The sequence below is a fragment of the Arvicola amphibius genome, chromosome 4 (assembly GCF_903992535.2).
Source record: "Arvicola amphibius chromosome 4, mArvAmp1.2, whole genome shotgun sequence".
NCBI classification, from domain to species: Eukaryota; Metazoa; Chordata; class Mammalia; order Rodentia; family Cricetidae; genus Arvicola; species Arvicola amphibius.
Window position 1 is genome coordinate 114,336,596 of NC_052050.1, and position 144,179 is coordinate 114,480,774.

Consider the following 144,179-nt stretch of genomic DNA (forward strand, 5'->3'; position numbering starts at 1 on the left):
ACCCATATTTAGTAATCTGTGTAGCACCACGAGGTGTGGCTTACCAGGAGAGATCTTAACCTGCGTCCATCTCTGAGAGGAGCAGCATGGAGACTCCTATGGCGACTGCCTGAAGCGTCTCCCCCACTCTACTTTTTTGTTCCCACAATTTTGTTCTGTCTACTCCACCTACCTAATTTTTTGTCTCTTAAAGGGCCAAGGCAGTTTTCTTTATTAATTAACCAATGAAAGAAACATAGACAGATAACTCTCCTCTCCTCCATCAAGATCCTCCCATTTTCTGGTGTCCTTTTCAATTTCTTTCTTCAAAGCCTTAAAGTTCTTGCCAAATAGATCTTTCACTTCCTTGGTTAGTGTTACCCCAAGATACCTTATGCTATTTGTGGCTATCATGAAAGGTAAATTTTCTCTGATTTCCCTCTCTGCTTCTTTATTCTTGTGTATAGGAGGGCTACTTTTTTTTTTTTTACTTAATCTTGTGTCTTGCCACACCACTGAAAGTATTTATCAGCTGTAGGAGTTCTTTGGTAGAGTTTTTGGCATAACTTATGTACACTATCATATCATCTGAAAATAACAAAAGTTTGACTTCTTCCTTTCCAATTCGAATCCCCTTGATTTCCTTACATTTTCATATTGCTAGAACTTCAAGAACTATGTTGAAGAGATATGGTGAGAGTGGACAGCCTTGTCTTGTTCCTGATTTTAGTGGAATGGCTTTGAGTTTCTCTCCAATTAATTTTATGTTAGCTGTTGACTTGCTGTATATTGCTTTTATTATATTTAGGTATGATCTTGTATCCCTAATCTCTCCAAGATCTTTATCATAAGGGGATGTTGAATTTTGCCAAATGCTTTTTAGCATCTAATGAGATGATCATATAGTTGTTTCTTTCAGTTTATTTATATAATTGATTACATTGATAAATTTTTGTATGTTGAACCAGCCCTGCATCTCTGGGATAAAGCCTACTTGATCATAATGAATAATTTTTTGATGTTTTCTTGGATTTGGTTTGCCAGTATTTTATTGAGAATTTTTGCATCGATGTTCATGAGTGAGATTAGTCTGTAATTCTCTATCTTGCTTGAGTCTTTGTGTGGTTTTGGTATTAGGGTAATTGTAGCTTCATTAAGCATATTGCTAGCTAGCTCTTGCATTAGAATTAACCCCTCTCCATTATTTTATATTGTATTATGAGGCTTGTGGCCCATTGGCAAGGTTTCAGCATCTCTATATCTGGCTGTGGCTCCATGACTTCTCCTGACTCCACCTCCTTTCTCCCATCATTCAGTTTAGTTTTCACCACCTAGCTCTGCTCTACTATATCACAAACCCAAAACAACTTCTTTATTAACCAGCGGTATTCACAGCATACAAAGGGGAATCCCATATCACTTACCCTCTCTGAGGAGTGAATGGGTGGAGGGTGGAGGGAAATTGGGAGGAGCAGGAGGAATAGAGGAAGTGGGAACGGGGATTGGTATGTAAAGTGAGAAAAGATTGTTTTTAAAAAAATAAAATAGATTAACAATTTAAAAAAAGAGTTTGGCAATGACTCTTCTGTTTCTATTATTTCTATTATGTGGAACATATTAAGAGTATAGGTATTAGCTCTTCTTGAAAGTTCTGGTAGAATTCTGCACTAAACCATCTCATCCTAGGAAATTTTTTGGTTGGGAGGTTTTCGATGACAGCTTCTATTTCCTCACAACTTATAGGTCTCTTTAAATTGTTCACCTAGTCTTGATTTAATTTTGGTATATGGTACTTATCTCAAAAAAAGTCCATTTCTTTTACATTTTCCAATTTTCTGGCATACAGGCTTTTGTAGTAAAACCTAATAATTCTCTGAATTTCCTCAGTGTCTGTTGTTATGTCCCCCTTTTCATTTCTGATCTTTTTAATTTGCCTGTTCCCTCTCTGCCTTTTGATTAGTTTAGATAAAGGTTTGTCAATCTTGTTGACTTTCTCAAAGAACTAGATCTTTGTTTCATTGATTCTTTGGGTTGTTTTTTGGTTTCTATTTTGTTGATTTAAGCCCTCAGTTTGATTATTTCTAGTCTTCTACTCCTCTGGGTGAGTCTGCTTTTTTTTTCTAGAGGTTTCAGGTGTGCTGTTAAGTCTCTAATGTGAGCTTTCTCCATTTTCTTTATATGGGCACTTAGAGCTATGAAATTTCCTCTTATTACTGTTTTAAAAGTGTCCCATAGGTTTGGATATGTTGCATCTTTATTTTCATTGAATTCATGGAAGACTTTAATTTCTTTATTTCTTCCTTGACCCAGGGGCAGTTCAGTAGTTGAATGTTCAGTTTCTATGAGTTTGTAGGCTTTCTGGGGGTACAATTGTTGTTAAATTCTAACTTTATTCCATGGTAATCTGATAAGACACAGGTGGTTACTACAATTTTTTGTATCTGTTGATGTTTGATTTGTTACTGAGTATGTGATCAATTTTCAAGAAGGTTACATGAGATGCTGAGAAGAAGGTGTATTCTTTCCAATGTGGGTGGAATGTTCCATAGATGTCTGCTAGGTTCATTTGATTCATAACTTCTGTTAGTTTTCTTATTTCTTTGTTAAGTTTCTGTCTGGTTGGCCTGTCCATTGGTGAGAGAGGAATGTTAAAATCTCCCATTATTAGTGTGTGGGGTTTGATGTGTGCTTTGAGTTCTAGTAATGTTTCTTTTATATATGTGGGTGCTTTTATATTAGGGGCATAGATATTCAGGACTGTGACTTCATTCTGATGAGTTATTCCTGTTATGAGTATAAAGTGTCCCTCTCCATCTCTTCTGATTGATTTTAGTTTGAAGTAAATTTTGTTAGATATCAGTATAGCCACAGCCACTTGTTTCTTAGGTCTGTTTGATTGAAAAACCTTTTCCCAACCCTTTACTCTGGGGTAATGTCTGTCTTTGTGGTTGAGGTGTGTTTCTTGTAAACACTAGAATGCTAGATCTTGTTTTGTTATCCATTCTCTTAACCTGTGCCTTTTTATAGGTGAATTGAGTCCATTTATATTAAGTGATATTAATGATATTAAGTGATATTAATTAACTCTGTGTCTTTTTTTGGTGGTAGAAATTATGTGTTTCCCATCTTTGGTGCTGGTGGAGAGTTGTCAGATGTCTGTGCTATTATGGGTGTTTCTGGCTTCCTTGGGTTGTGGTTTTCCTTCTAGTACTTTCTGTAAGGCTGGGTTTGTAGCTACATACTGTTCAAATTTGTTTTTGTTCTGGAATATCTTGTTTTCTCCATCAATGGTGAAAGAAAGCTTTGCTAGGTATAGTAGTGTGGGCTTGCATCCATGGTCTCTAAATGTCTGCAGCACATCTATCCAAGACCTTCTGGCTTTCATAGTTTCCATAGAGAAGTCAGGTGTAATTCTGATAGGTTTGCCTTTATATGTCACTGGACCTTTTTTTCTTTGTAGCTCTTAATATTCTTTCTTAATTCTGTATGTATTGTGTTTTGATTATTATATGGCAAGGGGAGGATTTTTTTTTTGATCCAGTCTATTTGGTGTTCTGTATGCTTCTTGTACCTTCATAGGAATATCCTTCTTTAAGTTGGGAAAGTTTTCTTCTATAATTTTGTTAAATATATTTTCTGGGCCTTTGAGGTGTAATTTTTCTCTTTCTTCTACCCCTATTTTTCTTAGGTTTGGTCTTTTCATGGTGTCCCAGATTTCCTGGATTTTTTGTGTTAAGAATTTGTTGGATTTGCTGTTTTCTTTGATTAATGAGTTTATTTCCTCAATAGTATCTTCAGTGTCTGAGATTTTTTCTTCTATCTCTTGTATTCTGCTGGTTATACTTGTCTCTGTAGTTTCTGTTCGTTTATCCAGATTTTCCATATCCAGACATTCCTCAGTTTGTGTTTTCTTCATCACCTCCATTTCAGTTTTCAAGTCTTGAACTATATCCTTTACCAGTTTAATTGTTTTTTCTTGATTTTCTTGGGTATCTTTGAGGGATTTATTCATTTCTTCTAACTTTTTTTAGTCTTCTCATCCGTTTCTTAAAGGAGTTTTTCACATCCTGTTTAAGGGTCTCTATTTCTTTCATAATGTTACATTTAAAGTCGATTTCTTCTACTTCTTCTGGATTAGGGTGTTCAAGTCTTCCTGTTGCATGGTCACTGGATTTTGGTGTTATCATGTGGCTTTTCGGGTTGTTGGAGGAGTTCTTGAATTGGCGCCTGCCCATCTCTTCCTTCAAATGCGGCCAGGAGAGTCTTGGCATCTTGGTACAATCTTTGCTGTGGCTGCCTGTATACTTGGGTTTTTTTTTCTTGGTCTGCCCTTTCTTAGGTCCCCTCAGCACTGGAGTTGGCTCTCAGATCCCCTCTGCTCTGAAGTAGGCTATGGTGGTGGATCTAAGGACCCTGCGGATGGGAAAGAGTGCTTGGTGGCAAGATGGGATGGAGTAAATAGAGAAAGCCAGTAGCTGAGGAGACACTCCACAGAATGGCTAGTACAGGAGAAAGTCCTCTTGCTGGTCAAGGACCTTGCAGAAAAAAGGGCTGGCTTGGCAGAGGCAGGGTCGTGTGGAACAAAGAAACTTCTGTGCAGGATCACTCAACATTGGGTCTCCAGACCCTCAGGCCTGAAGCAGACTGAGTTGGGGGATCCTAGGACCCCACAGATGGAAAGGGGTGCTTGGGGGCAAGCTGGGATTGGATAAATAGAGAAAGCCAATAGCCAGGGAGACGCCCGGCTGAATGGCCAGAAACATTTAGGGAATTGGAGGAGGCCTGTACTCTGTTCCCGGGGCCCCTGGCCGGTCAGGCTGGCACACACTTACCCCTCCGGATGGATCCCCTCAGTCAAGGACTCATTTTTTAAATATTGGTAAAAAGTTTACAGGTTTAAACATAGTCAAATTAAAATTTTAGCGTAGAATACAAAGTCATGGGTTTCCTCTGAACATCTTCATATATACAGGTCATAATAGTTTGTCTTCACTGATACCTACTCTCTCTTGATTTGTGAGGTGACCTAACTGCATGTGGCTTCAAATGGAATTTCTATGATGATTAATGATTTCTTAGGATCATGTTTTAACCCATATTGAGTTGAGTTTTGACTTTGTAAGAAACGCCTGTACAATTTCAAGTTTTTGCACGTGAGTGCTGTTTTCCCACTATGTTATAATGAAGCCAGCATGTGTGGCAAGCAGTTTACAAACTGAACCTGAATACCTTTACCAACTGAGCCTAATACCAACTAAATCTCCCAGCCTAGACTTTTCTCTTTAAGCTTAAAATTGAGTTTGCTAGTTAACATCTTGGATTTCCACATACATTTTAAGGTTAATTTTAGAATTTTGATTGATAAGATTACATGTAATCTTTAGATCAAGTTGCATGTGTTTAATAATTAAAATAATTATTCTATCAGCATATGATACCTTTCCACTCATTTGTATCTATTTCTATCTCTTTTATAGTTTATGTTTTCAGCATAGAGATTTATTCCTTCCTTCATCGAATTTATTATTTCTTTCTTTGTTTCTTTCTTTGTTTCTTTCTTTGTTTCTTTCTTTGTTTCTTTCTTTGTTTCTTTCTTTCTTTCTTTCTTTCTTTCTTTCTTTCTTTCTTTCTTTCTTTTATTCTTTCTTTCTTTTTGTTCCAAGACAGGGTTTTTTGTAGCTTTGGAGCCTCTCCTGAAACTAGCATTTGTAGACCAGGTTGGCCTCGTACTCACAGAGATCCTCCTGCCTCAGACCCCCAAGTGCTGGGATTAAAGGCAATCACTACACCTCTCAGTAAAATAAATATACTTTCAGAAAAAGAAAAGTCACAGATATTTCAGGTGTAGTTTTTTATTTCTTTAATGGACACATGGAGATATACAAGGAATACACTGTAATATTTCACTGCAATGCATCATGAACAGATTGGGGCAACTGGTACATCCATTATCAAACATTTATCATTTCCTTTCAGTAGAGAATTTTAACATCCTACTTGATATTTTCAAATGTGTAATTAATTGGCATCCCATTTATTATAATATAATAATTTATAATAATGAGCCATTAATTGGCTCATTATTTTAGTTTTTGTGGCTAGTGTGAATAGAACTTTGTAGATTATTTTTTAAAGTGTATCCTTAACATGAAGAAATGCCCTTGAATGGGGATGGAGCCATGACTTGCTACCCTACTAGACAAACTAGATGTGGGTCCCAAAACCTTCGTGGTGGGCTCAAAACTGTAACTCTAGTCGCATGGGCTTACCCTTTCCTAGGCTCTGACGGCACTCGACATACATGTGATATGACTACAAACAAAAAGGCAGATAATGATACCCATAAAATAAAAATAAATATACTTTTCCTTTCTTTGTTTCTTTCTTTCTTTGTTTCTTTCTTTCTTTGTTTCTTTCTTTGTTTCTTTCTTTCTTTCTTTCTTTCTTTCTTTCTTTCTTTCTTTCTTTCTTTCTTTCTTTCTTTTTGTTCCAAGACAGGGTTTTTTGTAGCTTTGGAGCCTCTCCTGAAACTAGCATTTGTAGACCAGGTTGGCCTCGTACTCACAGAGATCCGCCTGCCTCAGACCCCCAAGTGCTGGGATTAAAGGCAATCACTACACCTCTCAGTAAAATAAATATACTTTCAGAAAAAGAAAAGTCACAGATATTTCAGGTGTAGTTTTTTATTTCTTTAATGGACACATGGAGATATACAAGGAATACACTGTAATATTTCACTGCAATGCATCATGAACAGATTGGGGCAACTGGTACATCCATTATCAAACATTTATCATTTCCTTTCAGTAGAGAATTTTAACAGCCTACTTGATATTTTCAACTGTGTAATTAACTGGCATCCCTCAATCATCTCACTGTGTTATAGAGCATGAGAAGGTATTTCTCCAAACACCTGCTCCTTCTACTTATCCCATCCTTTTTTTCACTTAACTCTCTAGACTCTTCCCAGCCTCTAATAACCACCATTTTACTGTTAATTTATTTCCATAACTCTTCTTCCTTCTGTGTGCATTGTCTTTCTGTGTGTGTCTTATTTCATTTTACACACTGTCCTTCAGTTTTGTCATATTTCTGCTGTTGACATAATTACACATTTTGGTCACTGGAGAGCACTCCATTATGGACACACACACACACACACACACTTCTGTAACCACTCATTTATCCAACACTTAATTGTACTCTACATTTGGCTTATTGTTAGGAATGCTACAAGCAGCCTACAGGTACAGATGTCTCTAACTTTCCAGCAGTGGAATCTGGAAATGATGTAAGTCTCAATATATATATTGAGAAACATCCATGTTGTTTTTCAAAAATAGCTGCATTAATTAACATTCCCACCTAAAATGCACAAATTCCCTTTTTCTATGAGATGTCTATAATATTTAATCTTATTTCTGCCATTTTTGGCATAGTCAACTGGGATGATGTATTTTAATGTAATTCTTTCTAGTTTTCATTTCCTTAGTTATTACTGGAGTTGAGTAATTTTTCCCATTTCTTTACATATTTGAAAACTGCCTATTGATGTCATTTGTTCATTTTCTGTGATTGCTTGAGGTTTTTTTCTGTTTGGGGATTTTTTTTAGTTCCTTGCATATTCTTCTGTTTACCCCTTTTTCTGGCATTTTCTCTGGTTCTGTTGGTTGTTTACTATGCAGAAATTTAAAGTTTGATAAAGCTTAATCTTGTCAACTTCATGTCTTGTTGCTTTTAGACTCATACCCAAACTTTATTTGCCTAGAACAATGCAGACCCATACTCTGCTTCTGTGGACAGTGGTAGGTTTGAACACCATGCAAGAGACCCAGGAGACAGGGTAAAGCATGTCTACCTTGAACTCACTTTCTCCAATGTAGAACTCACTTAAGTATGAAACATTTTTCCCTGTGTGAAACCTGCTAACTTTGAGGGATAAGTATCATGGCCCAGGATACCCATTCCTCTCATTGCCTGGTTTTTGTCTTCTCTGGGGTCCAGGGGATCATCATAAGCTCTATCTTGTCCTAAAGTATTCTAGGAAAATATCTTACCAGTTTATAGTTTTTGTAGGTTTTTTGAGCTCCACCATTTTGTTGACATGTTTCTTCTAAACTCACTCTTGAGAAATTGTTCCTGCTTTCTCTTTAGATTTAGCTAAAGACTAAAGAAGCAGCCCTACCCCCATTCCCAGGGGACACACTTCAAAGATGCTACATATAATTCTGCACATTTAAGAAGACCCCAGATGACAAAAATGAGCTCACTCCTCTAAAACTCTATAAGCCAGATTAGATTTTGCATATAGAGATGGGGGAATCTTTTTTTCCCATCTGGACTAAACACAAGCATTAAGTTACAACTAACAAGACAATAAATTTCAGATTGTGTACCTTTCTACTGAGTAGCAATTACAAGGTGCTAGGCAGGATTCTAAGTGTCTTGGTTTACAGCACTGCTGTAACATTTAAAGAATGAAAGCAGTTTCGACTGCATCCCACACCACCACGACCAAGGTAGAGATTTCTAACATTGCTCATGAAATTCTACATCATTTTTAGTAATTAGATTTTTTTTCTTCAAAAAAAATGAACCAGAGCAGTTTTTTATTATTTTTAATCAGTACCATCTACCTATGGTGACACCAAAAAGAGCATCGTTCAGTGAGTAACAGAAAAGACTCATCCTTTGTTTTGAGGATTCAGTGTTGTAAATTCGAGTTGGGTGTTTCATATAGATTCTAAAGTTGAGAATTGAGGCTGAGGCCTCAATTACAGAATGATCCTATGTAAGTAATTCTACAGAATTAATGGTACCATGCTAGTGAATTACTAGATGAATATATTTCACACAAATGAAACCAATGAGGTTATTATTTCAACAATCTGTATATACAATTAAAATGAAGCAAAACATTAGCTATATGTTTCTTTAAAGCTTCACAAAAATCAATAAAAACAAAATTTTTACAAGTAGCTTCTTTTGTAAAATGTACTATTTCAACAGCCATCTCTCAGAAGTATAATCCTTTTATGTTGATTTGGAAAAATGTATTACATTTTCAGGATACTGCTATTTTTTTCTAGTTTTAATAATTTTTTACATATATTAACAGAGAAAATATTTAAAAACGATATTTGTTTGTGTCTCACAGAGTATAAAAAAAATCTTCAAACATGAATATGCAAATTCTACATCTTCTCATTCAATCCTCAATAATTTGGAGACATAACATTTTTAGTCAATCATTTAAAGAAACTAAGTTTTAGGCACATCAAGTGGGATGGCCAAGAATGCTCAGAGCCAAGCACAGCAAGTTGCTTGCTCATTGCATTTTATTGTGTATGATTTTCTGATCATCAATGAGAATAAAACCTATATATCTTTCAACGCTTATATGGTGATATTTTAGGTGATTTACAAAGTTTTTCTTTTCACACTTTTTCAAACTTCTCATGAAAAGACTCAGACAATTGTTCAAATGCTAAAACAACGTTGTCGTCTTCATTTTCACACAGTTCACGTAAGGAGACACTGCAAATAGAATACATACATATATACATACACATATATATATATACCATTAGTCAACTAAGGGTCATGAGTATTATTTAAAAAGCTATCCTGTAAAGTGATGAAATATTATTAGCAAATTATAAGGAATACTTATAAGAAACAAATTCATTAACCAAATAATTTATATACAAAACAAATAGGAAAGGAAAAGGAAAATAAGTGCAGTGCCTTTATTACCAAAGAGTAATTGAAAGGCTACCAAATTCTATGTACTTGGATCCGTGCTCCCTTAAATAGTACAACAAAAGTTTCTTTTCTTTTCTCTGTATATCTTCTGGACATACTTGTGGGGTTTGTTGTTGTTGTCTTGTTATTTGGTTTTGGTTTTTGTTTGTTTTTGTTTTTGTTTTTTGTTTTGTTTTGCAGCTATTGCAGTCATAAAAGACTGTAATTCACAATAGAGAAGATAAGTTTTCTTTATTTCTCCAGGTAGGAGAGAAAAAAATGAATGTGGGACATGGCCAGTAGAATAATGGTCCTCATCTAATTTAGATGTCTTCACCTAAATCCCCAGAAACCTGTAACCATGTTAGGCTCCATGCCAATGCAGAATTACCAACATAGAAGAGGCCACAGGTAATAATTAATCTTGAATGCAGGGGGTTATTCTGGGTCCTCTAGGTAGAACCAATGGACTTCTCCAAAGTGCTCATGGTGTGAGGAAAGTAAGAACTGATGTCAGAGGAGTGAAATGTGGACACTTGATTTGATACACAGTCTCAGCTCTCTCCACTGAACATCCCTGACCTCAAAGACATCAGGAAATAGTGAGCAGGGGAACCCCTAAAATGATGCAGACAAGGTTGGGAAAGAGCCAAGGTTTCCCAGAGTGTCCAGATACCCAGTTTTACACAGTGGAAAACACTTATGACTTTTGACCTCCAGAATGATAATATTTAAGTAGGTTTATATCATTACATGACAACTTGCTACATTAGCATTAAGAAACTGGTACAAAGGCATGAAGAAAGAAAGAAGAAACACAGAATGAACAGTTCATAGAGAGTAGCCTTGGTGGAAATAAAGCCCAATCTAACATCTTATTTGCCTTTCATTGTTTAATACTTTGCCCCTACTAGAGATTCATCTTCCTGGGGCCTTAACTCATCAACAACTGAAATCTCTATCTGCAACATTAATTTACTTCTCCTGAGTTACAGACTAATCATTGCGATGATGTCTTCTGATAGCCACATGAATGATATCCTCTGATATCCACAATATACAAATTCTATTTTTTAACTTCTCCACAAATGTCACTTTCACAATGTAGTGTGTGTGTGTGTGTGTGTGTAAGAGAGACAGAGGGAAAGAAAAAAGAGATTCATTAACAACAATTTAAACTTTGGTCATCTTTACCTACTATATGAACATAAGTATCAGTATTTGTGGAGTTAATATCCTGAATCGTTACTTCCGTTTCCTTAATTCAGACCTTCATTCATTTCTGACAACCCTCACTGTTGCACACTTTGAGACAATCTGACATGTCAACCACATAGAAAGACTGTAGATCTATGCCACACTCATATTCACTGTTCTGTGTCCATGATGCTCAAAATATGCAGCCATAGTTCTAAAAGGTAACCCTGAATTATCCTCCTGAAAAAGACTCAGATTTTCCAGGAACCATAAACTAAACTGAGTCTTTCTTCTTTCTATAAGTTGCCTTGGTTCACAGTGTCTTATCACAGCAACAGAAAAGTAGCTAATACAAAAAAACTATAAGAGTGGAAGTTAAAAATCCTTGTACCTCAAGTGTTTAAAAGTATCTCAAACAAATGATGCAACCACATTGGTTAGATGAACAAATGAATTAATGTTATTTTTTCAGCCTGGCTTTTGACTCAACTCTAGTATCTCTGGAGGATACTGAGTTGTTATTAAGATTAAACTTTGGATAATTACGTGCCACCTCACCTAGAGATGCTGTAGATCAGTGATCTTAACTTGGGGGTCATATATCAGATATTCTACGTATCAAATATTTACATTATGATTCATAATAGTAGCAAAATTACACTTACAAAGTAGCAATGAAATAATTGTGTGGTTGGGGGTCACCACCACATGAGAAATTGCAATACAGGATCACAGCATTAGGATGGTTAAAAACCACTGCTATAGATGAACAAAGGTATTCCCTCTGCTCTTGTGTGCCTCAATTTCACACTATGTGTGTGTATATGTGTCTAATTCAGCTCTGACCAAGGAAATAAAACAAATAATTGCTTATTAAGGATGTAATAATGATAATATTTATGATCACTTTTAATATACCCATGGTAAAATAAAGAAACACTGTTAAAGTGTTGAAATTCACTTACACCTGAGGGACTGGGCGATGATCATTTAAATAGGTGACATTACATGGTCAATGGAGCCTAAGGATGGGGTGTTCATATAAAGTTTAATATTGCTTGTGATTAACTAGGCTTTGTTGCATATCAAAAAAGGAAGTGACTATGCACTGACAGTTAGACAAACGCCATAGAAAAATATAGGTTGTAGCAAGATATTCAAGAGGAAGCACATGATATAACCTGGAGACCTGATGTTACATCAGAAACATTGTGTGTTTATCAAGATTTTGCAATTGAGACCACTGGGAATATTAGAATATGTTATCAGTAATGTTCTGGACTAGTTTCCTGTTAGTGTTAGTGCCTGAGCCTAAGACTCTATCTAGATGGACCTTAATCTCCAAAGTACTATGTAATTAATTATATTAGAGAATATAACCAAGCGGTTGTACAGATGGAGATTCATAAGCCCTCTAAGACGTGGAAATGAATGGTGTGTGACAGGCTCCATGATACTTTTCCATACCTGGACCATGAAAAAACTCAACATTTTTAAATTACAATTAAATTTCTGAAAAATAGGAAACATGTAACATACCTGATAGATTTAATGGTAAGGTAAAAATCTTTCAACAACCGGTAAGCTTCCCCAAGATTTATCCTAAACAACAGAAAAACTAAAATTAATGATGCAAAATTATCTACTATTATTAATTCACCCCAAAATTATAGCTGTCTTAGCCATGGTAACACAAGCTGTTTCTATGTTTGTTTGCTTAACTTGTTTGTTTGGGGTTTGGGGTTTTTTATGTTTCTTGGTTTTTGTGCTTTTTAAATAGGTGGCTCACAATTGGTCAAAGTGCTGAGGGTAAGTAACAGCTGAGCACTAATACCTATTTGGAACATCTGTGTCACCTCACCAAGGCAGGGCATCACAGAAGAGGAGACAAGAAGAACTAAGAGCTGGAAGTGAGGGGAGTGCTGTGAAATGCCAGCTTCTGGGCATGGTATGACTCATGACTCCCAGGAGCTGAGGTCGCCTGCACAGGGTCTGTGCTAGAGGGACCACTAACATCCATCATGCATGGATGAGAAAGGGACCATTAACATCAGGTGTGGATGAGAGAAAGACCATTAACATGCTGACATGGATGAGCAGTAGGTAGGCTCCTAGGGCCTGTGAACTGAAGAAGGGAGAATTGTTTTTCTTCAGGATCATAGTCACTGGTAGGTCCCTGTGCTCCTCACTCATGTAGGCAGCCCTCATATAACTCAATGGGTCCCAAAATAAAAGAAAAAAAATTCGAAGACTCCAAAATGGGAGGATGATTTGCCGGGCTTTAGGGGTACAATTGGGAAAAGATAAACGATGTGGATGAAGTGTAGCCATATTGTCTTATATACAATTATAAGATTATCAACGATTAAGTTTAAAAAACTTAAAATAATATTTGCTAATGCAACAACTACTTTCTTGACAATAATAAATCAAGTTGAATAGACAAGAGTGTTCTAGGAGTTTTCTGAATACTATCAAAACTTTTTATATCTTAATAAGTATTGTTCAAATTTTTATATCATATATATATTTAATTCCTTGGTGTATTTGGCTCTAGATGTATGTGTTTAGCATTTTGGAAAATATTTCTATGGACATAAATATCTATTATACTTAGCATAACTAATTATTTTTTGAAATTATCAAGAGAGAAGATACCTATTTACCTGGTCAAACCTCAGAAGGGATCCTTGCTTACAGCAGCCAAGTGCAAATGTGTTACGTGGCAGTTTTCTTCCTTGACTGTCCAACTTTTGTGGCCACAACACAGTAATTGTATGCAGAGTGACCTAAATAATGCTTGGTTCTTTTTATACTTATAGAAATGGCTTCTCTGACAACAAACTAAAATAACTGTCTCAGAACCAGATATGAAAATTAGATACTTTATATTCTCTCAGGCCTTAAGCAATACCAGATTGTTACTTGTCATTAAAATACCAAATGATGCTTACATAGAACTCTAATAAATATAAAGATATATTATATTTGAATATTCACAAAGATACATTCTGAATATATATTTAGGTAAGTCAGTTGGTATAAATGCCAAAAATTTGCTGACAAACTAGAAATAAAAATAGTATAGTATTTCATCATCTTTATCATCAGTCTGGAAGTGAAAATCTAACATACATGGCAGGGTTAACCGTTTCTTGGAATTATCAGGAGAGAACGTACCTATTGTCCTGTTCTAATCCCACAAGGGATCCATGCTTATAGAAGTCAAGTACATATGCGTTAAGTGGCAATTTTCTTCCTGTACTATCGAATCTGTGTGTCCACAGCACCGGGGCTTGGGTATGATTGATACCAATTGTGTTTAGAACGACCTAAAGAAATAGAATTTTTGAATGGTTATTCACAAGGAGAGAAGACTTTTAACTTAGAACCTGTAGTCATTTCATCTTCATCAATGCTCTTCAAGAACACTCTGTTGGTAGAAGAACAGCTGCCTTCTGAACATATTGAGGCAGAGCATCCTAGGGCATGGCTTGGCTCCACCTGTGAAGAGGACTGTCCTCCAAGCATGTTGACAGCAAGTCCACCAGCCTTGCTGGAATAGAGCAACACTGACTAGGAAAGAAAAGGTAATTAAAAAAATTTCACATCTCCTTAACAGTTCAGAGATTACCTTTGCAAATGGGGTTTCACAGAGCAGGAGGCCAGCAAGTGACAAGAGAATATTAAACTGAACAAGTATAATGATTTTCAGAATCAACATTCAGAATAAAAAAAGTAGAGAATGGATAAAACAAAAACAATAAAAAAGAGAAGAAAGGAAATAAGTAGTTTTCTGTCTCCATTTGTTTTGCAAAATCTCTGCCTCATGTGACCAACAGGAGTTCTGATATAGGGCTAGTGACACTGTAAACAGGCCCAACTACAGTCTAGAGTATAATTGTTTGTTTTGTTTACTTTTTACTCTTTGGTCTTTGGGGGCCTGCAACTCAGCTCCCAAATAAATCACACAGAGACTCATTCTTACTTATGAAAGTCTAGCCTTAGCTTCATTTATTTTTAGCAGCTTTTCTTAACTTATATTACCCCATCTATCTTTTGCCTCTGGATTTTTACCTTTCTCTATTTCTGTATACCTTTCTTTATTTCTTATTTCATGGCTTGCTGTGTATCTGGGTGGCTGGCCCCAAAGTCCTGATCCTTATCCTACTCCTTATCCTGCTCCTTGATCTTTCTTCCCAGATTTTGCCTCCTATTCATTCTCTCTGCCTGGAAGCCCCACCTATCCATTTCCTGCATTATTTGCTATTCAGCTCTTTATTAGTTCAATCCGTGTTTTAGACAGGCAAAGTAACAGCTTCACAGAGTTTAACAAATGCAACACAAAAAGAATGCAACACAACCTTCCATCATTAAACGAATGTTCTACAGCATAAACAAATACAACACATCTTTAACTAATATTCTACAACACTAGAGTGGTTTGGGAGTCATGGGTAATAGTCATGAACATTTTAATATTTCTATTTTCTTATGACCCAGAAAGTTACAACTAAGAGAAAGTAGTACACATTACCAGACATTAATACCAAGTGTTTGTAGCAACAGAGAATTAAAAACAGGCCAAATATAGACAGAAGGCAGAGCAATGTATAGTTTTATATTGTGAAGTATTATGGTATATGGAAAATAATTTAGAGCTTCATGTCAAAACATGTTGCTGGATAATGCTTTTGTATACTGTAAAAATTTGTCAGTCATAATGCTTTACTAAAATGCTGATTGGCCAGTAGCCAGGCAGGAAGTATAGGTGGGGTAAACTGATTAAGAGAATTCTGGGTAAAGGAAAGTCAGAGACATGGTTGTTATCCAGAAGCAGAAGAAGCAAGATGAGAATGCTGTACTGAGAAAAGATACCAAGCCATGTGACTTAACATAGATAAAATTATGGGTTAATTTAAGTTGTAAGAGATAGTAATAAGACTGGACAATAGGCCAAACAGTTTATAATTAATATAACCCTCTGTGTGTTTAGTTGGGATTGAATGACTGTGGGACCAGGCAAATGTCTACAAATTGGGGCCCAAAAGTTTGATAAGAATATCCACATAATGCCTGAGAATGCTTTAAAAGAAAAGGATTCTAGACAGATAAGAACAGAATCAAATGCAGCTTCTAGGTAACCATTTTTACTCCCATAGGCTCTGTTTAATGCCAGCAAGCAGAGACTGGGATCCTTTACAAAAGGTTCCCTGACTCAGGGTTAGCAGCAAAATCCCCCCAGCTCTTTTAAGAGGCCTTCCACCAAATCTTTAAATGGTGTTTATGAACAGTGGGTCACATACTTCTTGGTGGTGGCATGCTTCTTGAACCTAGGAACTCCACAAAGTTGTTGCAAAAAAAGTGACTCCTTCCAGTACTTCCACCATGAACCGAGATTCAGGAAGACAAAAACTTGGGCACATCCACCTGCCAAAGTCACTGCTTTAATCCTATCCATGACTCTTAACAGATTAAAGACTCAGAAAAAGATATTGATGAACAGTAAAGACAAATTCACACAGAAAATAAAACCTTCTAGTGTTTTATAGTGTTTAAAAATAAATATAGACTTGAAAAAAATAAGGTCTTTTAAAAAATAGATAGCTAGGTGTGTTAGTTAATGCCTTTAATCCCAGGCCTTGGGAGGTAGAGGCAGGTGGATTTCTGTGAGTTTAAGGCCAGCATGGACTACAGAGTGAGTTCCGGACAGCAGAACATACACAGAGAATCTCTGTCTCAAAAACTAAAAATCTTAATAATTAAAAATAATGAATTAGAACAAGAAAAAAGTCACAGAAAGAAAGAAAAGATATTGTATGTTATTGAATTGTTTTTTTGAGTATTGAGCAACAACAGCCAAAAGACATTTGCTTATTAATGCTGCTAGATTAATCCAATCTATATATTTTAAAAATGTCTTGACTTCAAAATTCAAGTGAAAAGATATGTTTCTTTGGAGATAAAGTTTTGCTTTTGTTACCACAGGAAATGAGAGGTTGTGGATTCATTCTTGGTTAAGAAAAATAAGGTTTGAGGAATACCTCCTGAAAAATCTCCAATGGGAACAAATAAATGATCCAACATTTTAGAGCACCTCTGTGGCAGTTTCTTCTTAGTTCTGTATCCAGAATAGCTTCAAGGCTGCTGGCTAAGATGATGTAGTCACACAGAATACTCCAGGCAAGACCTGACCAAAATTTGAAAATTCTAAATTTTCTTTGGATTCCTGTAAGATTATCAGCACTGCCAATCATCAGGAAGTAGCCTAGAAAACATTGCCCACACCCCCTCCCCACGAAAATGGATTATGAATGTTTGTCTTTATTTAGGGTGTTGGTTACAAGTTGCTACAGACAATGGTCAGGAAAAAAGCTAAACAAAGGAGATGAAATTCAGGGTCTTGTTTTGAAAAGAAAAAGGAAGAAATGCTGTACACTATAAAGATTTCTTACTAGTACTGGTTTAATAAAATGCTGATTGGCCAGTAGTCAGGCAGGAAGTAGAGGCAGAGCAGCCAGACTAAGAGAATTCTGGGAAGAGGAAAGGCAGAGGAGTAGTTGTCATCCAGAAGCAGAGGAAGCAAGATGAGAATGCTGCACTGAGAAAATAACCAAACCACATGGTTAAGATCTAAGAATAACGGGTTAAGTTGTCAGTGTTAGTTCATAATAACTACAAAAGCATAGATGAATCTTACAGATATTAAACTAAATACAGGAAAAGATACTCCAGGAGAGTGAAATTAGCCATCCCTTCTCTTTTATATGATAAAACACAAGCATAAAAAATAGTCATTTGTAAATAATTATTTTCAGAAAAATTTGGAAAGTTGGGTAACTTTAGTGGAGCACAAGGAAATGAAATACAGAAGAGGTGTGAGTCCACAATTTATGTGTATTCCTCTCTTTATAAGCCACTAGAATATAACATTAAACTAACAAATAATACAAGTAAGTGAAATTTTTAGAGAATGTACCTTATTATAGTAAAACAAATTTCTATAAAGTGAATTGGGTCAAGTAAAAATCAGGCTATGGTCAAGTGACATGAGTCTAAATACTTATAACAGATGCTTCAAAATGAAGGAAAAAGAAGCAGAAGCTGCTTTCTAGAACTCTGTGGGCAGCAAGGGTGAGTGGGAATCCTCATGAGAGCTCAGGCATACACCTAAGTTTCTTCTAATTGATGCTGATGAAGGTGAGAGGGAATGAGTTCATGCATGCACCTTCTAATAGATGCTGATATTGCAGCAACAAGACTCAGATTTTCTAGCTAATTCTTATGTGTAAATGCCCATCTGAATTTTCATGGAAATCTTGCATGTAAAAGGAAGTAAAGGTAATTGTTATATTTCATAAATTAATTGCATAATAAATGGAAAGCAGAATTATTTTGTTATTGTCTTCTCCCTCCTCCTCTTCTCTCTCCAGTCCCTTCTCATCCTGAAACAGGAAGGCACTATAGCCCTGCCTGAAACTCATTATGCAATATTCAAATTGGTAGCAGTCCTCCTGTCTCAGCATCTCCAGTTATGCTGAGAATCCCCAGTTATGTGATGGGCATGAGCCATCACATCCATCTTGGGAAAAGAAACTAAAATGCTCAAAAATTAGTAGTGTTTATTCAACATATGTAACCAGCAATCTCTTACATATCCAACCAGTTTTTTACAGTGATCCATGCAAAATAAAGAAATCAAAACTCCTAAAAATTATTTTTTGTAAAATTATTTTTTTGATATGCCTGACTAACTGATATATATGGGAGGCCCACAATTTTCTGAAAAGAAAGAAGGAGTGTATGGCTGGCAGGTTAAGAGGGAAGGTTGGGGGAAGAACTAAGAGGAGAGGAGAGAGGAAGAGAAAATTGTTATCTGTGATGAGGCTCGGAAAATTAATAAATAAAAATATTTTTCTTACAATGGAAAGTACAATGTTTTATCATCTGTATGCTAGCATTCCACAGCCTCGACAGCAGTCTGTTTTACTACACCACTTAGACTGGAGCAAATGTCCTGAGAGACTGATTAATGAACATCACTCTTTACTTACGTTATCTGAAACTCCTGGATGAAGCAAATCCACATCAAAGTTTCCAGACAGACAAACAAATGGTGAAACTGCCATCCTTCCTTCCCTGCAGCTCATCAGGTGAGACACAAGTGGCGAGTCTTCACGTTCCTTACCTGTGAATTCTGACCAGAACAGGCTGAGATAAATCGCTTTTGTTGTTCTTTTTCCTTTAGTTTTTGTTTTTAGACCATGTTGGGAATACCCACAGAAACAGGAGACCTGAGCAAGTGTGAGCTCACTGACTTGGGACTGACAGCTGTGGAACCTGCATAAGACTGAACTAGACCCTCTGAAGCAGGTGACAGCTGTGGTTTGGACAGTATGTGAGAGACAGGGACCAGTGTTTATTTCCTACTGCATAAGCTGGCTTTTTGGAGCCCATTCCCTATGGTGAGACACCTTGCTCAGCCTAGATACAGGGTGGAGGGCCTTGGTCCTGCCTCAAGTGATGTGACAGACTTTGTTGACACCCTATGGGAGGCCTCACCCTCTCTGAGGAGTGGATGGGGTGGGGAGAAGGTAGGGGGAGCAGGAAAGGGAGAAGGAACTGGGATTAGTATGTAAAATAAGATTGTTTTAAAAATAAAAAATAATAAAAGAAAGAATTCCTCTGGATTCTCTTGTCTCAGAGAAATCCTTGCTCCATTTTCTAGGACTGAGCCAAAGTCAGCCCTTAATCAAAACCATATAAAAATGATTCAAATTGGTTTTAGTTTCATTCTCCACTACCATTTTAACTGCCAGTCCCAACCTCCCCAACTTTCTTTTGCTTATTCTAAGGCAAGCTGACTTTTCTGAAGTGCCAGCCTTCTGAGACAAAAAACGGTAGAGTTGGAGACTTGGAGCACTGCCAACGGCCTGCATCCCTAGCATCCATATTACATGTCCTTGGGCAGGATTATTACTAAACTGAGCCACAGGGAACTGAAACACACTTACCAATTTTTGACAAGGGGAGTTGATATTCCTGTTTCATATCAGCCAATCGGGACACAATTAGCAGAAAAGCAGCAAAGTCCTCTGTCACTTGAGTGTTGTACTCAAGCAGGGCCTCACTGAAGTCCTCAGGGAGGTCATCAAGGAACACCTAAATGCCAAAGGTTTTTCAGAGAGCAGAGAACACCTTCCTAAAAAACTGATAACTTGAAGCAATGAAGGTAAAAGACCAGACAGTATAACTTTATTGTTTTCAATATAGCCACTTTTTCTTTTTTTCTTGATTGAAATGAGGTTAAATTTTTTGTTCTTACTTGCACTTGAAAGAGCAAATGCTCTACTCATAACACTTGCTCTGATGCTCCCTAATGAAAACAGCTCTTGTAAGAGCAGAAGTACATCCTCAACTGCCACTGGACTCATGAATAATCTCAAAGGATCTAGGGACGCGTTTGTAGAGCAAAGAAGATAGAGCTTCTTTTCAGGCTCAGAATCAACTGCACCTGGTTGAGAGGTTTTGAAATTCTCACTGTCTTCATTGGGCTAACACCGTTGATGAGTTTTTCAACCTGTACACATGAAAGCTCTGTATCTCTAATTTTTTGTAGGTTTGTGTTTGTAAACTACAACATATAAAGTATGCCCCCACAAATCATCTTCACTTAAGACTTCTAGACTAGACCTGAAGAACTGCGAAGACAGGAACTGCACGTTTCTCATCCATGCCATCACTGCTACAGCAGGAAGTTACATGGATGGCGCTAAGAAAATCAACGCAAAGCACCAAGAAGAGCAGAAGGAGTGCTATGAACAACCTCATGGAAATAAATGCAACTGTTTAATTAAATAGACAAATGCACATTTTCAAAAATGACCAAGCAAGATGAAAATATTAAAATTGGAGAGCTGTTTCTAAGACTCCAGAAGTCAAGGGATGGTTTCCCAGACAACTCTGTAATGCTTTCTCAGAGATGACACTGTGACATAGTCACATCTCCAGACACAATTTAACAATGAGGGTGACTTTGGGGCTTAAATGTATAATTATCTGCATTTCATGTGTGTGTGAACATGAATATGTGTGTGGGTGCTCCACCTTATATTTTGAAGCAAGGTCTTTCACCATACTGAGAGCTCTCCAATTAGGCTATCCCGCCCCAGGCAGCTCCAGGGATCCACATTTCTCTGACTTTGCAGTTCTGGGATGACAAGGTATGTCACAATGTACATCTCTTCATGTGAGTGCTGGGAATGCACACTCAGATCCTCATGAGTGCATGGCAAGCACTGTATCAAGTCATCTTCCCAGCCCCTGTACACCCTTTCATTAATACTTCATTTGAATGGAATCAATTAAAATCATGAATGTACTTTCTTCATATTTATCACATGGTATGTAACCTTTAAACATTCACAGAGTGACTTTTAAGTTATTGAAAAACATCACACTATTTCCAAAAGGAACAAATTAGCATATAAAACACATTAACTACCCTATATTTATAAAAACCTATTGCTGCTGAATTATTTATGGCACAATTTATATAGTATTATTAATTAATTTTATCAGAAGATTTTACCTTTGATTGATAAAACTTGATGTTAGCATCTTGGAACTTGGCTGGAATATATTTTCTTCCAAAAAGATTTGCCAATACTAAAACCAGCTTTTCCATTACATCTTCAGAAAAATGTTTTGAACCTGTAAAAAACAAAAGTTCTATGTCATATATTTGAAAAATGGTTACATCATTTTTTTCATTTCTAAAATAAATGCTATGTTCATTTCATAACAACTTTAGAATAACTTCATCTGCAGATGCTTCTCTCTTGAGCTTTTTTGTTCCTGCATTTACCGTCATTATCATCTTTATCTTTCCTACTACTGGACCTTGCTTACTTTGACTAAATTTATGATAATGTCTCTGTCTTTGTCAATGTTCTATGGCTGTAAAGAGACACCATGGCAACTCTTACAAAGAAAGCATGTAATTGGGGGTCTTGTTTACAGTTTCAGGTGTTTTGTGCATTATCATCATGGCACACAGGCAGACATGGTTCTAGAGAAGCAGCTAAAAGTTCTACATCTGAATCATGAAGCAGAAAGAAGAAAGTGAGAGCCACTGGGCTTGCTTGAGCTTTCAAAACCCCAAAGCCTACCCCCAGTTACACACTTCCTCCAATTGGGCCACATCTATACCAAGAAGGCCATATCCCCCCTCAAGTTGTACATTTCCAAATGACCACGCATTCAAACATATGAGCCGGTAGGGGAATATTCCTATTCAAATCAACAAAGAGATCTTGCTACTGTAACTGCTAGTTGCCAAGTTAATGAGGAGCTGCAACAGATCCATCTGCAGCATCACTACCTGCTCATCACTGGAATGTCTTTCCCCATACACTTATGGATACAGGTGAGTGAAATTCCAATAGTTCCTCAGTAATAATTTAAAATCCGTACCACTGTTATAGTAAAGAGAACTTTACATTGACTTCTAAATTTATTCAAAATGTAATCAAAATATGCAATGTTTTTAATAATTTTCAAAGTTCAGGAAATAAATTTGGAATACATTCTCTGATACGAATGTTTTTGAACCTTTCTTTTTTTTTTTTCTTTCTCATGGTTTATTTTTTTTATATTTAAAAATTTCCATCAGGCACTGTATAAATATGCCTGATTTCCTATTGGATTTCAATCAAGCATTAAGCAAAAGAAAAAAGATAAAAAGATCAATAGATCAATATGATAGTATCCCTGTCATGTGCTCAACAATCTCTTGTCATTTAAAAGTACTTCCTTGATAATCAGATTGTTAATCAGGAGAAGCTGAGTTGGTAATATGGAAATGAACCATAATTCCTCTCACCTCCATTTGAAACATTCTCCTTTCCTTTTTCTTATTCCCTATGCCAATATATTTCTTATGAATCAATTTATTAGTGATTTTCTGGACTTTGCAGGGGTTTTTGAAACCTCAATGCATACTCTATAGTGACTCACTTCCTGTAAATGACCACACTTCCTATGCTTTCAGACAGTGCCACTTCCGGCTGACCAAGTATGCAAATCTAAGAGTCTATGCAGTCTATGTCCACGCAAACCACCACAGTCTACTTGTTGACCCCCCCACCCAGGTCTGTAGTCATAGTATAATGCAAAATGCATTTTGTCTAAGTTCAAAATTCCCCATACTTGATCACAGTCTCAACACTATTTAAAATTCCAAAGTTCAATGTCCTTTATGAAATTCAAGGCAATCTCTTTACTATAACTCCCTATAAATTCGAACTATAAAGGCAGGTCACATGCTTCCAATGGCTTGCTCCTTTTTGTTGCATGCTTTAAATTACAACACAAAGGCACAGGATAAACACTATCATTCCAGGAGGGAGGAATGTGAGCATACTGAGAGACCAAAGCAAGACTGAAAACCAGTTGGGCAAACTCAACATTCTGCATCTTTATGTCTGATGTCAAGACACTCTTCAGACTCCAACTCCTTTCAGCTTTTGCCACTGTTACTTCTCTCTCTTGGGCTGGTTCCACACCTTGTCTGCAGCTCTCCTTGACAGGCATCCCACAGTTCTGGCATCCCCAATATATCGAAGTCTGTAACACAATCTGGGCTTCACTTTCACAGATCTGTGCAATGGCCTCTCTGAGTCTCCATGCAGGGATGCCAATAACAATGCCTGGCCTCAGGAGCTTCCCTTAGTCACAGAGCAAGATTCCATAACCCTTTTCTTGTATTCTTGACCCTAAAGCCAGAACTATGTAGCTAAATTTGCCGAGTTCTCCTGCTTGCTGGAGCTAGAACTTGGTCCTGTCTTTTAATTACATCTGCATAAGCTTTCTGCTGTTCATGATTTCTTTCATTGCTGTAGTGTTGAGCTTCACACTACAGAATGGCACCCAGTGTGGATAACTGAATCCACAGAAAGCTCGAGAAAGCTTGGGAAAGAATAGAGTAAATCATGTTTTCTTGATAACAGCAATTTCTCAGGTCTGGCTCTGCTTGTTAGAGGCAAGCAAGTGGTTTCATCTGGGAGAGGCTTCCTGACTTGGCTTTGGCTGCAAAACCCTGCAGCTCTTTTAAGAGGTCCTGCTATGAAACACTTAAATGGTGTTGATGAAAATTAACTGCATGCTTTTCGGTTTTCATCCATAGCAGGAAAAAAATTGTGCTGTTTAAAATTGCCAGTTTTCTGGGCTGTCCTGCCAGGGGAAACTCTGACTCTTTCAAGCAGGAGGTTCTGACTATGGAGCTTTTGAGTGTTAACACTGTTGCAGCTTGCTTGCTGGCAGGGACCTTGAAACACTGTAGAGCTGTGGCAATGAACATGACTCTGGCTGGTATCTCAGCCACAAGGCTGGATTCGCAGAAAGCTAAGGAATGGGCTGGATCTAGCTGTCAAAGTCACGGCTTTAGTCCTACCGATATTGTTTGGTAAATTAAAGACTCATGTGGTCAGAAACAGAGAGAGAGATACAGTAAAGATAGATTCAAAGATGAAGAAAACCTCTAAATGGTTTACAATGTGTTAAAAATATATGCAGGCTAAAGGTTAAAGTTCTTAAAAGTAAAAAAGAAAAAGAAAAAAAGGAAGTAGTTTGTTGTGGTACACACCTTTAATCCCAACACTTGGGAGGCAGAGGTAGATTGACCTCTGTGACTTCAAGGTGTGGTAGCACACACCTTTAATCCCAATGCCTGGGACAGGCAGATCTCTGTGAGTTCAAGGTGTTGTAGCACACACCTTTAATCCCTGCACTGGGGAAGCAGAGGCAGGTGGATCTCTGTGAGTTCAAGGTCAGCCTGGTCTACAGGGTTATTCCAGGACAAAGATATATAGAGAACCTGTCTCAAAAAATAAAAGTAAAAATAAACAAAATAGAGATTAAAATAAAGCCTCACAATGATGGAAAATACACAGAGAATCTTGATGCTGTATGCTATTATGCTCTCTTTGAATTGTTTGGATGCTGAGGAAGATGCAACAGATGCTAAAAGATATTTGTTTATAAATGCTGCTGAACTAATCCAAGATAGATATTTTGAAAATACCTTGACTTCAGAATTTGGATCTAAGGATATGATACTTTGGAAACGAGATTCTTCTTTTGTTTCTACAGAAAATGAGACACTGTGGATTCCTCCTTCTGTCCCAATATGGTATGATAGACCACGCCCTCCTGAAAGGTTGCTGTGAACATCTTCAGAAAATTACTTCACCCAACTGATGACTGAGATGAACCTGACATACAGGTTACACTATGAAAGATCTAATTAACAGTGTCCCCATTCAGCAGGAAGAAGTTTGGAGAGAAATAACTGTGCCCATGTTCCCAAATATTGTTTATAAGTGTTCTTTTACATTTAAAGGGGGATATGATATAGATATGAATAATTTGCATTGATATGGATTTTGCTTTAGTGATTTAAATTTAAGGTCAATTTTGTTATGGGTATATGTATTTCTGATATTGATTGTTATTGTGTAGTTCATTTAAAAATGTACTATATAATTAGGAAATATAGGTTGTTAATGGATAATCATCAATAATAGTTAAGCTTGTAGTCATGTTAGTTAGATTTTCTAGATATACAGAGATATATTTCAGTTAGATAGGCATTCCTAATATCTTTCAAAGACTACAGAATATGGCATTTTAATGGTTTAATAACTTAGGGCTTTTCATGACAATGAGACACGTCTGCTCCTGGCAGCACCAATCTACTTCAAGAGGAAGATGGGCATCGAAGAGGCTCCTTATGGAGTTTGATAGCCATTTGGGCAAGAAACTGCTCTTGCCTGGACTAATACATAAACTGGACACAGAGAACCTGCAGAGAGAGGACTGCTGAACTTGCCTATAGGTGAGATGATCTTGCGGGGTTCCTGATTCATGAAAGAGTCTGCAAGACATTCTGCAGGACACAGCAGATACTGACTGAACTGCCTTCGAAATTTCCTGCTTCATGGAAATGTCTGCTGGATACTTATGGGCCTGTAGGCCGAAGATGGATGCCCCAATGGTACAAAAGAACTTTGGGTGACTGTCCAGGTAGCAAGATGTCTCTGTGATTTCTAGAGTTTTGGAAGTAGCTTACTTCTTGTTCACCTAGGTAATATTATATCCTTCTGGAGTCTTTGATGGAGTTGAAGAATAAATAGATAGTTATAATTTTCCTTAGTTATGATAAAAGATAAAGTAGATATATAGATAGATATAAATATTATAACTATAATTCTTGCTTGATAACTGTTTTGTTATATGTAATTTTACTATGTTAAAATGAAAGCCTTTCTTTTTTGTTTAAACAGAAAAAGGGGAAATGATGTAGGTGTGTCTTCTATCTATCTGATGATTTCATTGGTTAATTAATAAAGAAACTGCTTGGCCTAATAGGTTAGAACATAGGTGAGTGGAGTAGACAGAACAGGAAGAAGGAAGTCAGTCAGATTGCTGTGCCTCTCCTCAGGGAGCCAGACGCGATGAAGCTCCAGCCCAAGATGGACATATGCTAGAATCTTCCTGGTAAGGCACCACTTCGTGGTGCTACACAGATTATTAGATATGGGTTAATCAAGAAGTGAGTAAGAGGCTGAAACTAATGGGCCAGGCAGTGTTTAAATGAATACAGTTTGTGTGTTGTTATTTCGGGGCATAAGCTAGCCAGGCAGCCAGGAGTCAGGTGGGAATGCAGCCCGCCGCTCAACACTACACACTGCTTAATGTTTTCTTTACTCCTTTTTGCAAGTTGGAAGCTTTGATGGGTAAAGTCTTTTTTTAAGGTCACCACTCCCTTTATCCCATTTAACAACTGGTTTTTATTGAAACTTTTAATCTCCTTGAGTGCAGGATTTAGCTCCATTAGTCTTCCTCATGTTCCTTTTCTCCTGAAACTATGTATATTTTGAATTTCTCTTTGTCTAGCTTGCTCCTTTTTGTTATAGATCTGAGTAAGCATGATTACTAACAATCACAGGACACAGTCAATACTAGGCTTCCTAGAAATCTCTGCCAGGGTCATTAATCCAGACCTCTTAAAACTAGCAAATAGCATATTTTTTTGATAAGAGCAGAAAATTCACCAAAACATCACAAGAGTCTCTAGGCCACATACTAGTATTTTTATCCTCTGAAATCTCTTAAACTGAACCATTATAATCTCCATCACTCTCAGTGCTACTGTCTTCTGTGCTCCTACTAGTATGACCCACCAAGCCTCACTTAAAATCTTTAACTGCTTTCCCAATCCAAAGTCCACCTTCTGTTCACAAGCACTGTAGCAGGCCTGTCACAGCAATACCGAGCTTCTGGTACCAAATTCTGTCTTGGTTAGTGTTCTATTGCTGTGACAAGACATTATGATCATGATAACTTTTATTTTAAAAAGCATTTAGTTGGCACTTGATTACAGTTTCAGAGGTTTAGCACATTATCATTTTGAAAGGCACACAAAGAGACATGATACTGGAGAAGTAGCTGAGAGTTCTACATCTGAATCCACAGGCAGCGAAGGGGGGGAGACTCTGTACTTGATATGCTTCTGAAACCTCAAAACTCACCCCAAATGACACATTTCTGTTGTGAGATATTTGTACATTGTTTAAAGATATATTTGCTATAATTGGTGTAATAAAAAGCTGAACAGCAATTAGCTAGGCAGGATGTGAGATTTCTGGGGACAGAGAGGTCTCTGGTATTTCCATCAGCTAGTGACAGAAAAAAAAGCAGGAGGCATTGAAGCCACCATGCACCGGAAAATATCACAACATTAATCACAAATATTATGAGAAGGCAATATTTACATCAGAGATATTGTGGGAAGAATTTATTTTGAAATGTTGAACTCAAAGTTTTTCCATAAAAGCTGTATGGGACTTTTTAATACAATTTTCCCTAACATCAGCAAATTTTATATGTATAATTGACCTCAGACACATAATCCATGAAATATCAGTTGTTGATGTACAATGTACAATTATATTCAAAGAAAATAGTATTACAGACAATATTCACAGATAATACTAGTTATTATCTGAGGGTGGAATTTTGAGTTTCATACTTTAACATCTTCCTGTGTTGTTCTTCAAAGTTGGTCATATAGTTAATTATAAGGAAAGGGTTTATAAATATTGTATATTATGCAGTATGCTGAGAATCCTGGAGGAAACACAGTTTTCAAGTCACAACTTGCAGTAGTGAATAGTTTAAAATCATTGTCACAGAATAGGACATCTATTACAACTGATTTCACTTTATCTTAATTGAAAACCTATAATTTACCTATATAATTATCATTCTCCTTTTTACTTAAAATAAAAATAATAAGATTATACATATATATATATATATGTTTTTATGCTTAACTGATGCTCTCTCAAGTGATAAGTAAATAAATATATTCCTGAAATTCTAGTTTTCTATAAATCTATCAGGTTTTTCCCACCATGGGAAGAATTTATACACACACATATATAGTTTTATACATATATAACATATATCAAATATTATTTGATATATAACCATATACTTATGATGATATATTATTTGTATACTGTATGATTTGATATAATGTTGATGACAAACACACATACACACACACAGACAACATAACCCTCAAACTTACCTTCATGAGTTGGCTGACAAAGATTATGGAAAAGACCTCTTACAAGAAAACTGACAAAAACAAGATTAGACGGTTCATGGTAATGTAAATGTGACACAAGGCCAGCAAACCCTGTAGGGTTACCTTCTTGATCTATATAACCCTAGAGAACAGAAATAATTTGTTAGTTTGACTCAACTCACAGAATTAGTAACAAGTGGATTATCAATTATCAGTTTAAAATACTACATGCCAATAGGACTATAACTACTAACTAGCCCAACTTTAATAATTACATGAATTACAAGTAGCAGTACTTATTGGGTATTGTCCTCTAAGGTATACAATAATGCAATATGATTAAACAAAAATCTAGGGCTGGAGAGATGGCTCAGCAGTCAGCAACACTTGCTGCTCGTCCAGACAACCTGAGCTCAGTTTTCCAGAATCCACACTGAGTGAGTGCCTCACAGTCAGCTACAACTCCAGTTTCATGCACCCTCATGCCATCTTCTTGTCTCTACGGGCACCTACACATATATTACATCTATTCACACATACATGTATGTATATAAAATGTTTTACAAACTTGTACAACCATTCTGGACATAAGTATGCCAGTTTCTTAGAAAATTGGGAATCAACCTACCAATAGGACCTAGCAATACCACTCTTGGTCATATACCCAAAGGATGCTCAATCATACTACGAGGACATTTGTTCAGCTATTTTCATCACAGCATTATTTGTATTAGCCAAAATTGGAAACAACCTAGATGGCTCTCAACTGAAGAATGGATAAAGAAAATATTGTACATTTATACAATGGAGTACTACTCAGTGGTAAAAAAAATATGTCATTTTGAAATTTGCATGCAAATAGATGGAACTAGATAAAACCAACCTGAGTGAGGTAATCCAAGCCCAGAAAGATGAACATGCTATGTACTCACTCATAAGTGTATACTAGCTGTAAAGTAAAGCATAAAAAACCTGTGGTCCATGACCATAGAGAAACTAAATAACCAGGTGAACCCTAAGGAAAACATATATAAATCCACCTGGAAAGGAGAAATAGACAAGATCTCCTGACAAAGTTGGGAGCATGAGTTGGGGGAGAAGGGAGAGCAGAAGGGGAAGATGAGGAGAGGAAATCTTGGGGGAACAGGATAGTAGAGATGGAGGCAGGACAGAGATGAGAGCAAGGAAAGAGATATTTTGATTGAGGGAGTCATTATGAGGCAAAAAAAAAACTGGCACTAGAGAAATTCCTGGGAATCTACAAGAATGACCCCAGATAAGACCCTAAGCAATAGAGGAGAGGGTGCCCGAACTGAACTTGCCCTGTAGTCAGATTGATGACTATCTTAAATGTCATCATTGAACCTCCATCCAGCAACTGGTGGAAACAGAAGCAGAGACCTGCAGCAGAGCACTGGGCTAAGCTCCCAAAGTCCAGTTGAAAAGTGGGAGGAGTGAGAATACGAACAAAGGGGTCAAGACCATCAACTCCAGGTGGACAGGGAAGGAACCTGCATAGGACCAAACTAGTCCCACTGAACCACTGAATATGGGTAACAATTGTATGACTGGGGAAGACTGCAGGGCCACTGCAGTTCCTGGTGAAAGAGGTAGGAATCAACTTTCTCTCTCTCTCTCCCTCCCTCCCTCTCTCTCTCTCTCTCTCTCTCTCTCTCTCTCTCTCTCTCTCTCTCTCTCTCTCTCTCTCTCTCTCTCTCTCTCTCTCTCTCTCTCTCTCTCTCTCTCTCTCTCTCTTTTTCCTCTGCCTATATGTAATAAATTTCCTACTATATAGATAGAATTTTTAAGTAGAAGACTTAAAAATTTTACCTCCTGCTTGTACTGGATTTTTAGAAACCCATTCTCTTTGGATGGATACCTTGTTCAGCCTAGATATAATAGGGAGGGCCTTGGACCTTTCTCAAGCAATGTGCCTTACACTCTCTGAGGAGTGGATGGGGGCTGGAGTGGAATGGGAGGTGGAGGGAATGGGAGGAGGGGAAGGAGTGGGACCTGGGACTAGTATGTAAAATGGAAAAAGATAGTTTATTTTCTTTCTTAAAAAATAAAAATAAATATTTTTTAAATGTTAAAAAAATCAAGTCTTCTACTTAAAAATTCTATCTATATAGTAGGAAATTTATTACATATAGGCAGAGGAAAGAGAGAGAGAGAGAGAGAGAGAGAGAGAGAGAGAGAGAGAGAGAGAGAGAGAGAGAGAGAGAGAGAGAAGTTGATTCCTACCTCTTTCACCAGGAACTGCAAAGAATATAAGAAGTAAAGCTTTAACATGTCTGTGACTCGGGGACGTTTGAAGGATAACAATGAGTGCCTCAGCACTGACAGTGCCTGCAAAGAAAAGCATTTTGATTTAGTTACATTAAGTGAAATGTCTTTGCAAGAGACAACACCAGATAAATTAATATAGCACACGCATACATATATATGTCACATATCCTATGCATATATAATGTGGATTACAAGATCTATACCCCTAAAGCAAAGTGTGTCACTGTGGGTTCCCTCCTTTACTACTTTATTCTTTTCCAAAGGCTGTCTCTACTACAGCACACAAGGAAAAAGGGGTATGCTTAAAAATGTTCTTTTTGGTGCTCTTGATCACCCACTGTATAGGATACAAAAAGTATTACAGAACACAGCAACAATACACAAACTTCAATTAGATTTAATACAACACATTTTCCTTCATCATATAGCACATCACCTAACAGAGCATGTATGTCCTTTAGCACACTAAAGAGCACTGTGGAAGTTTGAATGACATGGCCTTATAGGTTCATGTGTTTGGATTCTTGCTAACTGGTTTATGAAACTGTTAGGGACGGATTATCAAGTGTAGGCTTTGGGGCTTCAAAAACCAATGCCATTCCCTGTTAGCTCTCTGTCCCTACATTGTGGTACTGTCTCAAGCTGGGAAGCCTCACCCACTACTCCAGTGCCCTGCCTCCCTTCCAGCTGCCCTGCTCCTGCCATGACCAAGTTCTCTTGGTCATGGTCTTATCACATTAGCATAAAAGTGAATAAGATAAGCACAGAAAACCAAACCAAAAAAAAAAAATGTCTCCAAACAGTCTGAGCAGAAAACATATTGTAAGTTTCAGAGCATGCAACATATGAGTTGCATGAGAAGGGGTTTAGATATACTATTCAGTATTTATGGCATTACTGCAAAATTATTAGAAGGAATTTGGCTGAAGCCAAAGGGGTGAAATTGTTCCTTCATCTCCAGTGCCAAACAACACTCTTTTATGTGATGTGCAGTATTCAACTTTTGTCTAAAATATCTATGAACTCACAATAAAAGCAAACTTTCTTAGCACCACTCAAATGACAACCTGTCTACACTTAGGTTGAAGAGAATACAGAATGCAAGAAAAATCTCTGATGTCCTTTAAAAAATAACAACAAAAAAGAAAGAATTATTTTGTTTTTTATTATGTGTATACATGGGGGCAGTATATGCAAGTACTCATGGAATTCAGAAGAGGCCATCAGACCTCTTGGAGTTACAGGGTGGTGTGAAACACCCAGTATGAGCACTGGGAACTGAACTCGGGTCCTCTGCAACAACCTTACATGTTCTTAACATTGGAGCCATATTTCTAGCTGCTACTGCATTTAAGTCCTATATGCTTAATGGTAGGACAGGGGGGAAAATAAAAGGGGTGAACTCCCCATCTACTTTACAGTGGGTTATGAAGGGAACCAAAAAGGATCCTTTACTGACACCCCTTTTCCTTGCATATAGGAATCAGAGGAGGCAGCATTTGGAAAACAGGAAAGTGGTGAGGGGATGTGGGGGTAAAGGAACTAATAGTGGTTCACTCTGTGCTGGAGGTACAGAGCTTATAACTAAAGGCATACTAGCATGATATATTAGTATTTTCACTGCCATGACCTGAGAAGAGCAACTTAAATGAGGAGCAATTTATTTTGGACACATAATTTTAAAAGTAGTTTAAATCCATAACTTGCCTGGCTCCATTGTACTGAAGCTTCTCACCTCACAGAAAGTCTGCACAAATAGACTTCCACTCTCCTTCTATCAAGGACCCCAGCATGAACAAGGCCACCTTCATTTGAGTACATTGCTGTCCTGCAGGCTAATTATTCTCTAGGGAAGGCTCCACAGATATTTTCAGAAATAAAGTATATATTAGTAGAATATTGTACATAGTAGAATAGGTCCTGCTGTAGTCCAAATGTGGTCCCAAGAACATGCTAAAATCTAATCTCCATGCTGGTGATCTTATTGAGGGCTGGGACTTAGGGAAGTGATTAGAAGCAGAGTAAGTCTTAAGAGTAGAATCCTCTGTGATTATACACGAGGAAGGAAAAGGAAAGGTCAGATAGGCCGGGACATTTCCTGTTTACCAAACGATGTCCTGTCATTGGGACACTTTAAGAAAGTCTTTCACTAAATGTCACCCTGCAGCATTGAACCTCTGTCATCATGAGCCAAAACAAACCTCTCTTCTTGATAATTCACCCCACCTGTGGCGTTCTGTTATGGCCAACAGAAAATGAACACAAGTTCGTCTAACAGTGTGTTGTCACAAAAATAGAAATTAAATCATTTAATTGTGAGTTTCAAATTCACGGTCTCATACACCTTTTATCAGACCCTAAAACATCAAGACAATGTTCTGGGTGTGTTTTGATGTCCACTTGCTTACAACCTTATAAAGTGTGCAATCATACCTTGAAAAAAATGTCTGAAAAACAAAAACAAAATAATAATGTGGCCGGGCGGTGGTGGCACACACCTTTAATCCCAGCACTCAGGAGGCAGGGGCAGGTGACTCTCTGTGAGTTCGAGGCCAGCCTGGTCTACAAGAGCTAATTCCAGGACAGGCACCAGAAACTACAGTGAAAACCACAGAGAAACCCTGTCTTGAAGTTCAAAAGAAATATTAATAATAATGTGATCATTTTAGTAGAACTAGGCATGAGAACTTTTTTTTTGGTTTAGGTGTGCTTGTTTTCCAACTTTCTACATTTTCTAAACATTTATAATTAACTTACACTTTGTCTTATAAAAAGTAAACTGTTACTTTACATTTATAAAAATAAATTCTTTTTGTTTCTGAATGGTATAAACAGATAATAGCTAGCACTCTCGGTACAAGACAATACTGTCTATTATGCTAGAAGACAGTGACCATGGGAACACCTTAGTGCCCACCCAGTCACCAATTCTGTCTGACAATGAAAACAAGCACAGCTCATCATTGTTCTCCTTAGCGTTTTCTTTAGCGTTCTCCGCCGCTCTCTAGAGAACATGGAAAAGCATGCTAAGCCTGATAACAGCACAGTAGAGCACAGGCCAGCCAGACCATTGGTAGAGGCCCAGGCTGGGGGACACAGCACCTTTGCCTTGCCGTCCTCTGGGTCATCTGCCTTGGAGGCCAGCAGCATGAGTCTCAGAATGAGTGAGATACTGAGAGGAAACTGGCCTCTCAGCTCAGGCACTTTGGATTTTATGAGTTTTTCTATCTTGGGCAGTGGAATATCAAAGAAGTAGACATCACCCAACAGGTCTTGCCCTCGTCTTCCAGCCCGACCAGACATCTGGAAACAGAGCAGAATCATGCTGTGAGAACCATCTGAGTGTTTTTCCTAAAAGAATGTAAAGAACTATTCCTTTTATATTGTTTTGGGGCACGTATACTATGCCTAGTAGTTAACTAAAATGAATAGCCTTCAATTTCAAATCTAAAAAGTTCATCATATCTAAAGTAGAGCTATTTTAAATAATGTATCTGTCATTCCCATGTATCATTAATCATACTAAGTATTTGTATAATGTTGTACAGAAATTAATCTATCTATAAAATTATATATCTAATGCTATAAATATACAATGTGTTTTATAATATATAATTACCACTTCCTGACAATAATTTATGAGATTAAATATTCTATGATTATATATATTATGTATATAACATTACATAGCATATGATATAACATATATAATGACACTATATGATAATGTATTATTAATATTAATTATACATGTTCACTATGATTGGAATTTTACTGTATATAGCTACATTTGATGCTGCCAGCAGAAATATTGACCAAACATTTCTGAGAAGGTAACTCTATAAAGACAAACTCTGCTGTCTGCAGAACATAATGGAACAAAGAGAATCAAAAGCAAGGAAAATGCTTTAATATACAAGGTCAAGACTTTGTGGTGAAAGGCAACTGTTTGGGGAACTGAGGAAACCCTGGGTGAAATGAATGAAGTTCTATATGAATGTATATCACTGACATACATCATTGACATAGGAATGGGTTTGTCAAGGACCTAGTGCCTCAGACCCATGGGAATGTCAAAATCTCCTTTCTTTCCCCACAGGGATTAAAAATCATTCTTCTTATCCACATTTCGATGGTAATATAGTGTATGCAGAAACTGTCCATTGCAGCTTTCTCCTCCCACATATTTTTGCCTAAAGACTTCTCCCCTCAGGGTCTGCCCCTAAAATTAGCCAACCTGTCTCCTTGTTCAACTGTATGCAATAACCCCACTTTTTTTTAAGGACAATAAAAAAGGTTATTTATTTGAGGGGGAAAACTTTTTTTTTTGGTTTTCTTTGAATTTTTTTTTCATGGTTTTTTTTTTTATATTTAAAAATTTCCATCTCCTCCCCTCCTCCTCCCCCTTCCCTCCCCTCCCCTCCACCCATACCTCCCCTCCCTCCCTCTCCAGGCCAAGGAGCCATCAGGGTTCCCTGCTCTATGTTAAGACCAAGGTCCTCCCAACTCCCCCCAGGTCCAGGAAGGTGATCTACCAAGCTGAGAAGGCTCCCACAGAGCCCGTCCATGCAGAAGAATCAGAGCCCAGAGCCATTGTCCTTTGCTTCTCAGTCAGCCCCCACTGTTGGCCACATTCAGAGAGACAGGTTTGGTCGCATGATCCATCAGTCCCATTCCAACTGGAGTTGGTGATCTCCCATTAGTTCTGTCCCACTGTCTCCATGAGTGAACGCACCCCTCACGTTCCTGACTTTCTTTCTCATGTTCTCTCTCCTGCTCCTCATCAGGACCTTGGGAGCTCAGTCCAGTGCTCCAATGCGGGGCTCAGTCATTTTCTTCATCTATTGCCAGGTGGAGGTTCCCTCACAGTCCTGAATTTCTTTCTCATGTTGGCAGCTGAGGAGAGGGAGCCTGAAAAGGCCAGTTCCTATAGCCATACTGATGAATTTCTTGCATATCACCATAGAACCTCCACCTGGCGGTAGATGAAGAAAATGACAGAGCCCCACATTGCAGCACCGGACTGAGCTCCCAAGGTCCTGATGAGGAGCAGAAGGAGAGAGAACATGAGAAAGAAATTCAATAACCCCACTTTTATGTTCAACTTTATATAAGAAACACACTGAGCTTCCGAGTGATATAGTTTCTCCGTTGGGAGTCAAAGCCACATGCTCCCAGCTTTTCTGTGTGTCTGTGCATCTGTGCTTTTCTCATTAGCTGGTTAGGTCAGTTAGGTCAGTCTCTGGAGCTGGGCAGAACATGGAAATACTTCATGCACAGATTGTAGGGAAACAACCAAATAATACCACAGGAGAGTACAGACATTGGTCTGGAAACAGACTGTGTGTCTAGAGTCAAGAAAAGTATTAAAAATGGCTCCAGAATAGAAACCCATGCTCAGTTGCTCAGTAAATTAGAACGTAAATGTTTCCCAGTAATCTGTGATATGGATCCTTTCCTGTAAATTGCTTTATTTAGCTTGTGTGCATAAAATGAAGTAATAATCACCCAGATTCTGCAGACAAGAGAGGAGTTTGAATGCCTTATCAAAGACCATACACATGATTAGCAGTGGTCAAAATAATCTCATAGTCCCATGCTTACTCAATACCAGACAGGCGCCTACAGTCTTCTGCCATGAACTGGAGAATTTATTAGTAATTTAGTAGTTAACGTAATTTTTTTTTACTATTTCATGGCTACATAGTATGAATACATTATATTAAGTTAATGTATATTTATTTACCTGTCTGAAATTTAAAGCATCCAGATAGACTGAGTTTTGAGCAAAAACCACAGATTTACAAGGCATGTTGACTCCTAAAGCGAGTGTTCCTGTAGCTGTCACCACCTAAAATGGAATAAAACAGTGATTTCACACACTGGCATTTTGGTTGAATACAAGTATTTCCATGAAATTGCTAAGAACTGTATTTAAATCCCAATAATGATGGCTCCTTGGCCTTGAGAGGGAGGGAGGGGAGGTATGGGTGGAGGGGAGGAGAGGGAAGGGGGAGAAGGAGGGGAGAGAAAGGGGAGAAGGAGGGGAGGGAGGGGGGAGGAGGAGGGAAGGAGATGGAAATTTTTAAATATAAAAAAAAATAAACCATGAGGAAAAAAAAAATAAAAAAAAAAAAAAAAAAAAAAAACTGCAGTGGACAAACTAAGGGAACGAGACACATAATGTTTCTTCTTACTTTGCAAACATAGACAGCACATTCTCTAATGGAATCTGTTATACCTGTTTCTTTACAAGAAATATATACTTTAATCTTAATTGTATAGTACAAATGTCACAGAGGAACTTAGAGGTCGTATCTAAAATAATTATATTCTCTCATCACCATCAATCTCTCTGTTCTTTGTGTTATTCCTTTAATGTCCCACAATATCACTGTTATTTTGTATACTATTAAAATACTAAAGTCTAAGAATCATTCACTGTTGTATCTCAAGAACCAAGTAACACATCTGACATGGAATAAGTATTACATTAAACATCATAAATAAAATATTAGGATAGGAATTTCTATGTGAGAAGGCAGTAAAATTTTTACAAGCCTACTTCCTGGTAACTATTTGATTTACTAAAGTTCATTGAGAAATGGCATAAGAACAAAATACATTTTATCTTTCTGTCATGAATTTGCATGATCACTAATCATAAACAGAATGTAAAGTTTATTTTCATAATCTAACTTCTAGTTCATTTTTTTTCCTGTTGTAGCTAGTATGTCTTGACTTGTCCTATCTTGTTGTGGAATTGTCTTTTTGTACTCTCAGAAGATGTGTCTTTGCCAAGGCACCTTCAGATTGGTTTAATAAAGAGCTAAATGGCCAATAACTAATTAGACAGGACTTCTAGGGACAGAGAAGATGTTGGGAAAAAGAAAGGAGAAGTTGCCAGCCAGATAAGAAGAGAAAATGGGAGGTGCAAGATGGAAGCAAGGTAACAGCATCATGCAACAGAACATAGATTAATATAAATGGGTTGATTTGTTATCAGAGCTACTTGGTATAACCCTAATCTGTAGGCTTAGCTTTCATAATTACGAATATGTCTCTGTATTATTTTTTTCATGTGGCAGCCTTAAGAAAATCCCTTCTTCACTGACTCTTTAGATCAATGCTGCTTGTGCTTCTGATTTGTGAAGATGTTTGAGGTAGTGAAGTTATGTTTTCTAATTGTTTTGTAACTGAGGCTTATGCCTCTGTCAAAATGAAAAATGATACTTACTAAATTATATTAAATTATTTTTATTCAAATCTTTTTCACAAGCACAAGCATTGAGAGTGTAGGAGCTTTACATTTAGAAAACAAAAAGAACAAATACCTTCCTAAAATGTCTTCTCTGATGAAGCCATTACAGTAGCTATTCTATATCAGTTGAGTTATTCTCACTTTATTAGTGAATAAGACATTGCTGTCAGATACTATTTTAACCATATCTCTTTCCCTTTTTTCTTTCTCTTCATTCTGTCTACTCTTTCTTTTTGCCTATGCCTTACAAAATGTAAGGTTGATAACTTTTAGTAGTCAGAGTCAGTTTTTAAATATTGCTCAAGATTCATATTTACTTGGCAGCAATCTAAGGGTCCTCTGTATACTTGCCTGAATTATTGCAATGAGCCTAACCAGGATGTACTAAAGAAAACACAGTAAGAATGTGCCCCAAAAGTCATTTATGACAATCGTCCTCTTGTCTCCCATCAGTAACAGTAGAAATGACCTTCAGTACAACATATTTATAAGCTCTGTTGAGATAATTTGAAGCCCTGTGGAAGCAGATATCTGTGCTATGATTTCAACTGCCACATTAAAAAAATATCTTCACCAAACTAAAATATAAATACTCTTTAAATTCATGTAGAGAATGTTTGTAGCAAAACCACATCAACAAACCCTACATATAAAAACATAAGAGTAAGTTATGCACCGAGGTCAACATAGAGATGCTTTGTTTTTGTGGGCAAATATATGCAGTGAGTGGCACCAGTCAAACCTCCTTCCCAAGTTAAATGACATAGAGCATATACAAAGGTACCACAGTCAGTAAATAAAGTCTACAGCCCAAATAACATAGGTATATGAGGGAAGGGAGTAAAGGGTGGCTATATTTCTTCATTTCATGAACATTCTGCTTCATCTATTTACATTTTCAAATTTTACAAAGAAAAATTGACCCACCCTAATGAATCCTTTCCTAAAAAGGATTTCCACTAACTGCTTTTCTTTGGCGCTCATAGAGCTGTGATGAAAGCCAATGCCCCTTCTTGCCAATTGCTTCAGTGTGTCACCTTTTCTTTGGTTTTTCACCCGACTAAACACCATCTGCAATGACTGCAAAACAAGAGATTTAAAGTATTACTTATCTAATGTTCATTCAAATGTGTTCAATGAAAATAATATATGTATTACATAATAATTTGGCCAAATGATATCACTGTTTGGCCTTTGCTCTACATCCACACATCATCAACCATCATCATTAGCAATAACAACAACAAAAGCACGTTTTATGGCAACAACAGTCACTACAAGAAAATTTTTTCTCAATTCTTGGCATTTTCACTTCAGCTCTGGAATAGAATACTCTACCAGTGTAGTAGATAACCCCAAGGGAAATACAAGACTGTGGCCCAGTCCCACTGGAACAAGATCAAGTGACGGTGAAAACTTTTCTAAAGTTCTTCCCAGAAAGTAGAGCAAAACTTTTATACTCTAGGGTAAAGTAATGCCTTTATCCACATTGTGTCTGGTTGGATGTGTAATACATACCACTACATGATAGAATGCAAGTGCCCTTGTCTTCCTATGTTCAGAAATATCTTATTTGTGTAGTTAAGATATGAATGTAAAGTCAGTGTACATGACAAAGCGATTGATTGCAAAAGACGGGTGCATTCAAGGGTCCTGGAGAATACAGAGTGATTACCTAAGGGTCTCTAAGTAGCAAGGAGGAAATCCAGTTGTGCCCAGTGTTATAATATATAAAAATATCAACATTTGGAGAGAAGAGACAAGTTTAAGTCTCGAAACATAAAAGGATATTTCCTAGCAATTTTGATTGTACAGTTATCTATAAAAAGGAATATCAAGGATCAGTTAAAATAATGATGTACATACTAGACAGTTTATGAAGCTGGCAAAATAAGATTCATGACACAATGAAAATATGCAAATGGATATGTGAATGTGTGTGGGTGGTGTGTGTGATGTTATTGCTTGTATTGAAACTGGTTGCATTGTTATATATGTTGTCTATAAATAGTAATAGTTTAACGATAATGGGCTAAACCAATTATAGATATCCCAATGACTTTGGTAAATTTTTTTAGCTGGAATATAGATGGGCCCTAATTTTAAGAAATGTAAAAATTTGAATATATTAGTCTGTATAGGTTAAAATTCTGACTTTATACAGATTTTATAGAAGACACCATGCAAAAACAGACACTTAGGTGATTTGATGAGACAAAATTAGTCTACAAATTCTAATCCTATCCTAAGGGTAGATTGGAAGGCCCTTGAATGTTGTATGCAGCAAAAGTTCCTGTCTGCTACATCTCTAGCTCATAGAGACCTCCCTTATGGTAGCAATTGCCTGCAGTATGGCCAACACTGCCTACACGGTAGAAGCCTACACTCTGAGAGCACTGGTCTCTTCTGGGTGCTGACCTCATCATCTATTGCTTTCTGATCAGCATATGTGCAGTCCTGCGGAATCTCCATATTCTTCTCCAGACTCCTCAGGAGGTAATCACGTTCAGCTTCACTCATGATGTTTTGATCCAATCTTCTGGAAGGCTTTTGGCTCTTTTCGCCTCTTTACAAGAATAATATTACAAGAAATCAGTATTTGCAGCTAATCTGTACAGGAATCTCAGAAGCACTGCTTCATGCATTTATATTATCATAACTCAGTCCTCTCTCCCATTGTATTTGTTTATCAGCCCCTGGGGCCTACGATCCCTCAAGATGAAGCTATTATGAATGTGACATTTTTGTCTGTAGAGTTTTCCCCCATTGTTTCCCAATGGTCAATGTATATATTTTTAAAATACAGAATAATCTATCTCCTACTAAAGAAAATAGAATATTAAAAAAGTATAAGTTCAAGTTCAGGAATGAGTACAAGATTCAAAGAACAGATAACAAATTTATGAGATCAGATGATGCAAACAATAACGGTGAGGTACTGAAGAGGCAGATAGCTGTGTCCATAGAAAGAAAGAATAAATATAAGAATAAATGAAGTGAACAGAATATCCTAAATATCCTAAAAGGTAAGTGGCAGGAAACACATGTAAAATAGTAAAAACATAAGCCAAAATTGATGAACAGTCCGCAGCAAAAGTTAGACCCATCAGATAGATGACAGGAAAAAGAAAACCAAACATGGGGAATTTTAACCAATTTAAAAGTTTATTCAGCACAGGTAGCTAAGTTGGAGAGTAGTGAACCTGGAGAGTCTTAAGTCCAATACAGACCTCTGTGATCATAAGGAGGAAATATGAAAATAGGAGTTTGCAAACAACATCGTCACTGAAAGTGGAGAGGACCAGAGGAAGGACACGTTTTAACTACACAGTGAAAGCAATGAAATTCCAAGGGTGAAAATGGTGTGGTAATCCAATCTAAAACTCACTCTATGGCTCACACGGTGGTAATGGGCCACGAGTGGAGGCAGAGTTGCATGGACAATGTGGGATGATCATATCAATTTCTATAATACACCCAGACTACTAGAATCTAGACCCGCTTTGAACAAACATAAATTAAACTGATCTATGCAAGTAAGGAATATGTGATGCAAGTCACCTATCTTCAAACAATTATCCTTCTGAAATTTAAAAACAGAAACAATCCAAGCAGGAATTTGAACTTCATTATAGAACAGCTTCAATGAATGTTCCTACTAGGACATTTGGGTTCTACAAACCTTAATGTGGTATTTGATTAGTGAAATACTTACCCTATCTTTTGTTGTTTCTCCAAAGATTTTTTAACTTTTCGAAGTCTGTTAGCCATGACATGAGCTTCCTTATCAGCTTTGGGAGGCCTTTTCTTTTCCTCTTTCAACTCTAGGAAATTGCAAGCATCCTCAGCACATCCTTCTACAGAATTTAACTTAAATCTGGAAGCAAGCAAATATGTATTTAAAGGTATATTATCATAAGATTCAGTTTCTCCATCTTTTCTGGTTATGTGTTACATTTCTCATGGCTATGAACAATGGCTGAGAAGAAGTAGTTATGGAAGGGTTTAAATGAGTTCACAGTTTGAAAGGACACAGCTACTTATACTGGGATAAAAGTAAGCATGGCAAAAAAGTAAGCGGTAGCTATTCACATTGTATCTATAGTCAGGAAGCAGAGCATAAACAGAAAGCAGGATTAGCTCCAAGACTTCAGGGCTTAACCCCAGTGGTCCTGTGTGGTGGTTTGACTTGATAGTGGTCCCCACAGGCTCATGTATTTGAATACAAAGTCTGTAGTTGGGAAGGATTAGGAGGTGTAGCCTTGTCGCAGGAGGTGTTCAGCTGGGATCAAGCTTTGAAGTATCAAAAGCCCATACCATTCCCAGTTAGCTCTCTCTTTCTGAACACTCCTTTTAATGATATAATCTCCTAGATCATTTGAAACAACAACAATTATATCAAACATTATTTCAACGCTGTCATTTCTGTACCACAGATGAGAAAATGGAAATATAGATTAAGGGGTCTGCATACACATGTATGTCATGTATGTCACTGAGTGTGTCCTCTTATCCTTGTCTGTGGAGGTGTTATTATGGTATTATTTTTTATGTCATACAGGTTCCAGTCATTTCCGTCATAGTGTATCTCTTTTCAAAAATCTATATTAGTTGAAAATAACTGTGCTTCCTATGTCTCTCTGATACAGTTTACATAGAATGGAAATGACCTAGAAACTGCACATCAGCGATTAATATTTTGTGCCACTGAACTACGCATTCATGACTTTTTGTTTTAGTTTCACCAAGATTCTTGGTGTGGTTGCAGTCATGGAATGGTTGTCAATCAATGATATGGCTAAAGGAGAGAGCAGTAGAATTGATGCTGAGGCCTGCCCTTGAAATGTATGCCCTTAGACACATATTAACATTTCCAACCTCTACACCTCTAAACACGGTCCACACTCTTTTTGCCAGACATCAGGGACAGAATGTTGGGGCTATCACTATATGATAAGCCACTAAAGACTAACTATCACACTGCATGTAAGAAATGATTTTCATAGTTTGTCTTATATAATAATCCTTTATTCCTTTAAAAGGTATGAAGATAGAACTTCATACGTACAATTTTAGCTGTCATATTTTGATACCTTATGAACGCACTAGTATTCTTGTGATTTTCTCTGGGTACCTCTAGAACCTCATTATTTCCCAAAGTCCTTCCCTCCAAATGCTATTGAATGCCTTCCTGAAGTCAATGTAACCAACATATAAGTCTTTTCCAAATTCTTCATATCTTTCTGCCAGTTTCCTCAAAGTGAAGATCTGATCTATTGTGCTCCTTCCTATTAGCTCGGAATGTGCTTTGGGTCTCTGCTAGGATTTCCTCTCTCTTCTGCCCTTGATCCTTTGCAGGAAAATGGAGGAGGATAAGCTCTTGCTGCTGTGGCATGACAAACTAATGCTCCTGTAATTTGAACAGTCCAGCTTGTCCTTCTTCTGGTATATGTGAATTATGACTCCGTGCTTCCATTCTGTGGAATCACTTAGTGTTCCCATATCTCTCTGAAGAGTCTGAGAAGGGCCTCAGCCTGCGAGCCTATTGTAGCCACCTCCACCTCCTCTACCGTGATGTCATCCAGTCCACTCCTGGGCCCTTTCTGTATTTTGCTCTCTTAATAGTTTCTTCTATTTTCCTCCTGTCAATATTAAATATTTCCTCATCATCTCTGACGTTCGAGTGGCCGCCAAAGTTTTTCTCATTGTGATCTACATGACAGCTTTAGGGTCATTGTATATGGTGTCAAAGTGTAGGCTTCATCTTTGTTTTATTTCCCCTGGTTATGTTAAAAGATGACCTTGTCCATCTTTAATCACTGGAATCTGTGGTGCATATCTGAATGTTATCTGTCTGACAAGATGTGTTTTATTATGGAGTCTAGCCACTTCGACCTCTTTGCATATACCTTCTATATGTATATATATATATATATATATAGATAGATAGATAGATAGATAGGTAGATAGATAGATAGATATGGATATGGATAGAGATAGAGATATCGATATAGATATAGATTAGATATAGATATAAATATGTATGTATATTATATATACAGCTCTTCATCCTTTTTCGCTCTCCTTTTGACTTCCCTGCACAGATAGTTGTGGTGTTTTGCTGCCTCTGGATTGTCTTCATTTTCTCTTTCATTTCCTTCTTTCACCATCCAGGTTGATTGTATCTGCAGTAAGTCATTCTACTGGTGTTGCCCTTTTTGCATGATCCATCATCTCCTTTGAAGACTCCTGTACAGCTCTTTTGATGTTCTCCCATTTGCTTTCTATATTTGTATAGGGTTGTTTAATGATTTCCCTAATCTTTTTTGAGCAGTTCTCTTATACTGTCTCCATACAGCTGGGTTCATAGTTGTTTACAGTTGATCTTACTGTTTATCTTGCCTGGCATTCAGTTGAATGTTGACCATAACAAGTTGGTAATCTAACCCAAAGTCAGCACTAGGAAATGACCGGCTGTTTTGGATGTTGGATAAAAGTTTCTTGCTGTCCAGAATGTCGTCAATTTGGCTGTGTGTGCATTTGTTAGGGGATTCCCACATCCAGCATCTTGATGGTTTGAACTGATTGAATTTTGTGTTAGATAAGTACAAATCATTTGCATAACAGAAGTTATGCAGTCATTCCCCTCTATCATTACCTACAATGGTGCATAACAATTCACTGTGTCACGGTTTTACAACTTTGTGCATTGTTCAGTCCATTTATAATGGTGAAGTGTCCATTTATAATGTCATTGGGTCTTCATTTCCTTATGAAGCTCCCTTGCCATGTGCTATTTATTCTAATTCACTGTGTATGCTTTTCACCTACTGACCAATATAATTCTTTCAACAAGATAGAGGAAAAATTGCATGTAATATATAAATGATAAAATACTGTTTTCTGGTTTCAAGACTGCAGTTAAGATCTTAGACATATGCACAGAGAATGGTTCTTGCTTCTAATATCCATGGCTGTACTTGGAAGTGAAGCAAAAAAGCTATATAAATTATTCCTGACACAGAAAAGAGTTTTCTCTTGTCCTACATACAAAGGCAAAAGGAGCAATTTTACTGCAGTCTCCAATAATAATCAAATAGGACCTTGCATCACCTGCTTCCATTGTTCCTGACTTCCTATTACTAATCATGATTTATTATATGTTTCTGTACATGTACATAAGTAATGAACTTTATAATACAATGGCTTTATTTATTTGATGATTCTATAGCTTGAGAATAATTTGAAATTGTCTCCAATAAGTAAAGTATTCTCTTATTGTTACATAGTTAAAATGGTTAATCTGTATATTTTTATCCACTAACTAACTTATTCTTGGTGCCATTTTATTAGAATTAGATCTATTAAACTAGTATGTTCAATTTTAAGTTATTACATTCTATAACATGAAATGTGGCAAGATATCACTGGCTCTAGGTCATATTTATCATTACAATTAGTTTAAATTACCAAAATATTTCATCAATCTATATTGCAGCATATTATAAAAACTTAAATTTTGTGTGGGATAGCAATACTGATGGCTATGTTCAATGGGTTCTGTAAAGAACCAAGATCTGTACTGAAAATTATTAGTAAAACCTATAACAAACAAAAACAATAGTTTATAGCATAAAAATTAAGGTATCAAATTTAGTGAAGAAAAATTAATAGAACATGGTGTGGGAGGTCCTTTTATCTATGTGCTACTTTGATTGGTTAATGAATAAAGAAACTGCTCTGGCCTTTTGATAGGGCAGAACTTAGGTAGGAGGGGAATATGGAATGGAATTCTGAGAGAAGGAAAGCAGAGTCAGAGAGAAATCATGGATTCGCTGGAGACAGATGCTGGGAATATTACCTGGTAAGCCACTGCCAGGTAGCAATACACAGATGAATAGACATGGGTTAAATTAAGGTGTAAGAATTAACAAAAAAAAACTAGAGCTAATGCGCCAAGCAATAATTTAATTAATATAATTTCTATGTGGTTATTTCGGGGCTAAGCTAGCCAGGCAGCCAGGATGAACAAGCAGGCCTCTCCCTCAACAATTAGAGCTCCAACATGTGCTAGCTAAATCCATGTAAAACCTGTCTACTTAGGTAATATTATATCCTTCTAGAGTCTCTGATGGAGCTGAAGAATAGATAGATAGTTATAGTTTCCTTTAGTTAAGATAAAAGATAAAGTAGATATAAATATTGTAACTGCAATTCTTTCTTGATAACTGTTTTGTTATATGTAATTTTACTATGTTAAAACCTTCCGTCTTGTTTAAATAGAAAAGAGGAAATGGTGTGGGAAGTCCTTCTGTCTATGTGCTGCTTTCATTGGTTAATGATTAAAGAAACTGCCGTAGCCTATTGATAAGTCAGAACTTAGGTAGGCGGGGAAGACAGAACTGGAATCTGGGAGAAAGAAACCAGAGTCAGAGAGATGCCATGGATCTGCTGGAGAAAGACACTGGGAATTTTACCCAGTAAGCCACTGTCACATAGCAATACACAGATTAGTAGAAATGGATTAAATTAATATGTAAGAATTAACCAATAAGAAACTAGAGCTAATGGGCCAAGCAACAATTTAATTAATACAGGTTCTGTGTGGTTATTTTGGGGCTAAGCTAACTGGACGGCCGGGATGTACAAGCGGGCATTTTCCCCAACAAGAACTCTAAAAATATTTTAAGAACTTAACTAAAAGTGAGCATAATGGTAAATGCATGTCTACACTTCCAGCAGGAGGGAGGCTGAGGTAGGAAACCCATCCTTGACACATATCAAGATCCTGTTTCAAACAAACAAACAGAGCCAGAACAACAAAAAGTAGAAAAAAAAAATTGTCAGTGCTGGAAAGAAGGCTTAGTGGTTAAGTGCACTAACCGATCTTCCAGATATAATTCTCAGCACCCAGGAATCCGACTCCCTCACAAGCATACAAGCAAAACACCAATGCACAGAAAATAAAAATGATTATTTAAAAAATGTGATTTTAAATAAGTCATACGATTTTGACAAATGAATTAGCACCCCATGTAGTAATAAATAGTAGACCATAGCAGTAACATGTATATAATTTCCTCCACCTTAAAGGAAGGAGCCTAACACAAAGTATGTCCCAAGGTTAAATGACGTACAGAAAGAACAGCGCAGGCAACTTCTCCATTTCCCTGAGCTTCTCAACAAGATGTGGAAAGAAGTCCAGCATTCTTCCTGAGTAGTCATGGAAATTGGGACTCAGCTTCTGCAGCACCATTCTGGCCTGTGAGGGTGAACAGAAAGCATTTGTATTAAAATGTGCGTAGCAAAGATAGGAATGGCCACTCGGACTAAACTCTTTTCATTGTTGTTTAATCTTTGTTTTTGTTGTTCTTCAAACTAGTCCTAGGACACTACTGTGGTGAGCAACAGCAAGGACACACACAAACCACAGACTTAATAACAAACTTCTGATGCACTGTACACCACACCTGCAATTGTTTGAGACAGCACAAATCTGGCAGGAGGGGAAGGATGGCTCAGTTCGTGGTGTTGTTTCCACTGTAGCAGAAGAAAGGAGCCCCCTCCATGCTGCAGAGGCAAGCACAGCCAACCTGACTAAGTGGTTTCGAATGACCAGATAAGCACAGGAAAATGTAACCTAACTATAGCAAGTTTGCAATTGAAAGAACAAATCAAGGTATGAGCTGGGGAGAGATCACATGGGAAAATTACCATACATGCTATTTAAAATTGGAAATCTCAATTTTTGATGATAAAATAAGACTATAAGCTTAAACAAAACAAATGTGTAAGCATATAGTTCTAGGGTGAGACTCTAGTACTTGAATAGTTCTTAAAATGTAAAATAAAAAGTATAAAGAATAAAACCCCAAGGACGGCTGCATGACAAGGACATGGAACAAATGAGCTCACAGCGGTGTCGACGCCTGCAAAGGAGCTCACAAGATCAGTCCTGAAGTAATTTCAGCGTGAGTGAGGAGGGGCTCACATAGTCTCACCCTAGCTGAGGAGCCACTGCCAAAGATGGCTGCTGTGGAAGGGGGACACTCAGTGTTCTTCACGTATGCTGATAGGCTGCCGCCATTCCACTGGACGTCCCCACATCCACTCACACACTGGAAGCATTGAGTTTAGAAAAGACCATGTGAAGTTGAAAGGGAAATGATAGAACAACTATGGGAGGACTGCAAGGAGACAGCTGGGGAGTAGATTTGAAAACATTATACACATGTACATGAAATTCTCAAACAATGATTTTTTTTTTTTTTTTGGTCTTTCGATACAGGGTTTCCCTGTAGTTTCTAGAGCCTGTCCTGGAACGAGCTCTTGTAGACCAGGCTGGCCTGGGACTCAGAGATCCGCCTGCCTCTGCCTCCCGAGTGCTGGGATTAAAGGCGTGCGACACCACCGCCTGGCTAACAATGATTTTTAAAAAGAATTAAACTCCAAAACTAAGAAAGGAAGAAAAGTAAAAATGTGTTTCAGCTACTTGAGTCCCATCTCTATGCTGCTAAAACCATCAACAATAATCCCAAACACGAGCCCTGTATTCTCTTGCATCTGCCATCAAATTCATGAAGAACCCATAGTCTCTTGCCAAGTTTTAGGGCACTCTAGAGAAGAGAGAAAAAAATGTCCTCTCTCTCTCTCTCTCTCTCTCTCTCTCTCTCTCTCTCTCTCTCTCTCTCTCTCTCTCTCTCTCTCTCTCTCTCTCTCTCTCTCTCCTCAGAACCACTACATATCAAGTCAAACTTAAATGTCTAAATAAACATTGAAAACTACAAGGGAGAGATATGGTATTGTTGGTTGAATGACACAACTCAGGAAAACAAAACAAAACAGGGCTTTGCCCAAAATGCGTGAAATTACCTGCTCCTCGTTCCCATTTTTAATCCAGTTTGTGAATTCTTCCTTTAAGCTGTCCTCATATTTTCTAGCATCCAACTTTTTAATGACTATTTTGTTCTTTAAATGAGTGAAGTTTTCTGGACACAGGTTCTGGAAAAGAAAGACCACAGAATTCTATAAAAATAATGCCAGAAAACCTAAAGGCATTTCTCAATTACATTTTTCATTGAAAATTTTATGATCTCTTAGGCTACAAGCAGCTAGGATTCTCCTACCTACTCGTACCTTCTAGTATATAGAACTATATATGAACTCTTCAAAGGCAAAAAGACAGAGCAAAAAGGCTTCCAGAGAAAGCAACCAGCACTCAGAACACAGAGAACAATGTGAGAAGAAAAGGATCTGAGGACTAGAAACCCAGAGCGGGAAAGGAAACCCAGATACCACACTGTCTGGGAAGGAGAAAGAAGAGACGTTTTCAGGAATTAACATAAAACACCATTTCTAGCCCGTTTAATTGAGAAGGTATAAGGTAATCTGCTAATCATTTTAAATCACCAAATGTAAGTGGTAGAAATGGTGACCCTGTGTTTCTGCAGAGCAATGAGGGTCTACCATAACAGCATGGATTCCATGAAGATTCTTTACCTGGGCCTGGGGCCAACTCTTCCAGACCTGAAGCATAGCGTCATATAGCTGGATGCTTTCTCGAGGTGAAAAGGCAAGGTCAGAAGGGAATCCATACTTTTCAATCTATGATTAAAATAAAATCAAATTTATTAATATTTTATTTTACCTACAGGGTGTAAATATTTATAGGAAATGCTTTGATCAATAAAAGTTAAAAATTGGTGAAGATTTCATTAAGATGATTGTCTTTTAAAAATTAATTTTTTTAAATTATGTGTTTATGCGGGAGGTTCTGCCCCATACCCCCAGGCCAAAAGAGGGTGGTAGATCCCCTGGAGCTGGAATTAAAGACTGTTGTGAATCACGCAGTGTGGGTGCTGGGAAATAAACTCAGGTCTTCTGCAAGGTCCTCTTAGCTGCAGAGACATCCATCTGCCCCCACCCCCAAAGCTAGCCTTGTGTTCTCTTTTCAGTTATCACTTGAGAGTCGTTACTCTTGCAGTAAAACTAAAATGAAACAAAAATTAATCCAGGAATACACATAAGTTTTCAAATACATATCAAATACATATCTGTAGGGTCAAAGGCTTAGGGCTGCTTACGTTTCTTACCCTTTTACACAGGGTTCAGTTTCCTCATTTCTAAAATAAAACATTAGTTATGTCTGTGTCACTAATTTGCTGTGATAAATAAACTAGGTAATAGATATGCATCTTAGCCATATGTCTGGCACAGATATGGTTTATCAAATAATTTCATGCTTCAAAAGTATTAAGGAATTTAACAATTCTATGTTCCAAACTAGGACTCAATCTAGTTGATTGATTCAGACTGGCAAACTGGCAAAAAAAAAAAAAGGAAAAACACTAAACCAATCTAAGCAGAGAACAAAGAAGTAATAGTAAATCACTATATAGTGGTATTCTATCCTTTTATTTATTTGTAAATAGAAGAGTTCCACTTGTGTTCTTCACATTCAGTCCACACTGAGCAAGACATGGCAGTTATTTCAAGTGTTTCCCAGGGCTGACTGCTCTCCAGATAGCAGCAGCTGTGTCTGGATGCCATGATAACTGATGGCAAAGGTCAAACAAGGCTTCGGTTTGCCAGAAACAAGACATACATGGCTGAGGGCAAGCCCTCACTGGTGATTCCTTGCTTCAGTGGGGTTAAGGATAGCTCATTTGTACTCTCTTATTCTTACTTTGGGAAATCATTTCTCTGATATAGCCATAAAGGAAACAGACAAGTAGATGATTTTTCTCTTTATGTTCCTACAATTTATCACATTTTGGGATATTCTAAGCCACTCAGTTCTTTTTTTTTTTTTTTTAGCTTTAAAGGATAACCACGCTACAACCCACAGACCCAGAGAACCTAAGTAACAAGGAGGGCTTAATGAGAGAGACTTGGATCTCTCTGGGAAAGGAAAATAGAAAAGATTTTGAAGATGGATTGGGGGCAGGTGGATATGGAAATAGGAGGGATGGAGGTATTAGAGGGGAGGGAGTACTGGAAGAGATGACTGGAAAAGGGGGGCATTTGGGGGTGGGGTAGAAAGAGTGCAATGGTAATTCCCAAGAATCTACAAGGGTGACCCTAGCTAAGACTCCTAGCAAAAAGGGATGCATAGCCTGAACCGGCCTTCTCCTGTGATCAGGCAAGACTTCCAGTGGAGGAATTGGGACACCAACCCAGCCACATAACCTTGATCTACAATTTGTTCTGCCTACAAGATGTGATGGGGCAAAAGTGGAGCAGAAATTGTGGGAGTGGCCAACCAATGACTGTTCCAGCTTGAGGACTAAGTCGTGAGAGGGATCCCACCATTGACACTGTCTAGAAGGCCATAAACGACCCAGAGGCTGGATAGCCCAGGGACCTAGATAGAATCAAATACCACTGGCAAAATAAATAACTAAATAACTGTCAATGTAATGATGTCTAAGGAAATTTTGCTATACTCATAGATTAGTGCCTAACCAAATAGTAATCATAGAGGCTTCTTCCTCCAGCTACTCATAGAAACAGATGAAGAGGGGCTGGAGAGATGGCTCAGAGGTCTAAATATAATAGAAAATATCAATAATTTTTACACATTTAGAATTTACACTCATCTCTAATTTTGTTCTATAGGAAATGACCTATATTAATACATGCTATGAAAGTGGTTGTTAAAATTTATTTAACAATAGTAAGCCTAGCATTTACTCTATATCTTTTCTACCAAATCTTAAGACTCATACAACAGCATGACCTTTATAGAAGTCAATAAGGTCAGACCACACTGTAACCAATTTATTGCTTTTCACATACTCCATTAATAGCTATCAAGAAGAGAGGGAGGAACTTGGAGCAAACTCTGAACCAGTATACTTGAAGCTGTTTAAAGATTACATGCCTTAATCACTTTACACAAAACTAGTAATTTTTAGCTATTTTTAAAGACACTGGATAATGCTGAGAATGTCTCACCATGTATAGTTATCATCAAGGGTGTGAGGACACAAGGAAGGAGAAAAGGGAAAAAGAAGAGAAGAAAGGGAGGCAACAAATGGATTTCTTTGTTATTGATGACTGAATTAACATCTATATTCTTAGTATTAATTGAGGAAATGAATTTCTTCCCTATTTCAGTTGAATTTGGAATTTAAATTGGGATATTACCACTTATAAAAGAAACTTTCTTTGGAAACATTTTCCTAGAAAAACTCCATATTCAAATTTATTTCATTGCCTTTAGAAGTCATTTAGAAGACACAGCCAAATACTGTCATGTGGTGCTCATGTATATATGATATACATGAACATATGACATATATGAGCATGTATACATGATATACATGGTGCATCAGTATGTATGCTAGACAAAACTTTCATATTAACACAGAATTAATCAATGAGTCTGAGATTACGACTGATTTACACCATTTACTTAGTGCTATAGTAGTGACATAGTTGTCTATGTCTCACTTCCATTATTTGTAAAATAAAACTGTAGTGGGACCTCCATCATACAATTGTGGTGCTTAAAAGATGGGAAATGTGTGACAATTTTAAAAACATAATTCCAATCAGCTACCCTTTAAAAACATCTGGTATTAGAACAACAATGTGTTAGTAACTGGAGATACATGAGATTCACACTGCAGTCATTATTTCAGAACACTAAAAGACAAGGAATCCATTGGTCCTCCTGTTTGTTCTTATGACAATATTAGGTTGTTTTCATTACAGCTCTGTAGTAGAGTTTGCAGTCAGAGACTGTGATACCTCCAGAAGTCCCTTTATTTTATAGGATTACTTTGGCTATTCTGCTCTTTTTTGTTGTTGTTTTTCCATCTGAAGTTGAATATTGTTCTTCCAAAGTCTGTGAAGAATTTCGCTGGGATTTTGACAGGAATTACATAAAATCTTTAGATTGCTTTTGGTAAGATTGTCACTTTTACTCTGTTAATTCTACCTACCCAAGAGCATGGGAGATCTTTCCATTTTCTGGTGTCTAAGCCTTTTAATGAATAGAATTAAAATTAAGGAGCCATAATATAGTATTAGAATGTAGAATATGCTTCATTTTTCATGTCTTGGAGGAAAGAGAAAGAAATGTCTTTTATTTTAAGCACCAATGAAAGTTTAAATGAACCTTTCAAGGTTGTAGAAGAAAAAAGGAAGAAATGTATATGCAGGAAGTGAAGAAATTATCACTCACTAACCATTCAATAGCCTTGTGGACATTATTTAAAGGTGTCTACAAGCTGAGTTATTATCAAAGAGCCATAACTTGACTGTCATGACAATGGGAAGCATGTGTTCCTATTTAAGATCATACACTTTAGTCATGCTTTCACGTATGAGGCTTTTCAACATAAGGCTGTAGCAGCACTGAGAGGAAAGGCTAAGTACTGGCCTCAACACTTCATTAGTGGTGCAGAAGTCAGTTACTTAAGAGAGACAGGCAGACATGGGTGCTTAACAAAGGGGAATAAAAGGAAAATGAGCAGAAATAATGTCCCCAGACTAACAAAATCATCAAGTAAAAGTGTTTAGTAATTTTTAAACTTTGAGGATTATGATAGCATCATGACATTGAGAAACTAAAGAAACTAGAACACTGCTGTTCATTTTTAAATCAACATTGCAGTGTTCCCTCTGCATTCTAGCATCAGGCTGCACTTCGGTTGCATTCTGCACAGCATTATATTTTCAACTATTAGCCACACAGTGCTGTTCCTTGGAACAATTGTGGCAAAGGTTGTTACTTACGTGATCTATGGTTAGTGCAGCACATGGGTGAAAATGATCAAAGGAAACTTCACCCTGTCTCACAGAACATATGTGCTTCTCTAGGTCATTGTATCTCTCTCCGTAGATCACTGAAAGGGGAAGAGTGAGATTTCCAAATTATCAGAAATGCGGTGAATGGAATAATGTTAAAGCAAATAGCCAAACCAAACAAAAACGAGGCTATACAACTACACAGAGCATACATACCAAGTCTAACTTTGTATGACTGTCTGGCTTGTCCTTGGTCTTCATGGTGGCTGCCACGGGCACCAGAATTTTTTTTGGAAAAAGTTCTTTTCCCCATTGCACTGTCTATTTCTTTCCAGTACCTCTTTACTGACTGGAGCCACCTTTAAAAATAAATATATTAGTTATGATTTTAATCAGTATTGTGCCCAACAGTTCATGTTTCAAGTGCTTAGTCTCAGTCTTTGGTATTAAACGCTACTGAGTCATTAAAATGTGGGAACTGTATAACAGAAGTCTTTGAAGAGTAATTGACAACCAACATCAGCTATTACAAAGGTTATACTAGTCACTGGTTCTCATCTAGCTCTTTCTGCTTCCTGTCTATTGCCATGTAAACAAACTGCCACCTCAGGCTCCCACTTCCACAGTTGAAGCCTCCCTTCCTTGCCTTTCCCACTGTGATGACCTGAAATCCTTCTAAAACCCTGTGTCTGAATAAAGGCATACCTCCCTTATGGTATTTTGTTTACATCAACCCAAAAGTAACTCATACATTATTTAAGCAGAAAATAGAAATAACATACATGAAATTAAATAATTAAATACAAAAATTGTGTGTCCTAAAGTTTTCACAGAATGAAATTAGTTTTATAGTCATATAACCTGAAATAGCTTCCTTACTATTAACTCTGAATCCTTCATGAATCATTTAATATTTCTGTGCCTGTCTTTCATCTTTAAAAATCAATAGACTTGTAAAACTACTATTATTTAATAATAACAATGGAAATAATAACACATCTGATATTGATAATATTTAAGATAGATTACTATATGCAGAGTACTTAGGAGGGAATGTGATACATGGGAGAAGCTAAAGGATGTATTGTTATCAGTGCTCAACATTCAAGCCCAAAGACTTTCCATTAATAAAGCTTTGCTCTTGTTCTAAATAAATAAATCTATAAAATGTGATGATCCTGTAATCTATGGATAAATGTATCATTCTATCACCTTTATTTATATTTCCTAGTAAAAGGGGTAGAGAAAAATAAAAAAAATATGTAGCTATCATTTTATATTTGATATAAATGATATAATACTTCATATTCAACTGCAGATCTGATCCAAGGGTCAGTGGGTGTTGGTGAACTGCATGTTCATTCCTGGCTGCTCAGACCCAAAATCATTACACAAAACTATATTAACTAAAACACTGCTTGGCCAATCACTTAAACATATTGCTAGCTAGCTTTATGTCTTAAATTATCCCATTTCTATTAATTTATATTTTACCACAACACTCGTGGTTTACTGGTGAAGACCTGCGGCACATGTGTCTCCTGCAGCAACTACATGGCGTCTCACTGACTCGTCTTCTTTCTTCCCTCCCAGCATTCAGTTTACTTTTCCTACCTAGCTCTATTCTGCCCTATCACAGGCCAAAGCAGTTTCTTTATTCATTAACAAATAAAAGAAACATATATTCAGAAGGACTTCCCACACCACCTGGATATTTCTTTGTATAGAGTAGCCAAGACTTATCAGAAAGAACTAGACAGACAGTAGCTTGAAGATTCGGAGAGTGCTAGGAGTGAACCAAAAAATGAGGTACGTCTAAGCCCCATAAAAGATTACAAAATTCAAACTATCAAAATAAATAAACATTCTGTGCAAAATATGGAACCTATTCCATACTCAGTAAGATGCTGAGGGTTGCTTATGGTAGCTGAAAGGGCTAAAAATGGACATCGAATTGTCACAAGGAGATGCTCCCAGATTTCTGCTCCAATTTCTCCACCAAGACAATGTACCTATAAAAGAAAAGAATGTTTTCAATTCACAGGTTAGTTTTAAGAATGGCAAGTTAAACTAATGTAAGGAATCTTGAATTGGTCATAAGTGTTTCCCATCACCTTTAATGAACCACACTAATTTAAAGAAGTACTAGAGAAATCCAGCCAAATGACATATTTGCACTTGAATTTTCCTTAATATTTTTAACCAATCTAATCTACCTGTCATTCCTTTTTATTTTGCTTTCAAAACTTTCTTTCAGGCCTATGTATTTCTTGACATGTCTGTTGATAATCAAAACACCACACCTCAGTCACAATACAGTACCTATGTGACTATTGTCTTATCTGGATATTTCAATGGCCAAAAGACACTTAAGGGCATGCTCAACCTCCTTAGCAATCAGGGAAATGCAAATCAAAACAACGCTGAGATACCACCTTACACCTGTCAGAATGGCTAAAATCAAAAACACCAATGATAGCCTTTGCTGGAGAGGATGTGGAGTAAGGGGTACACTCATCCATTGCTGGTGGGAATGAAAACTTGTGCAACCGCTTTGGAAAGCAGTGTGGAGGTTTCTCAGGAAATTTGGGATCAACCTACCCCAGGACCCAGCAATCCCACTATTGGGAATTTACCCAAGAGATGCCCAATCATATTACAAAAGCATTTGTTCAACTATGTTTATAGCAGCATTATTTGTAATAGCCAGAACCTGGAAACAACCTAGATGCCCTTCAGTGGAAGAATGGATGAAGAAAGTGTGGAATATATACATATTAGAGTACTACTCAGCGGTAAAAAACAATGACATCTTGAATTTTGCATGCAAATGGATGGAAATAGAAAACACCATCCTGAGCGAGGTAACCCAGACCCAAAAAGAGGAACATGGGATGTACTCACTCATAATTGGTTTCTAGCCATAAATAAAGGACATCGAGCCTATAATTCGTAAAAAATCCTAGAGAAGCTATATAAGAAGGTGAACCCAAAGAAAAACATATAGTTATCCTCCTGGTTATTGGAAGTAGACAAGATTGCCGGACAAAAAATGGGAACATGGGGGTGGGGTGGGATGGGGGGATGGGGGGATGGGGAGAGAAAAGGGTGAAGTGGAGGATGGGAAGAGCTTGGGGGAATAGGATGGTTGGGGTATAGGAAGGGTGGATATGGGAATAAGGAACTATATATCTTAGTTAAGGGAGCCATTCTAGGGTTGGCAGAGACTTGACTCTAGAGGGGTTCCCAGGTGTTCAGGAAGACGACCCCAGCTAATTCCTAGGGCAGCTGAGGAGAGGGTGCCAGAAATGTCCAGATCCTATTGTCATACTCATGAATATCTTGCATATCACCATAGAACCTTCACCTGGCATTGGATGGAGAAAATGACAGAGCCCCACATAGGAGCACCAGACTGAGCTCTCAACGTCCTGATGAGGAGCAAAAGGAGGGAGATCATGAGCAAGGAAGCCAGGACCGCGAGGAGTGCTTTTACCCATTGAGACTGTGGAACAGATCTAACGGTAGACCACCAAGTCCAGTCGGAATGGGACTGATGGAACAGGGGACCAAACCAAACTCTCTGAATGTGGCTGACGGTGGAGGAGGACTGAGAAACCAAGGACAATGGCAATGAACATGAACTCTACAGCATGCACGGGCTCACTGTGAGCCTTGTCAGTTTGGTTGCTCACCTTCCTGGACTTAGGGGGAGCTGGGAGGACCTTGGACTTAACATAGTGAAGGGAGCCCTGATGGCTCTTTGTCTTTGGAGAGGGGTGGAGTGGGGGTATGGGTGGAAAGGAGGGGAGGGAAGGGGGAGTAGATGGAAATCTTGAATAAAAAAATGAGAAAAAAAATATGCTTCAAAGATAACTTATATCTAGTCATGTCACTAGTTCTTTTTTTCTCCATTCCTTGTGGAAAGTTTTTGCTGACCATCCATCCATTCCAGAGTGGTCCTCCAGCCTGCCTTCTGCCATTGCTGCAATTGTGACTGACATCTTGATCTTCACAGGAAGCACTGCTGGCAGCTTATAAGCACTTGTGCTCCCTGATCTAACTTATCTCTCTTAATCTGTATCTTCAAATCTGGATGACTCTAGCACTGACACAATGCCTGCCTCTAGGGAGACATTTCTCAAATGAGGCTGATTAAATGAGTACATGATCAAATTCAGTTAGATGAATGAGGGATTCTCGGTCATAGTCTTAAATGAATACGTTAAATTCAACCCCTGGAAAAATGTGGTTGACAATTGTATGGCTGGGGAAGACTGAGGGGTCACTGGCAGTGGCACTAGGATTATTCTCGGCTGCATGTACTGGCTTTTGGGGATCCTATTCTCTTTGGATGTATACCTTGCTCAGCCTAGATGTAGTAGGGAGAGGGCCTTGGACCTTCCATAAAGCAAAGTGCCTTAGGAATAGAGGGGGTGGAGTGGGAGGATGTGTGGAGAGAATGAGAGGAGCTGAGGGAGTGGGAATTTGGATTGTTTGTTTTAAAAAATACAATAAATTAAAAAGAATACATATGATCTCTGAAAAAAAGAAAATACACTTTTAGCACCATATTTGACTAGGTCATTTTTTCCCTTAAGGTAATGATGGACAGAATAATTTCTCATTACTTGCTGGAGCATAAAATCCTTTGCTTTGGAGACTGGACCGGATTTCGATTTTTGTGTCATGAGTTTAATTCTTTTCCCTCCACAACAGACCGGTTCCTTATGCATGCAGAACTCTCACCATTACACACTATTGAGTCACAACAGAAGAGAGCCAAGAGGATGGTTTAGCGGGGGAAATGGTCAGAAGAGAATTGCCTCCAAATTTGTACTCCATCCAAGGGGCAGATGTTCCAAAGCAGCAAAGGCACAGAGTATTTATGAACAATAAGAAGTTAGCCTGAGATGTAAAATCAAACCTACCTCATCAAATATGACGTATCTGATCCTCTTCACCCAGCTTTGGCGATGAGGAGCTAGTAGCAGAATTTCAAAGCAGGCAGGCACGGTAACAAGGACCTAAAAAAAGCAGTAGTGTGTGAAGTAACACTTAGAATGTGCATAGGTGTAAAACTACATGAGGCTTGTGAGTCCTGAGTGTATCTAGAATAATTAAGATATGATACTACATCTAAGAATTGGATTCATTGCACATGTGATAATAGTTTGAACCACATGAAATCTCAATTTTCCTGGGACAAAATAATAAAATATCAAATTTGAAGTGCAGATTCTTGTTTATGAGCCTTCCAGCTGTGTCCAGCACTGAATGGGACACATATTGACCTCCTTCCAACCACAGCAAACAGTAAAGGAAATGGAAAGAATGAGAGAGCCAGGGGAAGGCATAGTGAATTGTGAACTGCCGTCTTCTGAACCAGGCCTGGCAGTTCCACCCATGAACTCATAGTAACTGTAGTTATCTCTGTATAAAACCTACAGAAGATCAAACCAGTCAAAATCCCAGCATGAATGAGAAAGCACTCATAAGGCCACACCCCCGCAGATGAGTTATTGGCAGGTGGTGGCTGCTGGGAAAGAGACATGATACTGGCAGGCCTGTGGAATGGAGGGAGGGAAGGGAAGTAGAAGGAGAAAACAGGGTAGGTGGATATGATCTTAATACACCTCAAACACATATAAAATTCTCAAGGAATAAATAAAATATGTTAATTAAATAAATATTTTTAAAAGAAAAATATGTAAGAATCAAAATCATTAATTTTAACATTCTTTTTGTTTTTGTTTTTCAAAACAAGGTTTCTCTTTGTAAGAGTCCTGACTGTTGTGGAACTCACTTTGTAGACCAGGCTGTCTGCAAACTCACTGAGATCTACCCGCCTCTGCCTCCCACGCTCTGAGATTAAAGGTGTATACAACCACCACACAGCTTAATTATTTTCCCTATTTTGATTCTTTTCAAATCTAACACTAACAAAGAATTTATGTTGGAAGGTATTTTTTGAAAGGCAATTCCAAAAACACATTGCCAAATCTTCAATATAATGTTTTATATAAACATGTCTTATCTTTCATTTCATCCTAATTATTGATCTGAAAATTCAATAAGAAAACTATAACTTCAATAACAACACATTCATTAATTACAACACAGCACTTTTAACTAAAACAAGTATCTTTAACAAGAGAAAGTAATTATGATAATACTTTGCTGTCCATTAAGTTTCCATAGTTTGTTAAGATCTTTGAAACCTTTTGAATCTCATTGTAAAACAACATGACAATGAACTATAAACTAAAATCTTAAATCAAAATGAAACATCTTTAAAGAAAATGAGTTTTTTTACATTATTTAGCATGTAATCAAATTTATATTTTCACTGAAGCAGTTTTGTTCTTCACAAATTCTTTCATTAGATTTCTAGTAAAAAAATACAACATTATTATATCAGCTGATATCAAGTTTATTAAGTAGTATGGCAAACCTGGCAGTTCAGGGCATCATGACGATAATCCCTAGTGAAAACGCCACACACAACTTGACCAGCTGGCAGAATTTTGGTGTAACGATTTTGCACAGTTGCTGCCACTTGATTAACAAGTGCCTGATTGACAGAAAAACAGATGGATTAGTTACATAATAAAGTGTACATCAGCAAAAATTAATGGAATGATGGAGATGTTCAAAACTATATTCTGCTGTGAATTCAGAAAACTTAATAAACCCCTTTCTTCCACAGTTTCTTTTGTCATGGCATTTTATCACAGTAAAGGAACACCTAATGAAGACCACCCCCAAATGAAAGTGTGGATAGTCTTAATTACACAAAAAATTTAATATTATCATTAGAATGACAACTACAATAAGCTAAGGTAAAAGCCTGATCCATGAAGGTATATTTCATTGTGATTCAGAAATAGATGTATTATTCATTACACAAAATCTGATGAATTAGTACAACTTCTCCATTATTAACAGTAGGCAAATGGATATCCACCTTTCCTCTACCCTCAACCCCTCCACCCTATCCCCCATCAACACCTGAGGCAGAGGGAACAGCAGGCCTTGAAGTCATAGAAACAGAGAACTGTCTCTGTCTGATCCCCACCAGCTAAAACTGGGGAGAGCAGGTCGTATTGCCTGGGCAAAACATCTGTTGTCACAAGTGTGGGTTAGCCAGCTCTGAAGTAGTGTGCAAGGGACAGCTGTTCCCATCACTCACCTCTCCTATGAAGGCATGAGAAAAGGAGAGGTTTCCTCCTTCCCACCCCACCCCCAACTATCAATGTCTGAGGCAAGATTAAGAACTAGCCCTGACAATCTTACCAAAAAGCAATCTACAGATTCAATGCAAAACCCATCAAAATCTCTGAAAAATTCTTCACAGACCCCTAAATAACAATACTCAACTTCACATGGAAGTAAAAAAAAAAAAAAACAGGATAACCAAAACAATCCTGTACAATAAAGGAATTTCTGGAGGCATCACAATCTCTGACTTCAAACTCTACTATAGAGCTACAGTACTGAAAACAGCCGGGAGCCTGGTGTTGGCATGGCATAAAAACAGACAGAAGGACTAATGCAACTAAATCAAAGGCCCGGATATCAATCCACACACCTATGAACACCTGATTTTTGACAAAGAAACAAAATATATAAAATTTTAAAAAGAAAGCATATTCAACAAATGGTCCTGCTATAATTGGATATCAACATGTAGAAGAATAAAAATAGATCCATAGCTATTGTCACGCACAAACAGAAGTCCAAATGGATCAAAGACCTCAACATAAAAACAACTACACTGAACTTCATAGAAGAGAAAGTGGGAAGTACACTTGAATGCATTAGCACAGGAGACCACTTCCTAAATATAACCTAAATATAACTAGGGTTATTCTTTGGGCCACCCCAACATCTACCTCATCTATGATCTGCTGTAGCATGTGAAGGGACCTGATCCATTCACAGACCAAAGATGCAGGATCTCCACAACACAGAGCAACAACAGAATACCCGAGAAGTGTTCTAGTGAGGGCCGAGCATCTACAGTGTAAAAGAAGCCAGAGGCCTTGAACCAACCAATGACTCTTTGCAATGAACACTTGAAAGTAAAGATCTATAGGCAAAGGGTTACTGCGTGACTCACTGTGTCACACGGCAGCTTCCATGATGAGATTTCTAATTTTTACCTTTTTTTCCTTTTTCTCTTAAATTTTGTTTTATTTGGGAGGGTGTTTAGGTGTGGAGGGCACATGTGAAGAGACAGGGAAATGAATGGGATCAAAATACATTACATAAAAGATGCACAAAATAAACAAACAAAGTAAAAAGAGAAGAAAAAGAATAAATGTAGGCAAATGTGTCATCATGTACATCATGAATACAGAAACATGACAGACCAAAAGTCATACAAAATAATACTGTCCAAATCATTGGTATTTAGAAGTCAAAATATTCAAATATATAAAATGTACATCTAAAAATTCTACTACTTCTCAGTATAGAAGAAACTCACTGAATAACAACAGGTATCTTGAGAAAGATTTGAGATTCCATCTCACTCCAATTAAAATGGTTAAAGTAAGAAAACAAATGTTGACAGTTGGGGGAAAATATTGGAAAGGTGAATCCTTAACACTACTGGTAAGAGTATAATCTGGTATACCCATTGTAGAAATCATTACTGAGTTATAGGTCTATTTAAATTGTTCACCTGGTCTTGATTTAATTTTGGTAAATTGTACTTATCTAAAAACAAGTGCATTTCTTTTACATTTTCCAACTTTGTGGCATATAAATATTTGTAGTAAGACCTAATGATTCTCTGAATTTCCTCAGTGTCTGTTGTAATGTCCCCTTTTCATTTCTGATCTTGTTAACTTGCGTGTTCTCTCTCTGCCTTTTGATTAGTTTGGATAAAGGTTTGTCAATCTTTTTGACCTTCTCAAAGAACCAGCTCTTTGTTTCGTGATTCTTTGGATTGTTTTCTGTGTTTCTATTTTGTTGATTTTAGCCCTCAGTTTGATTATTTCCAGTCTTCTACTCCTCCTGGGTGAGTCTGATTCTTTTCTTTCTAGAGCTTTCAGCTGTGCTGTTAAGTCTCCAATGTGAGCTTTCTTCATTTTTTTAATGTAGGTACTTAGAGCTATGAACTTTTCTCTTAGCACCGCTTTCATAGTGTCCCATAGGTTTGGGTATGTTGTATCTTTATTTTCATTGAATTCAAGGAAGACTTTAATTTCTTTCTATTTCTTCCCTGACCCAGGTGTCAGCTTGACTGTTCAGCTTTCATAAATTTGTAGGCTTTCTGGGGGTAGAATTATTGTTAAATTCTAACTTTATTCTATGGTGATCAGATAAGACAGAGGTGGTTACTAATATTTTTTTATATCTGTGGAAGTTTGCTCTGTTACTGAGTATGTGGTCAATTTTCAAGAAGGTTCCATGAGATGCTGAGAAGAAGGTATATTCTTTCCTATTTGGGTGGAATGTTCTATAGATGTCTGTTAAGTCCATTTGATTCATTACCTCCATTAATTCTCTTATTTCTCTGTTAGATTTCTGTTTGATTGATCAGTCCATTGGTGAGAGAGGAGTGTTGAAGTCTCCTACTATTAGTGTGTGGGGTTTGATATCTACCTTGAGTTCTAGTAATGTTTCTTTCACATAAGTGGGTGCTTTTATATTAGGGGCATATATATTGAGACTTCATCCTGATGGATTGTTCCTGTTATGAGTATAAAGTGTCCATCTCTATCTCTTCTGATTGATTTTAGTTTGAAGTCAATTTTGTTAGAAATTAGTATAGCCACACCCGCTTGTTTCTTAGGTCCCTTTGATTGAAAAACCTTTTCCCAACCCTTTACTCTGAGTAGATGTCTGTCTTTGTGGTTGAGGTGTCTTTCTTGTAAACAGCAGAATGTTGGATACTGTTTTCGTATCCAATCTCTTAGCTTGTGCCTTTTATAGGTGAATTGAATCCATTGATATTAAATTATATTAATGGCCAGTGGTTGTTAACTCTGTTTTCTTTTCCTTTTTTGGTGGTAGAGTTTATATGTTTCCCTTCTTTGAGTTGTGCTGGTGAAGGGTCGCCAGATGTCTGAGTTATTGTGGGAATTGTTAAATTCCTTGGTTTGTGATTTTTCTTCTATTACTTTCTGTAAGGCTGGATTTGTGGGTATGTATTGTTTAAATTTGTTTTTATCCTGGAATATTTTGTTTTTTCCATTGATGGTGAATGAAAGCTTGGCTGGGTATAGCAGTCTGGGCTTGCATCCATGGTCTCTTAGTTTCTGCAGCACATCTATCCAAGACCGTCTGGCTTTTATGGTTGCCATAGAGAAGTCAGGTATAAGTCTGATCAGTTTACCATTATAAGTTACTTGACGTTTTTCCTTTGCAGGTCTTAATATTCTATCTTTATTCTGTATGTGTTGTGTTTTGAATATTATATGGGGAGGGGATTTTTTTTTGATCTAGTTTATTAGGTGTTCTGTATGCTTCTTGAAACTTCATAAAGAAAGTGTGGAATATATACACACTAGAGTACTACTCAGTGGTAAAAAACAATGACATCTTGAATTTTGCATGCACATGGATGGAAATAGAAAACACTATCCTGAGTGAGGTAACCCAGACCCAAAAAGATGAATATGGTATGTACTCACTCATAAGTGGATTCTAGCCATAAATAAAGGAGCCCATAATTCGTGATCCTAGAGAAGCTAAATAAGAAGGTGAACCTGAAGAAAAACATAGTTATCCTCCTGGATAATGGATGTAGACAAGATTGCCAGGCAAAAATTGGGAGCTCGGTGTGGGGGCGGGGGGGTAAGGAGATATGGGGAAAGAAAAGGGAAAAGGGGAGGATGGGGAGAGCTTGGGGGAATGGGGTGGTTGGAATGGAGGAAGGGTGGATACAGGAGCAGGGAAGTATATATCTTAATGAAGGGAGCCATTTTCGGATTGGCAAGAGACTTGACTCTAGAAGGGTTCCCAGGTCTCCAAGGAGAAGTCCCCAGCTAGTTCCTTGGACAGCTGAGGTGAGGGAGCCTGAAATGGCCTTATCCTATAGCCATACTGATGAATATCTTGCATGTCACCATAGAACCTTCATCTGGCGACAGATGGAGATAAGGACAGAGCCCCACATTGGAGCACTGGACTGAGCCCCCAAAGTCCAAATGAGGAGCAGAAGGAGGGAGAAGATGAGCAGGGAAGTCAGGACCACGGGGGCTGTGCCCACCCACTGAGACAGTGGGGCTAATCTAATGGGAGCTCACCAAGGCCAGCTCGACTGGGACTAATGGAACATGTGATCAAACCAGACTCTCTGAACGTGGCAGTCAATGAGGGCTGACTGAGAAGCCAAGGACAATGACGCTGGGTTTTGATCCTGCTGCATGTACTGGCTTTGTGGGAGCCTAGTCTATTTGGATGCTCACCTTCCTAGACCTGAATGGAGCGGGGGAGGACCTTGGATTTCCCACAGGACAGGAAACCCTGACTGCTCTTTGGACTGGAGAGGGAGGGTTAGGGGGTGTTGGGTGGTAAATGGGAGGAGGGGAAGAGGTGGAAATTTTTAACAAAATTTTAATAAATTAACAAAGAAGAAATACCAGATGTGGATGGTATAAATACGCATATCACATATATAATTTGTATCTTTAGTATTCATATAAATTATATATTTATATATTATATGTTTAATATATGCTAATTGTGTCAAATATATTTATACATATGTTCAAACTATATATATTATATATATATATATATCAATTCATTTATCAAAAAAGAAGTTTGGTGATCTAAGACCTTCCTACAAAACTGTTGTAAATAAATTGAAGTTGATGATTTAAAAAAAATCATTAATGAGGTTTCACAAAGCAGGAATAATGAAACTACCTCATGACCTAGCTACATCACTCCTTCCTGGGTATATACCCAAAAGTCTTCCAGTCTTACTAAAGAGGTATGTGCACATCCATGTTCATACTTCCCCTATTCCAATAGCTAGGAAACAGAAGCAACCTTGATGTCCATCAGCAAACTAATAGAAAAAATGTTGTATAAATTTACAATTCTATTCAAACAGACACAAAAATGAAATTATAGAAAATGGATAGAGCTGGGTATTATTATATTAAGCAAAATAACACAGACTCAGAAAGACAAATATCACATATTTTCTCTTATATTTGAATCATAAAATTTATATATATATATATATATATATATATATATATATATATATATATATATAAAATGTGGGAGAGAGTGGGTATAGGACATTAAGAGAATCATGAGAGGGATATAGGTCATAATAGAATATATGTGACTTTAAAGTGGAATGGGGGCTACATGAGAACAAAGGGGAGTAGTGGAGGGGGTTATATCATGGGAGAGGTAATGGTGAAGGAGGGTCAAAAATTATGCATGAAAATTCTGTTATGAAGCCCATTATTCTGTATGTTAATTTTAACTAGTGAAAATAAATAAATGGAAATAGATAAACCACATATCCCCATCTAATATTTGAGTAAGATTTGGAATGAAGAAAAATATTACAAGCCCTGGATCCCTACCTTTGTGGGTGAAACATACACAACCACACCTTCGTCACTCTCCTTCAGCACCTTCTCCATGCAGTAGTAGGAAGCATAGGTTTTGCCAGAGGAGGTTGGGGCAACAATCACTGCAGACTCATAGTTATCCACTATATCCAGGAGCTCCCGCTGCAGGGTCAGAGCATGATTTACATCAATCAAACAAGTCATATGCTACCCAAATAGATCATTCCTTTACCATTCTGATTTTTCTGAACCTCAGTGATGGAGAGCTGCAGGGACACAGAAAATCTAAAAGTGAACTCTAATAGATGGCTTATTCTTTCAAATGATGCAATTTGTTTGCTTTTAAGCAGCTGAGAGATGAATCTTACATGTGAAAATGGAGTAGAAAAACTAAAAAGAGCTGCACAGGAAAGAGAGACTATTCAGGACAAAGAAGGAGCCAATGAGGAAGGCAGAGAAGCAAGGTGTATTGACAGAAATGTGATCAAAGTACACAACATACATGAACAAAAAAACATAATAAAACATGCTCTTTTGTATAAAAAGAAAACTCACTCAAAAATAACATCAGAATAAGATCTCACTATTAGCAAGTTTGTTTTTAATGTTTTGTACAGAAGTACAGTTGTTGGAACCAATCAACACACATTTTTTATGGCAGTAAGCAAATGGTTGAAGCACAGAAATAGCAAGGATTCTTCATTTTGCTGCTTACCCTTGAAGGGTGACTATTTGGGAACATCATCTTTGCATTCTATTATTTCATTTATCAAGATGATGAGCAGTCAAAAGAATGGAAAACCTATGTGAAGGACAGAAGACAGAAAGTACTTTCAAATGACAACCTGCCATTCTGTGAATCTAGTCCTCCCCACATGCCACAAGTCAGAATGAAAAGGGCATGAAAGAATTAGAAGGTGTATGGTAAATAGGAATAAATTTTTCTGCCTTTAGCCTACACTGAAATAAGACATTGGTCTCTTGCTCATGGAAAAATCAGAATTTTGATATACAAGGTCTCAGCCCAACTAGCTTTCTCTGATTCTTGCCTTCAGTCTTATGCTTCCTCACACAAGCTGATCCACCCCAATGTGATGCCATTCTGTTCACAAGCTGGCAGTGGAAGCTAGGCTCATGGAGTCATCTAAGTATCTTTACCTTAAAGCTAGGGTGTCTCATGTTTTTCATTACATTAATGAAAAATGACTTACAAAATCTGAACTGACTGAAACAGCTAGTCAGATTGAACCTACAAAACTGCATTTGGATAAGTAAAAAATACTCAAGTTATCATATATATATAATATATATATGATACATATATATCAATGTGTGCAGAAGCAGTTACTTCCAAATTTTGTAGCTATCAATACTTATCTTATGTGTGTTTACAGACATATAGTTAGAATGGTAGTAAATATATAAGTAATTTACCCACTCTTTGAACTACACAAACTTCTTTATGAGTATTTATATTGTTTACATATGAAATTCTATTGACAGAAAACCTGGACTGTTGTACAGAATGATAATAGCTGTATAACACAGACATCATTAAGCTTTGACTCTATGCATGTGAATTCATCCAACACCTTACCAAGGAAATGGTCTGCATAGTAAATGAAAATTTTAATTTCTTTAAATAAAAATATTAGTCCATCTGAGACATTTTAAATAACAAGGAACTTTAACTGAAATAACCTTTAAATGAAATAATTCAATGTTATGAAGTCCATGACTAATACAAATGCTAACACAAAGACACATACACAAACACAGAGAGAGAGAAAGAGAGAGAAAGACAGAGACAGAGAGAGAGAAAGAGAGAGAGACAGAGACAGAGAGAGACAGAGAGAGAGGAGGCTGGAGAAATAAAAAATTCCATGATACATAAAATTCTACAATGCACACATTATCACAAAATATAATAATATTTTATTCATATTTTACCTGCCATGTATCGGGAACAAAATCTTGGACTCTGGGGTCTGGATCTTTTCTTTCTTCTCTTATCAAATGGTGACCCATATATTGTAGTTGGAATCTAGCTGGCCCAATTCCAACTGAATATTTATTCCTTTTTTTCATTTTTATGTCATCTGCTTCATCCTGTAATGTTTTAAAAGATTATTTTGAAAGCAATTAAGTTATACCATGATTTAAATATTGAAATGTTTATGACTGAGTTTCTTCTATATGAAAACAATTTTAATCACTCTTTAAACGTCTTGAGGGCATTGCCAATTTTTTGAAATACAAGTAAATCAGTAGATGTCAAGATTTTCAAATGCTTACTCTAATATTTGTAACTACAGCCTGACATATTTACATCATCACCATTATAGATAGGAGCTGTTTTGTCTGAATTAAGTATTGTGCTAGTTTTAAAAGTCTGCAGAAATTATTTGACATTTAGTGGGATAGTCAATTAGTATAAAAATTTCTAATTCTTAAGTAACTCATATTTAGTAGTTGGATTAATCAAGATTGTAATGAACATAAAAACGATCACAGTATTTGAAGGATGCTTTATGTATAGCAAATTACGGCTGTGTAAAAATGAAGCTTTTACAATATGTTACCTGAGTTGGATACAAAGAATTTGCTAGTTCATCAAATCCTAAACACGTAAGACATCTGGCTATGAGTTTCCGATCTGTTTCTTGCAGAAGTTCAGAGTGTTTGTCCAACAAAGAGTGAATTCTCTTCATCATATCGACAGCTATGCTAAAGTCTTTTGTTGTTTCACCTTTGTACAAAATGCAAATAATAAAATTGTTATAAAAGTTATCAAAGTAATAAATGTTTATTAACGACGAGCAATCATCTAGCCTATTCAGTACTGTTTATGAAACTATCTTACTCAGCATTAACAGATGTTTGAGAACAGAAAGGACTAGATAAAAATCTTACAATTCATAATTAAAATATTCAGTTGAAGTTTATAGAATCTGGTGGTGAATTATAAAGCTTTTCTCTGTCTCATATTCCTATGTCCCCTTTGTTAAAAAATTAATTGCATGATTTTAAATATAAGATGTAAATCAAAATATATACACAAAATCAATGCCTATTTTTAAAAAAAAACAATAATCAGAATTTAAGATATTAACTGTGAAACACATTTAGGTAGAATGGAGAACATTTTAGAAAAGTGAGTCTCTTTTGGTTTGTGGAACCAATCATAATTACTTCTCAGTGTATTGGCATTCCACTTGCACAATTCTTTCTACACCATTTTTTTCTAAGTTTTTTGTTTGTTTGTTTGTTTGTTTTCATTTTCAAAACAGGGTTTCTCTCTGTAGCTTTGGATCCTGTTCTGAAACACACTCTGTAACCTATGCTGGTCTCGAACTCACAAATATCTTTTGCCACTACAGTGCTGGGATTAAAGGCATGTGCTATCACTGTCTGACAAAAAAAAAAGAAAAGAAAATTGTAATATATTAGGATTAGTGACTTGCTGAAAATAAATCTTATGCGAACAATAAAAAAAGATTATAATCTTAGCAACATTCACTTAGCCCTATTGTTCACAGAGAGCTACTGGATGTAAGCACTGAATCTGTTCACTCAGTGCAATCCATCTCTTCCAGCTATCAGACCCAGACTCCGACAATCCCTCCACTTCTCTAGTATCACACACAATGTTTCTCTCCTCTGCTCACATCTTCACTCTTGCTTCTGTTTTAGTTCCACCTTTCTTTTAGTTGGTGCACACTCTGACCTATTAAACAAGTGCTACCAATCACATATTGAAAGCTATTATACAAGAGGATGCCAAGTAAATGAAAAAGAGGTCTTACCCTCCAGGAACATTCAGTTCACTTACATAATATGTGACAAATGATTGGCCCACACTGAGCATTAGAAGCTACAGACATTATGTGAATCTGTTTGCTAAAAGAGGCTGTTTGCAAAGATATTTTATGAACTGAATTTGGAGGATAAGTAAATTCTTGTTGTATGAAAAACAAGGAGAAGGGCACTTGTATCTGTTTCTACTATTGGTTTCTCTATCCACCATGTACTTACAAAGATTTCTTATTTATGTCTACATGGTATTGGAAATTCTACATACCGAGGTAAAAGTATGTGTTTCCTTGTCCTCCTTGTGAATAAAGTTGCCTGTGACTAAGTTTTGACTAAGGATATCTGAGAATAAGATCTTGGTGGCCAGGAAAGTACGTTAAAGGTGAAAGAAGGAACTGGAGAGATTCTTTAGTGGTGACAGTTGTCACCACTCTTACAGAGCTGGATTCCCAAAAATAACACCAGAAGCCTCACAACAACCTGTAACTCCTGCTTCAGGGAATCTGACACCTTTTTCTGCATCTGTCGACACTCAACACAGGCACATACACACACGCAGATAAATAATAAATCTGAAAACAGTTCAGTGTGCAAATAGAGAGTAAGCCAGAGTTATGTGAATGACTTATAGAAGGTCACAACTCTGGGCATGGTCACAAGGACATTGAACTTCTGACATTTCCTGGAAAGATCATCTTTGTTCCTTAAGAGACTGCCTCTGTTTCTACCATGGGTCCTGCCCAATTTCTTGTTGCTGGACAGAAGAATCCAGAAATCCCAGCAGGGACTCTGCTATCAGTCTGCAGCACCTACAACCAATCTCTGAATGGAATAAGCACTATATTTTAAGTCACTCTAAATTATGATCTCTAGCAATAGCATCCAGCTTCAACTCCTTATTCAGTGTCTTGGTTTGAAAGAAAGATAAATACATGCTAAGGTATGTACTATGCCTCTAACCAATTTACACATCTTTACCTATTCAGTCCTATTTTATCCTTAACCTCCCCATTCTCTCTCTTTTGTTTTTTATCCTATGTCCTTCCATAGAAATGTAAAGGAGGATACAAAGAATTACCTCAGTGACTTTGGAAGATGTCTGTATGGTAGGGGTGATCAGTGTTGGAGTCTGTTTGGTTGGTGTTGATTGCAAATTTTACAGGATTTATAATCAATCACCTGGAGGACAGGCCTCTGAACATGTTTGCAAGGGATTATCTCTATTAGGCTAATGGATACAAGAACACCCATATGAACTCTGAGTAAAACCTAGTCTTCTGCATGAATTTTGAACTACATAAAAGAGATAAGCATGTGTTTATTCATCCATCTCTGCCTTCCTATTGTAAATATGATGTGACCAGCTGCTTCAAGCTCCTCCTAGTTTGATATGCCCTCCACAACAATGAACTGTACCCCTGAGCTATTAGATAGAATAAACTCTTTCATCATTAAGTTGCTTTTATGAAAGTATTTTTATATCACAACAAGTAAGGAGAAACTAAGTTAGTAGGCAAGCATCAACATCAACTTATCCAGAAAGAAAATGTTTATCCTTCGAAACTGAAAAATAAATGATGGGTTCTTGCTGTGTCTCACCTGTTATTGGTTCTGCTAACTATGCTCTCTATCTAGTCAGCAGTTAGTTTAAAGCTATCTTCAATTATGCTTATGAATGTGCTTTGTCTTTGTTGTTGGTCATCTCTCTGAGATGTCATTGCTCATTGATAAAAACAGAGGAGAGAAGCCTTTATGAGTCTTACTATACAAATTCTAGTTAGCAGGTGACAAGGCACCGTCATCACATCTCTTTGGACTCTCTAGCTCATCAAGGTAAGCCACCTGAATAACACTCCACACACCTTCAGCTCGGCAGTGCTCCTTCCATGCTGTCAAGCAAGCCGTTAACCCAACTTTTTCAGCCTGAACTTTTACTGAGTTACTTTTACATGATTTCAAAAACTCTTCCAACTTCTTCATTCCAGAACTTAAATTCCTTTTCATCTCCTTCTCAATAGAAGATGACAGGGTATTCCATTTTTCCTCTTCTTTTTGTTCTTCCTTGGCAATTAACCTCTTCTTATTCTCTCTAGCAATTATGTCAGCCTTGGTCTCCTGCCCAAATGGAAAGAAACACAATTTGTGATGAGACAGAACTATTCCAGATTGACATTTCTTCATGAAATATTTTAAGTATGCTCAGATGATTTTGACCATCACCCCATACTTGAATAGTCATAAAAATATGTTTTTAAATACTCTGTTGATTGAAAACACAATAATTCAACTTAGTGAATATAAAGGCTTGCCATAGATAATTTCTTAAATTTCAATGTAGTGTTAAATATAAAAGGGTAAATGTAATAAAACCAAAGAGACCTTGCAAAGATTCATTTAGGTCTCCATGCAGTGATGTCTGCTATTCTTTCCTGGACTGTGTTTCTGTTACCTTTCCTACCAAGTCACCTTTCTACTTCATACATGATGTTTCTATCATGAAGGTTTAACTTTATACCTTAAAAAAGTAAAAACATTGATTATATAAATACTTTGAGAAAAGCATAGAAAATCTGTATAAGGCAGGCAAAGAGACTCATGTGTTGTATGCTTATTTTTGCTGGATTTATGAAAAACATTCTGATTGTTATTAGCTAATAAACTACATTTTAATATTATTGCAAAATTTTAAAACCAAACCTTTATTGACTTAATGCTTTACTTGATTCTCTAAATAAGTATATGTTATTGCATAGAGGAACATATGTAATAATTTATATGGAAGTTAGACTTTCTAGCAAGTATCATAATAAATATGACTGTTCTTTGTGTTACTTTTCTGTGATGTAGTCAAATGACATTGCCAAGAAAATTTATAGAAGAAAAAATTTATCTGAACTTGTGATTCCAGAGGGCTAAGAACTGCTGATGGCAGTAAAGAGGCATGGCACCTGGAGCAAGAAACTGAAAGTTTGTGTCTTAAACTGTAAGCAGGAATGGCAAGGCTTTAAGCTCTCCAAACAGGCCTCCAGTGACACACTTCCTCCAACAAGGCCAACCTCCTGAGCCTCCCCAGACAGTGCTGCCAACTGGGAGCCAAACACTCAAATGCTGAGACTATAGGAGACATCTCATTCAAACCACTACACCAAAATAAGAAAAAAGATGGTACCTCATGGAAGGAAGCCATAAGTGTGATGAGGAAGCACCAATTTAATAAAGAATACCTCTCCTGAGTAAATTGGGAACATGGGGACCATGGGAGAGGGTTGAAGGGGAGGGAAGAGGAAGGAATGGGAGCAGAGAAAAATGTGTAACTCAATAAAATCAATAAAAAAGAAGAGTAGCAAGAGCTTTCATTGATAATGGAATTTATGGAAACTTACACGTGTCTTTGTACTCCTGGACTTACTGCAATCCTTTGGCTTAGCACCTTGAGTTGTGATGAGCTTAGAAGAGACTGATTCTAATGAGTTCCCATAAAATCGTTGAAAAGCATGATATTTCTGCACACGTTTAAGATAACGGAGGTCTCTTGTATGCTCCGAAGAAGAAAAAACTTCAAATGTAAAATGATTAGGCTTTCTCGGCAGCATCTATAACTCTCCACACCACTCCATAAACAGGCACTATTCTTTCTAGTGTACAACAGCAATTTTGTCTGAGCCATTTGCCCAAAGAACATATCTAAAATAATCTTCAATTGGGCTATCCCATCTATAGAATAACTTTCAAAATGTCTACAAAGGTGGCAATTTTTCATATATATATATATATATCCTAAGGATTTGAATCTAGGATCTCATGCATGCAGTTTAATGCAGTTTAAGGGTTCTACTAACGGTCAACAACTCCCAGCAGCTCAAACACTTTGGAGAAAATTTTTCACAGTCTGTTTCCAAATGAAAATACTAAGAATGTTATTTAATTTTATCAATTAAATGTGTCCTTTGATAATGGACGTAGTGCACTCTAATTACTTACCCCCATTCTCTTTAATATTCAATTTATCCTGTCATTTCCCCATCTCCATAAAATTCTTTTTCCCAAACTCATGCATTTTTGTTTTGATTTCTGACCCATTAACTTTAATTAGGACTCTGGGTTTGTCCATTGTACAACCACCGATGGAGCCCTGGGAGCACACCACTGGGTACACAACTGAAGCTAGTGGTGACCCTGCTCCAGAATCCATCTGGATTAGCAGTAAGGAGTAGTGGTCCATGAGTACCCTTCCTTCCAGGTGTTTTTTTTTGTTTTTTTTTTGTTGTTGTTGTTTTTTTTTTTTTAGGATTGTTTTGCTTTAGAGACAGACTTTAAGTGTTACCTATTTGTGCCCTGTGAATGAGCTTCAGTAGAGAAAATCAAGAAGAAAGCCATCTGAGATATTCTGGATCCTTGAATTACTGGATAGTAAAAAGGAAGGCCCTCATCCTGGGACACAGTCATAGAGCTGAGAGCTTCATCACTGTATATTAAACTTCAAAGGACATCCAGGTATCTTAAACTAGAAGCCTTCTTTCCTAAACACAGTGTCAAACTCAGTAGATCACATATGCACTCCTCTGCCTAAATCACCTCCACCCTCCATATGAATAACCACCAGGAAACACAGGGAGAAATCTCTGTTAACATCGTTCCTGTTGTCCATCCGAATGCTTTTGAATGTTCTTCCCCAAAACTTTTGATCTGAGTTCACAATGTGTTTTTTACTTTGAAATAAAGGCCAGAGTGATGTAGATTTCAATTAGTTTAGCAGAATCGGCAAGCTCACCATTGAAATTGGCCTTAGTCCTGTCATAGTCATCACTGAGAGGTCTGTGGGAATGCCAGTGCACAAGCTCATCAAATTCCTTATGCTTAACCAGCGAGGAAACAATGGGGTCATCACTGGGAGAAAAAAAGAAATACAAGCATATATCAAATACCAGGCCTTCAAATACAATACATTTTATAACTTTGAAAATTATAGTATCTTCTCCTTTTTCTGGGATACATCATGTGCAGTAGAAGGCAAAAGAGCATTTTCTTAGACGCTTCAGAAGCCAACACTCTCAAACATTCCTTGTATGTTAGGGGTAGAGTGCTTTGTTCTCCAATTAAAATCACACAGATATAATAAAGATGGGCAATGGGCAACATGCTCCAAATACATATTGTATGTAATTTACTATCTTAATATGTCATATTTACGTAGTTTATTCAGAAAAAGCCTTCTAAAAGGCTTATTCTTAATAAATAGCTATTATTCATTCCAAACAAGTATTTATTAATACATATGGAGGTCTTACCTCTTTAGGAAAGGCAAGTCTTTCAAGATGTCTCCAGTAAATTCATCAACCAAAGCACATGACATTGGAATAAAACCCAAATTTGGCATCTTTTTCTTAGAAATGTCTGTAATCAAAAATAAATGTGACCAAGTTAAATGTAAAATTTTCAGAAAGGAAGACAATACATTGTTTCCCAAAATTTCACATTTAAAAACATTTCATATTCACTTCATTTATATTTATTTCCAATCCTGCTCATAAAGCTATTTCCAACTTTGATTCTATTGGAACATAATAGAAAATAAATTAATAATAAGCAAATATGTATATAGATGAAAAAATAGGTGGCTCAATGGCCAGAGAGTTAATAGGTATATCTAGATAAATACATTGTGATAAAGATGGTAGACTATTGATAGGTGATAAAGAGACAAATAATAGGTGATAGATAATTTCTGTGGTGCTTATGTTCAAATGTCTAATCCTTATATTTTTGTCTAATAAGTGATAAAATTTCTAAAGATAACAGTCTGAGAGATCACATACATAGTGTAAATATAAATTAAAATAGGGGAAAAGGTCATGAGATTGAGATTATTATAATACTCCCTTTGAGCTTCTTTTCGGTGTATATACAAGCTTATGCAAAACAGGTAGATAGGTGACAAAATGATAGATCAGATAGACAGATGTATGACAGCTAGATGGTAAGTAGGTAGGTTATGGATAGCTGACAGACAGACAGACACAGATAGACAGAAAGACAATTAGACAGACAGATAATAAATAGATCAGACACATCTTATAGCTGTGATAATTGGCTAGTAACTTATTTTTATTTAACGTATTGTTCATAATTCTTCTGATGCTCTCTGATCCTGTGTTTGCCCAGGATACCTTCTGCAACAGTTAGGTTAAGTACTTTTCTCCATGTAACCACAGAGATCAAACCAGAAGCTCTGAGATTGACCCTCAGTCAAAGTCATAAAAGCAACTGGAGAATAAATACCCCAGCTCTATTGTTATTTGCAAGAGATGTTTCCAAGATAGTGTGAACCCCTTTCTAAGGTTCCCAGTTGGCCTCATGTCTCCCAAAGTAAAAACCTGCTCATAGACATTTCCTGCCCTAATCTAATGTGAACCACTCTCTGACTGGTAGTAAACTCCTTGCACTAGTGTTCTTTTGTCAGGTGGGATTCATTCTCATAGAACACAAGAATACACACACACACACATATACACACACACACACACACGTATGTAGGTATCCTAAGTTCTCAGGAAACATTTCTTTTGATACTTCCTCTAAAATCATTTTTCCTGAAATTCACTATGATATTAAAGATGTTACTATGACTAAACCATTTTTTCCTTTTCTGCAAAGATGCATACTATCTTCTACCCTTATATAATTTAATAATTACATAATTCTGCTACATTCTGAATTTTATCATTACTGAGAAATATGTCACTTGACTAATTCTTTAGAGTTAATTCTTCCTTTAGAGTTAATTATGAATCTTATGAGGTGTTCTGTAGTTTTTACATGTTGAAGTTTCCCTTTGTGTGTCAAGGGAGTGTATTCTTCTGGCCTAATGTGTTTTTGCATTTAACTTACCTGATTTGAGATCCTAGATGTATAAAATTTGTCTTGATTACTGCAGGTAAATGTTAGGTCATTACTTTCTAAACATCATTCCACTCCCATCAATTCCTTCTTTCTTTCCAAGTTTCCAAATGAACCAAAGGTTGGCCTTTAGTCTCCATGTCTTTTAAAATCTTGAATGCTGAATTTTAATTTTATATTTATTTAAGGTATATACCATGATTTAATATACTTATTTTGAGACATATGTGTGTATGTGAGTGCAGACAGACAGACAGACAGACAGACAGATAGGTAAATACATAGGCAGATATGCATAGTATTAATTGGGCCTGGGGGTGTATGCTTGTGTTAGCATTTGGCAGGTGGAGGCAGGAGGATCAGGAACTCAAAATCTTCTCCAGCTATCTTCTGTGTTCAAAATTAGTCTAGACCACATAACACCTTATCTGAAGAAACACGCACCATGAAAACAAAAGGATACAGAGTAAACTAGTAATACAGTAGGAAAAATTAATATGTCCACTATATTACATATTATTTATATTTCCTTGTAGGTTTCTGGGGGAGGGGGTTGGTATTGAGTTGTCTAAAATCTTTTCTTTTCCCAAATCACTGGTGTATATTATGAAATATATGATTAGTGTTAGCCCTCATAGACTACAGTAGCCTCATCAAGTACATCAAATACAAACCTATTGTCTGCCATATATTTATCTTCCACATTTGTACCCTTTGACCTACATTTCCCCATCCCCAACACTGCTTCCTCAATAACTACCTATTTACTTTGCTCTACTTCTATGTATTTTTTTAGACTGTGCATGTAATGGAATCACACGGTATCTTTCTTTCTGTGACTAGCTTTTGTCATTTCTCATAATGGTATATTTCACCTGTTCTGTTCTTTTGTGCTAGAAACTGAGCACATAACCTCACACATGCTCGGACACAGTACCCATGAGGGATGTCTCCAACCTTAAGTATGACTCTTTTTCTATTTACTTATGGAACCAAAACCCCATTATTAATATCCAATTGAATTTTAAACCTGCTCAGTATTTTGATTTCTACAAGTTTGATTACAGAAATAAATATTGTTTTAAAGTTTTTATTATTTTTCTTATTTCTAATTTTACATTTAATCTCTCTTAAATGTTTTCAAACTATATTCAGAGAGTACATAATAATTGTGATGATTAAAAAACAGAACTTATCAGTTTTAAGTCCACAGCTGATGTGGGATTACCCTCTGTATGATGTAAATACCATTGGTTAACAAAGAAGCTGTTTTGGCCTGTCATAGGACAGAATAGAGCTAGATGGGAAAAACTACACAGAATGCTGTGAGAAAGAAGGCAGAGTCAAGAGACGCTGTGCAGCCACCAGAGGGGAAAGTCAGCTGGAATTTGCCAGTAGGCCATGAACGTCATGGTAAAATATAAAATCATAGAAATGGGTTAACCAAAGATATAGGAGCTAGCTAACAATTATACTTAAGTGATTAGCCAATCAGTGATTAAAATAATATAGTTTCTGTGTGATTATTTTGGGAGTATGGGCAGCCAGGAAATAAAAAACAACCTGTTACAACAGATTGGCACCCAATATTATATCCTTCTGGGGTCTTTGATGGAATTGAAGAATAGATAGTTATAGTTTTCTTTATTTATGATAAAAGGAAAAGTAGATATAAATATTGTAACTATAATTCTTGCTTAATACCTGTCTCGTTATATGTAATTTTACTATGTTAAAATTAAAACCTTCCTTTCTATTTAAACAAAAAGGGAGAAATTGTGTGGAAGTCCTTAAATGAGTTGTTTTTATTGGTTGATAAGGAAGCTGCTTTCAGCCAATGGCTTAACAGAACATATCCAGGCTGAAATATATGTGCGTGTGTGTGTGTGTGTGTGTGTGTGTGTGTGTGTGTGTGTGTGTGTACACCAGAGACAGATGCCAGATTTAATTTTACCCAGTAAGCCACAGCCATATGGCAACCCACAGATTAATGGAAATGGGTTAGTTTAGGATATAAGACTTAGCTAGAAATATGCTTATGCTATTGACCAAACAGTATTGCAAATAATATGGTTTCTGTGTGATTATTTGGGGTCTAAGCAGCCAGGAACAAATAAGCAGCCTACACACAGCTAATTGTGTTCTTAGTTATTCCTCGGCTCTTCTGTGAATTCTATTAGCATCCATGTTTGACACATAATCCTATAAAAATGTTTATGACTTCTTCCTCATGATAATTTGCCAGATCTTTCCAATCACTTTCGTTTACTAGATTAGAGGGGCCTTGTGGCCTAACAATTTAAATTCCAAATTCTCAAGAGTGATTTATAATGCTGCAGAAGCAGTGTGACTTCTTTGTTATTTCTGTTCATTGAAAGGCAGGTCTGGGAGGAGCTAACCTGTTTGGTTTGCATCTATGGAACTGGAATTTCTGAAGACTGTCAGTTCTACCACCTCCTGGCTCTGGCCTCTTCTCCTGTGTCTGTCACCAAAGACACTCTCTACATCTACAGCACAGAGAAGGCAAATGCACTGATTTGGGCAAAGGCTTTCTAGGGTGGCTGGGGGCTCCTTTTTATTCTTTAGCATTTCATACTCTTCCCAACACAAGTCTGGTGTTTATTTTGTTACTATACAACACGGATGTTGAATATGTTACCATGCTAGTCTCTATGCTGGTAGAGCATAGATGGATCTCAGTTTCCCCAGTTATTTTGCAGGCTTCACCCATTCTATTATTTGGAGAAGAGCCATCATGATGTATTAGAATATTGAAAATTTTTGTTGACAGAGGTTACATTGCTAGAAAGAGAATACACTCATGCATGGTTTGACATTTTAAAATGGCAACATTAATTACAAACAACATTTAAATGTTCAATATTAGTTAAAGCACTCCACCACATGGATATGACAATTATTCAAACACACAAATTCTAGAAAACAATTTCTACTTGGAGTTTCCAAGAGATGTTTTTCTTCCTCAGTTTATGGTAGGAATCAATTATCTTTGCCTGGTGATGTGGTATTTTAAAGTAAAAGACATTTAAGTTAGAAATAAGTTAATTTGGATTGGTGATAGGGTCTTTTAAAGAAAATAACATTTAAGTTAGGTATAAGTTACCTTTGATTGGTGATGGGGTCTTTTTAATAAAAGGGCGTTCTGTTGTTCTTAAAGGAAATGGATTTCCCACTTCAAAGTTTCCTACCAGCTTTGACACTGTATCCCAGAGATGTACATACTCCTTCATGATGACATCTTCTACATTCAAATTCAAGCCTGGATCACAATTAAAAATACACTGTTAAGAAGCACTAACACATTCATTAAAGCACATAACATCATTAAGTCAGTAGGCTCTGAAATATGAGGCTAACAGTAAAATTTTCAGTGAGCTTACCACTGAATCTAAATGAAAAGGATCACAGTTGTGGACAATGCCAAGGTACATATCAAAACTAATCTTGTCTTTCTGTTTGAGAACTTAATATTAAAAATTAATGTCTTAACTAAGGATAACCAACAGCAGAGATTTAATTATTTTTAAGATGATAAAATATTATACTACATATAGCTTTTTAACCAATAACACTGAATAAAAATAAAATAAAATAACAATGAACCATTATTTTCAAAGTAGGTAATTTATTCTAATTCCTAAAATATGACAGGACCAAATTTTGATGTTAAAGACATTTCTATACTACTGACTCAAGCACTATTCTCTAAAAATGTGTTTTCATTTTCATTGATTATAAAAACACAAGAAAAATAGTCTAACAAAAAATAAATTACATAAGAATATATAGGTAGTATCTCTTAGAAAAACTTAAAATCCCTAAATATCTAATAAAGTGAAATGTTTCTATTCATGAGCGATTTCATAAATAAATATTACATGCCATTTATGAAAACAAACTGTTATGAACTGTCAAACACATGAACATACACGTTTAACAAAAATAATTATGGAGTGCTAGTAAACTGAAAATTATTTTTGAATTGTTATATTCATTCTGATTGCCACAAATGAAAATTATAAACAAAGACTGGGAAACTGGAATAATTACTATTTATACAATAGCCATTTACAAAATGGTTTTGAAGCTTGAAACTCTTCATGAGCTTTCTCTCTAAAGGAAGTTAATCTGTATTATATAGTAAGCTGATACCTTCTGCATTTTCTCTCTAAAGGAAGGTGATGTGTATTATATAGTAAGCTGATACCTTCTGAGTTTTCATTTTCATAGTAAAAAGCAATATTCTTCAACAAAGGCTCATCACTTAAATCAGAAAGGTGAAGTAAATCCAAACTCCAAAATTCAATCATGTGCACATTAGTTAGGATGAAATACTCGCACCACTGTTTCTGAAAATCAAAAAAGAAGTTGTTGACAGCTTTCATGTCCACAGTAATATGTAGAATGACTGACTCCATACGCATCGATAATCCAAATGAAAGGCAAATGACAAGACTGTCCGAATTCTCATTAGAATGCAAGCCCACTTAGGCTGAATAATGATTATACTTTTTTCCTTAAAAATTGTAGCATTACTTTTATTATATTTAGGTATGATCCTTGTATCCCTAACCTCTCCAAAACCTTTCACCAAGGCCAGCTGGACTGGGACTGATGGAGCATGTGATCAAACCGGACTCTCTAAACATGGATGACAGTTGAGGGCTGACTGAGAAGCCAAGGACAATGGCACTGGGTCTTGATTCTACTGCATGTACTGGCTTTATGGGAGCCTAGTCTGTTTGGATGCTCACCTTCCTAGACCTGGATGGATGGAGGAGGGACCTTGGACTTCCCACAGGGCAGGGAACCCTGACTGCTCTTTGGACTGGAGGAGGAGGGGGAGGGGAAGTTGGGGAGGGAAATAAGAGGAGGATAGGAGGTGGAAATTTTTAATTAAAAAAAATTGATGCATTGGCAAAGCCTTCCCTAGTGTTTTCAGGTGTCCTGCTCCTGTACTAAGGCCATCCACCCAAAGGGGTCAGACTCTGGCCTCCAGGTGGGTCTGAGGATTCCTGCAAGGGAGGGTGGGCTTCTTCAGATTGTGACACAAGGAATAGGTCCTCCTCTGGCACTGGGGAGATCCAACCAGATTCAGTCACAGCAAATATTGGTCTAGGACACCAAGCGCCTCCCAGCTCTATTTGAATAAAGAGATGGGCAAGCGCCAATGCAGGAGCTCCTCCAACAACATGAAAGGCAACATGACATCACCACAATCCAGACATCCTGAAACAACAAGAATTGAACACTCTACCCCAGAAGATATAGAAGAAACCGACCTTAAACAGTACTTTATGAAAATAATAGAGGACCTTAAACAGGAGGTAAAAAACTGCCATAAAGAAATGGAGATGACAAACAAAAAAGTAGACAAAATAAATAAATCTCTCAAAGATACCCAAGAAAAAACAAGAAAAAGCAATCAAACAAGTAAGGGAAACATACAAGACCTGATAAATGAAATGGAGGTAATGAAGAAAACACAATCTGAGGGAAGACTGGAAACGGAAACTCTTAGTAAACGAACAGAAACTTCAGAGACAAGTATTTCCAACCGGATACAAGAGATGGAAGAAAGAATCTTGGACTCTGAAGATACTATAGAGGAAATAAATTCACAGATTAAAGAACTAAACAAGCCGGGCGGTGGTGGTGCACGCCTTTAATCCCAGCACTAGGGAGACAGAGGCAGGCGGATCTCTGTGAGTTCGAGGCCAGCCTGGTCTACAAGAGCTAGTTCCAGGACAGGCTCTAAAAAAGCTGCAGAGAAACCCTGTCTCGAAAAACCAAAAAAAAAAAGAGAAAAAAAAAAGAACTAAACAAATCTAACAAATTCTTAACACAAAACATCCAGGAAATCTGGGACACCATGAAAAGACCAAACCTAAGAATAATTGGGGTAGAAGAAGGAGAAGAATTACAACTCAAAGGCCCAGAAAACATATTCAACAAAATCATAGAAGAAAACTTCCCCAACCTAAAGAAGGATGTTCCTATGAAGGTACAAGAAGCCTACAGAACACCAAATAGACTGGATCAAAAGAAAGCATCCCCACGCCAAATAATCAAAACACAAAACATACAGAATAAAGAACAGATATTAAGAGCTGCAAAGGAAAAAGGTAAAGTAACATATAAAGGGAAACCTATCAGAATTACACCTGATTTCTCAATGGAAACCATGAAAGCCAGAAGAGCTTGGATAGATGTGCTACAGAAACTAAGGGAACATGGATGCAAGCAAAGACTACTATACCCAGCAAAGCTTGCATTCACCATTGATGGAGAAAACAAGATATTCCAGGACAAAAACAGATTTAAACAATACGTAACCACAAATCCAGCCTTGCAGAAAGTAATAGAAGGAAAATCACAAAACAAGGAGTCCAATAATGCCCACAATAACTCAGGCATCTAGCAACCCTTCACCAGCACAACTAGAAGAAGGGAAACACACAAACTCTACTACAAAAAAATGACAGGAGTTAACAACCACTGGTCATTAATATCACTTAATATCAATGGACTCAATTCACCTATAAAAAGGCACAGGCTAAGAGATTGGATACAAAAACAGGATCCAACATTCTGCTGTTTACAAGAAACATACCTCAACCACAAAGACAGACACCTACTCAGAGTAAAGGGTTGGGAAAAGGTTTATCAAGCAAATGGCCCTAAGAAACAAGCCGGTGTGGCCATACTAATTTCTAACAAAGTTGACTTCAAACTAAAATCAATCAGAAGAGATGGAAAGGGACACTTTATACTCATAGCAGGAAAAATCCTTCAGAATGAAGTCTCAATCCTGAATATCTATGCCTCTAATATAAAAGCTCCCACTTATGTAAAAGAAACACTTCTAGAACTCAAGGCAGCTATCAAACCACACACACTAATAGTTGGAGACTTCAACACTCCTCTCTCACCAATGGACAGGTCAATCAGACAGAAACCTAACAGAGAATTGAAAGACTTAATGGAGGTAATGAACCAAATGGACTTAACAGACATCTATAGAACACTCCACCCAAATAGGAAAGAATATACCTTCTTCTCTGCGGCTCATGGAACCTTTTCGAAAATTGACCATATACTTGGTAACAAAGCAAACTTCCACAGTTACAAAAAAATATTAGTAACCACCTGTGTCTTATCGGATCACCATGGATTAAAATTAGAAATCAACAACAATGCTACCCCCAGAAAGCCCACAAACTCATGGAAACTGAACAGTCAACTACTGAACCACACCTGGGTCAAGGAAGAAATAAAGAAAGAAATTAAAGTCTTTCTTTAATTTAATGAAAACAAAGACACAACATACTCAAACCTATGGGACACAATGAAAGCAGTGCTAAGAGGAAAGTTCATAGCACTAAGTGCCCACTTAAAGAAAATGGAGAAAGCATTCATCGGTGACTTAACAGCACACCTGAAAGCTCTGGAAAAAAAAGAAGCAGACTCACCTAGGAGAAGTAGAAGACTGCAAATAATCAAACTGAGGGCAGAAATCAACAAAATAGAAACACAGAAAACAATCCAAAGAATCAATGAAACAAAAAGCTGGTTCTTGGAGAAAATCAACAAGATTGACAAACCCTTAGCTAACCTAATCAAACGGCAAAGGGAGAACACGCAAATTAATAAGATCAGAAATGAAAAGGGGGACATAACCACAGACACAGAGGAAATTCAGAGAATCATTAGATCTTACTACAAAAGCCTGTATGCCACAAAATTGGAAAATGTAAAAGAAATGGACAGTTTTTTAGATAAATATCATATACCAAAGTTAAACCAGGACCAGGTAAATGTTCTAAATAGTCCTGTTAGTCGCGAAGAATTAGAAACTGTTATCAGAAACCTCCCTACCAAAAAGAGCCCAGGACCAGATGGTTTCAATGCAGAATTCTACCAGAACTTCCAAGAAGTCCTAATACCTATACTCCTTAAGGTATTTCATAATATAGAAACACAAGAGTCACTGCCAAATTCCTTCTATGAAGCTACAGTTACCCTGATACCTAAACCACACAAAGACTCAACCAAGAAAGAGAATTACAGGCCAATCTCACTCATGAACATTGACGTAAAAATTCTCAATAAAATACTGGCAAACCGAATCCAAGAACACATTAGAAAAATTATCCACTACGATCAAGTAGGCTTCATGCCAGAGATGCAGGGCTGGTTCAACATACAAAAATCTATCAATGTAATCCATCATATAAATAAACTGAAGGAAAAAAACCATATGGTCATCTCATTAGATGCTGAAAAAGCATTTGACAAAATTTAGCACCCTTTTATGATAAAGGACTTGGAGAGACTAGGGATACAAGGGTCATTCCTAAATATAATAAAAGCTATTTACAGCAAGCCGACAGCTAACATCAAATTAAACGGAGAGAAACTCAAGGCTATCCCACTAAATTCAGGAACACGACAAGGCTGTCCACTCTCTCCTTATCTCTTCAATATAGTACTTGAAGTTCTAGCAATAGCAATAAGACAACATAAGGGAATCAAGGGGATTCTATTTGGAAAGGAAGAAGTTAAACTTTCGTTATTTGCAGATAATATGATAGTGTACATAAGCGACCCCAAAAACTCCACCAAAGAACTCCTACAGCTAATAAACTCCTTCAGTAACGTGGCAGGCTACAAGATCAACTCCAAAAAATCAGTTGCCCTCCTTTACACAAAGGATAAGGAAGCAGAGAGGGAAATCAGAGAAGTATCACCTTTCACAATAGCCACAAATAGCATAAGGTATCTGGGAGTATCTCTAACCAAGGAAGTGAAGGATTTATTTGACAAGAACTTTAAGTCTTTGAAGAAAGAAATTGAAGAGGATACCAGAAAATGGAAGGATCTCCCCTGCTCGTGGATTGGGAGGATCAACATAGTAAAATTGGCAATTCTACCAAAAGCAATCTATAGACTCAATGCAATCCCCATCAAGATCCCATCAAAATTCTTCACAGATATTGAGAGGACAATAATCAACTTTATATGGAAAAACAAGAAACCCAGGATAGCCAAAAAAGTCTTATACAATAAAGGTACTTCTGGAGGCATTACCATCCCTGACTTCAAACTCTATTACAAAGCTACAGTATTGAAAACAGCTTGGTATTGGCATAAAAACAGAGAAGTTGACCAATGGAATCGTATAGAAGACCCGGATCTTAAACCACAAACCTATGAACACCTGATTTTTGATAAAGGAGCCAAAAGTACACAATGGAAGTAAGAGGGCATCTTCAACAAATGGTGCTGGCATAACTGGATGTCAACCTGTAGAAGAATGAAAGTAGATCCATATCTATCACCATGCACAAAACTCAAGTCCAAATGGATTAAAGACCTCAATATTAATCTGAACACACTGAGCTTGATAGAGGAGAAAGTGGGAAGTACTCTACAACAAATGGGCACAGGAGACCATTTCCTACACATAACCCCAGCTGCACAGACATTAATGGCAACATTGAATAAATGGGACCTCCTGAAGCTGAGCAGCTTCTGTAAAGCAAAGGACATTGTCACTAAGACACAAAAGCAGCCTACTGACTGGGAAAAGATCTTCACCAACCCTGCAACTGACAAAGGTCTGATCTCTAAAATATATAAGGAACTCGAGACTAGACTTTAAAATGCTAATTAACCCAATTAAAAAATGGAGCGCTGAACTGAACAGAGAATTTTCAACAGAAGAAGTTCAAATGGCCAAAAGACACTTAAGGTCATGCTCAACCTCCTTAGCTATCAGGGAAATGCAAATCAAAACAACTTTGAGATAGCATCTTACACCTGTCAGATTGGCTAAAATCCAAAACACCAATAATAACCTTTGCTGGAGAGGTTGTGGGGTAAGGGGTACACTCATCCATTGCTGGTGGGAATGCACACTTGTGCAACCACTTTGGAAAGCAGTGTGGCGGTTTCTCAGGAAACTCGGGATCAACCTACCCCAGGACCCAGCAATTCCACTATTGGGAATCTACCCAAGAGATGCCCAATCATACTACAAAAGCATTTGCTCAACTATGTTCATAGCAGCATTATTTGTAATAGCCAGATCCTGAAAACAACCTAGATGCCCTTCAGTGGAAGAATGGATGAAGAAACTCTGGAATATATACATGCTAGACTACTACTCAGCGGTAAAAAACAATGACATCTTGAATTTTGCATGCAAATGGATGGAAATAGAAAACACTATTCTGAGTGAGGTAACCCAGACCCAAAAAGATGAACATGGGATGTACTCACTCATAATCGGTTTCTAGCCATAATTATAGGACATCGAGCCTATAATTGGGGATCCTTGAGAAGATAATAAGAAGGTGAACCCCCCAAAAAAAGCTATAGTAATCCTCCTGGATATTGGAAGTAGACACGATCACCAGGCAAAAATTGGGAACTTGAGGGTGGGCAAGACGCGGACAAGGGAAGATGCGGAGAGAAAAGCGTGAAGGGGAGAATGGGGGGAGCTCGGAGGAATGGGATGCTTGGGATACAGGAAGGGTGGATATGGGAGCAGGGAAGCATATATCTTAATTTAGGGAGCCATCTGAGGGTTGTCAAGAGACTTGACCCTAGAGGGTTTCCCAGGTTTCTAGGGAGACGCTGCCAGTTAGTTCCTTGGGCAGCTGAGGAGAGGGAGCCTGAAAAGGCCAGTTCCTATAGCCATACTGATGAATTTCTTGCATATCACCATAGAACCTCCACCTGGCGATAGATGAAGAAAATGACTGAGCCCCACATTGGAGCACTGGACTGAGCTCCCAAGGTCCTGATGAGGAGCAGGAGAGAGAACATGAGAAAGAAAGTCACGAACGTGAGGGGTGCGGGTGCGTTCACTCATGGAGACAGTGGGACAGAACTAATGGGAGATCACCAACTCCAGTTGGAATGGGACTGATGGATCATGCGACCAAACCTGTCTCTCTGAATGTGGCCAACAGTGGGGGCTGACTGAGAAGCAAAGGACAATGGCGCTGGGCTCTGATTCTTTTGCATGGACGGGCTCTGTGGGAGCCTTCTCATATTGGTCGATCACCTTCCTGGACCTGGGGGGAGTTGGGAGGACCTTGGTCTTAACATAGAGTAGGGAACCCTGATGGCTTTTTGGCCTGGAGAGGGAGGGAGGGGAGGTATTGTGGAGGGGAGGGGAGGGAAGGGGGAGGAGGAGGGGAGGAGATGGAAATTTTTAAATATAAAAAAATAAACCATGAAAAAAATTAATGCATTGCATAAAATAAAAACTGACTCAAAAATGAATTTAAACTGCACATAATCTCAGCACTTGGGAGGCTAAGGCAGGAGGATGCCTGCAAGATTAAGGCCAGTCTATGTTACACAGTCTGTCTCTGACCAACCTGGGTTACACAGTAAGATCTTGTCTCAAAAACAAAAACAAAAAAAACCCAACCACTTATCATCAGCTAAAGAAATATCTATTTATTTACTATTGATTGCTTCCTCCCAATGTAATCTAAAATCTCAAAAACTGCATATTTCTTAAGCTTTTGAATGTGCTTCTGTTATTTCCCTAGGTTTCTTTGTTTACTTTGGGTTGTCAATGTTGGGCTGCTAAGGGTTCTAGAAAGAAAAACGTTTCCCATCCACCAATGCTGATAGGTCTCCACTAACTTAAGGCTGCATGGTAATGTTCCATGGTAACACAGACAGAATGTCTGCACAAACAGCACTTGCACAGTAGACGCGACTCTTCCTCAACGGTATGATTTACAGAATTAAAGTGAGAGGCTCCCAAGTGAGTTTTCTTCATTCACTCTGCCTTAGTATTAAAACTTAATGCTTCCCAACATGAAGAGGAAAATAAAGCTACTATTTCTGATCAGCTAAAATTATCAGGTACATCCTGCCAGGCCATCTTAGAATATTGCTAAATATTTCAAGATTTTTTTAATAACGTCTTTTAACTGAATGCACTTCCTTGTGTATTAAAAATTGTCAAAAATTCTTCACTGCTAACAGTTGTGCAAGGGAGGCTTCCATTCAAGTCTGTATCACACCTACTGCATTCACACCAGCTCCCATTTGTGGACCATACTTGAGCTACATAAAGTTGACACAATAATTTAATATAACTGAGAAATAAATCAATAATAATAGTCAAAGCACATTACTGGTGCCACAATGTTTATTTTAATTTCAGATAACAATAGATTTAATATATTTAGTATATGACCCGTACTAAAACATTTAAATGAAAATGAGATTGAGAAGTGGAGTCTTCCTATCTTTCATTAATAACAGAGTCAAACAGAGCCTGCTACCCTAAGCACTAACAAAACACCTAAAAGAAATGTTCTCCTATGGGGTTTAGGATACAGAATTTTCCCTCAAGAATCAGTAGAACCTACAAAGAACCACCTTCACCATGCTAGTATTTACTACACCAAAAAATTCTTCAAAAATTTTATTACAGCAGCTATGAATGTTCACCAGTGCAAATATTCAATACATCCTGACCCTCTTTTGTATGGATATGAGCATCGTGTGGGTGTGTGCCAGTGTGCAGAGGCCACAGAATGACTTCAGGAGTCTTTCCCTGGTAAATCCCACTTTATGTATGTGACAAAATCTTTCATTGGCCTGGATCTTGAGCAAGTAAGATTGGATGGTCAACAAGTGATCTTTCCATTCATTTACCTATCTTTGGGATTACAAGTGAGCATCACCAGGCCTGATTTGATTTCATACATGGTTGTACATTGGAGAGCAATGTTAGGTTCTCAGGCTTCCAAGGCATGTGCCTTGCCAACTGAACCATCACTCATGAGCCCTATTCCTAAACTACAGTTCCCAATCCCGGGTCACATTATGCTAATATAGTAAATGTAATACAAGCATTATCAAGTAAAATTAATGTAACTTAATCACCACTTCAGTCACAGTCAAATCAATATACTCCATGAATTTCCTTTGCATCTCCCATGCTGGACTTTGAGACAAGGGCATTTATGCAAATGCTATTCCTCATTGAGTAAGAAAGGCACACTCTCCATGCAGCTGTGCTGCCTTCATATAGACTGAAGTCACTCTTCAGAGTGCTACAGTAGAAGCATATTCAGAGCATAGTGTAGAGTACTCAAAAGCTCTTCCTTAGCTTCTAACACCATCAACAAGAAGGTGGCTAAATAAATAAATTAGTTCCCTAATCCCTCCAAATCCAGTTTTGTATCTACACTCTGATGGTTTATTTGCAAGTAAAACAGTTTTTTTTTTTTTTGTAAAAAGAAGTGCCATTTGCCTACTTAAAACCATTTAGTAGGCACTCAGTGAACGTATAATGAACTTATTTACCCTTACCTACAGGATGCTACCTGATTTGTCTCTCACCCACTCTCATCAGCTTCATCACTAACCCTATAGTTTTCTGTCCTTGATACAATGAGTGGACCCCAGTCCTTTGGCAGTGCTATCTTTAGGACAACCACACACAGTGCTTCTTCTCCCACAATCTGGTTTCCTTTCTGTCAACCCTGCTAACACCTACCAATCCTTCAGAGCTTGGGTCATATAACTTCTTAGACTCTACAGCATGGACGGGCTCATTGTAAGCCTTGTCAGTTTGGTTGCTCACCTTCCTGGACTTAGGGGGAGTTGGGAGGACCTTGGACTTAACATAGTGAAGGGAACCCTGATGGCTCTTTGGCCTGGAGAGGGAGGGAGTGGGGATATGGGTGGAAGGGAGGGGAGGGGAGGGAGAGGAGGAGGGTAGGAGATGGAAATTTTAATAAAAAATGAGGGAAAAAATGAAGCCACATAAAGATGGAATATATACAGGAAAAGAAAGAAATATTTTCACTATTAATTTCAAAAGAACCCTAGATCTTCCTTCACAGTAAGTGTTAACATTCAGTCTGTGTCTTCTTTATAAGATGTAATTGTCTGGAACAACTAGGGTGGAATGATGAAGGGTATTCATCTCACTCTGTCTCCACCCCGGAAGAGCACATTCCTAATTTCATTGGGCATAAGACACTTTTCTTGGCTGTTTATCTCAGGACCCTAAAAGAAATCATACATGGCTAACATATGTGTGTGTGTGATGTATACTTTCGTATGTATATGATATTTATTTAAGTAAATATACTGCATATATATGAAAATGCAATTAGTAGTCATTAAAGATGATATCATCCAGTATAGGAAAGAAAGTAGGAGAATGTGAAAGAAAAAAATGTGTATGGATATTTTCCATGCTATAAAAAACAGAAATATCTGTTCGTTTAAAATGAAGAGAATAAACTGGAGTGTTAACAGATTCTGGCACTGATTTGCACAGAAAACTCTGGAGAGATTTTTGCTTTCTGTTTTCCTAAGGTCTCCAAAATCTCTGTATCCATAATCTGGAGTGGGAAAAAATAATAAAGCCTTGCATCCATTCCCTCATTTCTTTCTCAATGCAGAAGGTGGTGGTAACCAGGAACTTCCTCGTTAATGAAAAAAACTCCTCACACTGACAAGAATTTTAAAAAGGAAAAATTCAAAAAGCTCCTCTTTGGGTTGGATACATGCCATGATGGTTGTTATTAATAACAATCATATGATTGTTGAAACTAGTCAAGTGAAGACTCCAAACTTTACCACCACCCTGTATAAATCTATTTTGAAGGTTAACGTGGTTTTTAATGTATCAAGTAGTTAAAACAAAAGTATAAGTGAAAGGTGCATATATTTACCATTTTAAAGACAGTTTTGAGGTCCTTAATCCAAGCAGAAGTGATAAATCTTGAACAGGCTCTCTGGGAAAGAGGTAGGTGGAGTTGAAAAACCACACTGAGGCAATGGAGCTTACAGAAGTCTTCTACATCCTTCAGGGTTAAACAACTACCTTGTTCCTGTAGGAAGTAAAGAAGGTGAGTTGAGAGCAGCAGGCTGGGAGACTACACACTAAATTTGTGGAAGCCCGAACTTTGTAGCTAAGCTCTCTGTGTGGGAATTCCACATTTACAGTTTCTCCATTTCTGAGACAGTACTTACCTAGAAACTAGGCTGTGTTTAAACACATTTGAGATAGAGGGGAAAGGAAGATTCTAGCTTTGCAGAAGCTGGTGTAAGGCATAGCTCAGTATTTTCGGGGACTCCAGATTTAAACTAATAAACCAGGTGATGAACAGGAGGTTCCAGGGGACCTTGAGTGGGGAAGCTACATGCTACATTCTCTCTTCTGTCGAATCAACCTACTCTGAAGACAATATTATGAATGACCTCCATGTGGACAACAGGGTGGCAATGTAGCTAAAGGCTGTAACTGCACAATGAGAACAGAGGTAAAGAAGTAGATATGCTTAGCATTATGAGACAGGGACACCATTCTTATTGGCAAACACTTTGTCTTGTTGGGGGAGCAAGGAGACTTCTATGGGATTCTTCTAGGATGCCAGAGAGGGTCTAATGTTTAGAAGTTCCAGGGAGAAAAGTTTGACTTACTATCATAATTTAGGGATGAATTAAATTTGGACATAAAATCACGTAGAAAAGTTTCATTAAAAATTACATTTAAGGAGATACTGCAAAGCAAAATATTAAAAACTGATCCTTGTTTATTTCTGAAATCTAGAAAGTTGATAGGATTCATTAGCTGAGACTCCATAGTACTGAGATTACATATAAAATGGAATATGCACATGTGTATATGTTAGTGCCCATGAGAACATATATGTAGATATGACTTTTTAGTCATAGCTAAATCTCAACTGGCCACCAGATTCTTGACCTTTCCTGCAATAAAGAAAACTAAGAAGAGTTGTCTCTCCTCAGCCAGTAGAGTACCACTGTGTGAGCCTATCTTTTAAAGTCACTGAGAAATTTGCACAAGATAAACCTTAATCCAAACTACATTGTTATTTAGCATGTTGGGCTGAAGGACTGTTACTCTCAAAAACTGAAAGTCTGTGCTCTAATAGTGGAATAGAAATAACAATGCTTGGTTTCTCAGACCTCCTCCACCGTCAGCCACAGGAAGGGGGAGGAGATGGAAATCTTTAATAAAAAAAAAATGAGAAAAAAAAGAAAAAAAAAGAAATAACAATGCTTTCCTGAGCATTTTGTGAACCGTGCACAGAAAAGCCCAAAGCACAGTAGCATAGCAGGTTGTTTCTTCTTTGCCTGTCTTCGGGTGATGAAGGCTACATATGTCCTATGTGAAGCACCTGTAGGAAACACAGTAAGTCATGGAACAGAGTATTCCTTTATGACATGAGATGCAGGGATTCTCCTATTTCTGCTGATCATATAAACAAGAGAGAACCCACTGCCTCGTGGGGAAATCGTTGGTGAAAACAATAAAATATGTAAGTACAAGTGCATCCCAGTGCAGCAACCGCACCTGTTTGTCTTCGCACGTCTGCTTGGAGGCTTTCTTCTCTCTGTTGTCTAAGAAGCAGTGGTACATTTCCAAGAAGAGGGAGCATGAAGTGACACAAAGGGCTCGCCTGATGTCAGCGCCTTCTGGCCAGAGTTGCTTGAGCAGAGACATCGTCTCACAAGCCTGTCCCCGCAGACAATTATAACACATCATGACAATTAGAGAACCATATTTATTCATAAGCGATTATATAGTAAGAAATAGGTCAATGTGAACATATGGAAACTGTAGCTATTTCCACTAAAAAAATTATAAACACAAATTTTGAGTGGTAAAATGATTTTAAAAAATTGTGAGAAAACTCTTAACAAATACATGCATAAAAATTTGTAAATCAGCAGGGAAATTCATTACTTTAAATGCTAATTCTCTAATGAAACTCAAATAATGAGAAAATGAAAAAATGTTTATATTCTTTAGTAATATAAAAATTGTATTGTTTTCAATACTGTAGCCCTGTAATAGAGTTTGAAGTCAGGGATGGTAATGCCTCCAGAAGTTCCTTTATTGTATAAGATTGTTTGGGCTATCCTGGGTTTTTTGTTTTTCCATATAAAGTTGATTATTGTTCTCTCAAGGTCTGTGAAGAATTTTGATGGGATTTTAATGGGGATTGCATTGAATCTATAGATTGCTTTTGGTAGAATTGCCATTTTTACTATGTTGATCCTCCCAATCCAAGAGCAAGGGAGACCCTTCCATTTTCTGGTATCCTCTTCAATCTCTTTCTTCAAAGACTTAAAGTTTATATTCTTTAGTAATACAAAAATTGTGTTGTTTACTTTGATGATATCAAAGTGCTGTTTTGTTTTTACTAGTTTAATAACAGACAGCATCAGAAATCATGGTGTGTCACTCCTTTTACACTCTGCTAATGAATTGATAAACAAGCAAAGGCATATGACAATATATTTAATTGCTATTCAATATGTTGATCTAGAGATATAACCTGGAGGAACCATCCAAAATCTGTCCAAAGATATTTGCACCAAGGTTTTTATCACAGAATTATTTGTAAAAACAAATCTTCAAACAATTTATATGTTCAGCATTTAAGAAGTACCATATGTCCATAAAAATATTATTTGTGAGAAGTTCAATGATATCAGAAAACATGAAACAATTTAGAAAAGTAACAGAAAGGTACACATTCCAACATATCCTCAATACTGTAAAATACATGATGTCACTTAAAGGATATATTCAAAAAATGTAGAGTCTTGCCTCTAAGTGTTGACATTATAAACAAGCCAGACATAATAATAAATGTATTCATAATAAGACCATCACTTTCTTGAATCTAAATACTATACTTCTATTGATGAAACTTAGAGATGCAGTATTCCCTTGTATTCCCATGTGAACCAAGGTACTGGATTACTCACAAGAAATTTTGTGATCCTTAGACTTTATTTTTTATTATTTTATGATTATGAATAGTTTGGCCTGTATGTATATATGCAAAAGAGTAAAATTTCTTAGTCACGGAGCGACCTTTCGAGCCCCCATCATGTATTTTCTTAAAATACATACACATACAATTTTGTGAGTAATTCACATGATTAGAAGTAACACATATAATAGCAACCAACTTTCTGAAAGTATTGGCTGCTTTTATAACTATTTTACCCAAAATCTCCTCTTTTGTATCAGTTAAAAAAGAAAATGGTAGCACTGATAGACAGCAATGATAAAATGTGTAATGGAAAAATAACACACTCCATCTGGACAATATATCAAGTTTCCTGTCATACTTGTGACACCTCAAAACTTTGCAGGGAAGAAAGAGACATTCTATAACCTTATGAGAAATACAAAGGATTGATATTATTAAGGAGTGAATTAGAACAATTACAAAAATGCTGACTCTGCCCTAGATATTCAAATGCCATTTTTAAAAGAAATCTTTTAATCTGAAACTTTTAATTTTCTCTATTTTTTTAGATTTAATAATTTTACTTTAAGATGTGAGTGTATTGGCTCCACATACTATTGTACCACATATGTGCTTGGTGCCCATTCATGTGAAAAAAAGAAACACAGACTAAAGTTACATAATTGATTTAAAATTATAATAAAATCACTAAATATGATATATAATATAATATATTGAAAATTGCTATCTCTATATAAAATCTTTCATGAAATGAAAGCACTATTCAGAGAAAAACAAATCACACTAAAAAAATTTAACACCAAAAATGAGAAAATAATTAAATGTTCTGTTCAAAAGAAGATAAGAAGAAATAAGAAAATAAAAAGAAAGTAAAATATTAAATCATAGCCTAAGAGAATAAAATTCTGTATATCTTATTAATAATTCCAAATGCAAGATAAAATTAGACAAACATCATTAAACAAATAAGAAAGGCACTAAGAGACCATGGATGCAAGCCCAGACTACTATAACCAGAAAAGCTTTCGATCACCATCAATGGAGAAAGCATATTCCATGAGAAAACCAGATTTAAACAATACTTATTCACAAATACAGCTCTATAGAAAGTACTAGAAGAAAAATTCTAACCCAAGGAAGCTAACTGAAATCACAAAAACACGGGCAACAGATAACCTCATACCAGGAATCCCCAAAGAAAGGAAACACACAAACACTACCAATGAAAAATAACAGAAATTAACAATCACTGGTAATTAATATCACTTAATATCATTGCACTCAATTCACCTATAAAAAAGACACAGGCTAAGAGAATGGATATGAAAACAGGATCCATCTTTGTGATGTATACAAGAAACACACCTCAACCTCAAAGACGGACATTACTTCAGACTTAATAGTTGGGAAAAGATTTCCAATCAAACAGACATAAGAAACAAGCAGGTGTAGCTATCTGATATATATCAGATATATTTGTAATATTTGACAAAATAGACGTCAAACTAAAATTAATCAAAAATGTTCCCCTTACACCACATCCTCTCCATCATAAGCTGTCCTCAGTGACTTTGATATTAACCATTCTTACAGGTATAAGATGGTATCTCAGAGTCATTTTTATTTGCATTCCCCTTAAAACTAAGGATACTGAGCAAATCCTTAAATGTCTTTTGCACATTTGAGGTTCTTCTGTTGAGAATTCTCTATTTATATCTGTACCACATTTTTAATTGGATTATTTTATTTGATATTTCAAGACGTCTACTGTCTTGAGTTCTTTATATATTTTGGAGATCAGCCCTCTGTCAGATGAGGGATTGGTGAAGATGTGGGAAACACATAAAGACATATGACCTGAATTTGTGAGAGCTCATTGACACTAGACTGACAGCTGAGAAGCTTGCATGGGACTGAACTAGGATTAGGGTGACTTTTTATAGCCTGGTCTTTTTGTAGAACCCCTAGCAGTGGGACCGTATCTATGCCTGGTTCATGAGCTGGCTTTTTGAAGGCAATTTCATTTGGTGGGATGCCTTGTTCAGACTTGAACCCATGAAGTGGGGAGTTGGTCTTGGTCCTGCCTTAAATGAATGAGCCAGGCCTTGTTGACTCCCCATAGGAGACTGTAACTTTCTGAGGAGTGTATGGGGGATGTGTGAGAGTGGGATGAGGGGAAGGACAGGGGATGGTGGTTGGTAGGTAAGCAGAATAAAAAATAAATTTTAAAAATTAAATTAAATTAATGAGAAGATATGGAGAAGGACACTTAATATTCATCAGATGAAAATTTCATCAGGATGAAGTCTCAGTTCTGAATAGCTATGTCCCAAATACAAAAGCACACACATTTGTAAAAGAAGCATTACTAAAGCTTAAAAGTGCATAACAAATCCCACACACTAATAGTAGAAGACTTCAATGCCCCACTTTCACCAATTTTACAGGTCTTCCAGACAGAGACTTAATAGAGAAATAAGTGAACTAACAGGTGTTATGAGTCAAATGAACTTAACAGACATCTATATAGCATTTCACACAAACACAGAAGAATATTTCTTTTTCTCAGTACCTCATGAAACCTTCTCTGAAACTGACATACTCAGTCACAAAGCAAATCTCAACAGACAGACAAAAAAAAAGAATAAACTCTGTGTCTTATCAGATCACCATGGGTTAAAGTTAGAATTCAACAATAATACAAAATTGAGAAAACTTACAGCCTCATGGAAACTTAACAGCCTTCAACTGAATCACTACTATGTCAAGGAAGAAATTTAAAAAGAAATCAAAATTTCCTATAATTCAATGAATATGAAAGTACAACATACCCAAAGTTATGGGACACAATGAAAGCAGTAGTAAGAGGAAAGATCATAGCACTAAACGCCTACATAAAGAATTTGGAGAAATCTCACACTAACAACTTAAAACCACACCAGAAAATTCTAAAACAAAAAGAAGGAAATGATCCAGGAGGAGTAGATAACAGGAAATAAACAAACTGAAGACTGAAATCAATAAAATAGAAACAAAGAAAACAATACAAAGAAACAAAGTGTTGGTTCTTTGGGAAAATCAACAAGATAGACAAACCCTTATCCAAACTAGTCAAAAGGCAGAAAAAGAATATCCAAATTAACAAAATCAGAAATGAAAAGAGGGACACAACAACAGATACTAAGGAAATCCAGACACATATTAGGACATATTTCAAAAAGCTATACCCCACAATATTGAAAAACCTAAAAGAAATGGACAAGTTTCTTTAAACACTACTTACAAAAATTAAATCAGCACCAGATAAACAACTTAAATAGACCTATAACTCCTAAGGAAATATAAATAGCCATTAAAATCTTCCAACTAAAAAGTAAAGCTCAGAATTCAATGATTTCAGTGCAGAATTCTACCAAAATTTCAAAGAAGAGTTAGTAGCAATACCCCTCAAATTATTCCATACAAAGAAACAGAAGGAACATTGCCAAACTCTTTTTATTAGACTACAATTATTCTAATAACCAAACTACACAAAGGCACAACAAAGAACAGAATTAAAGACCAATCTTCCTCATAAACATTATTGCAAAAGTCCTTAATAAAATACTGGCAAATAGAATCCAAGAAGACATTAAAAAAATATCATCCAAATTAGTCAAGTAGGCTTCATCTCATATATGCAGGGATGGTTCAACATATGAAAAAAAAAATCTGTTAATGTAATCCCTCATTTAAACAAGCTGAAAGAAATTTCATGATCATCTCATTAGATGCTAAAAAAGCTTTTGACATAATCCAACACCACTTCATGATAAAGATCTTAGAGAGATCTAGGATACAATGAACATACCTCAACTTAATAAAGACAATATACAGTAAACCGACAGGTAGCATCAAACTAAATGGAGAGAAACTCCCAGCGATTCCACTGAAATCAGGATAAGAGACAAGGCTGTCCACTCTCTCCATATCTATTCAATATAGTATTCAAAGATGTAACTAGTGCAATAAAATAACAAAAGATCAAGGGGATACAAATTGGAAAGGAAGAAGTCAAACTCCCACTCTTTGCAGATGATATGATAGTATACCTAAGTGACACTAAATTTCTACCAGGTAACTCCTACAACTGATAAACACCTTCAGCAATGTGGAGAGATACAAAATTAACTCAAAAACTCAATAGCCCACCTATACATAAATAATAAAGGGCGGAAAGAGAAATAGGGAAGCATCATCCTTTACCATAGCCACAAATAACATAAAATAGGTTTTGGTAACTCTAACCAAACAAGTGAAAGACCTGTATGACAAGACTTTAAGTGTGTGAAGAAAGAAATTGAAGAAGATATCAGAAAATTAAAAAACAACCCATGCTCTTAGATAGGTAGGATCAACATAGTAAAAATGGCAATCTTACCAAAAGCAATATACAGATTCAATGCAATCTTCATCAAAATCCCAACACAATTCTTCACAGACTTTGAAAGAATAATACTCAACTTCATATGGAAAAATAAAACACCCAGAATAGCCAAAACAATCCTGTACAATAAAGGAATCTCCAGAGGCATCACCATCCCTGAATTTGAAATCTATTATAGAGCTGTAGTAACAAAAACAGCTTACTACTGGCAAAGTGACAAAAGGAAAATAATCGCAAAGATCAATGGATTTGAATAGGAGACCCTAACATGAATCCACATACCTATGAACACCTAAGTTTTAACAAAGAAGCCAAAATTGTAAACGGAAAAAAAGAAAGCATCTTCAACAAATGGTGCTTGCATAACTAGATGTTGACATGTAGAAGATTGCAAATGAATCCATATGCATTACAATACACAAAACTCATGTCCAAGTGAATCAAGAACTTCAACATAAATCTAGTTACATTGAACCTGATAGAAAAAAAAAGTGGAAAGCAGCCTTGAACACATTAGCACAGGAGACCACTTCCTTAATATAACTCCAGTAGCATAGACCCTGAGAGCATCAATCAATAGATGGGACCTCCTGAAACTGAAAATCTTCTGTAAGTAACAGGACAAGTTTAGTGAGACAAAATGGTAACCTACTGAATGGGAAAAGATCTTCACTAACCTTACATTTGACAGAGATCTCCAAAATATATAAAGAACTGAAGAAACTAGATATGAAAATACCAAATAATCCAATTAAAAAATGGGGTACAGATCTAAACAGAGAATTCTCAACAGAAGAATCTTAAATGGCTGAATAACATTAAAGGTAAAGCTTAGCATCCTTAGTTCTAAGGGAAATGCAAATCAAAATGACTCAGATTCCATCTTACACCTGTTAGAATGGCTAAGATCAAAAACATCAATGACAGCTTATGCTGGAGAGGATGTGGAGTAAGGGGAACACTCCTCCATTGCTGGTGGGAGTGCAAACTTCTGCAAACACTGTAGAAATCAGTATGACAGTTTCTCAGAAATTTGAGAATCAATCTACCTCATGTTTTAGCAATACCACTTTTGAGCATACACCACTAGGGCATTTGCTCAACTATGTTCATAGCAACATTATTCATAACAGACAGAACCTGGAAGCAACCTAGATGCCCCTCAACCGAAGAATGGATAAAGAAAATGTGATGCATTCACACAATGGACTACTACTTAGAGGTAAAAAACAATGACATCTTTAAATTTGCAGGCAAATGGATGGAATTAGAAAAAAAAAACATCCTGGGTGAGGTAACCTGTAGGGCACATGGGCAGCTAAGATGGCACAGAAAGGAAGTCAGATGGGCAGACTCTGGGTTGTTTACATTGGACACCAGAATCAGGCAAGAAGATGTCAGCACATAGACACTAGAGTAAATGCAGGGTGTCTGAGCACATGATAGGGTGACCTTTAAAGTGATTGGTTGACTCCCTTTCCACCCCTTCTCCCCCAACACACACACCCAACATTTCCACTCCCCACCCTTCCCCCACAACCACCCCCGACGGTCCTTTGCTTTAAAAGATGTGCAAAATTAAACAAGTTCCTGCTTGGAAGTCGAAGCTGCTTCTGACTGTTTCCTGGCTCAAGGGAGGCTGGGGAATGGGTGAGTGGTACACTTACCTTTCCTTGGACCCAGCTCATCATTAAAGGGTAGGCTCAGATCCTGATGAAACCCAGACCCAGAAAGACAAATTTATGTATACTGACTTATAGGTGGATACCAGACATAAAGCAAAAGATAACCAGCCTGCTACATGCCACAACCACAGGGAAGCTAGAACCCTCTTCCCGAAACAGATGGAAGCAAATGCAGAGATCCACAACTAACCACTGGGCTGAGCTCCCAGAGTACAAACAAAGTAAGGGAGGAGTTAAAATATGGGGAAAAAGGGGATCAAGATCATAATGGGGAAACTCACAGAATCTGCTGAATGAGCTAGTGGGAAATCACTGACTCCAGACTGACAAATGGGGAACCTGCATAGGACTGAACTAGGCTCACTGAATTCAGGGGACAATGGTGTGGCTTGGGCAGTATATAGGGCTACTGGCAGTGGAACCAGGATCTAACACTAAAGCATGAACTGCCTTTGTGAAGCCCATTCTCTATGGAGAGATACCTGGCTCAGCTTAGGCATGGGGCAGGATACTTGATCCTGTCTCAACGAGGTGATGGGACAGACTAGTTGACTTTCAGAGGAGGTCTTACCCTTTTGAAGAGTGGATAGGGGTAGGATGGGGGTAGGAGGAAGAGGGAGGAGAGAAGGGAAAGGGAACAGGGACTGGTATGTAAAATATAAAATAATTAATAAAAACTTACAAATAAATGTAAGACAAGACAAAAACTGAAAATTACGTTAGGGTATCACAGATGCCAACCAAGGAAAAATTCAACAGGATAAACAACAAAAAGAACCCAAGATCATATTATCAAAGCAATACACCATGGTGGAGTGTATGGAGACCAGCAATGCAGTGTTAGAAAATGTGTCAATGCAACATGATAACAATGAACTAAGGGAGATACAATAGTACTGTGGTATATTTAACCACTGTGTCCATGGTATAAACAAAAGGAGAAGCTCAAGGTTGTATTCTTCACATCAGAGCCCACACACATCAGTGACAAATACAGATATTTCTTCTCAGACCAGGTATGGGGAAAGATGTCTAGTATCTCTCCCACTCTCTGCTGCTACAAGATTCTGTTACTGCTGGTCTCAAATAAGGTAAAATTCTAGGAGTGATACACTAGGGTACTTTGGCCTACACACAGACACACACACACACACACACACACACACACACACATGCACACACACAAACACTTTTAAAATGATAGTTCAACTAAAATTGTTTTTTCAATTTCTATTACCTTTTCTACCATATTATTAAATTTTAAATCTCCAAACAGAGTTGTTAAATTCAGGTCTCTACATTTTTCTAGCAGTTGAACCAAGGTTTTGTAAGCCATCATAATCTCCTTTATATTCTGAAAAACAAAATATGATAAATTATCACAAGTAAAATTATTATTTCCCAACTGCAAAACTCAGAAATTTAAGAAGCAATCCTATTACAATGGGCCCTGAGTTTAAATCTACACTACTGTAATTGAGGATGGTCAGCAGTGTTTGGAAAGTCTTCCAAGGCAATACTTAGATATCTCTTCTGGCAATATAGCAACCTTATTTTAGCAGTTTCACAAAGATATAAATGCCATTAATTCAGTGCGCTTCTTTAAGTCACATTTCAACCAAGCACCCAAAAAGAGACTACAATCTCCTCCCCATAGACATCTACGGCATTGGAAACAGTCATTGCCAAGAGTTTCAATGCCATTTCCACTAATCTACAAATGGAGTCATAAGATGGCATTTCATTCTATTTTAAATTCTAAGTATTCCTCAAATCAGTTAATGCAAAAACACTCCTTTGAGGGAAATTTTATCTAGAAAGTTTTATTTTTAATTTTTTTAAAAAAGAAAACTATCATTTTTATAATTATACATACAAATCCAAGTTCCCACTCCTTCCCCTCCTCCCATTCCCTCCACAAACCCTCCACCCCACCGCCATCCACTCCTAGAGAGGGTAAGGCACATAGCTCTGGAGAAGGCCCAAGGCCCTCCCTACTATATCTAGGCTGATCCAAGTTATCCATATAAAGAGAAAAAGGCAGTACAAGCATTAGGGATAAATCCTGGTGCCACTGCCAGTGACCCGTCAGTCTGCCCCAGCCATGTAACTGTCAACATTTGCAAGATTTTTTCAGAACTCAGATTTAAAAACTGCTATCAACATAATACTATAAACTTGGGCTAGGTATGGTGGCACATGCCTTTAATCCCAGCACCCAGGGGTGCCGAGGAAAGTGTAACTTTGTGTGTTCCAGGCCAGCCTGAGACACACAGTGAGACACAGTCTACGAAAAGAAAAAGAACCACAACATAAACTTAATACTTAGTATTTGTCCTGTATGTAAAAATAAAGGCCGGGCCTGTTTCTGCCCACAGCTGGCAGTCAGAGTTAGAAGTAATTTAATGATAGGAATCCTAACAAAAGCAAAATAAACTACTGTGTCACGTCATGACAACTATTTGTACATATGCAAATGCGCAATGATGTGCATGATGCAATTCTCAAAGAGGGACACATGTTCAAAACCAACTTTGATGAGCTATGGAATAATATTCATATGCAGAATTCACCTTAACTGGTTTAAAAATAATCAAACTATATTAATTTATAAAGTCAGTATACATTCTCTACTCTGGAATTTTCAACAAATTAGTTTTTCAAATATACCCATATAGGTAAAATAATACTATCATAAAATTTGAATTCTGATTGTTTGAAAAGTCTTTGACTTATTAGATGAAGTTATTTATGTAAACATAAATGTATCACTTTCTTTTCTTTAATCTGCTCTGGTGTGCTCTCCTTAAATGAAACCACATAATTTATCATTTTACTGGTAGATCTCAGCAACAGAGACATACCTTTGCCTCCGATTTCATGTCTTTCTGGCCTTCAATAACTTGGATTTCACACACCACACAGTGTTTGAGGACATAGGGTACAGGATAACACTGCTTCTCATAAATTCTACATTCCCTTGTACTACTCATTTAGTAGTGTTTTTAAACAGGTTACATATTCAAGCATCCATTTCATATTTAAATACGGACAATTCTTATGCTTGCCTCATGGGACTTTTGTCAATATTGAATATAAATAATTCATAAGTATTAAGAGTCTATGATGCAAAGTACTTTGCAAATTACTATATGCTATTATTCATTATCATTATTATTAACCTAAATATCATCTTATAAAATCTATAGTGGTTTATATATTGAAGGTAGAGTCAATATTGAATCAATATAGTTACCTTTTAAAAATGTTTCATTTTTAGCGTTTGTGTATGTATGTGTGTGTGTGTTTGTCTGTTTGTATGTATGTAGGTATGTAGGTAGGTATCTGCATATAAGGGCAGTATACACAGAGGCCAGAGATGTCAAATCTCTTTGGAGCTGGAGTTATAGGCAGTTATGAACTACCCAACATGACAGGAATAGCAAGCATTTTTAACCACAGAGCCTTATTTTCTGAATTATTTTCATAATATAGAAATGTTTTTAAAGTTCTAGAACATTGTCCTGTAGATGTACATTACCTCCTTGAAAAACCGCTGCTCTGAATATGAGCTTTGCATAAAATATGCATAAAGACGGAGGATGTCAGATCTTTGCCCTGAGAAGAGCACGATGTTGACATTTGCTGCCCAAGACTGAATGGCTATAAAATTGAAAAGGTCTGTCTGCTGGTCGTTCAGGCCTTCATCAGCAAGAATCAAGAAATATGGGCAGCTCTGACCCAAGGAAATACGCCACTCTTTTGACAAGCATCCAGAAAATTCAGTCCAAACATCAATGGCAGTATTCTTCTGAAGGTGCAAAATTAAAGCAGTTCTCAGTGTAAGAAATTCAGGAATGCTAAAGTAAGCATACTCAGCATCCTATGAGGAAGAGACAAAGAATATTATTTGGAAAGTATCATTTAGCTTTTCAGTACTTCAGCAGGTAACATATTAAGGTCAATGAAGGAATATGATGCAACAAGGTTTTTGTTTTAAGGTGCGTTTTTGTAATTGTTTTTTTGTTTTGTTTTGTTTTCTGTCCTCTAGTCAGTAAATTGACACTGGAATTTTATTTTTACAGAAATGTATGCTGTAAATCACACTTTGACCTAAGAGTAAGCAAGCCCATAGTACCCAGAGTTCATTACACTTTGCCTCCCTGTTTTTTTTTTTTTTCCCACAAGACAGCGTGGGAAACCGCACACACACAGACACATGCAACACACACGAGACACAGAACCACTCTGTGTGACATCACATGGATCCGGAGTTCGAACTTGGGACCTCGCTTGCGCCAGCGCAGCACGCTTAACAGGCTGAGCTATCGCCCAGCTCGCTGCCTCCCTGTTTCTAATCATTCTCTTTCCAACCTCTCCTCAAGAAGACAAAGGACAAAAAAAATATGAAAATAATAATTGTAACTATTAATTTTCTGGAATTGGCAGATGAAGGGGAATACATTATTCTAGAGAATAATTCCACACTGCAGTGACATTTCTTAAACAGCAAGATTTTTTTTTCTGTAGACCAAAATCTGTGTAACTAATTATAAACACAGGGCAGAAACCTGGATCATTGTACAAAATTCTGCTAGCCAGCAATGTTCAGATATGTACAGCAACATAAGTTGCAAACTGATTGAACAAATCCACTCCATATTTCCTGAGTACAGCATTAACTGCCCTGAATATAGAAACAGGAAGATATGGTAGCAGTAGATATACCTGTATTTCAAATTGTCAAACTTTTATTAATTACACAAAATATGATATTCTTTCCTAGATATTTTTAACAGAACATACAATAGCAAAATTGGGTTAATGAGTTCATGTGTGTACTCAAATAATTTGCCTACTGAGTTTTGAAGGCAAAGTAGTTCTCAGAGCTGGAGAAGTAGAAATGAGGTCAATGGGGCCACTGTTGAGAATTTCATCAATTCTGTGACTCTGTCTGTCCAATAAAGTTCTCCATCATTACACATTACAAAATAATCTAATTGTGTTTATTCCAGAAGACTGCAATGCTGGGTAATTGCTCTTTTCTCCTCTTCCCTTTAAATTTAATGACTTTTAAATGGTTTGTGATTTTTGTTTTGTTTTATTTTGTTAATTATTTGTCCTGGATATTGAGCCCACAGCCTTGCACACACTAGGCAAGTCTTCTACCACCAAGTTGAATTTCTAGATTTTTTTTCTTTTGAGGTCTTTCCAGGTTGGCTAAACTACTCATCAACTCACTGTGTGAGGCTCGGGTGGGCTTCAAACTCTGAACCTCCTTGCCTTAGCCCCATCTAATTTTCTAAACTTTTTAAAATGTATTTTGCTCTGCAGTCACTGGTGAAAACGTTCATAAAATCTTATAAAAAATAATTTTAGTTATAGCAAGGGGTGATAGTCCAAATCTGAAATCCTTTCACTTGGAAAGCAGAAGCAAGAGCATCATGAGTTCAAAGCCAGCTTCAGCGACAAGATTCCTAGTCTCTAATCTTTTAAATGAATTCTGGTTTCAGTCTTCAGAGGATACAAAGCTCAGGTGGTCTGTGTTACCTTGAAGAAAACTATGGCAAAATGTCCTTCTTTGTTAATGACATCCAGCAGGTAGCGCTCAACCAGGTAGAAGAAGTGGAGACTCTGCCCCTGCTTAAGTGACTTCTCACATACACACGTGACAAGTAAGGAGTCTCCGTCAATCAGAAAAAACTCAGATTCAACAAAGTTATTGAATAAGCTGGAATAGCTAAAAAATAATAATAAGTATTAAACAAAACTCGTTTAAAAATGGGTGACATAATATTCCCCAAACAGTTATTATTTCATTGTCATTAATATCCTGAATTGTTGAACAGATAGTTGCATATAATTACATATACTTATATCATGTGTGTATTGTGCATTCACAGACACTGAGACAGATGCAGGTACACATTAGCATTACCATATAAAGTCAAATATCTCTACAGGAAAGGGGAATGTTATATATGATTTCAAAACTCTTGATTATTGCAAGAATACTTACTCAGCCTCTGGCATATTTTTCAGAATTAATTGGGACATTTTCTCTAAAATCACTGTGTAATGTTCTTCTGATAAGGAAAAGAAGAGAGATTTTTTAATTAGCCTTTTTAAGGGGCTCACAGTTATTATTTGAGAAATAAGAAATAGTAATGCAGTTATTTTAACTGTTTAATCTGTAAAACATATATTTTATAATACTATAAATATTGTTTTGAATTGAAAATTACCCATTATTGCTGCTATCTGTGTCTTCAATTTGAACTGGGAAATATTAAAAATGCAAATATTCTTTACTGTGTCTTCTCTAAATGGTCATTATTTATAAGACATCAAATCTGCAAAGAAAGAGAAAAACTGATCAACTTTCCTCTCAACAGAAATGACCTGAAAGACTGTCTTTGCAACTAAACATTGAGTAGCAGGGACACAAGAATGAACACAGTCAACATGTGGTCTGTTCTCGGGGAATAAAAGTCAGGAAGTCAACTATTAATTGTATAATTGCATATACAATAGAAAATCATTAATGCAACCAAGTCAGAGAAATGAGACATTCCTTAAAGAAGCAATGCCCAAGAAAAGTTCTAAAGGATTAAACAAAACAGGGGCAGGTGAGGGTCCAGACAGAGACAAGCAGCTCATCTCCACATGTAACATGCAATGGCCTGTGGCATGAAGGGATGGAGGTGGAACCAGGTTCCTTCAGGAACCAGGAGGCTGGAGTGGAGAGTGAAGTGCGAGAAAGTGTTTGATGTTGAGAGAGGGTGTGAGAAGCATGCAGATCACTCAAGCATGTGGCATAGTTAGTCACTAAGGATTTTAAGGAGATGTGACGGCTTTGCATCTTGGAAAGATTACTCTAGCTCTGTACATCAGTGGGAGTCAAGTTCTTGTCAGCACACAGAGAGAAAGCTGTGGCTGGACAAAGTAATGCTGGCAACTTGATAAAATAACGTCTAACGCGAGTTTGAGGTGAGAAGTCTGGACAGGTGTGAGTTTGTTTGATGGATGTTAAAGGTAAGTATGACATCATTTGACAACAAAACCAATATGGGTAGAGAAGAGCAGAGGAGTAGGCTGTCAAGGGAGACTATGAAGGTTGAAATTCAGGGATGACAGATATTTACAAAGTCAAAGTGCTTGCTTTGAAAACACGATGAACTGAGTTCAAATCTCCAGCACCCGTGTGAAAACCCAGACCTGGCTGCATATTTCTCCTGACTGTATTAGGGAATGGAGACAGGCAGCCACCAGGAGCCCACTGACTAGTGAGTCTAGGCAAAATAGCAAGCTCCTAGTTTAGTGGTAGATCCTGTCTCAAGGATATAAAAAGAAGACCAACAGCAGCAAACACTCAATAGCCTCCTTGGTCCTCCAAATGAATGTACAACGGCACATATATACACTTATGGAAATCCATGCATCACACATGCAATCACTCACACACACACAAATTGCAATTCATGCCACACAGTAGATTATTAAGTCATTCTCTGATGCCAGAATCTTGGAATAAGACCACAAGTCAAGCAAAGGTCATGTGTAGTCCACCTAAATTTGACTGCTTTTGCAATTTACCGTAAGCCATGTAATGTAGATTCTTAAATATGGAAGGCTAGGAGTCAAATGCAAGTACTCAACCATATCGGAATGATATGTCTTTTTTTGTCCGTTACCATAAAAACTAATTAACATAAAAGTTGAATATTAAAGTTAGGCTATATTAAGAGAGGCAGTATCCTGAGGGAGGTAACCCAAACCCAAAAAGATGAATATAGTTATGTACTTACTCCTAAGTGGAAACTACCTATAAACAAAGGACAATGAGCCTATAGTTCATGATCCTAGAGAAGCAAAGTTATAAGGTGAACCCTAAGAAAAACATATCTAGATCCACCTGGAGTGGAAACAAACAAGATCGCCTGACAAAATTGGGAGCATGGGGGTGGGGAGAGAAGGGAAAGTAGAAGGGAAAGAGGAGGGAAGAATGAAAGGGTTGAGGAGAACTTGAGGGAATGGGATATTTGAGATGGAGGAAGGACAGAGATGAGAGCAAGGAAAGAGATATCTTGATTGAGGGAGCCATTATAGGGTTAGCAGAAACCTGTCTCTAGAGAAATTTTCAGGAATCCACAAGGATGACCCCAGCTAAGACCCTAAGCAATAGATGATAAGGGGCCTTATCTTGTCTAGTCCTGTAGTCAGACTGATGAATATCTTAAATATCACCTTAGAACCTTCATCCAGCAGCTGATGGAAAAAGAGGCAGAGATCTACAACGGAGCACTGGGCTGAGCTCCCAAAGTCCATTTGAAGAGTGGGAAGAATGAGAATATTAGCAAAGAGTTCAAGACCATGATGGGTACACCCACCAAAACAGTCTACCTGAGCTAATGGGAGCTCACCAACTCCAGTCAGACTGTGAAGAAAGAAGCATAGGACCAAACTAGTTCCTCTGAATGTGATTGACAGTTGTATGGCTGGAGCAGACAGAGGGGCCACTTGGCAGTGGCACGAGGATTTATCCCTACTGCATGTACTGGCTTTTTGGGAACCTATTCTCTTTGGATGGATACCTTGCCCGGTCTACGTATAGTAGGGAGGGCCTTGAACCTTCCACAGAGCAACATGCCTTACCCTCTCTGAGGATTGGATCGGGTGAGGTGGAAGAGTATATGGAAGAAATGGGAAAAGGGGAGGAAGTGAGAACTTGGATTGGTATATATAATGAAAAAACACAGTTTGTTTTCATTTCTTAAAAAAATAAATAAATGAAAAGAGAGGCAGTGATGTGAGGAGAGATAGGAAGAGATCGTCCTAAGAGCAATCTGCCTTCCAACTCATCTCTAGTCAGCAAGCCTTATACCAAGAGCAAACACAGGCAATCAACCCAGAGCTCAGGCCAGCACTCTGACTAGGAAGTCAACCACACTTCTGATTCTTGTGATGTGTGCCCCTCTCTTGTTAACTCCATCTTGTCTGGCACTGTTTTCTCAATATCAAAGTTCAGTATCAACCCTGTACTCCTCCAAATACTGCCTGAACAGGGGAGTCCACTCAGAACAAGCAAGGCATGACAGTGCATATGTTCTATGGTGTTAATAACATGTAATTACAGATTGATTTCTGGGATATGGACTATAGAAGAGCTTCCAGGAAAAAGAAGAAAGTGTGGGTATCCATCCACACGTGCCCTTCATTATCCACTGTGAGCAATGACCCCTGTACCCACCCATATGTTCCCTATGATTCTCCATTGTGATCAATGACCTCTGCATCCATCCACACGAGCCCTTCATTCTCCACTGTGGGCAATGTCCCCTGCATCCAGTCATATTCAAAAACAAAATAAGGGGAAGGCTTCGCTGATAGCAGAAAAACTTCCATGATGCCTTTAAGAACTAGAATAAATTGGAAAGTTTGAAAGAAGTTGAAAAGACTCTCTCTTTTCTTTGTGCCAGAAAAAATATTACAAACTATCTTGACTTGTGGCCTTATGAAAAGAATAGTTAGCAATTCCTGTGAAAACTTGTTACTCTTCTCCTGCTAAGGTCAAAGTGATTAAAAATTTCTCTTCTGACAATCCCTGTACTTGCCTTTGGACAATTTTCCCTGAAGACATTGCTGACTGACCATCTGATTGTTTCATTCCCACTGTCCCTGATACTGTAATGACACCAGTCCTGGTTTGTTTGACCTAATACCACTTTGGGGGTAGGAGGAAGATTCTGACAAATGTTGAGAAGTCAGTACCAACAAAATCCCATTTCTTTTTTCAAATTTTAACAACTAAAAAGTGTAGATAGCTTTGGCTATCCACCTGGACTGAAATCCCAAGTTTAATTATGTCTGTCCTATGGTTCTTCACACAGGGCTGATGTCTATGGAAAGTCAACAGACAACTATTTCAAAGATTGCAAAGAAGAATACAAAATAAACCAATAAGATGAAGCATTTTGCAAAAACTAATTTGGAAAAGAAATACGTACTAGAATATACTTGCTTGTTTGTTATTTGTTTGTATGCAGTTATTATTTATTTATATGTGGTGATGACCAAAACTGTGAATGACAAAAGACTTAGACTACCCGTTAGGGTTGTACAGGAAGCTTAGTAACTGAAAAAGCAATATAGTTGTCTATAATGTTGCATTTAAAAGATTTTCTAATTTTTATTGAGTTTTAATTCTTTGTTTTGAGGATGTGCACCTATGTCTACGGACAAATGTGGAGGTCAGAGGACAATGTCTGGAGGCAGCTATCACCTCCCACCGAGTGGATCCTGAGATGGAGCTCAAGTTCTCACACTTGGTAGCTGGTGCCCTTATCCGCTGAGCCACTTCATTGGCCCCATTTGAAAGACTTTAAAACAGATACTGAAATAAACTTGACTTCTTTAATGTTGCTTTCCTAAAATGTCTGACAACAAAAACATAATCATCTTAATTAACCATAAAATCTGATTTTTAAATGTCTTCTCAGCACACAAGATCAATAACTTAACCCAATTTTTAAAAGAGAACAGATTTCAAGATTTATGAAAATGAACCAAATTTTGACTTTAGAAATTTGATCCTCCACAAAGTCTTTGCAACTTTGTTGTTTCTCTTGTGAAGTCAAGAGACCCTCCTGATATTGCCCTCAGCTCTCCTCTTCCATGATGGGATAATCTAGACTTTACCCAAGGACAAGTTGGTAAAAAAACTTGTCCACTGTGAAAAAAAAATCCTTCTTTATTTTTAAAGAATCCTCTTTTATTTTGAGCTATTTTTTAGTGATAAGTGTACCCTCTTCACAATCCATCCTTCTCTCTTCTACTTACTGAATCCTTTTTATTTTACACTCTCATGAGAAAGAACAGCATAACAAGCAAATTTACAAAACATATTGAGGAAGAAAAGAATACAAATCTCACTTAGAAAATAATGCAACAAATTAAGAATAACCCACAAACAGCAGGACTCCAAGGCTGTAGCTGTTCCTATGAAGAGCTTCTAGGTTTTAAGATTCTGACATATTTTCTTCCCCTGGGTCTCACATGACTCTGAGAGCTATAGAATGTTGCACTCCTGCAAGAGCAGGCTAAGATAGCAAAGATTCTGATGACCTTGTACAGGTGAGAAGGGAGAGAGATACTCGGAGAACCAAAAAAAATCTTTTATGTTAACCCTGTAGTTCCTCTGAAGACCTGGAAGAAACAGCAACATTTTTCTGAACCAAAGTAAAGAACGTTGCCTCTCTCCTCCTCTGCCCCCATCCCCAGAGCACTGAGCAGATCTGCGTGGCATACCCTGCTTTGTTTCCTCCTATGGACCCCACTAGCCCATTCCCCAGCCCATTTTCATCCCTAAGTGTCAGCGCACAAAACCAAGAACCTCATTCTAGTTTGAACCTCCAGTGGCCACACCAGGATACCTCAGAAGAATTTCTGACCAGGCAACACACAGCCTCCACATTGAGAAAGCAACGGGATACAAGAAATGTAACAACCACCCATAAAAGACAAGAACACATATCAGTACCTAGAATTACAGTCAACTGAAACTGGCCTAGAAGCCAGTGTAAAAGCACAATCAATAACAGCCAGGACAATATGTCTCTACTAGAGTCTAGGAACCCTACTACAGTAGGCCCTGAGAAATGCAATATAGCAGAGACACAAGTCAAGGACATAAAAATAGGCCTTATGAATATGTTAGAGGTCCTCAAAGAGTAAATGAGTAGATTGATTAAAGAAATCTATGAAAACATAGACAGTAAAAGGAAATGGAGAAAACAAATCAAGACGTGCGAGTAGAAATAGAATCAATAGGGAAACCCAAACTGAGGAAAAACTAGAACTAAGAGATTTAGGCACTCAAATAGGAACCTCAGAGGCAAGCTTCACTAACAGAATGCAAGAGATGGAAAAGGATTTCTCTTTGAAGTCAAGACAGAAGAAATGGGTACTTGATCAAAGAAAATGCTAAGTCCAGAAGAATCTAGGCATAAAACATTCAGAAATCTGGAACACTATAAAAACTCAAAATGTATGAACTATAGAAATAGAGGAAGGAGTGGACATCCAGGTCAATGGTACAGACACTACTAACAACAAAATCATAGAAGAAAATTTCCCCAGCCTAAAGAAGGAACTCCCTATCAAGGTTCAAGAAGCTTACAGAAGACCAAATAGACTGAACCAAGAAAGAAATTTTCCATGTCACATAATCAAAACACTAAACATACAGAACTAAGAAAGAAAATTAAAAGTTGAAAGGGTAAAAGACCAAATAATACCTAAAAACAGACCTATTAGAACAATGCCTGACTCCTCAATGGAGACTCTTCAAGTGTAAGGGGCTGTTTCTCTGTTTGTTTCTTTTTGTTTGTTTGTTTTTGTTTTTGCAGAAAGGTTTCTGTATACCTGGAAGTAGCTCTTGTAGACCAGGCTGGCCTCAAACTCAGGGAGATCCTCCTGCCTCTGTGTGCCAATTGTTGGGATTAAAGGTGTGCACCACCACCGCTGAGCCCCCACCACCCTTCTTAACAGGACAGTCTCTTTAGAGACTAGGCTACAGATAACACAGAAAGTCCCTTATATGCTTGGAAGGCACTGCCACTTGTGAGGAGCGATAATGTAGTTTTCGATACTGAAGCACCCACTGGCATTCAACAACTTGCAAGAAAACAGGGAGCCACTCCTCTTACTGACTTCAAGCAGCCAGAATGAGCGCCCAGGGTCTGGCAGAATTGCTCATCCCTGGCAGAGACCTTCCGTTCAGGCAGGTGCGACACCAGGTTGTGCAAAAGCGGTTAGCCGGAGCCTGCTCAGGATCTGTAAAATAATACATTCGTTTTGTTTAAAGCCATCGAGAGTATGCTAGTTAGTTATGTGGAGACAGAAAACTAATAGCTGTTCTTTGCACATGAGTATGCTAAATCTTAGGTGAATAGAACAGGGAGACTGAGTCAGGAGGACTGGACTCCTAAGTGCCAGGCTGTAAAGGAGGATTGCCTATAAAAAGGAAGCATGCTAGGGGATGGGAGAATTATTGCAGTAAAGCATAAATTGTTTTAGCCACTGAAATTTAAGAGGGCCTAGAATTCATTTGGGTTCTTGTTCACATTCAGCTTCCAGGTCGGCAAGTCTGGAGTAAGGCTCCCGATTCTGCACCCAGGAGAAAGACTGCTGATGCCAATGCCAGACTCCTATTGACTGTGCCTACTTGTTCCTACTTATTGATTCCTCCCCAAGATCCCCATTATGACGAAGAGAGCTCAAGACCCTGGGCCCCATGTCGTCTTCTTCCCTCATGGCTCACCACTGGCTCACCACTGTCTGCCCAGCTCTGGCTTCTGGCTTCTGGCTTCTGCCCCCTTCAGCCTCGCAGCAACCTCTCCTTTCGGATGCAGCTAACCTTGGTAAGAGCTGCCAGCCCCTGACCCTCCCAGAATCCTATCCCCATCCCACCCCATCCCACCCCATCCCACCATACCCCGCGGCCACGAAACCCAGACCCCCAGACCAGAACCTGGACCTGCTGCTTGCTGAGAGCAGCAAGACTGCTCTGCAGGTAACCAGAGAGCACAATGGAGAGGATGTAGGCTCCCTGAGACCTGGGCTCTGCTACTTCCTCAAAGAGGAAGCTTCCAAGCCACCAGGCTGCCTTTTTATGCCTGAAAAATAGTTTCAGTTTCCATTCTCCGCCCAGAAGCCTAAAGTTTCGATTTCCACTCATCACAAATCCAATTGCAGAAGCAAACTTGGGAAATGCATCTTTTAGCATCCTTCTATAAAGTCAAGACTGTCGGAAAGGGAAAACTGAGGCATTGGGATTCTTGAGGTTAAGTGTGGAGAGAACCCTGGCAGAGAAATCTGAGCATGTCTAGGCAAGGCAACAGTGGAGAGGCCAAAGAAGAACACCAGGTGTGGTGGGTGGGTGCCTTCTGCCCCCACAGGAATGCTAAAGACATTAAAGTGGGGGCAGGAAGGAACTTGATAACACTTGAGTGTATTACTGAAGCCTGTGATTAATCTATGTGGGATCCTCTTTGACCAATAAACACCACTAAACAAAATGAAATTGGAATTACTTGTTTTTATTTCTACTTTGATTTTTTTTCTTCCCTCCTTCTGTCCCTCAGTCCTTCTTTTCCTCCCTCCCTGTAAGCTAATGTAGTAGTAGGAAAAACATAACTAACTTGCTAGTAACAAAACTAACACACTCTTACAATAAAGGAGGCTACTATGAGCTCAGTTGTTAAAAATGCTGCAAGACCCCCAGTGGCATTAGGCAACAGGCCCACAGAGCAGCTAGTCTCAGGCAGAGATGGCTGCCTATTCACAAGCGGTGGCTGGTCCCTGGCAGGCTGGTCCCAGCGAGCCCCCGGGGTGTGAGCAGGTAGAGGGTAGAAGGAAAATGGACAGACACATCCTACAGAATAGAACTGGATATTTATTACTTAGAGGAGAGAGTGGGGGAATAAGGAGAAGAGAAAAGAGAGAGACAGAGAAGGGAGCAGGAGAGGAGCACATGTGCCAAAAAGGAACAGTAAGAAGCTAAGATGGCAATAGGGAGGGCGGGGCCTGCCAGGAGTGGGCATGGCTTGTCTCTTAAAGAGATGAAAACCATAACATCAGTGATGTGAGAATATCCTTGTATTTATTATATTGTTACCACAATTTTACAAGATGAGTACTTCTGGGTTGATTTATAGATGAGATAAATGAGAATTAAAGTGATATAGAGGCAATAAATGGTGCCAAGATTCCAAACTTGACATAATTCAAAACTTTGTTTACAGGATTTGCAATTATCTGAACTGACAAATGCTTTTCATTCTAAAACTGAAATCTCTTCAAGTTAATAGAGCAATTATTTCATTTTTATTTATTTTTCGATTAAACTAGTATGCTGTTGTTAGCCTTCTGGGTTTTATTCGTGGGCATTTGGGGTAAGCAAGAGCTGTTTATCCCATGGTTGTTTTGACTTTTAGTGACTTCAGGTTTGTCAGGTGGGAACTTAATAAACATTTATTCATCACCTTCAGTTTTCTAGTCCTAATCTGCTTTTTGTTACTTTAATAACAAGTCATACCCTGGGTAATTTATAAGAAATTAACTGTATTTATAATAGTTTTGAAAACTTTGAAATCCGGTGTGTTGGCATCTGGAAAAAAGTAATTCTGGGCAGTGGTTCTCAACCCACCTAGGGTTCCTCATGTTGTGGTGATCCCCAACAATAAAATTAATTTCCTTTCTACTTTATAACTGGAGTTTTGCTACTGTTGTGAATCATAATTTAAATATATGATATGCAAGATATCTGATAGGAGCCGTGGGAGAGGATTGTTTAACCCACAGGTTGAGAACTGCTGATGGTCAGGTGATTCACAATCCTTTAATTGCTGCTAATCAATCTATGAAGGTGGAGCCCTTATAACCAACAGGCAATCCCATTGAAAACCTGTACCCCAATTTCATTACATTGATGAATGTATTTACAGCACATAATTCTGGGTGACACATTGAAACCATAACATACCCCAAAGTATATAAACACCCAGAAGCTGGCAATTCCATCTGGTGTTATTGTTCCTGGGGTTTCTGTTTACTTTTCTCTGCCTCCATTGTGTGCTCCCATGTCACACCCTGTACTTTCTCCTGAGGTTTGAGAACGACACGGTGCATTTCCACTTTGCTTTATGCCTGGACTTTAGCCTCTTTGAATTCTTGAGTGTTTGTCTTGTCAGGGTGAACTTCCTTAGCAAATATTTCAACCTTCCTCTACTTAACAGAGTCAACCATTTGTGCCTTATGTCTTCTCTCTATACTTACCTACAGTTTGATACTCTGAATAAGTCAATGTCAATTTTCAATACCTGACCATTAAGGAGAATGACCAATTTGTATTCCATCAAATTAATTATTCATAAATATCATAGGCAAGTGGCTAAGAAAGGTTCCAGATATGTGATCTGTAAAACCTTTTGAAAAGAGAAAAAAAATATAAAAAATAAAGTTAATGCCTTATAAAAAGGGTAAAGTCTTTAAAGAGACAGAGTACAGATAGTTATAGATTAAAAGAAGTAAAGTGATAGAGTAAAAATAAGCCACATAAAAATGAAAAATTCACAGAGAGTCTGGATTATGTATTTTATTGTGTTTTCTTTGAAATTTTTGACTGTAAAGAAGCTAAATACAGAGAGACATTTCATTATATGGGCTGCCAGTCTAGACCAGAATGGACATCTTAACGGTATGACTTCAGGATTTGGATCTAAGAACATGATGCTTTGAAAAAGAGTTTCTTCTTTTGTTTTCACAGAGGACGAAACTCTGTGGATTGCTTCTATCCCAATATGGTATGATAGACCACGCCCTCCTGAAAGGTTGCTGTAAACATCTTCAAAAAATTACTTCACTCAACTGCCAACTGAGAGGAACCTAGCACACAGGTTACACCATGAAAGATCTAAATAACAGTACCCCCATTCAGCAGGAAGCAGTTTGGAGAGAAATAACTGCACCCATTTTCCCAAATATTGTTTATAAATGTTCTTTTACATTTAAAGGGGGATATGATATAGATATGAATAATTTGCATTGGTATGGATATTAAGGTCAATTTTGTTATATGTATATGTATTTCTGATCTTGATTAAGCTATTGTGATTGTAGTTCATTTTAAAGAATGTAATGTATAATTAGGAAATATAGGTTGTTAATGGATAATCATCGATTAATAGTCAAGCTTGTAGTCATGTTAGTCATTTTCTAGATGTGCATAGATATATATCAGATAGGCATTCTTCATATCCTTCAAAGACTGCAGAATATGGCATTTAATGTTTTAATAACGTAGGGCTTTTCACGACAATGAGACACGTCTGCTCCTAACAGCACCAATCTACTTCAAGAGGAAGATGGGCATTGAAGAGGCTCCTTATGGAGTTTGTTAGCCATTTGGGCAAGAAACTGCTCTTGCCTGGACTGTTGCATAAACTGGACACAAAGAACCCACAAAGAGAGGACTGCTGAACTTGCCTAAAGGTGAGATGGTCCTTCGGGGTTCCTGATTCATGAAAGAGTCTGTAAGACATTCTGCAGGACACAGCAGAAAGTGACTGAACTGTCTTTGGAATATCCTGCTTCATGGAAATGTCTGCTGGAGACCATGGGCCTGAAGGCCAAAGATGGATGCCCCTATGGTACAGAGGAACTTTGGGTGACTGTCCAGGCAGCGAATTGTCTCTGTCATTTCTAGAGTTTGAAAGTTGCATATGACTTGTTTACTTAGGTAGTCTTATATCCTTCTGGAGTCTTTGATGGAGTTGAAGAATGGTTCAATAGTTATAGTTTTCCTTAGTTATGATAAAAGATAAAATAGATTTAAATATTGTAACTGTAATTTTTGCTTGATAACTGTTTTGTTATATGTAATTTTACTGTTAAAGTTGAAGCCTTTCTTTTTTGTTTAAACAGAAAAAGGGGAAATGATGGAGGACAGTTATCTGTCTATGTTACTTTCATTGGTTAATTAATAAAGAAAACTGCCTTGGCCCTTTAAGAGAACAGAAAATTAGGTAGGCGGAGTAGACAGAACAGAATGCTGGGTAGCAGGAGTGGGGAGACGCTTCATGCAGTAGCCATAGTGAGTCTCCATGATTCTCCTCTCCGAGATGGACGCAGGTTAAGATCTCTCCTGGTAAGCCACACCTCGTGGTGCTACACTGATTACTAAACATGGGTTAAAGCAAGATATGAAAATCAACCAATAAAAAGCTACAGATAACTTGCCAGGCAGTATTTAAAAGAATACAGTTTCCGTGTAATTATTTTGGGAAAAGCTGGCCGGGTGGGTCCCGCCGCTCCATTCTACAACCTTTGTCCAGGGTAATCTAGTATGTAAGCAATCAAGGTCCCTCAAGAAGGTGTAGCACTTGGCTGACTAAGGTCCTATTTTGTATCAGAAATCCATGACCAAGTTCTGTTGTATTTCAGTGAGTCCTCAGAGCATTTCTCTGACAGATTCTCTGAAGGCACTAACTGCAGTGCTCACTGGTTCCAGTTTAGTCATTTTTCATAACATTTGATTGGACGAGGCCTCATTTGAGGTGAATTGATTTACAACTAGTATCAGTAAAATAAAATAATATTTGCAAAGATGGAGCATAATTTCTCCAAGCCTCAAACAACTAGACAGTGCTGGACTTCTGTACTGTGGGTGCCAAGACAGACGACAGATAGATCTTGAGGGCGGCAGAAATGAAACTGACCTTCTCATCAGAAAATGACCCTCAGGGATTTAGCTAGTGTGATAGGACCTTGCACCTATGTGTTGTGCTGGTTAATTTTATATCCACTTGACATAATCTGAGAGGAGGGAACTTCAACTGAGAAAATGCCTCCAGAAGACCTGGGTCCAAGAAAACTTACAGGACATGTTCTTAATCAGGGATTGATGGGGGAGGGCCCAGCTTATTGTGGATGGTGCCGCCCCTGGGCTGGTGGTCCTGGGTCTTATAAGAAAGCAGGCTGAGAAAGCCTTGCAGAGCAGGCCAGTTAGTAAAACTCCTTCATCACCTCTGCATCAGTTCCTGTCTCCAGGTTCCTACTCTGACTGCCTTTGATAATAACTTGCTTTAAGACAAAGTAAAATAAACCCTTTTTCTCTCGAAGTTTATTTGCCCATACTGTTCCATCACAGCAGCTGAAACTTCAGCTAAGACACGTGTGAAACTACAGAACCTTGTAGTGCATTGAAGATATTCATGTGTCCCCTATGGGTGTTTCTCACTAATGTTGTTAAACGAGAAAGTCATTGTGGGCAATATCATTATGTGTGCTTACAGAGAAGGGTGGATACGATAATTTTGCCTGAGTATCCGTGTATGATAACAGGTTGCTGGGTATCTGTTAAAGGTGCTCTGTGTTCCTTCAGAGGTAGCAGACCCCATCCTGGTTGGTTCCGAAAGCCCAACTAGAGATGGCAAGTGAATGAAAGGACAGACACACAGAAACAGGTGCAGAATCCCGAACACAGGATGTTTATTAGGTGTATTACAGGGTTATTCCTCTGTCTTAGTGGGTTGGTAGGAGGTCTCGGAAGGTGAGCAATCTCGGCTGTAAACTAGGAGGAGGAAACAGCAGTTTTGAATTTTGCACTCACTCTTCAATTGTTTGTCAACACCACTACTTGCACACACTGTGGACATTGACGTTCAGACCAGAGGAAGGTACTGTCATCCCTCCGAGCCTGAGCAAGTCAGTGCTTTGCCATTCTCTTGGGTCTGAGACAGTGGTCTTTGATATGGTTTTACCAAAGTGAGCATAACACATTCACTCAAGACTTTGCTCTTTACACATTAAATCAAGGCCTCCTTAGCTCCCTATACAGATAAGATAAACTGAAACAGAGATAGAGTTAATAATGTGTTAGTGAAATCTATAATAGCAAGTTTCTCATAGTTTTGAAGGCCTTGTAGTCCAGTTTCATGATGTCAGCATCTGGCAAGAGATCTGATCATACAGAACAATATTTTAAGAATATTGAGTATTAGACATAAGGACTTACGGTCCATGCTAAGTTAAAGTGGGAACAATGCACTGTGAAGAGCAACTGTTCTCTTCACATTTTAGAGCACGGCAAATTAAACCATTGAATAAAAATACTGTGGGGCAAACCACCTCTGATGACTAGGTCTGTAATCCCTGAAGAGCTTAATAACCTCCTACCACACTGGTTTGCATTTGCATGTTTTCTGACTCTGAACTGATTTTCATTTCAGCAGTTTATCCTGCATGTGCTGTTATTAAAATAAAAAGTTTAATATTATTTAATCTGCATCTGTAACAAGTTTGGAGAAAGTCAAGTAGTCCCGTGTGTGGTTCACATGAAGATGTTCCAACATCTTTTCTTCCACAGAGACCCCATGTTGTACAAAATTTGAGTAGATTTTAATGGTGTAGTCATAACTTCAATATTCAACTTAAAAAAATCAGAAACAAAAGTCTCAGTATACTCATATGTGTTCCTAAGGAGAGGCTGTTGTGTGGACACTTGATTTGCCTTCCTTTCTTCCTGCAGAAACAAATAAAATGTTTCCTTGTTTAAGAAGCAATGCATTTAAACTATGCCACCAAAGCGTGTGTAAAGTTAGAACACTGACAGTGGCTCTGGAATGTTTCTTCCACAGGCTCCTCTGACACCTGTTGACCAGTTACTCAGAGGAAACCTTGGGAGCTGAAGATGCTTACATTCTGTGGACATTCCTTCCCAAAATAGTTTTTTATCAAATCACTATTCCCAAAGAAGCAGCAGGATGGGCGGACTCCTGACTGGAAGGCTCAGCAACTGTCCCTAATGGATGGCACATTGTCAGTGATTAAATCCTCTTTGGGTCCAACAGCTGATTTTCTCCTTTGTTCTACTCTTCCTTTCTGGTTTCCTAGGGAATGGCAGTCCACACATCCCAGGCCACTTCCCTGAAGCAGTCACTGAAATGACCACACAGCTGTCTGCAGTTGTCTGCCACAATGTTCAAGAGTTAAGCATTCTCTCATCAAGTCCATCCATGAGGTGGTGAAAAGCAAATTGAAAAAGAAAGAAAATGTAAGATTTAAGTCAAATAAATATCAAAGCCTCTTCTAAATATCCATTTGTCTTTGTAGATTTATTCTTCTTCTCTACTAATAAAGAAAGAAAGAAAAAGAAAATCAAAGTATCTCATTCAATCATTCACTACTTTTATATCCTCTCAATTTTAAATGTTAAAACTTCAGCCATATAAATGATGTGTCCCTGACCCTTCTCTAATCACCTGGTGGGTGACCATATGATTTTTTAAAGATATTTTTTATTTTCTTATTTCTTCATATTGTCTCCCTGTGTAAGACTACTCAGGATTTTACTTGTTATAGGGGCCAGATATGGATTCAGAACTGTTCTCTTTAACCTAATTAGGAGGCAACAGTGGGGCAGCACTGGGGTGAACCCCAATAAAAATCAAACTTGCTGAAAATTCAATAAAATTGTACTAGTATACTTCTTCCCACCATTGGGATTACCAAGCCTCTTTGTGTGCGTCTTGGCCTGTGAGCTTCCAATAAATTCTTCTCTCTCCACTTCCTATCTTGCTGTGGGGGTGCTAAAGAGTATGTCCTGTCTTGTCTGGCTTTTACATGGGTTCTGGGGACCTAAAGCCTACGGAGGTTATGTTAATCCCACCGGGCAAGGATAAGACCACTACCAGAATGTGAGCCAAAGTTGAAGCAAATTTAACTTTTGTTGGGATGTACCTGAGAGCTGGTTAGCCACTGCCTCTTAAGTCTGGTTAGAGAGAGAGCAACCCTGGGTCTCATTCATAGGGACCTTTTAAGGAGTAAAAATCATGAGTAGCTGTAAAGCAGGTTTATAGAAGACAATGGAACAGTAAGTAAAGAAAATCCTCACAAAACAAAACAAACAAGCACTCAAAAAAAAAAACCTAAATAACACCCATCACCATATGGTCATATGTAACTAGGAAATTGGGAGATAGATGCTGGATTCTTATTATACAGAATATCACCCTCTCCATAGGTTTATCTGGTTATTGTCAGAACATGGTTCATGAATGAAACTGTGTGAGAATTTCTGAGAGATCATAAGAAAAGCCATCGTGTAAATGCACCACATTTCCTCTATTCATTCTTCGGCTATTTCCATGCTCTGGTTATTATGAATAAGGCTGCTATGAACACAGCTGAGCACAACTGGGGAGCCTACACGGGGCCAAACTAGGCCCTCTGCATATGAGTGTAGCCTGGTCTGTTTCTAGGGCCCCTGAAAGGGAGACCAAGATCTATCCCTGCTGCATGAGCTGGCTTTTTGGAGCCCATTCCATATAGTTTAATGTTTTGTTCATCCTTGATGTGAGGAGATGAGGGGAGGAAGGCTTGGTCCTACCTTAAGTGAATGTGCAAGGTTTTGTGGACTCCCCATGGAACACCTTGCTTTTTGGAAGGAAGGTATAGAAGGTGGGGGGATATGAGGGGAGATGGGGGAAATGGAAGCAGGGAAATGGCGATTGCTATAAAAAGTGAATAAAAAATTTTAAAAAGAAGTGTTTACCACTTAAAAATAGATAAACAAAAAGAAAACTCCAAGTAAACAAGCAAGAGTCTTGTAATGTCTGTTCCATATAATTTGGGTTGTTTTTGGAAAGTGTTTCTGTGCTCCTCTCGGGTGTAAATAGGGTAGGGTCTGCTTTATAGTACCCATCATCAGACTGAAGTTGTTCAAAGATGTTTCCAAGCATGAGTTGTTCTCCCAAGTGTGTGCAGATTAAACTCCTGTGAACCAGCCCTTGTGACTGTATACAGCTCGAACTCAAGTGAACTTTGCTCATATGATTTAGCCTAACCCTCAGAATATCCTCAGAATATAAATTGTCTTGTTCTCTGAATACAAATGGCCATTGCATGAGACTTTAATCTACCTCATCTTTAGGATCCATTCTCCCAGGTTCACAATAACTATATTAGTAACAGGGTAGAAAACAAAAGGAAATAAAATGATTCCTAATGAGATTCTTTTCTGCTCATAGATCCATCAGTGCCTAGCACAATCGTCATCAGAGAGGCTTCCGCCAGCAGCTGATGAGAACAGATGCAGAGACCCACAGACAAACACTAGGCAGAGAGAGGACCCAAGTTGGAGACCTCCATCAGCTCCCTCCCCTTTGAGCTCAGGAAATCATACAGAAGGAAGGGAGGAAGAACTATAGGAGGGGTCGAAGACACCAGAAGAACACAGCCCACAGAATCAACTAAACAGGGCTCATAGGGCCTCACTGAGGCTGCAGCCATGGAGCTTGCATGGGTCTGCATTGTGTTCTCTGCAAATATGTTATGGTTGTTAGCTTGGTGTTTTCATAGGGCTGCTAACAGTGGGAATGGGTGTACTGGCAAACGTACCGGCAAATGCCGGCAGTACCAGCGGTTGTAGGGGTTAGGGAATAACCACGATAGCCCTTTTATAATTAATCAGTTTTAATACAAGGGGAAATAAGGGAACTTACAGAACCAAGGGTCCAGCGGAGCAGAAGGTATGCGGGGGAGAGCAAAACGGGGCTCCTTCCGGCGCCCCGATCCTATTTAAGGGTATCCCACTTCCCTGGGGCAGCCACGCCCATGAATGCAGGGATTGGGCCAGCTGCCCCAACATCTCCCCCTTTTGTCTAAATAAGACAGATTTAGAAACCAAATAAAACTATATACAATGGGAACAGATCATATAAAATTACAAGAAGTAAACAATATCAGGCGAGGAGTATATAACAAAAAATTTTTCTAATCACTCTACTTTGGGAAGTCTAAATAATGTAGAAGGTAGCTACCATTATCTAATCTTTAACCCCATCAAAGATCTGAGAGGGAAAGTAATATTACCAAAGCAACCAGGAAGCACAAATGAGAAACTTCCAAAATGTGCAACAGAAGACAGAGACAATTGACTACCTGGGCAACCACACGAAGTCTTGATAGCAATGTTGAGGCAACCAACTTTGGCTGAGGCCTGAAAAAACCTGACATACCATTATACAATGGCAAGGAACCTTTAGGAGAACTATCCTATCCTGTCTTGGCAAGATAAGACAATTTTGTTTTATCCACTTATGGATATTTTGTACTTTAGTCAGTACAAAATATGGTATTTTGTACTGGTATGGGCTTTTTTTGCCCCAAGGCCAGTTCTGCCAAGTAGAAGACAAACTCCCAGTGGAGTGTCTTATGTGCTCAACGTTCTCTCGGGAGTAGAGCATTGTTGCCAGGAGTGATTGTGTCTCATAAATACAAAACTCTAGGTTAGATTAAAGGCCATGTTTTACAGCTCTTTAAAGAGGTCGAAGATTATGCTATCTATACTAAATACAACCTCTATGTGTCTAAAAAACCTGATTGCCCTAAATATAAATATGACCAACATATGATTCTCAACATTTATGTAACTGTATGACTAATAGAATAGACAACTGTACAATAAATGAAGACAATGATTTCCAAATGTAAACAGGGTCATTACATAAATAATATCTGAGGTAGAAATGTACATTGCAATATAGTAAACAATGTCATTACATAAATAGTATCAGAGGTAGAGATGTACATTGCAGTATAGTAAACAATGTCAATATAACAATTGTTTTAAACAGAGGTAGTATCATACTCTCATACAATGTTTAATATATCAATATACAAGAATCAACACTCATATAGTTTTTTAAAAAACAATAACTCACAAAAATCAATTATTCCTTTAGATCACCAGCCTGTTCTTGGGACTTTTCTGCCTACCATGTTACCTAGCCTAGTCCTGATATGAAGGTTGTGCTTTGTCTTATTGTATCTTATTATGGTGTATTTGGTTGATGTCTCCAGGAGGCCTGCTCTTATCTAAAGGGAAAGAGAGAAGGCATCTTGGGAAGAGAGAAGGAGTATATGTTTTGGGATGGGGACTGGAAGGACTGGAGGGAGGGGAACACATAGCAGAGATGTATTGTATGAGAGAAGAATAAATAATGAATAAAAAAATTTAAAAAATCCCCAAAAGTTAAAGAACGAACTCTTTGGGTCAATTATCCACTATAAAATTATTGAAAATATTTCCAAACTATTTCAATTGTAAATGAAGAGGAGAAAATTATTCAGTTAATAAAAATGTTAGTTCACATGCCCTAGAAACAGGGATTTCTTACCCAACACCAAAACCAGCTCAAATTCAAATTTAGAAAATGAGAAATTAATAAATCCAACTTTATGTAATAATCGTTCCAGTTTTCAAGTCATTTACTAGGTGACTTCAAATAAATTATTTAAAACAAAACAAAATACAACAACAAAAACCAATATGCCAGCAAGATGACTTTATAGGTAAAAAAACACTTGAGACCAAGTCTGACAACTGAACTCAATCTACAAGTTCCACATGGTAGAGGAAGAAAAATGACTCCTGCAAATTATGCTCTTACCTCCAGTGTGCAAGCACAAATGTTCATGCCCATGCTAAATAGTTCAAAATGGAAATACAATAAATTTTGAGGCAATAAAGACTCACATTTAGGTTTGTGGATGTGACACCAATGTAAAAGTGTCCCTAGCCGGGCGGTGGTGGCACACACCTTTAATCCCAGCACTCGGGAGGCAGAGGCAGGCAGATCTCTGTGAGTTCGAGGCCAGCCTGGTCTACAAGAGCTAGTTCCAGGACAGGCTCTAAAAAAGCTGCAGAGAAACCCTGTCTCGAAAAACCAAAAAAAGAAAAAAGAAAAAAAAAGTGTCCTTAACACCACAAAGCCAAATTTCAATTCCAACATCATCTTGATCAGACTTCAACTGCTCAAGCAGAGGTCATAACAGTCAGAATAACAGGTGCAGGCCACAGCAATCAGAAGCACCAAAAGCCAAACTAACCTCTAGAAGGCCACTCTCAATTAAACCAGGGGTCACACCAGGCCACAAAGACTAGAAAACCAAAGAGGAAACAGAAGTAAGCAACAAAACACCCATCCAACAAACACAAGCTCAGAAATAGAGGACTAGAATTAATCAACCCAAACTGATATGTCTAAATGCCAGTGTAAAAATACAGTTAATATCAGTCATGGTGATATAGTACACCAGAGCCCAACTATACTTCGACAGTAAGGTATGAACATCCCAACATGCTGAAGCACGAGAAAATGCCCTTAAAAACAACTTTAGGAAGATGAGAGAGGTCCTAAAAGAGGAAATGAAAAACTTCCCTAAGGAAATTGAGAAGACAAAAAAAAATAGAGGAAATTAACAAGTCCCTTAAAGATTGTCAAGAAAGGCAGGAAAAAAATGAACAAAGAAGTGAAGGAAGCTGTTCATGACAAAAAGAAAACACTGCTGGGAGAATTCAGGGAATGTAAACTCTGGGTAGGCTACAGGAACCACAGACAAAGCATCACCAACAGAATACAAGAGGTGGAAGAGAAAAATCTTGGGAGTTGAAGATACAATAAAAAGTAAATTTTTGGCCAAAGAAAATGTTAAATCTAAAAACAAAATTATAACACAAAACATCCAGGAAATCTGGGACACCATGAGATTATCAAACCTAAAAATAATTGGAATAGAAGAAAAAGAATCTCAGCTAGAAAACCTTGAAAATATATTTAACAAAATCATAGAAGAAAAATTACCTAACTTAAAGAAGGACATGCTTATAAATGTATGAGATGATTACAGAGCACCGAATAGTTTGGATCAGATAAAAATCAAAACACTAAACATACAGAACAAAGAAATAATATTAGAAATTGCAAGGGGAAAAGGCCAAATAACTTACAACAACAGACCTAAAGCAACATGTCCTTAGACCCCAAAATCTAATGTCTCTCTGCAGTCAAAAAATTCAAAGAAAACATAATAATATACATAATCCAGACTCTCTATGTATTTTTCATCCTTATGTGATTTATTTATCTTACTCCATTTAATCTATGATTATCTGTACTCTGTCTCTTTAAATACTTTGTTTTATTTTTCAAAACTCATTTACTTCTTTTTATAACTGTCTTTACCTTTTTTCTCTCTCTCCCAAGCCTCCATATATTTATCCAACACTGTGACCCATTTAGAGGTCTTTTCCATTTGAATTTGTCTTTATTGTGTATCTGAAATCATTCTCTGACCAACAGCTCCTCTTTTTTTTTTTTTTTTTTTTTTTAATGTGGGCATGGCTAGAACCAACTCTTCGGTCCTGCATGTTGGCTCTGCCCCACCCAACATGGTATGTTTGCTGCCTCTGAGAGCCATTCTCTCCATCCCAGATACAGGGTTGCAGCAGGTCTGTGTCACCATTAAGCAATTTCTAGCACTCGGATCACGAACCCCATTTAAATGCTCCATAGCTGGACCTCCTGAAAGAGTGAGAGCCCTGTGTGCTGGCAAACCAAGAAGCCACCATTTTAAAAGAAGCTGTGCAGTTTTTACTCCACCTCTTTTAAAGCAGCTGTGGCATCCCTCCTCACCGCCAGCCCATCTAGAAAAAAAAAATTGTGGCTACCAAGAAACTGTGCTAAACTCTGTTCTTTTGTGTCTGTCTAGAATTCCTTTTCAAGCTCTCTCAGGTTTTAAGTGGCTATGGTTGGCCATGTTAGTGCACCAATTTGTTGTAAGAGGTCTCTTGCTTGTTTTCCAGGTCCCAGCAGCTCAAACCTGAAATAATTACACAGAAACTATATTACTTAATATAGTTTCACTGCTTTGCCCATTAGCTCTAACTTCTTATTTGCTATCTCTTACATTTTAATTTAACCTATCTCCATTAATCTGTGCACCATGAGGTTGTGGCCTACCAGCAAAGTTTCAGCATGTCTGTCTCCAGAGGCAGCTACATGGCTTCTCTCTGACTCCACCCTCTTTCTCCCAACATTCAGCCCAGCTTTCCCTGCTTAACTAAGTTCTACCTTGTTATAGGTCAAGCCAGTTTCTTTATTCATTAGCCAATAAAAGCAACACATAGACAGAAAGACCTTTCACACCCAAGTACTAACAGGAAAATTGACAGTACTAAGTGTTTGCATAAAAAAAAAATTCTCTAATTCTCACACTAAAGACTTAATAGCACACCCAAAAGCTCTAGAACCAAAAAAAGCAAACACACCCAAAAATAGTCAGCAGGAAATAATCAAATTGAGGGCTGAAATCAATAAAATAGACACAAAAAGAATGGTAAAAAGAAGCAATAAAACAACAAGTTGGTTCTTTGAGAAAATCAACAAAATAGACAAACACTTATCCAAACTAAAAGTCAGAAAGACAATATCCAAATTAACAAAATCAGAATCAAAAGAGGGGCATAATAATAGAAACTGAATAAATCCAAACAATCATTAGGTCATACTTTAGAAAAGTGTAATCCACTTTTCTAAAATCTAAAAGAAATGGACAATTTTCTCAATAGATACCACTTACCAAAATAAAATCATGATCAGATAAACAATTTAAATAGACTTATAATAACCCCCAAGAAAATAAAAACAGTCATTAATAGTCTCCTAATCAATAAAGGCCTAAGGGTCATTGGTTTTAGGGCAGAATTATACCAGACCTTCAAAAGAAGAGCTAATACCAATATTCTTTGAATTATTCCACAAAATAGAAACAGAAAGAATGTTGCCAAATTCATTTTATGAGGCCAAAGTCATCCTGGTACCTAAACTGTACAAATATTCAATAAAAAAGAGAGAATTACAGACCAATTTCCCTCATGAACATAAACACAAAAATACTCGATAAAATATGGCGAACTGAATCCAAGAACACATCAAAAAGATCATTCACCATGATCATATAGGCTTCATCAAAAAGATGCAAGGATAGTTCAACATCTGTTAATGTAATCCACCATATAAACAAATGGAAAAAAGAAAAATACATAATCATATCACTACATTCTAAAAAGCCTTTGACAAATTCCAGCACCCCTTAAGTATAAAATTCATGGAGATATCAGAAATACAAGGCACATTCTTGAATGTAATAAAGGCAATATATAGCAAGTAGATTGCCAACACCAAATTAAATGGAGAAAAATTTAAAGCAATTCTACTAAACTCAGGAACAAGAAAAGGCTGTCCACTCTCTCCCTATCTATTCAATATAGTACTTGAAATTCTAGCTAGAGCAAGGAGACAACTTAAGAAGATTAAGGGGATACAAATTGGAAAGGAAGAAGTAAAAATATTGCAATTTGTGTAGATAATATGATAGCATATATAAGCAACCCAAAAAATTCTACCAGGGATTCCTACAGCTGACAAATACCTTCACAGTAGTGGCTGAATACAAAATTAACTTAAAAATCAGTAGGCCTCCTATATACAAATTATAGACAGATTGAGAAAGAAATCAGGGAAACAACACCCTTCACAATACCCTCAAATAATATAAAATACTTTGGTGTAACTCCAAACAAGCAAGTAAAAGACCTATATGACAAGAGCTTCAAGTCTTTGAAGAAAGAAACTGTAGAAGATACCAGAAGATGGAAAGATCTCCCATGCTCATGGATCTATAGGATTAGCATAGTAAAAATAGTCATCTTATCCAAAGCTATCCACAGAGTCAATGCAATCCCCAATAAAATTCCAACATAATTCTTTACAGATCATGAAAGAACAATATTCAACTTCATATGGAAAAGCATAAAAATCCATGATAGCTAAAACAATCCTACACAATAAAATAACTTCTGATGATATGATTATCCCTAATTTTAATATGTAATATAGAGCTATAGTAATTTAAAAAAACAACATGGTATTAGCATTTAAAAACAAGAGGTGGATTAATTGAATCAATTGAATGTTGTGATGTGAGCGGCGGGCTACGTCCCACCACCTGGATAGCTTTACCCGAAATAATTACACAGAAACTGTGTTCTTTTAAACACTGCCTGGCCCATTAGTTTCAGCCTCTTATTGGATAATTCTCACATCTTGCTTTAACCCATATTTAGTAATCTGTGTAGCACCACAAGGTGGTGACTTACCATGAAAGATCTTAACCTGCATCTGTCTCGGGTCAGAGAATCATGGCGACTGCCTGAGGCATCTGCCTCACTGCCTTCTACCCAGCATCCTGTTTTGTTTACTCTGCCTACCTAATTTTCTGTCTTATCAAAGGGCCAAGGCAGTTTCTTTATTAACCAATGAAAGTAACACATAGACAGGTGACCCTCCTCCATCAGAATCAAATCAAAGACACAAGCATAAATTATTCACACACCTATAGATAACTTATTTTTGACAAAGAAGCCAAAATTATACAATGGAAATAAGAAAACATCTTCAATAAACTGTACTGGTCTAACTGGGTGTTGGCATGTAGAAGAATACAGATAGATCCATATCTATCAACCTTCACAAAACTCAAGTTCAAATGGTTTAAAGACCTCAGCCTAAACTCAGATACAATGTATAAGATATAAAAGAAAGTGAGGAATAGCCTTCAGCACATAGGCACAGGAGACAGCTTCCTGAATAGAATACCAGTAGTGTAGACACTAAGATTAACAATTAACAAATGGGACTTCAAAAAACTTAAAAGTTTCTGCAAGGCAAAGGACATTGTCTAGGACAAAATAACCTCCCAAAGAATAGGAAAACATCTTCATGAAACCCACATCAGAGGCTGATTTCTAAACTATATTAAAAAAAAAAACTCAAGGAATTGGACATCAAAAAACCCCAAATAACCCAATTTAAAAAGGGGGTACAGATATAAACAGAAAATTCTCAACAGAGTAACCTCAAATGGCTGACAACCACTTAAAGAAATGTTCAGCATCCTTATTCATCTTGGAAATGCAAATCAAAATGACACTGAGATTCCATCTTACAACTATTAGAAAGGCTAAGATCAAAAACACGAGTGACAGCTCATATTGAAGAGAATGTGCAGTAAGGGTAGTTCTTCTCCGCTAGTGGTGGGAATGCCACTTGTACAGCTACTTTGGAAATCAATATGTCAGGTTCTAGAAAATTAGGAGTCACTATACCTCCAGACCCAGCTATACAACTCCTGCGCCTGTACCTAAAAGATACTTGATGATACCATAAGAACACTTGCACAACTGTGTTCAGAGCAATTTTATTTGTAATAGCCAGAACCTGAAAACAATCTTAATGTCCCTTAACAAAAGTTTGGATAAAGAAAATGGGGTACATTTATACAATGGAGCATTACTCAGCTGTTAAATGGTATCCGAAAATTTGATGGCAAATGCATGGAACCAGAAAAAAATCATCCCAAGTGATGTAACCCAGACCCACAGAGACAAACATGGTGTGCACTCACTCATAAGTGAATATTAACCATAAAGCAAAAGAGAACCAAGCTACAATATACAGACCCAGAGAAGCTAAGTAACAAGGACGGCTCAAGGAAGTGAAGCATGAATCTCAATATGAAGGGGGAAAAGAATGGACATTGCTAGTAGAAGGGGAAGGGGCTGGAAAGGGGGAATGGAGATGGGAACAGAAAGGACCAGGTTGGGGGAGGACATAGAGAAGGAGTACTATGAAAGATGACTAGAATCTGGGCATCTCTGAGATGAAATAGAAATGCAGAGCAATGGAGACTCCCAGGAATCTATGAGGATGGTTCTAGCAAAGACTCCTAGCAATAGGGGATATGGAGCCTGAACCAGCCTTCTCCTGTAACCAGGCAAGACTTCCAGGGGAGGCACTAGGACACCAATACTGTCACAAATGTTTTGACTTACAATTTGTTCTGCCTACAAAATGTTTTGAGGTAGAGATGGTGCAGAAATTATAGAAGTGACCTACTAATTACTGGCCCATTTGGAGACCCATATCCTGAGAGGCAGCTCAACCCTGAGAGTCAGGACCCACAGGGGAGATAACCCAAAGATCTAGGATAGAACCAAACACAAATGGCAAGGATAAAAAGTCAAAGATATGATTTCTAATGATATTCTACTATGCTCATATGCTCATAGATTGATTGATGCCTAGCCCAACTGTCATCAGAGAGGCTTCACCCAGCATCTAATAGAAACAGGTGAAGAGACCCACAGCCAAATATTAAGCAGATCTAGGGGAGTCCTGCAGAAGAGGGGAGGAAGGATTGTAGGATTCAGTGGTGTTGATGGTATGACAAAAAATATCATAGAACAACTAACCTGGGCTCATAGGGACTCACACAGACTAACTGCCAACCACAGACCATGCATGTGACTGACCCTCTGTATATATGTTATAGTTGTATAACTTGGTTTTCTTGTGTGATTCCTAGCAGTGATTTCTGAGACACATTCCTCTTTCCGGATTGCTTCATCCAGCCTTAATAAGAGAGGAGGTGCCTAGTCTCACTGCAACTTGATACACCATAGCTAGCTGATATCCATGGGAGGCCTGGCTTTATCTGAAAAGAAAAAAAACAGTGAAGGAGAAGTCAATGGAGGGAAGATAATGGGAAAAGGGGAAGGAGGGGAAACTTTGATTGGGACAATTAATTAATTAATTAATTAAATTTTAATTTGATCTAATTAAATTTCTACTAGAACAGGATGAATTTGCTTCCTTAAGCGACACATGTGGAGATCTTCAGTAAATGCATACCTCATAAACTTAGTTGTTTAAACATTTAAAAAAAAATCTTGCCCTGGTGTCTATCTACAGACACACAGGAGCAGAGATTTAACTAGGATCACAGCCATGTAGCTGTGGATGTCATTCCGGGTCAGGACACACTGAGTGGCTTTGCTGCTTTCCAGTTTCTCCATTAATAGCTACTGGAAATAGACAAGGCACATGACCAAAAATGGTGATCTCATCAAGTATTCCGCGCTACTGTACTCACACTGCTTAAAGATAACTTGTCCACAGGCGCCCTAAGTAGAGCAAACCACTGAAGGAATCTACCATCTGACGCAGTAGAACTCCCTGGACATCCTGAGCTGAACAGGTCAGAATATAGTTGAAAGGCCTAAAACTACAGTACTGTTTGTCCTATCTATATTTTAGGCATGTCATTGGGAGTGAACACAGACTGAAGTAATGTGTTTTATTTCATGTGGTATGTATCAGTTGTTAAGAAGCAAAGAAAGAGCTACATAATAAAATAGTGTTTGAGGACTTACGGAAGAATCACTTCTTTAGGAGTTTTCTGTATCTTTAATCATCACAGTTCCACATCGGCGATGCCATCGCCATTCAGCCCTTCACCCAGGCATTCAGTCCACAAACAATTCTGTATTAACACTGGGTTGAACAGCATCAGGATTCACTTCTAGAATGATTTCTCTCATGCAGAGAATCTAGATTTATGAGCATTTAAGACATGAAAGACGACGATGAGGTGAGATAAAGAACTCTAAATATAGGGGTGACAGTAGGTGACAACAGGAGAAGGAAAGACAAATATTGACGGCAAGTTTTCTTTCATATGCAGACTGCTACCATGAGAGTGAAGGAAACCATTAAGAGGAAGGGAGGGAGGACAAGGGGCAGCAGGGGTGAACAAGAATAAGGGAAAGTGATTTTTGAATTTGAGAATGTCACATTAAACCCATTATTTTCCATCATAATGATAATAACAAGAACAGCAACAAAGAGCATTAGGTTCTGGTATCAGGCCATCTGAATTTGTATCTTAGCCTGAAAATGACTAATGACTCCTTTTGGGGAACTAAGATAACTTTCCTCATCCACAGACTAGGAATGATCAGAGTATATCTATTAGATAGTTGTTGTAATGATTAAACTAAAATATATACAAATAATTAATAAATGTCCATGATGTAGATAGGCGCTTGACATGTTTTCATTCCACGTATGCTTATTAAGCAGCATTTAGGTATGCAGCAATCCAGAACTCAACACACACACACACACACACACACACACACACACACAAAGCTATTTATGAATTTTAACAGGCAATGAAGATGAAAACACTCAAATAAAACATTATGACAGGTAGATTGCCAGGGTGTCATAGAAACCGTAAGTGATAGGCAATGCATTATCAGACCAGAAGATGGGTTTCACATGGAACTCAAAGAGTGGTTTATGAACAAAGTTCTATGTCATCAGGCTCACGGAAGGTTAATGGAACCTGGGAAATCTAGGGTTCGGCATCTAGAAGAAAGTATTCGTGGGACAACATTCAGCACTTGGAAAGGAGAGTAAGCCTGGATTATGAGAGAGCCTGAATACCAAACTCAAAAGTCGAAATTTGCCTCTTTCCAATGAGGAGCCTTTGAAGCAGAAGCCAGAGAGGGTGAATATATATGATATATAATTATAAATAAAATATACATGATATATTACATTATATATTATATATAATCATAATCATATTGTGATTAATGCATGAACAGAATTTTGAAGATAACACTCAAAGAAGACCAGCTCCTGGCTATATGCCTTTGAGGAGCTTGGAGACCTGGTCGTGAAGATAGGGTGGATAGAGAAGAGATAAGCAAGAGAGCTCCATGCGTCATTCCACAGTCACTGCCCAGTTCCCTACTGCAATCTTAATCTACTGGGTCGGCGGGAGGGGGGGGAGGGTGCGAGCAGATTTCCCAGTTAGTTAAAAGATGCTTCTTCCTTAATCAGACCATTTTTTAGCAAGCGAATTCTGACAGGAGCAGAGAATATCTATGTAGTGGTAGCTGCCTCATTAGTACCAGGGAAATGGAGCAGAGAAATGATGCTGAGAAGCATCTCTGTAGGGGAATAAAGGCTTTGAAAACAAAGGAAAATGATAAACACACGAAAAAACTCAAATGAGATTTCTCCATCACTTCTTCTCACACGTTGTTATATGTTAAGATAAATAATACGATTTTCTCTTTTGATGTTTGAGACAGGGTCTCATTATGTAGTCCTAGCTGGCCTGGAATCTCTATGTAGACTAAACCCGCCTTTCACCCAGAGATATACCTACCTCTGCCTCTCAGTCTATTTCTCTTAGTGGTATTTGACACATCCTATTTGAAAACTCTTTCCATTATAGGCTTAACTCCTCCCTCTTCCAGTCTCACCGATTCTTCTTCCATCTGGACCCTAACGATTATTTTACTGAGGTGGCAAAAATGCATGGTGAAATATGAACCTTGTGAAATATTAGTATGGTTTAGGGGGTGCTCAGAAGAGTATAGTGCCCTGAGGAAATAAACATAGTGAACAGGTAGCTTCCACCACCCCCTCACCAAAGAACAGCCATTGTCCATGAGAAGCATGTCCAAAACAAAGACTTGAGTGTAGTTTGCTTTGAGGTCTTCAACGAGACTCTGATAAGCAGGCTGAAGAGAGGTTAGGAAGGGGAAAGAATAAATGAAAACATAAGTCAGCCAGAAGGACAGCTGAATCAGGCCAGTACCCTCTAGAAACCAGTATGGTCAATGCACTTCCTGATCCTTTTCCCTTGGAGAAGCACTGGGTTACTGACACATGCAAACCAACCAAGGTTTCTTTCTTATTTATTATTTATTTATTTATTTATTTATTTTTATTAAAAATTTCCACCTCCTCCCCGCCTCCCATTTTCCTCCCCCCTCCCCCACTCCCCTTCCCTTCACTCTCCAGTCCAAAGAGCAGTAAGGGTTCCCTGTTCTGTGGGAAGTCCAAGGTCCTCCCCCCTCCATTCATGTCTAGGAAGGTGAGCATCCAAACATGCTAGCCTCCCCCCCAAAGCCAGTACATGCAGTAGGATCAAAACCCAATGCCATTGTCCTTGGCTTCTCAGCAGCCTTCATTGTCTGCCATGTTCAGGGAGTTCGGTTTTATCCCATGCTTTTTCAGTCCCACTCCAGCTGGCCTTGGTGAGCTCCCATTAAATCAGCCCCACCATCTCAGTGGATGGGTGTACCCCTCGCAGTCCTGACTTCCTTGCTCATGTTCTCCGTTGTTCTGCTCCTCATTTGGACCTTGAGAGCTCAGTCCAGTGCTCCAATGTGGGGCTCTGTCTCTATCTCCATCTATTGCCAGATGAAGGTTCTATGGTGATATGCAAGATATTCATCAGTATGGCTATAGGATCTGGCCATTTCAGGCTCCCCCTCCTCAGCTGCCCAAGGAACTAGCTGGGGACATCTCCCTGGACACCTGGGAACCCCTCTAGAGTCAAGTCCCTTGCCAACCCTAAAATGGCTCTCTTAATTAAGATATATACTTCCCTGCTCCCATATCCACCATTCCTTTATCCCAACCATCCGATTCCCCCAAGGTTTCCCCATCCTCCCATTAACACTTTTCTCTCCCCATCTCCCCTTAGCCCCATCCCACCCCACTCCCAAGTTCCCAGTTTTTGCCTGGCAATCTTGTCCACTTCCAATATCCAGGAGGATAACTATATGTTTTTCTTTAGGTTCACCTTCTTATTTAGCTTCTCTAGGATCACGAATTCTAGGCTCAATGTCCTTTGTTTATGTCTAGAAGCAAATTATGAGTGAGTACATCCCATGTTCATCTTTTTGGGTCTGGGTTACCTCACTCAGGATAGTGTTTTCTATTTCCATCCATTTGCATGAAAAATTCAAGATGTCATTGTTTTGTACTGCTGAGTAGTACTCTAATATGTATATATTCCACACTTTCTTCATCCATTCTTCCATTGTAGGGCATCTAGGTTGTTTCCAGGTTCTGGCTATTACAAATAATGCTGCTACGAACATAGTTGAACAAATGCTTTTGTAATATGATAGGGCATCTCTTGGATATATTCCCAAGAGTGGTATTGCTGGGTCCTGGGGTAGGTTAATCCCGAATTTCCAGAAAAACCGCCATACTGCTTTCCAAAGTGGTTGCACAATTTTGCATTCCCACCAGCAATGGATGTGTGTACCCCTTACTCCACAACCTCTCCAGCAAAGGCTATCATTGGTGTTTTTGATTTTAGCCATTCTGACAGGTGTAAGATGGCATCTCAAAATTGTTTTGATTTGCATTTCCCTGATCGCTAAGGAGGTTGAGCATGACCTTAAGTATCTTTTGGCCATTTGAACTTCTTCTGTTGATAATTCTCTGTTCAGTTCAGTGCCCCATTTTTAAATTGGATTAATTAGCATTTTAAAGTCTAGTTTCTTGAGTTCTTTATATATTTTGGAGATTTGTTGTGGGGTTTGTGAAGATCTTCTCCCAGTCAGTAGGTTGCCTTTTTGTCTTAGTGACTGTCCTTTGCTTTACAGAAGCTTCTCAGTTTCAGGAGGTCCCATTTATTCAATGTTGCCCTTAATGTCTGTGCTGCTGGGGTTATATGTAGGAAGCGGTCTCCTGTGCCCATATGTTGTAGAGTACTTCCCACTTTCTCTTCTATCAGGTTCAGTGTGTTCAGATTGGTATTGAGGTCTTTAAAAATGGAATGATCTCCCTTGCTCTTGGTTTGGGAGGATCAACATAGTAAAAATGGCAATTCTACCAAAGGCAATCTATAGATTCAATACAATCCCCATCAAGGTCCCATCAAAATTCTTCACAGATCTTGAGAGGACAATAATCAACTTTATATGGAAAAATAAAAACCCAGAATAGCCAAAACAATCTTATACAATAAAGGAACTTCTAGAGGCATTACCATCCCTGATTTCAAACTCTATTACAGAGCCACAGTATTGAAAACAGCTTGATATTGCCATAAAAACAGAGAAGTCGACCAATGGAATCGAATAGAAGATCCGGATTTTAACCCACAAACCTATGAACACCTGATTTTTGATAAAGGACCTAAAAGTACACAATGGAAAAAAGAAAGCATCTTCAACAAATGGTACTGCCATAACTGGATGTCAACCTGTAGAAAATAGATCCATATCTATCACCATGCACAAAACTCAAGTCCAAGGTTTCTTAAGAGAGTGCAAATGTCAGTCATCCATTCCCCAGGTAACTCTGAGCAAGTGATGAAGGGAACTATACCCAGGGGCAAGGCTCCAGCAGCAACCTAAGCATCTGTTGGATTTTCAGGAGGAGTAGGAAAATGTGAAGATATTCACAGACAACTGAGCATCAGTCCATAATGTTGCTGATTCTTCAGGAACCCGGAGAAAGCAACATGGAACAATTAGATAGAAGAGACAGACAGACAGAGAAAGAGAGAGACAGACAGACAGAGAGAGAGAGAGAGAGAGAGAGAGAGAGAGAATAGAGGATAGATAGAAGATAGATTGTTAGATGATAGATAGATAGATAGATAGATAGATAGATAGATAGATAGATAGATAGATAGATAGATAGATAGAATACGGTTAGTTCTCAAAAATGATGCAAGATTGTTAAGGAAGAAAGGGAAGAAAGTAAACAATCAACAGCTATTGTACATCTGCTGCCACAGTCAGAGGTTATACATCTGCTGCCACAGTCAGAGGTTGTGCTTGCTGAAGGTACTCCAAGAAGACAAGGGTAGTCTGCTGATAATGGAAATACCAGAAAAAGATAACCAAAACCAAGTTTTACAAGCTGTGCTTAGTGTTAAGAAAACAGAAGTGTTATAAAGGATCTTAATTAAAGAGAAGGTACCCCCCAAAGAGATCTTTCAGATTAAGTCCATGCAGTAAGAACAGAATAGCCTTGCAAAAATCTCAAATCTAAATATGAAAAGCACTGAAGCAGACAAAGACTTGGTGAGCTCTAGGCCAGGTGTGGCTGTGGATTATGGACGGTGGTCAACAGTAGCCATAGTGTCCGTTTTGAATGAGCAAGCTTACTGAGTATATAACAAACCAAAGTGCAAGTAGTAGATAGGTAGAAAGATGGAACATGTTATCAAAGTAAGAAGAGGAAACATCCGGCAAAAGTCAACTGGAGGAATCACCTGTAAAGCAAACAGAGTTCCCAACAGAAAAAGTCCCCAGGCAGAGCAGAGTGCCCACTGGGGTGAGTTTTGAAATGAAAATAACAAATGGTCCTAAGTAGAGATCACATCATCTAACTGGGTGCTCACACACGAGATAAAAATAGTGACTGGAGTTCCCAGCTGAGCTTTGCCTCCATGACTGAGCCTCCCAAGGCAGAATGTCCTACAGCTGAACTTCCCACTCCTCTCACACAGTGCAATCACTTCGTAACTTTTTAATTCCTTATTGTGTGTGTGTGTGTGTGTGTGTGTGTGTGTGTGTGTGTGTGTGTGTGTAGGTCTCCTTGCTTGTGTGTTTATCATGTGCATGCAGTGCCTAAGGAAGTCATAGAGGGCTCCCAATTTAGAACTGGAGTTAAAATTGTTTGTGGGAGTCCTGGTGTTGGTGGTGAGAATCAAGCTGGGTCCTCTGCCAGAGCAGCAAGTGCTGTTACTGCTGAGCCATCTCCCTGGCCCCACGCAGGTGCTTCTATTGCATGCAATAAGCAATGATGACACCCGCTATAAACAATCTATCTTCTAACTGTTCTAAAGGCATAGCATTTTTATTGTTAGGCTTTTTTTTTTCTCTCCCTGTCACAGAGTTGGGGGAACCCTTTCAGCCTCAGACAGAGAGCCATAGAAGACACCTTGGAATGAACATACTTGGGTTTGAAATGGGGACTGGCCACAACTTCACTTGCAGGGTTAGCTTCTCAGCACATATCACGCATGGCAATTGTGCAACATATATTGATATATATATCCCTGTGAATTAAGAATAAAACCAAAAATGTAAAAGCTAGAGAGTTGACGTGAGTGTTAAGAGAACTCGCTGCCCTTCCAGAGGACCTGGGTTCTGTACCAATACCAGGCAGTTCCTGTAGCTCCAGCTCCAGGAGGGTTCAATGCCTCTAGCCTCCACAGGTACTTACACTTAAATGCACAGATAGATCCAATCCAATACAGACACACATACATATAATTTAAAATAATTTTACATTTTATTTTTAACACAATCTAAATCATTGCGAGTGAAATGTGTCATGAAGCATGGCACCAACTAGAATAGACAAGGTCAAGTGTCAGTAATCTTTAAAGAATAGTATTTCCAAATAAACCATAAGATACCCTAAAAGAAATTGTTCCCACAAAATGAACCTATAATCTCTATCCTCAGAGGAACAGGAATGAGCCTGCAGCAGGAAGAAAGATAGACTTTGATCTATCCTGACAAGCACACTATAGGATAATTAATAAAAATTACTGCATTGGTAAAATCCAGAAGGCCAACCTTGGGAAGAATTCTGTAAATGTGTAACCAGTATCAGAAGAGGAAATGGAGAGATTTCAGAGCTAGAAGCCAATGACTTTTTCTAAAATAGTAAACCAATAAATAGAATTGTAAGTACATAATATATGAGCAACCAAGAAATAAAGTTATCAGTATATATTTGTATGATGACCCTCGGGTAAACTTAAAACTTAAATGCTTTTTAAAAGGGAAGTAGAGAAGAGTGTTTTTTTGGCTTATTGCCCTCTTTTCTGCCTAAAATAAAAAGTAATCATTTATGATATGGTATACAAACAGATAACATCCAATGACTGCTAAATGAGACTGGTGTGTACCAATGAATCAAGTGTGGAAAGCATGTTGCACACCAGCACAAAATCCATATGTCTAAAATGTATATCATTTACAGATGCACAGATGAGGGATGATGATAGATTAATGAACAGATATAGATAGGTAGACAATGGACAGAATGACTATTTTTGGAGATATTTCAGATGATATGGATGTGCATAGATAGATGATAGACAAGAAATATAAAGACAAACATGATAGATATATGATTGATAGATGATATATAGGTGATAGATAGATAGATGATAGATAGATAGATAGATAGATAGATAGATAGATAGATAGATAGATAGAGAGATGATAGATAGATAGATAGATAGATAGATAGATAGATAGATGGATGATAGATAGATGATGATGATGATAGATAGATAGATAGATGATAGATAGATAGATAGATAGATGATAGATAGATAGATAGATAGATAGATAGATGATAGATAGATAGATAGATAGATAGATAGATAGATAGATAGATAGATAGATAGATGATAGATAGATAGATAGATAGATGATAAAAGATAAAAGTTACAGAAAGAAATATTTTAAAGTTCTCCCTTTGCAGCCCAAGCTAGCTTAGAACTCTCAATTCTCCTCCCTCAGCATTTCCAGTGCTTAAATTGCAGACTTACTGCATCACACCCAGCTCTTTTTATGCTTTTTTCATAAAAAAATAAGGAAGGATGCACACCAAAGTACTCCCAATATCGTTGGTTGTTGTTGTTGTTGTTGTTGTTGTTGTTGTTGTTGTCGTTGTTGTTTGAGAAAGGGTTTCTCTGTGTAACAGCTCTGGCTTCCCAATATCTTTTGGATAGAATTGATCAGACAGGAGTCTGCAAAAACTCATCTTCAATTATTTTTGCATGTGCAACAATTGTTTTTTAACATGCCAACTTCTGATTCAATGGATGGCACACCACTGCTTGCAGGAAGTATTTCTGAGTCCCCCAATATCTGTGTTACATAGAAGTGATTCTCTGAATGGAGGGGGTAGAGGACTCCTTTTTCTAATTTCCTGGTCTGGCCCATAAAGACAGACAGCTCCATTCTAGGCCTCTGCCTAAGGACTCTCCTCATGTACACACCCTGAAAAGTGCCTTGTAATTACCAGTTCACAAATGCATCCCCCATCCTCACTTGGGAGCCCCGATCCTGGACACACACATGGGCAGGGAGGGGAGGAAAAGGGACCAAGTACAGCGCTCAAGTAGGAGCTTCCCGGAGACACTGGACCTTGGACTCCAGAGGTCTGGGCACTGCCAGCACCTCAGCTTCTACACATATAGGAAGAACTTCAGTTTCGTTTCTCCTTCCAGGAGCCATCCTGGTTTCGCTTTCCTCAGCGAGTAGGAGACAGAATATCGATTCAGAACAGTTGTGCCTGACAATTTTAATGGGGATTAGATGCACTAATGTGAATAGCAAGGAGTGGAAGGGGAGAGAGTAGAACTCTAGAGAAGTGAAGAGCAGAAACTAATCCAGGATACCATATACTGGGAAATTCTAAGGTGAGATGTGTTTCCTTTTGTCTGAGAGACACTGGGGCGCATAAAAACAGACTAAAACAGGACACAGGCTTAAATTCATTTTTGTAAAACACTTCCAACAGTAATTCCATGCAGTGTGATGATATGAAACACCGCCCATCTGCCTCAAAGTGCTTCTGTTGAGAGGAAAACTGATCTTCGGTTTTATCACTGCTTCTGCTAATGTTTTCATTTAGACTCCAGTTGTATAACCACAGTGCAATATTCAACTTATAAACAAAAATAATGTACACTATTACCAAATGCAAAGGCATATATACAGAACAGTAGTGGCCAGTAGAGCTTGAGGTGATTAATTTAGCCCTTATTCTTTAGAACGGCTCCTTGATTAAGAAATGACCCACCCAGTGACTCTACAGTCACAGCCACAGATGTCAAACGAGCTCCCTGGGTCTGCGATATTTCTGCCACAGCCTTTTTCGACACCTGTTGATCATTCAATCAGAGGAAACCTCAGGGCTGAAGATAAGCCAACTCTGTGGAAATTCCTTCCCAAAATAGCAAGAGCTGAGCAAATTGCTGGGCCTGCAAGTCGTGGTGGGTGGGGCTCAGGGCTGTTTGCGGCTCAGCAACTGTCTTTCATGGTTGGCATTTTTTCACTGTCTAAATCCTCCTTTGGTCCAACAGCTGATTTCCTCCTTTGTCCCCCTCTTCCTTTCTGATTTCCTAGGGAGTGACAGCCACATCCTTCAACAGGGTACTTCTTTGGAAGCAGCTGCTGAAATGCCCACACAGCTGTTTGTAGTTGTCTGACAGTGACCTCCGCACTCACAAGTTTGCTGTTCCCTTACCAAGTCCTTCCGGGAGTGGTGAAAAATGCAAACTTCACAAGAAACAAAACACTGAGGTTTTGCCTTTAAGTCAAATGACTTGCCAAAGCCATTTCTAAACATCTAGCTAGGCTTGCCTTTCTCCTCCACTGAATAAAACTGGAGAGAGGGGGCAGGAACTCATACAACTTAGGGAAGTCTTATTTTTTTAAAAAAAAAGTCATATTTTAAAAACATGAAACTATGCGTTTAAACTTTAATCATGTAAAGACTCTTTAGGTTTAGGTTTCATACTCAAACCACAATTTTTTCTTTGTCTTACTTTTTCTTTGTAATATAAATAGCTCCAGAAAAAAATACATTTTATGGTTACTTAAAAATTCAGTGTGTTTACTAAGTCATTCCATAAATTACATGTGCATTTGGGGGGAGCGCTCTTATAAATAATGTAGAACTGCATATTTTTATATGACATGCCTCTTTTAATTAGGACTATCTCCTCAGTAGGTCTAGGATAGAGTAGGTCAAAGGATATGACATTTCAAAGGAAGCCAGATGAAGATGGATATTCATATTGCAGACTGTAGTCCAGTGGTAATTTGCAAACCAGCAGTCAGGAGCCAAGCAGCAAGAGAGGGAACCTCATTGAAGCTATTTGAAATCAACAAAGTTTGTTTTTAATCCCCAAACCAAAACTTGCAAAAGCCATAGTTTCTTTAAATGATTACTCTCTAATTTATGGCCAAAGAA

At 37.7% G+C, this 144,179-nt stretch overlaps 1 protein-coding gene across 1 annotated transcript; it reads right to left on the reverse strand.

Moving 5' to 3' along the window:
* Positions 1-6,646: 6,646 nt before the first annotated feature.
* Positions 6,647-114,491, reverse strand: LOC119812945 (probable ATP-dependent RNA helicase DDX60). Its single transcript, XM_038327990.1, has 38 exons — positions 113,803-114,491; positions 107,337-107,444; positions 107,111-107,177; positions 106,642-106,831; positions 104,633-104,974; positions 102,329-102,445; positions 93,546-93,707; positions 91,897-92,055; positions 81,375-81,516; positions 80,271-80,426; positions 75,538-75,643; positions 75,004-75,136; positions 73,633-73,788; positions 72,112-72,364; positions 69,019-69,185; positions 68,387-68,545; positions 66,449-66,598; positions 60,337-60,456; positions 58,814-58,909; positions 55,779-55,894; positions 54,099-54,241; positions 53,871-53,980; positions 49,626-49,730; positions 48,999-49,127; positions 47,264-47,388; positions 41,842-42,003; positions 40,545-40,692; positions 39,054-39,206; positions 36,612-36,716; positions 33,968-34,168; positions 30,821-30,925; positions 28,577-28,718; positions 21,512-21,633; positions 19,935-20,082; positions 18,975-19,117; positions 14,101-14,252; positions 12,460-12,522; positions 6,647-9,516 (listed from the first exon to the last, which is right to left on the reverse strand). The coding sequence occupies exons 2-38, from the start codon at positions 107,338-107,340 to the stop codon at positions 9,417-9,419; spliced, it is 5,151 nt and encodes a 1,716-aa protein (XP_038183918.1). The 5' UTR covers positions 107,341-107,444; positions 113,803-114,491; the 3' UTR covers positions 6,647-9,416.
* Positions 114,492-144,179: the final 29,688 nt, after the last annotated feature.

Coding starts and splice junctions, on each gene's coding strand:
- LOC119812945 (XM_038327990.1), bottom strand. Junction 104,975..106,641: donor TTGCCATAGTTTTCTTCAAG/GTAACACAGACC, acceptor TCTTCCTCATAG/GATGCTGAGTATGCTTACTT. Junction 72,365..73,632: donor CCAGGAGTACAAAGACACGT/GTAAGTTTCCAT, acceptor CCATTTGGGCAG/GAGACCAAGGCTGACATAAT.